The sequence below is a fragment of the Solanum lycopersicum genome, chromosome 9 (assembly GCF_036512215.1).
Source record: "Solanum lycopersicum chromosome 9, SLM_r2.1".
Classification (NCBI taxonomy): Eukaryota; Viridiplantae; Streptophyta; class Magnoliopsida; order Solanales; family Solanaceae; genus Solanum; species Solanum lycopersicum.
In genome coordinates, this window is record NC_090808.1 from 14,783,127 (window position 1) to 14,927,305 (window position 144,179).

Consider the following 144,179-nt stretch of genomic DNA (forward strand, 5'->3'; position numbering starts at 1 on the left):
AAGAAAGTTACAATAGAATCCTAAAGCGAAGACACTACTAATTCTGATTCGTTATTAGGGAGGACAAGTCTGCACCTTCAATGCATGTACATGCAAAGGTTCAAGATAATATGAGTTATGATACCATATAGTAAAAGTTTCTCCTTAAAGTTCCCACCATATGTTATGTTATAGTAACCCCCCCCCCCATTCACCAGCACATGTCTCCAAATATGTGAACCTCCTTTCCATTGAACAAGGGGATGCATTTACTCCCTACAATGCTTTCTCCATATAAAGTAAGATCATAAGGTATTTTGAATTCTTGAATACCTTTTTTGTATTTTTATAGTGTTAGCTTAAATAAGGAAATATTTTTAAGCACTTATTCATAACTTGTCATTTTTTGGCATATAAGAAAAGAGATATAATCTTAAATATAATAGGCTCTTAGTCTGATCTCATGCACTACACTAATCTAGAAAGAGAAAAAACCTTTAATATCAATACATTATACTTAATTCAGAAGTATAATATATTCAATATTAAGAACTTTAAGATTGAACTTATTAAATTATGAATATGATTCGGGAAATAGTACTAGATTAAATATGAAAGGAAACAACTGAAATGGGAGTTTCAAGTTCCTTATATGATTATAAGTTAAAAAATCAAATTAAGAGTAACAAGAAAAGAACAAAATTGTGTGAGCATAATCTATGAAGGCTTACATAAATAGCAAATAACACAAGTAGTATCAGTTTATTTTTGACTTATATAGGAGATGTACTTTCTCAAGCCTTCACATTTTTGGATGAAGGTTGATAAAGTCAATTAACACTATATCAGAAATAGTAATATTTCCCAATGTGAAAAATGTTGAGGCAATTTTAGTTAGTTACAACATAAATTTCTTAGTTACTACTGTTTCCCAATCTTTGTTTAAAATAGTACTAGTGGTCAAAACAAACTTTGCAGAAACACGAAGTAATCAAAGTTTAATGAACCAGTTGAAAACAGAAGAACATGAATTATTTCACAAAAAAACTAAAATGTGTAGAACATACAAGAATCTAGAAAAACAGAATGGAAAAAGATCAATCCCACTGAATACACAATTTCCCCTTAAGAAAAATTATTTCCCTCTAGTATCCGATGTTTGATTTGGAATATGTCCTCCTAGGATATAATAATATCAATCATCGGTTTATTGATACCCAATACGTTGGTGTCACCGAGCCACTCAACTGCAGTAAGGTACACCAAGAAACTTTGTGCAGAAGCAAAAGAAAAAATGAGAAAAATTCGTAAGGAAAAAGTCTGAAGAATCGGTGGAATTTATAGAGGAGTGTAATTGGTTTCAAATGGTTGAAACCTTTCAGAATCCATACGACCATTCTTAAATTTTGCAACCTTTCAAGCGGTCATGATTGGTTCTTGAAAGTTGTAACCTTTCAGAACAGTCATTTCCAACAGCGATAATTTTAAATAAAATAGGTCGCACACGAATCCAAGTTTGGTCGTAACATTTAGATTCATGAACTAATTAATTGAAATGGTTTGGCCATTAAATTTAATTTAATTAACAAGTAAATTAATAAAAAAATTAAAATAAACTTGTCCAACAAACAGGCTCTGGATCATTCTCCAAAGTCAACCCTTTTAACAATTAATAGAAGTGTTTCTCTATTTGAACAAATCTACTTTTCTTTCCACCACCAATAAGGGAGAAATGTCTTTTCTTAAAGCGTAAGACAATCTTTCCAATTTATCTTTTTATCTTCCCTCTATTTCCATTAACTCTTGTTATACCCAACAATTGTTATACCTGACAACTACAATATGATCTCTATTTGTTTTTTTTAAATATTTTTTTTGTTTGATGTTTCAAGTCCTTGCCTATCTACCTTATTTATACTAATTTATATTCTAATGTAATAACTTCTAATATGTTTAGTTGAACTTAAATTTATTTGATTATTAATGTCTATTAGAGTAGATTTCTTTATGTGAAAATTTCTTTGAGTATGTTTCATCATCAGTCACGAGAGTCTTGTATTGTACTTTGTAATGAAAAGCGCCAACAGGATAAATAATAGTTGCCTATAAGTAAGATTTTATGAAGCCAATATTTGACTTCAACTTCTTCATTAATTTTATATAGTGTTGTTTGTTGTCCCTTATTTGCTATTTCACTTATTTTATTTAAGCTAAAGATAATTCTTAATTGGTGATTTTCCTCAATCATTGAAAAGAGTGAGAAATTTTGACGTGTTCCTTTAATATGTTAATTCTTTTTTGTTTTATAATCTTCAAGTTAAATTTAGTAATTTTTCAAAAAAGTTTGAAAAACAAAAAAAATTATTACTTTTTTTTCATTTCATTTTACTCATAAAAAGTCAAAACAACTCCAGTTTATAGTTGTGACGAGCTAAAAATTGCTGAGGTTTTTCAATCTCAGAGGAAAATCACCAAATGTGAATTGTTTATTCTTTTATCTCGGATGAAATAAGATGAATAGCATATAAGGGATAAAGAACAACAATATATCTAATTGGTGATGAAGTTGAAGTTGCAACTCAATTAATAGGATCATTGGTTCTTACTTACATGCAACTATTCTTTATCCCATTAGCGCTTTTCATTACAAAGTCTAATACAAGAATCTCCTGCATGATGATGAAACATATTCAATACCAAAATTTCAAAGGACAATTGGAACCGGACAATGTTTTTGTCATAATATACTTAGAGTTCAAATATTTGGCGATACAAATGAGATTTAAAATTGTATAAAAGTATGTTGTGAAAAACTCTATAACACAACAATTTGTGGACAAATGAAATTGTGTAAAGATTTTAAAAAAAAATGGTGTAACACACTGTAAAATTTTTGAGGTAAGACATGAATCATCCTTCATAGTGAGTAAGTTTTTTAACAGGAATTTAAATATTTTTTAGTATGAGGTTCAGGTGAATAGATGTAGCACCTTGACTTCTAAAAAGAATTAAATTAAAAAGAGCAAAATCTGAAATTTTGCAAGTTACGCTTAAGTATGAGTTTTAGGTCAACTTCAAATAATCATAACTCTCAAAAAATAATAATTTAGAAGTTCCACAATATTCCTTAGGAAATATGTTTGAATTATATTTTCAACTCCACCGAGTTTACTAAGTTTCGAGTTCAGATGAGTGAGATATGACTTCTTGAAGTTAGGTTGTCTAGTTAAGGATACACAGCTGAAAATAGTAAGAAATATTTTGGTCTTTTCCTTACCTAATGAGATTTAATTCGTTGTTAGTAATATTTTAGTGTTCTAAGCCTTTTAGGTTCAATTATATCATCCTAACATACTCCTAGGGTTTTTAGTTGAGAGTCGAAGAAGAGAAAAGAAGAGAAAAGAGGAGATGATCAAACGTTTATCGATATTCTTGCATCATGTTGAGCAATTTCCCCATGGGTTTATCCCTAAGAGGCATATAAACTTCCATAATGTTGAGTTAGTTCACCCACACGCCCATAATGTTATTTTCAGTGAGATTTCATTCTTAAAGTTTAAAGATTAGAGTTAATGATAAGTTCTTGAGAGGTGTTCTTGAAGTTCATTCAATGCGCCACCCAAAGCGCCCCAAACCCACCTCTGAACATTAGGGGCTTGTGCCCTGCACCACCCATATTGCCAAGGTCGCCTGCCCCATCCGGTTTGTCTTCGATTGCTCCGTTTGAGTTTGTTTAAAGTGGACCATCACTCCTTTGCAGTTGTAACTAATCCATGCTACTTCTAAAAACCTAATATCATTTCTAACATGTACATAACCTTGAATTCATAATTAAAGTCATGGTAGAGTTATAAGTTATGTTTTGAGAATTCTTTCGAACGTTCTAAGAAAGTCCTTTTATCCTTTTGAGAAATCTTCTACATCTTCTACTGTAACACCCCGGAAAACTTGAGTTAAGACTAGAACCATTCTTCGTAGTGAGTGAGATTTTACCAAGGAATTAAAATTTTCTTAATTATTAAGGTCAGTTTACTAGATTTAGAACCTTGAGTTCCAAAAAGAATTAAATTGGAAATAACAAAATCTGATATTTTGTAAGTTAAGTTAAGTATGAGTTTTGGATAAACTTCAAACGACCATAACTCCTAGTACATGTAAGTTAGGTGTGCTGCAATATACCATAAGAAAGATGTTTGAATTACCCCGATAAGTTGGTTAAGTTTTGAGTTCGGATGAGTGATATATGACCTGAAGTTAGGCTGTCCAATTAAAGAAGGTTAGCCGAAAATATGATGGGTATTTTTGTCCTTTCCTTACCCTGATTTAATTCATTTTTAGTAATATTTTAGAAGTCTAATCCTTTTAGGTTCAGTTTTATAATCGTTATATATGCCCAGGGTTTTAGTTGAGAGTTCCAGAAAAGACAAGAAGAGAAAAGAAGAGAAAAGAGGAGAAAAGAGGAAAGGATGAAGGCGTTCGTTGACGTTCTTCAGTTTAGTTGTGGATTTTCTCCATGTGTTTAATCCCTAAGAGGTATGTAATCTTCCAAGTGTTGGGTTTGTAAACCCACACGCCCAATGATGTTATCTACAGCACAATTTCATTCTTAAAGTTGAAAGTTTCATTAAGTTTTTATGTAAGATTCTACGTAGGCGAACTTTAAATGACCATATATTTTAGAATATTAAGAATTACTTAAGTCGTAACCTATCTAATTAAAGGTAATTGAACCTACTTTTCAAAGACACTAATTTCACGTCAATCTAATTTCCGAGTAAACAATTTTTGATATTTTAGTAACCTATATAGGGTTGTTACGAATCAGCCGACGAGAATATATTAAAAATGTTGTTTTTCTCTTTACCTCCAAAAAAAATAAATGAACTTCTTGACTTGTAAAAGGCTCAAAACAATCAGATTTTCATGTTTACTAATGAAAAATCATAATTTTTGGCCATAGAGATTTCAAGAAACTAATTTAAGAACCTCAAGAAAGGTTTCTTGGTTTTTTTCCTTCAATCTAGGATTTCAGGGCTTCTAATCAAGTTCTTCTTGAATATTCTTCAAGATTATCCAAGTTCTTGTTTTTTTATGTATATAAGGCTAGTATAGTTTTGTACTAGTTCGTCCTCACGCCCTTCATCTACATTCAGATCAATAATTGAATAATCTAGGATTCTACCCCCAGATTTGAATATTGTTGAGATAAGTTGGTTTTGAGTTTTTGAGTTCATGTTTCTTTTTAAAGTTTTATTCATAATTATCGAATTTCTATATTTGTATTGAGATCCTTCACATCATGAACCATAACTAATGAATTCATAATTTACATTCAAGAGAAAGTTAAGTATAGAGTCAAAAAAGTATTTAAGTTAAATTGTGAATTCTTTGAGATCCAACATTGATTAAGTTTTGTGGAAGCAAACAAGAGAATGATAAGATTAACATACATGAGTTCCATGTGGTATGTCGACCTTCGAGTCGAGTCATGCCCATAAATTCCGCATGGACGTCACAAATTGATTATTTTTTAGAGAAGTTGTATTTTCAAGTTCTAAGTCTTGAGTATTGAGTTCCTAATTCCCTTTGAGATTATATTTTTAATTATGGGACTATAACATGTTACCATGGATTCCATGAGTTGAATTGTTCATGCCCATACTTCTGCATGAACCCTATAAATCGAAAAGTCATGAGATGAGAAGTGTCTTTGAGTCCTTAAGTTGAGTAGTTCATGCTCATAATTTCGCATGAACCCTCCAAGTTGAACATTATGAAATCATCCATAAACATGATATCATAAACCTTAAATCCATACTGCAATTCAAAAAAAGTTATGATTCAAGTCTAGAAGTCAAGAGCAAGTCACGGAGAAGTTAGTAAAGTTTTCAAATGTCTTTCACAAACGTTTTCACTTTGTTTTACAGACTTAAAATTCAAGTTGAGTAAACAGTAAAAATTGAAGCCAGTTCTTCAAAGAATTATATGGGGACTAAGTATTCCTAAAGAGATTTAAAATGTTGACAGATTTAATTAATAACGGCAAAGAGGTTTCACGCTAGTTTTCATAAAAGCGTAATCGCTTTCTAATTAAAGGAAGAGAGGAAACTGAGATTTCTAAGAGAGCTTTTAGACTATGTTTTGAGAACTAATCTCAAATCACGGAATAATTATGTTTTTAAAATATAAGAGTGTGTATATTTTGGGAGTAGTATTGAGCACAGATATAGGGGAGAGTTCAGATAACTCATAGCCCTCATAAACCATGTAGCCATCATGGGTAGAGAATGATCATGCTTTTTAGATGAACCCTATTCACATAGACTAGTGGATCCTTTAGTAGTTCAGGTCCTATACCTTTGGCCGGGTATAAGATACGCTAGCAGTGTGAGGTAGATCCTTGTATCATCACTATAGCTCTTATGTTATAGTTGTCGGTTAGAGAAACTCCCACAAAAGTTATTGTATTTTTATATACAACATGTAATTATAGTTTCATATACATTTAGATTTATGTTGCATCCTTGTTATATACAGAGAGTAAACAACTTTTCTTTATATTGCACTTGTTTAAACTACTTTATATTGAAATGAGTTCAATTAAGTATCAAGAGTTGAGTATTTTGAGTTGAGTATCTTGAATTAATTTGGGCTTCGTTAAGTCGAGTATCATATCTTTGAATTTGAGTATCTAATGTTTGAGTTGAGTATCGAATGCTTGAGTTTAGGGTCTTATCATTGAGTATTTCTGAGTTGAGTAGTTTAGAGTATCCTTGAGTATTCCTTGAGTTGAGTAAGTTTTTAATTTAAAAGAGGTAAGTATTTTTCCTTTTTATCAAGTTCAAGCCTATGTTTTATGCTTTAGATTTCCCCTTACATGCTCGTACATTCCACGTACTGAGTCATCTGCCCTGCATCTTTTGATGATGCGGATACCATTATGGAGGATCATCAACATGAGCTTCATTGATACATCTGAGAGTTTGAGTTAGCTATGGTGAACTTTCTTGCTTTCGGAGGATTTCATTTACTTTTTCAGTTTAGTCAGGATGTCGTGGGTCTTGTCCCGAATTTCATCCATGTCAGTTTGAGCTTCATAGATAGTCAATTTAGTTAAGAATTCTGTTTTACTCATTTATTTTATTAAATGTTGTAAAGACAAAAGTTTCCTATTTATGGCGAGTTGAATATATTAATTTGATTATTTAAAGTTTCCATTTGAGTTAAAGCATTGTAATTGAGTTTCATAATTTTTATTACGTTTTAAGCTTTTGATTCTTAAGTTTGTCTTCCACTTGCAATCAACCATGATGAGGGTCACTTGGGGACCAGGAATGTTTCTTAAGTGCCGGCCATGTCCAGGGTGTTGACTCGGGTCGTGACATCTAGTAACTTGTTTCAAGGCTCGAGCAAGTGAGTATGAGAATGAAGAGAATATATTAAAGACTCTACCTTGTAATTATGAGATCCTCCATGTCATGAACCAAGACTCTTGAATTCATAATTCACATTTAAGAAAGAGTTCAAGAGAGCCTTTAGGTTCTATTGTGAATTCATTGAGATGCATTATTACTTTGAACTATGTTTAGAGAAAGTAAATAAGTGAATTAGAAGATTCATATACATGTGTTCCATGTAGTATGTAGACCTTTGAGTCGAGTTGTTCATGACCCTTAATTTTTCATGGACTCCACCAATTGAGTATCTTTGAGAGGAATAACATCTTCAAGTTCTAAGTCTTGAGGAATATGTTTATAACACATTTGAATTTATATTTCTACTCATGGGACTATAATATGTTACCCATGAAGTCCTTGAGTTAAATTGTTCATTCCCATAATTCCTTAGAGTTGAACAATCTTAAGATGAGAAGTGTCTTTGAGTCCTTGAGTTGAGTAGTTCATGATATAATTCCGCATGAACTTCCAAGTTGAACATCATTAAATCATCCTTAAAAATGAGATTATGAACCTTGAATCCATAATCCAATTCAAAGAAAGTTAAGATCAAAGTCAAGAAAGTTAAGAGTCAAGTCTAGAAGTTAATAGCAAGTTAAAATAAAGTTTATAAAGTTCTCAAAAGTCTTTCAAAAACATTTTCACTTTGTTTTAAAGACTTAAAGATCAAGTTGATTAAAGAGTAACGAGTAAAGATTGAAGTCATTTATTCAATGAAGTATATGGGTAATATGTATTCCCAAAGAGTTTTTAAAAAAATTACATTTGAGAAGGAAAGGTAACATCGTTTCCAAGAGAACCTTTGCGTAATTATCTCAAACCAAAGAAAGAAATTGTTTTTAAAACGCCATGAGCTAGTATATTTTTAGGAGTAGTATTGAGCACCGATATGGAATACAAGTGTATATTAACTCAAGACTCCATTAACCATGTAGCCATCATTGGTATCAAAGGGTCATACTTTTTAGATGATCACTTAAGTTAAGTTTGTGGATCAACTAAGTTAAGCGTTCTATATGACGACAAAGTATAGGATAGTTCTGGCAGTGTGGGCAAGATGTTGTATTACTACTTAGGTTCATAGTGGTGGTTGTCGGTTAGAGAAACTCCCGTAGTAGTAATTGTATGGTTTGTGAATGGGTTGTTCTTGGTATGAAGGGTTATGAGACTTCATTCATGCATTGAACAAGTAAACATTGAAAGGGAGCATGGTATGTCTTTTATGATATTCTGATGATGAGTTGACATCATGTTTTAAACAATATTTCTTTATTTGCACTTGTTTTAAACTGCTTTATATTGAAATGAGTTGAGTTACGTATCCGGAATTGACTATTTCGAGTTGAGTACCTTAAGTTGAGTATCTTTAGTTGATATCTGCTTCATTCAGTCGACTATCATATCTTCAAAGTTGAGAATCTAATATCTTAGTTGATTATATTATGCTTGAGTACTCTTGAGTTTAGTAAGTTGAGTAGTTTTGAGTATATTTGAGTTGAACAAGTTTGAAAAGACGTAAGTATGTTTCATTTTTATTAAGTTCAAGCTTATGTTTATGATTTATAATTCCCCTTACATGCTCTTACATTCCACGTAATGAGTCATTTGGACTGCATATTTTGATGATTCACACACATATATTAAAGATCATCAATAGGAGCTTCGTTGATACATCTTAGAGTTTGAGTTAGTTATGGTGAGCCTCCTTTATTAAGGAGGATTTCATTTACCTTCCAGTTATATTAGTTTTTAGGATGTCATGGGTCTTGTCCCGACTTGCATCTTTATTAGTTGGAGGCTTCATAGATAGTTAGTATAGTTGAAAAGTATATATTATTCATTTATTTTGTTAAATATTTTAAAGACTTAAATTACCTATTGAATGGGAGGTGAATATATATTATTTTTATTCATAGTTAATCTTTTAACTTGAAGCTTTTTAAAGTTGAGATTAAGTTTTTACATGCTAAAGTTAGTCTTCCTCTTTTAGTTACCCTGAATGAGGGTTTGCTTGGTGATTAAAAATAGACTTCGAGTGTCGGCCACGTCCAGCGTGTTGAGTCGGGTCGTGACAAACTGTCATTCTAGTTTCCCTTTGTTGAGACCACAACGAAAAAAGAGAATTGTAGTGCTCTTGACGACTCAACGTACACATTTGACACCTAAAGTTAATTTTTCCCTGAATTTAATAGTTCATATTGTTCTTCTTTAACCTATAGAAACATTGCAAGAGGAATCTGTATCCGGTTTTGACAGAACCAAACTCCTCATTCCAAAGATATGAAGAATTTTGTTGTAGAAAAGCTGAAATGGTTGTTTAATATGATGTGCTTAGATGAATATGTTCTTAATTCATTATGCTAACATTTTACTTTGAAAATTTTATAAGGCAAAGGGAGAACTGATGATAGAGGGAAAATGTGGACTGTGACTCACAAGAGAAAAGATGGATGTTATGTAAATGAGGCGGCTAGAGAGATTGGAGTAAGTATTCTTTCTATGCATGGATACTCGGGTAGATTTAAAAAATGCTTTTTCTTGGGTATTAGTAACTCAGCATGTTTGTGGACATTCTCACAGAGAGAATCCTTGTTGGTATTCCACAAACCAATTGTAGATAGATTGTCTTTGCGGTTTGATAGCTCTGTCAAATGAAAGAAAAAGGAGGTGTTAAATAGGTTGAGAAGATGAATCACCCGCCTATTTCTTGAAAACTTAAGTGTCACTGTGTGTATAAGGCCCTTTGTCATGCCAATGTACCACCCAAGGGGACCCCTATATATTTTTATTTTTTTATTCTTCCAAGAGAAGATTAATTGAAAAAGACTATAATTCCCTTTAGCAAGTCTTATTTTCTCTTATTCATTAACTAGGTAATCTACCCTCACTTCGCGCGGGCTAAACTTAGGTTTTAAAATTTTGTTAGTACCCAAAGATAATATGGAAAAATATAAATTTAGTTTTATGATTTTGATATTCAAAAGAAAAATTTAAAAATCAATGTATTAAGAAATAACATTTGGGAAGAGATAATCAAAAAGTATAATCCCACATAAAAGCAAAAGAATTACTATTGAAGAGACAGGAAAATATTTCTGTGAAAAAAATTAATGAAAATCTATGATAATTCTCTTATATATAAACCTAGAAAATATGTATTATGAGATGTTTCTGGTACTTCAAAAATTTGATCGAGATTTAGTAGCATATTCCCTTTGATCTAATTCACACCATGATTTTTTTAAGCTACATGTCTTTTTCCTAGAATTCTGTATTTGTTTTGTTGATGTCTTTTTGTTGAACAAAGTATATAAATTCTCTTCTACATTTTCATTGCAGTTGTGTATTCAAGCAACATTCTATGAACATATAATTCTCGTAAGATATATGTCGTCAACTCTTTCCTACGGTTAATAGGAAAGTCTAAGTTATCATATATAATGTATGAGTGAAAAGGTTATAAATACAGTATAGGCATACACAGTCTTTCAATTCAACCAACTCCCATATTTAACTTCAAGTATTTATTGTGGATCACAATAAAATAACATAACTTTATGGTTGAATACCTCCAATATAAAAGATATGAAAGAATTTTTAGTGTACTCTTAAGGGGGATGTGGAAATTTTTTATTTTATTTTCTCCCAAATATGTATATTATGTAATAAGTTCATCAATATTATTGTTGTAAAATTTTAAGACTTTTCTGAATTTATAGATCCCCTTCCATCTTATAGGAGAACCATCACGATACAAAGGCATGGAAATAAAGCGAAAGTATGTGTCTTGTTTTCACATAGTATTAAAAGCAAAAAAAAATATTAGCCTATCAGGAATAAATCTAGATCAATCGATAGCAAATGTATAGTTTCTAAGCTCACGGAAACCATGAGTTGGACTTCATCCTTCAATAAAAATTAAATTTACTCAAAATATCTTTCTTTATGAAAAAACTAAATGAACTAAGTGTTACCAACACTTCAAAAATCATTTATTGAATACTATAGACCACAAATTAGAAGACACTTGAGAGTCATTCAGTAAGATATAATGAGAAAATCTACTACATGAATTAGTTAAATACAACATATGCAATATTATAGGGTTCATAACTAATGTAGAAAATTATATTTCATATCCAGCATTATCACATATATAGAAAAACTATGATATCAACTATACAATAACTATTAACTTATGGATAAGCATGAGTAAAAATAAAACCACCCTTAATATACCTAACCACTGATCTTTCTTAACAAAGAAAATTTAATACTTAGGTCTTATGATGAAATTTGGAATGTGTAACCGCAATCTTAGAAGAGTTTCTTTCTTGATTCCTTTTGACATGAGACTGCTACTCGTATTTCCTTTACTACTCTTTCTCTTTGGTTTGTTGCATGTTGAGCTAATAATTTTTTTTTCATGTCTTTCCTTGCTACTTTCAATCAATCAGGAAAAGGAGGATTGAGCAGTTTCTTGGGAAATAAGATAGCTATAGATAAGAAAAAATTGTAGCATAACTAATGTCAACATTAGTTATATACTTTATCCAATTCTATTCTTAAACACTCTATCAAAAGACCCCAGTACCTATACCTAAGGTTATTTTAACGTTTGAAGGACCAAAAAAACGTAAGTTCAATTTTAAGATAAATAAACAAAATGATTCAAGGGTAATGCTTAAAAGTCTAGGGTCAAATGCTTTCTTTTGAATGTTGTTAATTTATAGCAATGAATGGAACAAAAGTAATTAGATTAAAATAGAGTGGTTTTATGCATATTATTTGTGATACAGATTACATGCTATGTCTCATTTTGCTACACTAAAATAATTTGGAAGTGAAAAACTTGAAACATCATATGGTAGTCCAAATTAATCATATTCACGATATTAGTTTTCTAACAAAAGGGATTTTAAATTACTAAAATTAAAAATGTTCCACATACAAATGAGCATTCCATTGTAATGTCATAGGTGAGGTATGGTAAGAGTATTGTGGACACAAATCCTACTCCAATCTTGGCAGATAGGAAGGTCAGTTTCAGAAAGATTATAACTCCTTGGAAAAGTTACAACCCTTCGAAAATGTTATAACCTTTCATAAAATGACCAACTTTTCATAAAAGTGACAACTCTTCATAAAATTCACAACTTTTCATGAAAGGAAAATGCTACTTTTGGAACTAAAATAAATTAAAAGGAAATCCTCGTTTCTGGTGGCGCCGCTTGACTGTGCTTAGAGTTCTCTTTTACACACACGCGCGCGCGCGCACACACACACACACACACAAAATATATATATATATATATATATATATATATATATATATATATATATATATATATATATATATATATATACTAGTTCCTGGTCACGTGCATCGCACGTGTTATCCAATGTCAATTGCATCATAGAAAATAATCTTAAATTGGTTACTTAACTTTCTAACTTTATTTTTTCATAATTGATTTCAAAAGGAAAATTTCTATCGAACCTTGGTAAAATAACAGGAAACAAATTATAGAAATTAATTAAATAAAAATAATAAATCGATATTGTATTTCATCTATAAATAAAGTAACTATAATAAACTATAAATAATGAACAAAAAGACCCAATATTAAAAAGTAAATCAGCTAACTAACACAAAACTATAACATCTAATATATTTTGAAGATCAAACACTATAAAATAAATAAAAGATAAAAATAAATGATTTTAAAAAATAATACAATTCAAACAGACTAGCAAACTAAAACTTTAAAGAAAAATCTGACAAAAATAGTCATAATCCTGCACTAAAATAATTTCTATGATTTAAATTTTTTTGATATTGACGAGTTTGAAAACGGGATGAGAGGATGAGAAGATTGATATAGTTTCTGGGTAAATGGAGGTCACAAAAAAAACCACTAAAAAATTGTTCGATGAAATTTTGACATGAAACTTATATCAAAATAGTCATTTAAGATCTATATACGTTTACGTAAGGGGTATATAATGGGAATGACATGAACTCCATTAATCTAAAAAGAAAGTGATTATTAGTTTTAGATTTTTCTGCAAGATAGGTTGGAAAAAAAGGGGAGAACGGAATTTTTTTTAAAAATAATAGGGCCGAAATCTTATTTTTGAGGTGTTTTATATTATGAAAGGGTCAAAATAATCATTGGATAAAAAAATCTTAACCGTGGAGATTAAAATTTGAGTCATAGTTATTGGACTACATTTAAAATTGATTAGGTTGTTAAAATTTGATTCAAAGTAGCTCAATTCAATCAAAATTGATCCCTTTAATTAATACGCAAAAAATTAGTTGTTCACAATGTGAATTATACTTTTATGGAATAGATAACACAAAAGGGGCAAGAACTAGGGCGATTCTCATATAGCCCACAGGGCAACACTACCCAGCAAAATCTTGATTTTATTTCTTCTATTCAAATGACACAACAAATAACGAAGCATGGATCATGAGTCTAAATATGAAAATAGATTTTGAAGTACAAGAATTTATTGTGGTGGCAGATTTCGATTTGCTTATTCGTCTATCTCAAGGCGAATGAAAACCTAAAGACCTCAAGATTGTTCCATACAAACAATGTGCGAAATACCTAAGCATAATGCTTAAGTTCACCGAGTATAGATATATACCCTAGTTTCTTAATGATTTAACTTATGTCCTTGCTACTTTGCCCTCAATGCTTCCATATCCTAGAAATACTTGCATCACTCCTTGGGAAATTCAGGTTCGTGAACAAAACTACGATTTTAAAACAATTGAAGTAGAACCACATGGTGAGACATGGTACCTAGCTAGATATAAAGAACCTTCTTGCAGACAAAAAATATCAAGAAGATGCTAATGGAAGCTAGAAAAGAACTATTAGGCGCCTTGCTAGTGATTTCTTTTTAGCGGGAAATTTAACATAAACAAACGCTAAATTTAATTTTTTTGTGATGTATGGATGTTGAAGAAGACGAGAAAATCATGAATCAAAATACATTATGAGATATGTGGATCACACATGAATGGATATGGCGTTGATATAAAAGATACTTTGAGTAGGGTATTAATGGCTTACGATGAAATTGGATTGCTTTTGCTTTGAGAAAAAAGATCATCAATGTCAAGGTAATTTAATTCATTCACATCCCATAGAGTTACACCCTATGTTCACTCCTTTGGACCTTCGATGTACTGGGAGTGGATGTCATCGGACAAATTGAAACAAAACCTTTAAAAGGACATCAATATATTTTGGTTGCAATTTATTTCTTCACCAAATGTGTGGAGGAAGTCACTTTAAAAATAGATATTAAGATGGCAGTTACGGATTTTGTCCATTCTATCATCATTTGACACTTTGGTACCCCCAAGATTTAACATCACATACAACACTGCAAATCTATATACCAATTCAGAATAATGCATCACAATTCTACCCCATACCGGTCAAAAGCGAATGAAGTCGTGGGAAGATGCCATCAAAAACATCAAAAATATCCCGGAAAGATGGTTCAAGGCATCAAAAAATTGCATGAAAATTTACCTTTCACATATAAGGGTTATCGTATGACAACACACACTTTGATTGGTGCAACCACTTACTTTATCGTGTATGAAATCAAGGTGATAACACTGGCATAAGTTTAAATTTAATCTCTCCGATCGAATTGTGGAAGCTAAAATTGAGGATATTGAATGGGTTAAAAGTCGATTATATCAATTGACATTAATAGATGAAAAAAGGATTGGTGGACATTTGTTTAGTAGATTTATCAAGAAAGTATGGCTCGTGTATTCAACAAAAGGGTACACACAAGACATTTTTAAGTAGGCCAACTTGTCTTGAATTGCATTCTTCTGTACAAGAAAAAATCCAAGCGAAAATTTGCTCCAAATTAGCTAGGTCCATATCTTATCAAGGAAGTATTGTCCAAAGGAACAACAGACCTTACTGATGTAGAGGAAAAAATCATAGGGATAATTATTAATACAAATATAGTTAAAAGATACTACATCTAATGCATTTTAACATACAGTGACAAAATGCAGTTGGCATTTTATGGTTGGGAAGATGAAGGTCCCTCATCCCAAGGAAATAAAAAACCAATCAATAAGAAAAAGTCCACTCTTTGAACGTTTGAACTATGCTCATCCTGATCTCTAATGATACATTGGCAACCCTTTTGGGTTCAGTCATACCATCAAAAAAATTAATATTTATTATTTGTAAGAGATGGGGTATTTTTTTATTTGGCTTCTATAGTTCCAGTATTGTTGTTGATAAGATTATGGTTCTATTTAGCAAATAACTTTCTAATTAACACTTTGAGAATATTAGATTCAATATGTTTTGTGTAGACAATTAATCTTCAACATAAAAAGAGACTTATAAGGGAACCCTAGCACCATAAAACAAAGATAATAGAAAAAGGAAAAAGGAGAGAATCTTATCATTGAAAACCTTCGCAAGCACCATAAGAAGACAAAAGAGAGGATCTTATCGGGGGGGAAAATCTCACAATCACCCTAAGACAATGAGAGATAACAACATGAAAATGGTTTATTGGAGGGAACATGGAAAGAGCACCGCTTCTCAACCCTTCTATATAAAGTGCTGCTAGGATACATAAATCAATTTCAGTTTATAAATGGTTCAGAATTTGAGAACTAGATAACACAAACACATCAAGAGTCAAATACAAAGTTCATGTGATGACTCATTCAAAGACACTATATACCGCTAGCTAGCTTCTCTTTGTCTGCTTCCTTAAAAGGAATACCCCTTTTTAAGTATAAGTCATTCTTGATTCAATCATTTAATATTCTTAAATCTAACATTTTGTAACATCTAAAAAATTTTGAATTAGGTAGGAACAAGCTAAGAAAATAAATATATTTATTTTTGGAAAGAGAAGGAAAAATCTGGAAAATTGCGTAAGATAAGAAAGTGAATTTTGGTCATTTGCGAACGGCTATAACTCCTTCATAAAGATGAGTTAGGTATAGTTCTTGATATTCTTAAAAATCACCTTGGATATATCTTTCCAACGTCGCCGAGTTTTTGCATTTTCGATATCGTATAAGGGAGATATGCCTATCGGAAGTTGAACAGTTGAGGTAAAGAAAATCCCAATCAGGAATTGTGGAAGGGCAAAACTAGTCTTTTCACGAATTAATTTCCTATTTCATTTTAGAGATTTATTTGGGGTAAAAACAAGTTTTAATTCATATTAGAAAATAAAAGTCACACTTAAGGCTTGGACAAGAGAGAAAAGAAGAAGCAAAAGGAGAAAAGTCAAAAAATCGCCAAGCACACCAAGGATTTGCGAGTGGAATTCATCAGGGGTAATCCCTATAAAAGTATGCGAGATCTTTTATTTTGGGTTAGTTCACTCACACACCAAACTTGATTCAATTCAGTTGTTTAGAATTGTTTACATGTTAAGAAGTGAGTTCTTGAAGAATCTTGTCGAATTTGAATTGGTAGATTTTATTTGAATGCCCATTGTTATTTGATTCATAATTTTAGTTTTTTTTAATTGGATCTATTGGGCATTTAAGGTACTCATCAGCTACACCTCGAAAGCACCAGGAGTGGTGCACCCTATCTACGGCTGAGGGCCTGGGCAGCATGCCTGCAGTGTGCCAAAATGATACCTCTGAACTTGAGGCCTGGCGCAACGTGCCTCAGATGTGATTAAATGGAGTTTTTTGCCCAGTTTTCGAAGTTTATCCTATTTTAGTCCTTTTAAGGTGTACTAAGACTCTCTAGTGATTCGAATTACTTCAAATGATTTCTAAATATCTAGAAATCATCAAAAACATGAATCATAACCATAAATTCATAATTTAATTCAAGGAAATTTCATATCAATTTCAAAAAAGTTAAGTGTCAATTCTAAAGTTAAGAAGCAAGTCCAAAGCAAAGTTCTTAAAGGTTTTCAAGAGTCTTTATAAAAGTTTTAAGAGTTGTTTTAAGTAAAAAGTTTCAAGTTAAGTAAAGATAAAAGAGTTGTTAAGTAAAGAGCAAAAAGTTGATGTTCTTCCTTCAAAGAATATATAAGCAACCTAAGTATTTCTAAGAGGTGATTTAAGACTAAAGTTTCAATCTAAGTAAAGTGTAAAGACTTGAGTTGATATCTCAAAACCTATAAGGGAACTAAGTCTACCCTAAGAGTTTATAAATGTTTTCACATTAATAATAACAGAAAACTAATATTTTAAAAAGAGTTTTGAGCAAGAAAAGGGAACATTGATTTCAAGAGAGCCTTTTTAAAGATGTATGTTAAGCAATTATCTAAACCTAAAACAGGAAGTTGTATTTAAATGCATGAGCTAAAAATATTCTGGGAGTAGTATTAAGCACCGATGTGGGGATGAGGGTTCATATTAACTCAAGTCTCCAAGAAAACCATGTAGCCATCATGGATGTTAACATACAATACTTTTTAGATGATTGCGTAAGTTAAGATAGTGGATCCGCAAAGTTAAATAGTTCTATGCAACGACAAATTAAATATAGGACAGTTCTGGCAGCATGGGCAAGACATTGTATCACCACTTAGGCTCATAGCGGTGGTTTACGTTTAGAGAATCTTCCACATTATATATATATATATATATATATATATATATAAGTAAAGTTGAGTTGAGTTTTTATTATATTTTCTTTAACGAACTAAGTGTTTACATTATTTTACCTGCTTTATTATGTAGCATATGTCTTGTTGCTTTATATTAGTCAAGTTATTTATTAGTTGACAAGAGCCAAAGTAAGTGTTCCTTCTTACTCTCTTTCAAGCTTAAGTTGTTGTTAACATTTCAACTCCCATACTCGTATATTCAATGTACTGATGCCAGGTTGCCTACATTGTATCATGATGCAGACATAGATAACCAGTATCAGCATCATCCAGTGCCTCGGTGATAGAGATAATCACTTAGAGTTAGTGGTGAGCCTCTTTCCATTCTAGAGGAAACATATTTATTACTTTCGGTCATTATTTTATAGGATGTTGTGGGGTTTGTCTTGACATCCATCGTGGTATTATAGAGGCTTCATAGACAGTCAGATGTTTTAGTTTTAAGTGTCTTCGTTGTACTGTAGATGTTTTGCTATAAGAATTAAGTGTCATTTTGTCCAAATTATTTATTTCAAGTTAATTTATAAGAATGTTTCTCGTATTGAGTTACATATTTTGATGGGTTAAAATATCCTGGTCAAGCGTCTGCTCAAGTCCTTCAATGGTCATTGAGTCTCGTCCATGTCTAGGGTGGAGGATCGGGGCGTGACAAACTTGGTATTAAAGCACAGAGATTAAGTTTCCTAAGGAGTCTATGAAGTCGTGTCTGTAGAGTCCTAGTTATCGGTGTGAAACGTCACATCTATAATTAGTACGCTGCAACATTTAGGAATTTCTCACTTCTTTCATATTCCTTTTTGTGCGTTAGAGTTTATCTCTTAAAGTCTCTCTCTAATTTGTGTTTGCGCATGTTTCATATAACCATGCCTGCACGAAGAACAACAAAAGGTTTTCTAGCTATGAGGAATGTTGAGGAATCAGAGTTACCTATTGCACCTGAAGTGCAACCTCAAGGGGAAATTACCAACGCAAAGTTCTGTGAGGATATCAGGATGCTATGCCAAGTGGTAACAAACCAATTTGAGCACTACTTAGGATCTGGTAAATTTAGTTGAGCAGCTGAAGAAGCTTTTGTTGTGAGGCATATCATTGATGCTGAAAGAGTTGAGCTAACTGCATATAAACTGAAGAATGTGGCTAGGACTTGGTTCGAATGGAGGAAACAGGAAAGAGATGAGGATGCAGCACATCCGAGTCGGTCCTGCTTTGAAGAAGATTTCTTAGGGCGTTTCTTTTCATGAGGATTGAAAGAGGCTAAGGTACAAGGAGTTCCTTAAACTGAAAAAGGACTCTTTGAGTGTGCATGAGTATGGGTTAAAGTTCACCCAGTTGTCCCGCTATGCTCCGAAAATGGTTATGGATATGAGGAGCATAATGAGCTTGTTTGTTGTTGGATTGGGTCATGCATCAAAACAAAGAGTGTAGGGAAGCAATGGTGATAATATATACATATCAATATTGGTGGTTTATGTGCAGCAGGTTTAAGAGGAGAAGTTGAGGGACAGATAAGAGTATACAAGCAAGAAAATTAAAATGGGGAATGAGTTTAGGCAGCAAAAATGTGGTATGAATCGGCCACAATTTCATAAATAAAAAGGGCCTGTATTTTATTAGGTATTGGGTAGTTATATGTTTTAGTTTTAGCATTTAGATTTCTGTAATCTATAACCATTCTACTTTTACCTCTTTTTTGTTCACTGTGTTTTATTACTATAAATGCTGGGCTTGTATGTTTACTATTACTTTCTTGTATGTAATTTTTTTTCTAGTAATTCATTTATATGTACTTTAAATTCTTGTAAATCATCAAAGTTATATTTTAATGGTTTTTGTGTTATTATACTATTTTCATCTATTAGTTCAATCTTTACTTTTGTTTTATGTTTTTCCCATCCTTGTAATGGGTCTTCATTATATAGTTGTTCTAGCTGTTCATTGATTATTTTAACTTTGTCTATTGCAAATATAATGATTTCTAGTTGTGATATTTGTTTTTCACTTATATTTTCCATTTCCTGGTTTATTTTTTCACTACCTCTAATCCATTCTATAGATTTTCGTTGTTTATTTTTTACTCTTTTTGCTCCTATTTTATAGCCACATGGTGTAGTAAGCCACCAATGTGTTTTTGTTATTATGTGAGGGTAAAATTTATCTAAAAATGGCATTCCTAATAACATATCTTTTGTGGTAAATTCAAAATTATACATTTCTTCTATTGTTAGTATCTTATCCCATATTTGTATTTTTATATTTTTTGCTTTATATTTGATCATACTTCCTTCATTGTTAAATCCTGTTACTACCATAGGTGTTTTTAATTTTTCCCATTTATCTTTTGGTAAGCAATTATATTTACCCTCACATAATAATTGCTTACCAAAAGATAAATGGGAAAAATTAAAAACACCTATGGTAGTAACAGGATTTAACAATGAAGGAAGTATGATCAAATATAAAGCAAAAAATATAAAAATACAAATATGGGATAAGATACTAACAATAGAAGAAATGTATAATTTTGAATTTACCACAAAAGATATGTTATTAGGAATGCCATTTTTAGATAAATTTTACCCTCACATAATAACAAAAACACATTGGTGGCTTACTACGCCATGTGGCTATAAAATAGGAGCAAAAAGAGTAAAAAATAAACAACGAAAATCTATAGAATGGATTAGAGGTAGTGAAAAAATAAACCAGGAAATGGAAAATATAAGTGAAAAACAAATATCACAACTAGAAATCATTATATTTGCAATAGACAAAGTTAAAATAATCAATGAACAGCTAGAACAACTATATAATGAAGACCCATTACAAGGATGGGAAAAACATAAAACAAAAGTAAAGATTGAACTAATAGATGAAAATAGTATAATAACACAAAAACCATTAAAATATAACTTTGATGATTTACAAGAATTTAAAGTACATATAAATGAATTACTAGAAAAAAAATTACATACAAGAAAGTAATAGTAAACATACAAGCCCAGCATTTATAGTAATAAAACACAGTGAACAAAAAAGAGGTAAAAGTAGAATGGTTATAGATTACAGAAATCTAAATGCTAAAACTAAAACATATAACTACCCAATACCTAATAAAATACTTAAAATAAGACAAATACAAGGATATAATTATTTTAGTAAATTTGGCTGTAAATCAGGATTTTACCACCTAAAACTAGAAGAAGAATCTAAACAATTAACAGCATTCACAGTGCCACAAGGATTTTATGAATGGAATGTATTACCGTTTGGATATAAAAATGCACCAGGTAGATACCAACATTTTATGGATAACTATTTTAACCAATTAGAAAATTGTATCATATATATAGATGATATATTATTATACTCCAAAACACAAGATTAACATATAAAATTATTAGAAAAATTTATACACATAATTAAACACTCGGGTATAAGTTTAAGTAAAAGTAAAGCAGAAATTATGAAACCACAGATAGAATTTCTAGGGATACAAATAGATAAAAATGGAATAAAAATGCAAACTCACATAGTACAAAAAATTATCACTATTGATGAAAATATAGATACAAAAAAGAAATTACAATCATTTTTAGGATTAGTAAATCAAGTAAGAGAATATATACCAAAATTAGCAGAACATTTAAAACCATTATACAAAAAACTCAAAAAAGATATTGAATATCATTTTGACAATAAAGATAAAGAGCACATAAAAAATATTAAAAAATTATGCAAAAAATTACCAAAATTATATTTTCCTGATGAAAATAGAACTTTCACATATATAATTGAAACAGATTCAAGTGACCACAGTTACGGAGGAGTATTAAAATATAAATATGACAAAGAAAAGGTAGAACACCATTGCAGGTATTGCTCAGGATCATATACTGAGGCACAAGCAAAATGGGAAATAAATAGAAAGGAATTATTTGCATTATATAAATGTTTGTTAGCATTTGAGCCATATATAGTTTACAATAAATTTATTGTAAGAACAGATAACACACAAGTAAAATGGTGGATAACAAAAAAGCTAGATGATTCAGTTACAACAAAAGAAATAAGGAGATTAGTATTGAATATATTAAATTTTACATTTACAATTGAAATTATAAAAACTAATGAAAATCTTGTTGCAGATTACCTATCAAGAAAAAGGAACACAAACTGAACCAGATACAACAGAAGAAATACTCAAAGCTATTACTACACTTTCTACGAAAGTAGATAGTATGAATAAAGAATTACAAAATTTGAAAACTAAAAGTCAGCAGCATGACTATAAATATGCGGAGCTATGTTGATCGGAAGACACAAAAATTCCAGAGCTACAAGGAGACGATGGGATACTCCAAAAAACCCATAACATTTGTTTAAATGCAGCTACAGCCAGCACATCTACAGCAGGACAATCTACAAAAAAGGAGGAGACTAAAATAAAATACACAAATACAAACTTGAATAAGTTATTCTCAAAACCATATACTCCTCAAGGTACCCAGAAAGATATATTCATACCACCACAGGTAAATACTACAAAGCCAGCCTAGATTCAGATAAACAAGCATATAACCACATTACCAGAATGTATATAGAAAACATATACAAAGTACAGACTTTTCTAAACAAAAACCCTAAAGCCAAAAATACGAGAAACCCTGAACAAGACTACATAACCCAACATCTACAAGGATACAATAAACTAATTGCACAACCAGGAACGAATCCGAACCTAGTAGCAACTTGCTACAATTACGGACTTATAAGCACAGTATATACTATTACAGGAGACGAAGTAGCTAAAATACCTGAGCTACATAAGGCATTTCTGCAATATAAAAGAATAACAAAAGGAACTTTATTTTATATAAAGTTCTACTCAGCAACAACAGAGATACTATATGAAGAAATTAAACCTACAATACAAGTTATTAAGATAGGTTTAACTAGAGATATGATAATACCAGAAAAAATAGATACACAAGAAGAGATACAGAGGGTGGATATCCCAGATTTTTATGCAAACAAAAGGACTATTGGGATAGCTACTATATTAAATGAGTTATCAAACAACTACCTAAATGAAAATGCAATTTGGAGTTATTACAACAGAGATCAAACAATGATATACTCCAATTGTAAAGACATAAGAGTAGCAGATATGGAAGAAGTACGACAATGGATATTAAGTCTACTGAAGCCAGAACAAACACCTACAACAAGGGCTATCAGAAAAAATTTCATTTCTCAAGACTTGATGACCAGATACTGCAAACTAATTGGACAAAAGTATCCAGACCATCTATGTTAAAAATGCAATGGCGAAGATAACTATGTCCCCGGAGTACAACTGGAATAGACTAAGAAAAAGAAGATAAAAAAAATTATTATTATTATTATTGTTGGCTGAATATCAGCCATATGTATAAAGTGAGAGTCTTTTTATTTTTGTCGTCTTGCGTCGGCTGAAAAAAGCCAAATGTACAAAAGTCGTAAAGTAAATAGTTTGTCGGCCAATCATGTAAAAAGTTTGTTGGCCAATTATGTAAAGTAAATAGTATGACGGTGTAATTTATGTGTATAAATAGAGGAGCTTGCCTCATAAATAAAACACACCTTCATCCTTACATCTCTCTTCTTTCTGAATACTCTCTCTTTACGCTTCCACCCCCAAATTGGTATCAGAGCTAGTTAATTAAATAATTATGGAGAACAAACCAACTATGTCGGAAGATCTACAAAAACAGGTATACCATTTTATATTCATGAGTAGCTAAATTAATTTATTCCTGAAAATCTCTTGTTAATTATAATTGTTTATCATGTTTGAATAATGTTATAATAACCATCTTTAGAAAGTTTGCTACAGAAATATTCTTCGAATAAGTATGCCCAGACTATGCCATCCTAAGGTTGAAACCGGTAGGCAGAGAAGGCCGTTTAGGGGAGTAAACAAAGTTGAGGCGCTGTTAGGATAACTAATCAAAGAAGAAAGCTGTAGTAGTGACCAGATGAGATGATTATTAAATTATTATTTTTGCATAATAAACAAGTATAATTTATTAAGAGGTTGGAAGGAATAAAATTTTAGTGAAAAATGAAAATAATAAAAATGGAAACATACCTATTAGACGATAATGTTGATTATAAGATATTACTACTCTATATATTAAAAAATTTGAATACTGATATAAAAAGAGAAATTTATAATAAATTATTAACATATGATATAATAGAAATAACAACCCAAGGTTGGACTAAGTTAACCATACAAAGTATACAAGATGAACTTTATTATGACATATACGATTTATATGATGATTTAGATATTGGAGATTAAATATGACTGAATATTGGCTAAGGCGATATGGTAGAAATTACAGGTTAAAAAAGATTAGATATCCAGATAAATTAAGTAAGCTTTTTAAAATATTATATAAAAGGTTATGATGAATAAAAATAAAAATACTAAAATAAAAAGAACTAAGATAGATAAAAAGGTAAGAAAAATATGGAAAAAATTAAGATCTTTATATATAGAATATGAACTATCACAACTAGTCAAAATAGATAATGATAGAAAAGATCAATTGATAAACATAATTTCAAAAACAGAATATAAATATGTCTGCTATTTGAAAAAACAGTATGAACAGAGAAATCTATAAACAACAATTAATAGAAGAAATAATGGAAAAAATGGCTGAAAAGGAACAAGAATTACAACATAGAAAAAGAAGATTAGAAGAAAACATATTAGCAGGAGTATGTAATAAATCACTACTAGCACAAAGAAAAGATATATCCATGTTAAAATTAGAATTAGATTGTCTTGAATATGAGTTACAGCATAATATAATACATAGATTATGATGAATAAAGAAGAATTTGCAGTAGACGAAAAAACATACGAAAATCAAGACGGAATGGTAATAAAAATACTCATGGAAGAATTCGCAGAACATAATAACAAGACCAACACAGTCTCAAGGAAGTGTGGCATAGGGAGGTAGGTGTGGTCAGGGGTCACTTCATGAGGAAGTGCCCTAAGAACACGCAGGGTAGTGGAAATCCACGAAAAAAAGCCCAATGATCATCAGTTCCTCCACCAGATATGGAAGCACCTAGAGGATCCACTTCCGGTATTGGAGGAGGGGCAAACGACCTCTATGCAATCACTATTCGCCAAGAGCAAGAGAACTCTCCAGATGTTGTCACTGGTATGGTCAAATTCTTTAATTTTGATATTTATTTTTTTCTAGACCCAAAAGCAAGTTTGTCATTTGTAACTCCTTATGTTGCAAATAAGTTTGAGATTCTTCGTGAGAAACTTTGTGAACCCATTTGTGTTTCTACACCTGTTGGGTAGTCTATTCTAACGAAAAGAGTCTATCATGATTGTCTTGTTTCCGTCAATCACAAGAACACCATGGATGACCTAGTGGAGTTTGACATGGTAGATTTTCATATAATTTTGGGTATGGACTTGCTTCATGCATGTTATGCATCAATATATTATAGAACTCGAGTTGTCAAGTTTCAGATTCCTAATGAGCCTGTTATAGAGTGGAGTAGTAGTTTATCAATGCCTAAGGGTCATTTCATTTCATTCATTAAGGTGAGAAAAGTTAGTTTCAAAGAGAAGTATCTATCTCTTAGTACGAGTAAATGACTCAACTGCTGAGGTACCTTCCCTTCAATCAATTTCTATAGTAAAGGAGTTTCCAGAGTCTTTCATGATGATCTACCCGAAGCGCCTCCTGAGAGAGAAATAGACTTTTACATTAACCTTATTCCATATACTCTTCCTATCTCCATTCCACAATAAAGAATGGCACCAGCAAAGTTAAAAGAGTTGAAAGAATAGTTGAAAGACCTGTGAGATAAGGTTTCACTAGACCAAGTGTCTCACCTTGGGGCACTCTAGTCTTCTTTTTAAAAAAGAATGATGGCTCCCTTAGGATGTGTATAGACTACCATCAATTGAATAAGGTAACAATCAATAATAAATATCCTCTTCCAAGGATAGATGATATTTTCGATCATCTTGAGGGTGCCACCTATTTTTCAAAAATAGACCTCAGATTTGTCTACCATTAGCTGAAAGTTAGAGAATGTGATATTTCGAAGACAACTTTTAGAACCACATATGGGCATTATGAGTTTTTGGCCATGTCATTTGGTTTAACTAATGCATCAGCCGTGTTCATAGACCTTATGAAAAAAGTCTTCAAACCTTATTTAGATATGTTTGTTATCGTCTTTATTTCTGACATACTAATCTATTCATGGAATGAAGAAGATCGTGCTAGTCATCTCAGAATAGTTCTTTAGACTTTGAAAGATAAAGAGTTATCTACTAAGTTCTCAAAGTGTGAGTTTTGTCTTAATTCTATGGCAATGTTGGGCCTCATATTTTTTGGTGATGAGATTGAAGTTGATACCCAAAAGATAGAAACAATTTAGAGTTGGCCTAGACCCACGTCTCCAACTAATATAAGAAATTTCTTGGGTTTGTCCAGCTACTATATAAGGTTTGTTGAAGGATTTTCATCTATATCGTCTCCTTTGACCAAGTTGACTTAGAAATTTTAAGTTTCAATTGTTTGAAGCTTGTGTGAAAAGTTTTCAGGTGTTAAAGAAGAGGTTGACTATTGCCCCAGTCTTGACCTTACCAGAAAGTACTCAAGGTTTTGTGGTGTATTGTGATGCATCTAGAGTTTGTTTGGGCTGTGTATTAATGCAGAATGGTAAGATTATAGCTTATGCCTCTAGAAAGTTGAAATTTCATGAGAAAAGTTATCCAACTCATGACTTAGAGTTGGCGGCGGTTGTTTTTGCCTTTAAAATATGGTGTCACTATTTTAATGGAGTTCATGTTGATATTTTCACTGATCACAAGAGCCTACAATATATGTTCACCTAGAGAGAGATAAATTTCATACAGAGGTGGTGATTAGAATTACTAAAGGATTATGACATGAGTATTATTTACCACCTAGGTAAGGTTAATCTGGTTGTTGATGCTTCAAGAATGTTATCCATGGGAAGTACCACCCATATTGAGAAGGAAAAGAGGGAGTTAGCCAAAGATGTGCACAGACTTGCATGCTTAGGAGTCAGACGTATGGATTCCACAAAAGGACAAATAGTGGTGACCAGCGGGTATGAATCATCACTAGTGCCAGAGGTGAAACAAAAACAACACCAAGATACCATTTTGCTTGTTTAGAATGCAAATGTTCATAAGCAAAGAGTATTAGGTTTTGAGCAAGGTGGAGATGGTGTGCTAAAGAATTAAGGTAGATAGTGTGTACCTTGGAAGATGAACTCCAAGAGAGAATCATGGAGGAAGCTCATAGCTCCAGATATTCCATTCATCCGGGTTCCATGAAGATGTAACGCGAATTCAGAGAGGTATATTGGTGGGAAGATATAAAGAACGACATTGTTGAGTTTGTTGCCAAGTGCCCGAATTGCCAGCAAGTGAAAGTAAAACACCAAAGACCTGGAGGGTTGGCTCAAAATATAGAACTTCTGGAATTAAAGTTTAAGATGATTAAAATGGACTTTATCACAGGCTTGCTAAGGTTTCGAAGACAACATGATTCAATTTGGGTGATTTTTGATAGAATGATAAAATCAACTCACTTTTTGCTAGTAAAGAGTACTCTTCGGCAGAGGATTACACAAAGTTATACATTAAGGAGGTGGTGAGACTACATGGAGTCCAAGTTTCGATCATTTCATATAGAGACGCACAGTTAAATGCATAGTTCAATAATTTTTTCCAGTTCAAGGGTGAACTTAAGCATCCTTTCCATCCTCTGATAGATGGGCAAGCAAAGAATACTATCCAAACCTTAGAAGATCTGTTGACAACTTCTGTGATTGATTTCAAGGGGAATTGTGATGATCAGCTAGCTATGATTGAATTCGCTTACAACAACAATTATCATTCTAGCATCCTAATGGCTCCATATGAAGCTCTTTATGGGAGAAGATGCAGATCTCCCAATGGGTGGTTTAAAGTTGGCGAAGCAGGTTTGATAGGACCAAATCTAGTTCACCAAGCAAAGGAGAAGGTGAAGGTCATTCAAGAGAGATTGAAAACAACACGAAGTCGTAAAAATCCTACTCAGATATTAGGAGAAGATCATTGGAGTTTGATGTTGATGATTGGTTATACTTGATGATTTCAACCATGAGGGGTGTTATGAGGTTTGCTAAGAAGGGGAAACTTAGTCCTCTGTATATTGGACCTTATAGAGTATCCAACAGAATTGTCAATGTAGCTTATGAGTTGGAGCTACCACATGAGTTAACAGTGGTTCATCAGGTATTTCATATCTCTATGTTGAGGAAGTGCATGGGTGATCCCTAATTGATTTTACCAACTGAAAATATTGGTATTAAGGATAGCTTATCCTATGAAGAGATCCCGATTCAGATATTAGATCGTCAAGTTCACAAGTTGAGAACAAAGGAGGTTGCATCAGTCAAGGTCCTTTAAAGGAATCAATTTATAAAAGAAGAGACTTGGGAAGCTAAAGATGATATAAAGAAAAGATAACCACATATCTTTGAATCCGGAGAGAATGTAGATCAAGGTACTAATTCTCTTCTTGTAATTTATAAACTATAAGTTAGCATATGGTTAATTTCTTTTGTTGGTTGAGTGTTGAAATGATGTCACTATCCTTACCTTAGTGAAAGAAATCTCATTCGAAGACGAATGTTCCCAAAGGGGAGACATTGTAACATCTCACAAATTTGAATTAGCTAGGAACAAGCTCAGAAACTAAGAATATCATTTTTGTAAAGAAAAGGAAAAATCTGGATAATTACCCAAGTTTGGAAAGTGGATTTTGGTCATTTTCAAACGGTCGTAACTCCCAACTCAGAATGAGTTCCATGCTCTTAAATGATATGTCTAGAAGACATTATTGCATATAATTGTCAAGACCCAAATTGAACCCTGAACGCAACATGGCATATAAGACCCCAAGAGGCCCTAAAAATCACTTAATATGCATACAACGCAATATAGTAGATAAAAATAAAAATAATCTCACAGAATAGGAAAGCTTAACATCAAAAGAAAAAATATACTCATAGTCTTGACAAGACATTCTAATACATCAAAAGAAGTGGTCAGAATGTACCCGTACACCACGTACAACATCTGAAAACTTAAAAAAACATGAAACTAATAAAAGTGACATGGTCCTCAAAACATGAGTCACAAATTCTTCCATCTACAAGGCAATCAAGTTGAAACAAACGGCGTGCGATAGATAATCGGACACTACATTAATTAGATAATGTAGGAGAATGTATGAATTTGTACATTAAATGTACTAAGTATGAGGGGCATGCATAAAAATGTAAAAGTTGATCATAAGGGGACATAATCAAAGAAATGATATGTATAACAAAGCTAAACATACTGATATCATTTAAAGATAAATCGTAAATCATAAACATGGTCAATGCATCTTAAAATCATAAGGAAAGCTTCATAAAACCTTTGAAGTAGCTTTACATTTTTTTGAGATTTTAGCTTTAATCAGAAATAGACCATGCGAGCTATAACATTGAATCCAATGCAACTCGCACACATAGAAATGAGAGTCTACTTGCCAAGGAATAAATCCATATCATGATTTATATTCTATTTGTGGATCCACTAACTATTTCATTCAAGAAAATTCTACAAGGGAAAATAATTTGAAATTAGAGGTTCCTACTAGAAACTATCCCTTTTTAGATTCCACCTCAAAGTTGTATCAATGCTAAGTTAAATCCCAACAAAATAGTCAATGTCATAATCATCTTATCATACGCGGAAGAGAACAATTAAGCTACTAATCCAAGCTTAAAATATCAGAGAGTAGCTCATTAAATGTTGGATCAAGAATGTGTGACAAAACCTTCCACCAATCATGATTCCTTAATATGTGACAAAATCCTTTCACAATTTCATAGATTCTTATCTTAAAGCAACCTATATCATAAAACCTTTATTTTCATAAATCATGCATAACTTCGTGAAAAAATCATGTTGTACATTCATAGTTTCTCCATAAATTCATGTCTTTGAGATCAATGTGCGAGAAAACCTTTCACCAATGATGATTCTTTAGTATGTCACAAAATCTTTTCATTTCATAGATGCTTATGTAAAAGCAACCTATATCATAAAACCTTTCTTTTCACAAATCATGCATAAACTTTGTGAAAATATCATTTATAGATTCATATTTTTGTTATAAAGTCATGTCTTTTGAGAGTTGATAGTCAATATTCATAGTCAATGCATGGGTTCATGTGATATCAACTGGAAAACTTGTAATTGAATCAATACCATAATAATAATATCAAATCAAATAATTAAATCAAAACAACTACAACCCCATGAGGAATTGAATGAAAACCAAATCAACTTGATGAAATTGAACTTGGAGAATAGAGAAACTTTTGGAACTCAATCAGTGAATTGTACCCATCGGTGATATTCTACACACCTTGGAAATTAAAACCCAAAAGCAATGGTGAAAAATGAGACTTGATTTTAAAGCCCTGGACTTCTTTCGTGAACTTTATAGATAGTTGAGGAATATGAATGTGGATATGAATTAGGAATTTGAGTGAATGAGAGATTTACGGTAGTTTTAGGGCTAGAAGGATAGTCATATGTCTTAGAACTAGGGGTAAAATTACATACTATGGACATTTAAGTCATAGGAAAACCCCAAAACCTTTAAAAATAACTGACGGATGGTTCCTATGGTTAAAATGTACGGTCCGTAGAACTTACTATGGTATGTACTAGTCAACCATAGTATACTCACTGGAAATCCAAAAAATTCACCTTACATTCCATGAGTGGTCCATCTAAATTCCTATGGTCTATTGAATCCACATGTAAAAAATCCAATTTTCAGTTTTAAGAATTCACCAAGTCTCAAATCTTCCTACGGAACCCACCTACTACTCGTCAACCTTCTTGCGGTTTAACCTGCTCATTCGTAGTTCAAACATTATAATCTTGAAATTCCAAAAACTAATGTAAAAGTTAAGGAATCCCTTCCTATGACTCGTAGAAATTCCTATGGTTTGTAGGTTGGATTCGAAGAACCTACTTCAGAGCCAAAAATATGTATTTCCTTTTCCTTTCAACTTTCCAAATTTTGAGATGTTACATTCATATTGTGGTATGTATGATAAACATTTAACAAAAAAAATTATTACATGTGCAACTAAATATATATAGTTATATGGTAATTAGGCCAAGTGGGAGAATGTAACTTATTATTTTAGGGAAAATTAACAATTAAGTCATAATACCTAACATATTTACTGAAAATAACAACACTTTTTTAAATATTTATTTATAATTTTAAAATGACAATATTTTACAAAGTTATATGTATTCAGATTTGAGTTTAACTTGTATCCACCGTCCGTGTGCACTTTTTTTACACTAACACATACTTTTAAGGCAAGTTTCTTTTTTATTATTAATATCTTTTATTTTATAAAATATAAGTATCGAATATAGCAATATAAGGTAATAAGGATTATACTTTTATTATACCCAATAATTTATGATTCTCTTTCCTTACTAAATGAAATTACAATATCTTTTACCCGTGAAGAATAGCAATGAAGCAAATTGAAAGCATCCACCATTCAAACAGTTTAAAGAGAAACTATTACCAATCATCAGAACTCCTTCGTTTTCTTTGTTAAGAGATTCTGGTGGATTCTTGCCTCTTTCTTTTTGGAATTTCACTCCTACTGATTAATCTAATACCCAATAACCTTTCTTGTTCACCTTTCATGTTCTAACACTTTTTTAACGTATCCAGATTCTCTTTCTTGAAGTTGCTCACAAATTGCTCATAAAAATATATATTTTAATTCAAGTATTTTTCTTTATGTTAAACGAAATATCTTTATTAATTAAAATTGATTTCTCGATTGGCAAGGTAATTTTCATTATTTATTTGGATTTATTTATATTTGTTGTTTAAGATTACTGATTACGGTATGTATTCTGGATTCTACGTATTACGGATTTCAATATCAGCGTTTATGGTTTATATTTCACATTGTACACATTACAAATTTTTCGTTATTTTTTAAAAAATTGTTATGTAAGTTTATTTTCATATTCATCTAATATTTATGTATCTCATATTTTTAGTTGATTAAATAATTTTTTTTGATTTTTTTCTGATTTCGTTTTAATATTTTACATTTATTAGAATCTAAAAATCCATTCATATGTTTATTTTGTTTGATTTTTAATATATTTGTATTTGCTTTTAGGTTTTTAGGTTCGGGTAAAACAATTTTAATCCTACAATGTGTGAATCAACAGTTTACTTGTGTATTCATTCTATCTATATATCAAAAAATTTTACATTTTTTGTTTTTACAATTTATTTTAATCACAATTAGTATACCAACATGTTTGTATTTCATTCTTAATTTGTATTCTTCCTAATTGTATGCTAACAATTTTATATTTTATTGGGTATTCATTCTGTACTTCAATCACAATTTATACATGGAGAAGTCTCTATTTCTCTTTTGTTTTATATTCTACCTAATGTATACCAACATGTTTTGTATTTTATGTGCCTACTTTACCTTTTAAAGTTACTTTGTATTTCAAATGAAGAGAGTATTTATTTTGTATTCACAACATTATATTCAATCTCACTTTGTATTTATAACTTTGTCTTTTCATCTAAGTTTTGTATTCATATATTGTTGTATTCAACGTATAGTTCACGATCGATCATTTTGTATTTTACCTTTCAAAGTCACTTTATATTTCATATGAAGAAAGTATTTATTTTTGTATTCACAACTTTATATTCAGTCTCACTTTGTATTTATAATTATGTATTTTCATTTCACTTTTATATTCATATATTGTTGTATTCAACATATAATTCATGATCGATTAGCTACATTAACTTAATGGGATACAAATTATTGTATGCATTCAAACAGAAAAAACAACTACTAAACTAAAAAAAACAATTTCATTTGTTATACATCATAATTTGGATAAAAAATATCCGAAAAAGCTATAAATCCCAATACATACAAAGATTTCACATATTCAATGAGAAAAAAAGTTTTGTTCTGACATATATGATTATCCGATTCAAACAAATAAAAAAATTGAAAAAAAATACTTGATTGTTTTTCAATTATTCACGGGATGCAACAAATTTATAGTCATCAATTTTGAAAAATCATGTTTCAAATATATGCCGTATTCAACTTGAATAAGCATTGAAACTTATCAAATGAATGATTTGGAAGGCAAACTAAATTAGTTTAATTATTTTTTTATGTTCTTAAGAAGAAAACAAAAAAAAAACACTTGACAAAAAGATGACTATTTATGCTCTTTTCAAAACACAACTAATTTGTATTTAAATTTTTTTATACCTTTTTAAAAAATTTTGTTCCATATTTTTCTCTGTTATTAATTACTTGTAATCTTTCAAATTAATCAAAATAAAATAAATACATAATGAATCTCCTAACAAACTAAAACAATGACATAATTAATAAATAATGAACTTGTTTCTAATGAGTCCTACTAAAAGCTAAAATATTGTTGCTATGAAAATTTTCCATTATTTTTATGAAGAAATTTCACGTAAAGCCACTCAAAGATAACCTAATTACTCTTTATAGTTATAGTTTGATAATTACAATTCGTAGCTACATGTTATAGGATGGAGAGAGACGAGCAAGTCTTTGAGAGAGAGGAAAGAGAGGGAGAGAGGGTAAAGAGTGGGAGAGAGGTGAACTGTACATGTATATCGGTTCGATAATTGTATATTATACACATGTATTTGTATATCTAGTAAGAGAGATTGGGGGAGAGAGCAGAGAGAAGAGCGAGATTGGGTGAGGGAGGAGAGAGGCGAGTGAGAGAGGGTAAAGAAAGCGAGAGAGATAAACTTTATGTGCATATCAGTTAGATGATTGTATATTATACATATACATTCGTATCTATTTCAAGCAAGATTGGGAGAGAGAAGAGATGTGAGTGAGATTGGGAGAGGGAGAATATAGGCGAACGAGATAGGGTATTGAGTGGGAGAGAGCTAAATTGTATACGTATATCGGTTAGATAATTGTGTATTATACATATGTATTTGTATATTCTGGCGAACCCTACATACAAAAATGTTGACTAATTAAACAAACTCGAAGGCAGTCCATGTAATTAACGTATAATGTTCATCGCAAATACTAATTATAGAAAAATATAGCTATCATGACTAATTAAGTAGTATAAGTTTGCATAACCGCGTAATTTTTCCTTATATTATTTGTGGCCTAATTAATATAATAAAACTCATAAATAATATTTAACAAAGAATAGATTTCATTCGTACATTGATTATTTGATTGACGTAGCGGATAAACTCTTAATTAACCACTACAAATTGATTCTGCAGCTTGTATGGGGTTATTACAACATATTTTACACATTTTCCTTCATTGATGGTAGTGGTAACATAATAGGGCAAGGCATGGCGGTAAAAAGACCATTTTTGTGATTCATGGTTTGAGTATATTATTATAAAATACAAAGCTTTGTAATATTAGTGTATTTGAGATCCTGATGTGCATTAAGTTTTGCTTATACACCAGCCTTAAAATTTAGAAATAAAATGTGCACTTTTTTAAAATTGTCATATTTTTATACTAGTTAAGGTCAGTTTGACATAAATGTGTATGCTAGGTTCACAATTTCGGCCAACCATTCATTTTCTGACAGGAGGATATCAATCATCAACCAATCTGTAACCATTTAAGGTGTTTAAATCAAGAAAGGTAATAAAAAATTTATGAACATGTGTGAGAGATGTTACCCTAATTAACGTGGATGGTATCTCATTTTATGTCATGCCTCGAGCCTACACCCTGGACGTGGCCGACACTCGAAGACCATTGCTAGCCTCGAGGGACCCTTGGCCTAGCTTAGTTAACTCAGTGGAAGACAACAATCAACACTATAATGATCATAGAACTAAACTGATCTGAATAATAATATAACAGGAATGTTTTAAATATTTAAACATTCAATTTGGAGAAAATGGAAACCCAATGCGAAGACACTTGAATTACTAACATATGATTGTCTATCTATGAAGCCTTCTAAAAATTAAATACTTGTTGGAAGAGACCCCACAACATCCTAATAAAATAATAGAAACAATAAAAGGAGTCACCCAGAATGAAAGGAGGCTCACCAACTGACTCTAAAGTGCTCAACTGGACCAACAATGCCCCGGATGTCGATCCTCGTTATATGCTTCTACGTCATGATACTATGCAAGCAAACAGGCATCGGTACATTAAATGTTCAAGCCGTCGAGTTGGAATTCTAAAACAACTTAATCTTGAAAGGAGTAAGAAGGAACACTTATCTTGGTTGTGCTAAGCTAAAGAATAACTAAGTCGTTACAATATAAATGAATTTAAAAGTAAGTGTGATTTGAAGAAAAAAATTTTGAAAACATGTCCTAATCTCTGAATATATACAAGGATACAATTAACTCTGAGATTTATGTAAAAATACAATTAAACTAATGTATATAAATAAATAAATTTAACTTTTGTGGGAGTTTCTTTAACCGAAAACCATCACTTAAGAGTTATAGTGATGATAAAACAATATAACTAATGATGTCAGCGTATCCTATACCCGGCCAAAAGTATAAGACCATAACAACCTAATGGATCCACTAGTCTATTATGAAAAGGATTCATCTAAAAAGTCTCACCCTTTTCTACCCGTGGTGGCTACAGGGTTTATGGGGGGACTGTGAGTTGTTTGGACTATGCCCCATATGCTGCCTAATACTACTCCAAAAATACACTAGCTTTTATGTTTTAAAACACACTGATTCCCTGCTTTCTTCATTTAGAAAATTATTTCTCTTTAACTGAAAACTAGCCCGAATCTCTTTGGGAATCTGAGTTTCCCTTCTTTTTAAATGTGATACTTAGTTCCCATATACTGCTTTGAGGGAATACCTCACTTTACTCTGAACTAAACTCGAGCTTATGTCTGAAAACGACACTTAAAAAGTTTTTGAAAAACTTTTGAAACTTGAAATGAACTTCTCCTTCTAATATTTAGTCCTTACTCAAGTGATATTTAAGTCTTAAAACAAGTTTCCAGTATTTGCAAAAGACTACGTGAAAGAACTTTACGAAATCTCTAGAATTGGCTTTAACTTTATCTTTAATTTGATGTTGTGGATTAAAGGTTGTAAATTCGTGTTTCTGGATGATTTCTATATGATTAGAAGTCATTTAGAGTAGTTAGAATCATTAAGAAGTTTTAAAATGCCTTAGGAGGTCTTAATCGGACTGAACTACGAAAATTGAGAGAAAAACAAAAATTCGGGCGCGTTATGGCCCTCCATGCCTGACACATCATTGGTCTGAGGCTCTATCTTGGTGAAGAGTAGGTGCGCCGCCCCGGACCCTCTGGTGCAAATGTGGCACGAAACGTCTAACCTTGCTCAGGTGACGTCTGACGATTTTTTCATCTCATTTTTCAACGCTAACTCCACAAAACCTCCATAGTTCTTTTCCCAAACTTTTAGTATTATTAGTACCTTCAACTCCTAATAAAGCTAACTCGAAAAACAACTCAGAATTATGAATCAAAGCAACAATAGGCATTCAACTACTCAATTAACAAGAATTCAACTATGTCCTTCAAGAACTTCACTATTCTCATTCAATAAATTCAAAACCATGGGATTGAAACAAGCTTGATGTGTGAGTAAACTGACCCACCACTAAAAGATCTCACATACCTTGATAGGGATCACCCCCGACGAACTCCACTTGCAAAACTTGGCGTTCTTGGGGAATTCTTGACTTTTCTCCTTTCCTTTTTCTTTTCTCTCTTTTCCAAACCCTAAGCGTAAAGTTGAATTTTAATTAGTACTAAAACTTTTTAGTATCCCAAATAAACCCCTAAAATGAAATATGAAATTGATTAGTGAAAAAAGACTAGTTTTCCCTTCCTTAAAACCTGTTTGGGGTTTTCCTTTCTTCAACAACCCAACTTCGAATAGACATATTTTTCTCATACAATATCGAAAATATGCAAACCCGGTGGCATTGGAAAGATCTCTTCAAGTTCTTTCCAAACATATCAAGAATTACCTCTGCCTCATCCTAATATAGAAGTTATGTCTCTTTGATAATGACCAAAACTCACTTTCTTAACTAAGGCAATTTTCTAGAATTTTCCCTTTTTTTCAAAGAATAAATATTTTAATTTATAAGATTATTCTTAGCTATTTCAAATTTTTGAGATGTTGCAATATCTATCTCCCTTGGAACATTCACCCTCGAATGAGATTTCTAATACTATGCTAAGGATAGTAACATCAAGTTCAACACTCAACAAACAAAAGTAACCACCCACATGCTTACTCATAGTTTATAAGATACTAGGAAGAGAATTAGTAACTTGATTTACATTCTCTTATGATTCAAAGAGATGTGGATATCTTATTTTCATATTCTTTTCAGCTTCCCAAGTAGCCTCTTCAACAAATTCGTTCCTCTAAAGGACCATGACTGATGCAATCTCCTTTATTCTCAACTTGCCAACTTGGTGATTTAAAATCTAAACCGGAATTTCTTCATAGGATAATTTATTCTTAATCCCAATGTTTTTTGTTGGCAAGATCAATGAAGGATCTTCCACACATTTTTTCAACATAGAGATACATTGGATGAATTGCTGATAACTTTTGTGGCATCTCTAACTCATAAGCGACATTGCCATTTCTTTTGGCTATGCAAAAAGCTCCAATATGTAGGGGACTAAGTTTCACCTTCTTATCAAAGATCATAACACCATTAATGACTGAAACCTTCAAGTATAACCAATCATCCACTTTGAACTCCAACGGCCTTCTCCTAACATCTCTAGGATTTTTGAAGGCTTTGTTTCATTTTCAATCTCTCTTGAATCATCTTCACCTTCTCCATATATTAGTGAACTAGATCTGGTCCTATTGACCCTGCTCAAAAAACTTGGAACCACCAAATATGAGATCTGCATCTTTTCCCATAAAGAGCTTCATATTGAGGGATTTGGATGCTCAATGGTAACTGTTATTGTAAGTGAACTCAATGAGAGGTAGGTAACATCCCATTTGCCTTTCAAACCAAGAAAGCATAACCTCAACATATATTCTAAGGTTTGGATAGTACGCTCCTCTTGCACATCCATATGAGGATAAAAGCAGCGCTTAAGTTCACCTACGGACCCAAACCTTTATGGAATAATTTCCATTATTGTGCAATAAATTGTGCACCTCTATCTAAAATGATCGAAGTGGGACTCCATGAAGTATCACTACTTCCTGAATATATTACTTTGCATAATCCTTTGCCGGATGAGTGGTCTTTACCGGCAAGAAGTGGGATGATTTTGTCATTCTATCGACAATCAGCCATGTTAAATCATGCTTCATGCGAGACCTTGTTAACCCTGTGATGAAATCTATATTAATCATCTGCAGGCCTTTGGTGCTCTACTTTAACTTGTTGGCAACTCGGGCACTTGGCAACAAATTCGACAATGCCCTTCTTCATACCATTCAACCAATATATTTCTCTCAAATCGCGGTACATCTTTATGGAACCCCTATGAATGGAAATATCTAGAGCTATAAGCTTCTTCCATGGTCAATTCTTGAAAGTCCATCCACTATAACTACACACAATCTACCTTGACATCTTAACACACCAGCTCCCCCTTGTTTAAAAGCTAATACTCTTTGCTTATGAACATTTTCCTTCAATTCAAGAAAAATGGGATCTTGGTCTTGCTTCTCATTCACTTTTGACACTAATGTTGACTCATCCCCATTTGTTATCACTTTTACTCCTTCGGTGCAATCCACGAATTGGACTCCTATACGTGCAAGTCTATGCACTTCTTTGGCCAATTCCTTCTTCTTTTCCTCAACATTGGTGGTACTACCCATAGAAAACCTGCTTAAGGCATCAAAAACAAAATTAGCCTTATCTGGGTGGTAAAGAATGCTCATGTCCTAATCTTTGAGCAATCTAACCACCTCATTTGTCTAAGATTAAATTCTCTTTGAGTGTACACATATTCTAGGCTCTTGTGATCAGTGAAGACATCCACATGAAGACTATACAAATAGTGATGACACATCTTCAAGGAGCATACTACAACAACCAATTCTAATACATGGGTTGGATAATTCTTCTCATCAACCTTTAACTGTCTGGAGGCATAAGGTATAACCTTGCCATTCTGCATTAACACACAACGCAAACCAATTCTAGATGCACCATAGTACAGCACAAAACCTTGAGTACCTTCTACTAAGGTTAAGACTGGCCAATATTCAACCTCTTATTTAACACTGAAAAGCTTTTCTCACACTTCAGACCATTAAAACTTAATTGTTTTCTGACTCAACTTGGTTAAAGTATACACGATTGATGAAAACCCATCGAAAAAACCTTCTATAGTAGCCGGCAAAACTTAAGAAACTCCTTACATCAGTTAGAGACGTAGGTTTAGGACAACTATCAACTGCTTCTATCTTTTGGGTATCAACTCTACTCCTATCACCTAAAACTATGTGGCCTGAGTATGCCACAGATTTAAGACAAAAATCTCACTTGGAGAAGTTGGTATATAGATTTTTATCTTTCAAAGTATGAGTTACTATTATGAGGTGACTAGCATGATCTTCATCATTCTTGAATATATTAGTATGTCATCAATGAAGACGATGAAAAACAAATCTAAATAAGGCTTGAAGACTCTATTCATAAAACCCATTAATGTTACAGGCGCATTCATCAACCCAAAAAACATGACCAAAAACTCATAATGCTCATATCTGGTCCTAAAAGTTGTCTTTGCAATGTCGTATTCTCTAACTTTCAACTGGTGGTAACCCGATCTAAGATGAATCTTGGAAAAACAAGAAGCACACTGAAGTTCAAAAAAATCATCTATCCTTAAAAGAGGATACCTATTCTCAATGGTAACCTTATTTAATTGACGGTAATCTATACATATCTTAAGGGAACCATCATTCTTTTTCACAAATAATACCGGAGCACTCCAAGTTGAAAGACTTGGTTGAATGAAACCTATATCTAACAGATCTTTCAACTATTCTTTCAATCTTGTAACTCTCCTAGTTCCATTCTATATGACAGGATATAGATAGGAATAATATCTGGAAGAAGATCTATACCGAAGTCTATCTCTCTCTTATTAGGGACACTATGAAGATCATCTGGAATGACTTTTTGGAAGTCTTTCAATATTGGAACTTATTGAATGGGAGGTATATCAACACTAGAGTTATTAACTCGGACTAAGTGATAGACACACCCCTTAAAAACTAACTTCCTCGCCTTAAGGAATGAAATGAAACGAACCTTAGGCACTGCTAAACTGCTTTTCCACTCTAAGAGTGGCTCATTTGGAAACTAAAACTTGACTATTCAAGTTCTACAATCACCTAAGGCATAAAAGGCATGAAGTCAATCCATACAAAGAAAGACATCGAAGTGTACCATGTCTAACTCAATTAAATCAGCCATAGTACTCTTGGGATTAACGGAAATGGGACAATCACGATAGAATCTTTCTGCTATAATATATTCACCAACACGTGTGGAGATACTGAATGGTTCACATATTTAACACGAATAATATTAAAGTCCATAGCAACATATGGAGTTCAAAAAGATAAACTCGTTCATGGGTCTAGCAATGCATATACAGTAAAGTCAAACACTTGAGCCAGTGACAACATCTGGAGAGTTCTCATGCTCTTGGAAATTGTTGAGAGAATACAAACGGTTTGTTCCTCAGCCAGTTCCGAAAGTAGCTCCTCTAGGTTCACCCCTGTCTTGTGGAGCAACTGAAGAAGCCTAGGCTCTATTTCCCCCACTACCATTCCCTGCTTATTATTAGGTCACTCTATCATGAAATTCTTGGTCTGACCACACTCTAAACAACCCTTTGAGCCCTCATGACGAACACCAGAGTTGTTTTGGCCACACTTGGTGTAGGAAGGAGGATTACTACCCCCTCGCACCACACGACCCTATGAATATACTGGCTTAGCTTTAGAATTCTGACAATAGTATTCATCCTTGTTCTTAGATGCAGGTGCATTAGTAGATGATGGGGCATGATTCTTTGGTTGGAAGGATGATTGGTTGGAATTACTTTTCTGCTGGCCCCATTCACTCCTTGTCTTAGCTCTCTTGCTTCTATACTCTTCTCTATCCCTAAACTTCTTCTCTTCAACCTACTGCAGAGAAACCATCAACATGTATATGTCCATGTCTCCTATCAGCATTGTAGAACTTCCCTCTTTGCTTGATGCACGATCCATGCAAGCACAAACAAGCTCATCCTGCTCCTCATGTCCTAAACCATTTTAGGTACATAGCAGGACAATTGGGTGAATTTCAACCCATACTCATGCGCCCTCAAGGAGTCCTATTTCGGTGAAAGAAACTCTCGTACCTTAGCCTCTTTAAATTCTCAAGGAAAGAAATGCTCAAAGAGATCCTTCTCCAAGCAGGCCCAACTTGGAAGTGGTGCATCCTTATCTCTATCCTCCTTCCACTAATCAAACCTAGTCCTAGACACATTCTTCAGTTGATATACAACTAGCTCAATTCATTCAGCATCAACAACATGCATCACATCAAAAACATTCTCCAACTCCTCAAGGAAATTCTCCGGATCCTTAGTAGTGATCGAACTGGTGAAACTAGGAGGATTCATCCTAAAGGATTCACGAATCCTCAAAGTGTTAGCCACTTCTTGTTGAGCTCATCTCTTATGACAAACTTGATTAGTCACTACTTGACTGAGCATCCTCATTGCCTCTCTGAACTCAGCATTAGAAACTTCTCCTTGCGGTTGTACTTTAGGTGCATTGGGCAACTCTGCTTCTCTACATTCCTCCTAGATGGATGACCTCTTACTGCTCTCCCTGGAGGCAAGGTTATCTGAAACACATGCAAGCACGAATTAGAGAGAAACTTTGAGATGACTCAAACGCACGAAAGGAATATGAAAGAAGTGAGGAATTTCCTAATTTTTTCAGCCTCCTAATTATAGATGTGACACGCTTCACACCGATAACTAGGACTTTACAGACATAAATTCATAGACTCCCTAAGACTCTTGAACTCTATGATCTAATACCAAGTTTGACACGCCCCAAATATATATCCTTGACATGGCCGGCACTCAAAGACAATCTTTGGCCTCAAACAGACCCTTGGTCTGGCTTACATAACTCAAGGGAAGACAACAATCATTACTATAATGATCACAGAACTGAACTAAACTGAATAATAAGATAACAACAATACCTAAAGATTTAAATATTTAATTTGGCTAAAATGGCAACCTAAGTCTTTAACATAAGAATGATAATGCAAAGACCCTTGAATTACTAACACTTGACTGTCTATCTATGAAGCCTTCTAAAATTGAGATAAATGTTGGGACAGACCCCACAACATCTTAATAAAGAAAATACTGAAAAAACAACAAAAGGAGTCATCCGAAATGAAAAGAGGTTCACCAACTGACTCTAAACTGCTCAACTGGATCAACAGTGCATCACATGCCAATCCTTGTTACATGCATCTGCATCATGATACCATGCAGGCCAACTGACATCAGTACTTGAATGTATGAGTATAAGAATTGGACTGCTAAAATAACTTAATCTTGAAAGGAATAAGCTGCTCAACTCAAAAATTACAAACTCTTTTCAATATAAAGCAATTTAAAAGCAACTGCGGTATAAAGAAAAATTATTTGAAAACATGTTGTAAACTCTAAATGTGTACAATGATACAATTAACTCTGAGATGTATGTAAAAATACAATTCAACTAATGTATATAAATAAATACATTTAACTTATGTGAGAGTTTCTTTCACCGACAACCATCACTTAAGAGATATAGTTATGATACAACGATCTACCTCACGCTTCCAGCGCATTCTATACCTGGCAAAAGGTATAAGACCTGAACACCCTAATTGATTTACTAGTCTACTGTGAAAAGAGTTCATCTAAAAGTATGACCTTCTTCTACCCTGGTGGCTACATGGTTTATGGGGGCTGTCAGTTTTCTAAACTCTCCCCACATCGGTGCTCAATAATACTCCCAAAATACACTGGCTCTTATGTTTTAAAACACACTAATTCTTTGGTTTAAGATTAGTTCTCAAAATACTTAGCACAAAGGCTATCTTGGAAATCTCAGTGTCCCTGCTTGCTTCAATTAGAAAGTTATATCTCTTTAACTAAAAACTAGCCCAAAGGCTCTTTGGGAATCTCATTTTCTCTTCTTTTTAAATTTGAAAACATTGTAAGTTCTTTTGGGAATAATTAGTTCCCATGTACTGTTTTTTGGGAATATCTCACTTTGCTCTAAACTAAACTCAAGCTTAAGGCTTCAAACGACACAAAAATGTTTTTGAAAGACTTATGAAACTTGAAATGAACTTCTCCTTCTTATGTTTAGTCCTTACTCAAATGTTCTTTAAGTCTTGAAACAAGTTTAAAATATTTGCAAAACACTTCATGAAATGACTTTAGGAATTCTCTAGACTTGGCTCTAACTTTTTGTTAAATTTGAAGTTATGAATTCAAGGTTGTAAATTCGTGTTGCTGGTTGATTTCTATATGATTAGAAGTCATTTAGAGTAGTTAGAATCATTAGGAAGTGTTAAAACACCTTAGAAAGGCTTAAACGGACTAAACTACAAAAATTGGGCGAAAAATGCCTATTCGGGCGCGTCCTCGGAACGTCGCACCATACCCAATGGTTTGAGGCTCCATATGGGCATACAGTAGGCGCGCCTCCCTAGACCCTCTAGCGTAGATTGGGTGCACCGTGTCTGAACCTACCCATATGACGTCTGACAAATAGTTCATTAAATATTTCAATGCTAAATCCCGTAAACTCCATTGTTATTTTCCCAAACCCTTAGGATCATCTATACATTCAATCCCCAATAGATCTAACTCAAAAAACAACCCGGAATTATGAATCAAAACAATAGTAGGCATTCAACAAGTCAATCCTTAAGGAACTTCACTATTCTCATTCAATGAATTAGAAAATCATGGGACTTAAACAAGTTTGATATGTGGGTGAACGGACCAAAACTAAATGATCTCACATACTTTGATAGGGATCACCCTCGACGAATTCCACTCGCAAAACCTTGACGTTCTTGGCAAACTCTTGACTTTTCTCCCTTACCTTCTTATTTTCTCTCTCTCCAAGCCCTAACCATAAACTTTAATTTACTATCTGAATTAAAACTTGTTTTTAGCCCAAATAAATCCCTAAAACGAAAGAGGAAAATTAATTGTTGAAAAGACTAGTTTGCCATTCCTTAAATCTGGATTGAGACTTTCCTTACTTCAACGACTAAAATTCCGATAGGAATATATCTATCATACGATATCAAAATTCCCAAACCCATAGGTGTTGAAAAGATCTATTGAATGTCTTTCTAACCATATCAAGAACTACCTCTAACTCATCCTGAGCTAGAAGTTATGTCTATTTGACAACGAAAAAAACTCACTTTCTTAACTAAAATAATTTTCCACATTTTCCCTTTTCTTTCCAAGAATGAATATTTTATTTCCTTGGTTTATTCTTAGCTATTTTAAATTTGTGAGATGTTAGATCTTCTAAGGAAGAAATTACTTTCGTTTAAGATATTATTTGAATTGACTTACTTTAAAAAGATAACAAGTCACTTTTTAATCGAGTGAGGCCCATTTATTCATAAAAGCAAAGAAAATATTTACAAATAACCGAGACCAAAAGTGATCCGGTCCAGAAGTAGAAGCATAAGCAAATGTAAATAATATCTATAGAAATAATAAAAACAAAAAGTATATTAGGAAAGTGAGAACACGAATAGTTGGAAGTTTGTAGCTTCTTTCTTATACGCTCCTCCAAATTCCCAATCTTTATACACTTCCATTGTTATGATTCAAGCTACAATCAAGTGATATCTTTAGTTCTATCTATAATCAAAGCGAGATCTTTAATTCTTGCCCTCCAATGTTAAAAGAGTTTTAATGCATATCCTCATACGGTTTTAAGGCGATGACACAGGCATGGAATCGCTCTCATCTTCAATCATTTGAACCAATAAAATCTCCAAGGTTAGTTCTTCATCTCATCACTCTACCTTGTTTGTCACTGAAACCAATCATCAAGGGAGTTGTGAATCCCTCGGTTAGATCTACTACTAGTGAGTGCAGAGTTTGGTGTAAATGTAACTCTTCATGCTAAGCAAGTTCTACTGTTGCGTTGAAGCTCAACTCTAGCCTTCAAAATGTGCAGATCCACTATCCACATATGCTATGACCAAAATTAAGGGTCTAAGTTTCAGCTCTATCTTGTTGAAGTTTTATCTCCCTACAAAGTCTCAATGGATTGAACCCCATTCAGGATTAATACCATTATTTAAGGCATTCTTTGGACGATTCTACCACAATGAAATTAGAGAAAATCGATGTTGCATCCTTTTCTAGGTTTCTACAGTTTCACCTTGTTGATGGCGATTTTTAGCTGAAACTAGAATTTTTATTTGGTCCTAAATGGACACCCTAATCTCTCACCATGTTTAAGTACAAAAATCTGTGGATGCACATACCTCTGTTTGCTCTGTTAATTATGTAGATGCCTCCTTATGTATGGTGTACCATATTTGGCTAGATTAAATATCTTCTTCTATGTGCTATGAATTTTTTGAAATTGGTTAATCTAAATTCACCTACAAAGGATAAAACTAAATTAATAAGAAAATATACAAGCGTATTTCCTTTTTTAAGGGAATGTTTACTCTTGTTAAACATCTCTTCTCAATCTCCTATTGATACTAATCTCGTATGCCACACTCCATGACCCATTCCATTCTCCCTCCGACATATGCACCACAACTAAAGGGTAAGTCTGAATAATGACAATTGCAATTTCATGCTCAATAGATTAATTAAGAGTCTCCCTTGTAGCTCTAGGTTCCGCTACTATGTTGGTTGTATCATAATTCTGAAACCTTTAGGTACTACCAGATTACCACTATGATTTATGATACAAAATTCTGCTGAATCCATTGTTGCATTACCGTAAATTAGGAGGATGAGGCTTCCATCTTACAATTTTAAAAGAGAATTGAGGTTTGTAGTATTCCAATTCTGAGAGAATACAAGGCCAAGAGTTGCTGCTTCATTTCCCTTTTAATCTCACGAGAATAAATCTTAAAATTGTATCATTAATACCCCATAGCACTCTAAATTCTTAAAAGGAACCTCCACCAATAATAGGATTCATTCGGTTCCACGGAAACTATAAAATAATGTAAGGATAGCTTGAAAAACTACCTTCACTCTATAAATGCCTTATACTGCCTGCCACAACCTTATGGACTGCTGCAAGTTTAGAATAGGCCCCACAATTCCCACCATCTGTGATTTAATACTAACCCTACCCCATTCAGCAGCATGTGTTCTAGAAATGGGAACCTCCTTTCCATTGAACAAGGGCATGTATTTGCTTTCTAAAATACTTCATCCGTATAAATTTAAATCATAATGTAGTTTCAATTGTGGAATAGCTGTTAAGTATTTTTTTAGTATTAGCTTGAATAAGGAAATATTTTTAAGCACTTATCATAACTTGTGATTTTTTTGGCTTATAAGAAAAGAGATATAATCTTATACAAATAGGCTCTTAGTATTACCTCATTCACTACACTAATCTAGCAAGAGAAAAAAACTTTAATATCAATATGCTATACATAATTCAGAAGTATAATGTGTTTAATTTTAAGAACTTTAAAATTTAACTAATTAAATTTAAATTATAAATATAATTTGGGAAACATTAATAGATTAATTATTGCTAGAAACACCCAAAATGAGAGTTTCAAGTCCCATATAAGATAAAGTAGGAAATATAAGTTAAAAAGTTAAATTTAGAGAAAAGAAAAGAACAAAATGGTCTGAGCAAAATCTATGAAGGCTTACATAAATAGGAAATAAGAAGTAGTATCAGTTTATTTTGAGCTTACACAGGGGATTTAGTTTCTCAAGCCTTCATATTTTTGGATGAAGGTTAGAAATTCAATTAGTAGTAAATCAGTAATAGTAATATTTCCCAATGTAAGAAATTGTTGATGCAATTTTAGTTAGTTGCAACATAAATTTCTTAGTTACTACATTCTGATTTCTGTATGATTTATTAAAATATATATTCTTTTATTTGATGTTTCAAGTTCTTATTTGCCTGCCTTATTTATACTAGTTTCTCTTTTAATGTAGCAACTTATAATGATCCTATTTTGTTTGGTTGAAATTATATATTTTGTTATTAACATCTATGATAGTATATTTTTCTAATTTAATACTGCTTTGAGTGTGATTTAGTCACGAGAGTCTTGTATTGGACTTTGTAATCAAAAGCATCAATGGGATAAGAATAGTTGCATGTAAGTAAGAATCTATAAAGCCTAATACTTGCAACTTCAACTTCATCATTAAAAAAAAAGTAAAAAAATTAATTCATCATTAATTTTATACAGTGTTTTTTGTTGTCCCTTATTTACTATTTCTTTTATTTCATATGAGAAAAAATCAATTCTGAATTGGTGATTTTCCTTTGCCATTGAAAATAGTAAGCAATTATGATGTTTTCTTTTAATATGTAAAATATTTTTTTTATAACGTTCAAGTTAAATTTCTTAAAATTTCAAAAAATTGAAAAATAACAAAAAATATTTCTAATTTTCTTTCCATTTCATTTAACTCATAAAAAGTTTAAAACAACTTCAGTTAATATCTTTTATCGAATACAATTGCATGCAAGGCAATTGTATTAAAAATTTGCTCACTTTTTTCAATAGAAGAGGAAAATCACCAATTAAAAATTGGTTTTTAGGTCGGATGAAATAAGAGAAACAACATATAAGGGACAACAAATAATAATATATCAAATTGGTGATGAAGTTGAAGTTACAAGTCAAGTATTAGGCTTCATAGGTTGTTACTTGCATGCAACTATTTCATATCCTATTGGCGCTTTTCATTACAAAGTACAATTCAAGACTCTGGTGATTGATGATGAAACATATTCAATACAAGACTTTCAAAGGACAATTTGAATCGGAAAGTATTTTGTCATCATATACTTAGAGTTCAAATATTTGGCGATACAAATAAGAATGAAATTTGTAAAAAAAAATTATGTTGTGAAAAACTCTTTAACACAAGAATTTGTGGATGGTTGAAATTGTGTAAATATAAAAGAATGGTCATTCTAATTTACCTCTATTGAGACTAGAAGGGAAAAAAAAGAGAGAATTGTAGTTCTCTTAACGACTTAGTATAAAAAGTCAAAACCTAAAATAAATTGTCCCCTAAATTTAATTATTCATATTGTTTTTCTTTAACCTGTATAAACTTTGCAAGAGGAATAATCATATTGATTCAACAGAACAAAACTCCTCAAACCGCTGATATGAAGAGTTATGCGGTAAGAAGACCTGAAATGGTTGTTTAATATGATGTGCTTAGATAAGTATGCTCTTAATTCATCATACTAACGCTTTACCATTTGAAAATTTCATAAGTCAAAAGGAAAAAATGTCGATCGAGGCAAAGAAGTGCATTGAGACTGATAAATGGATCAATTGTACAATGACATTTAATAGTACCAAGAACATTAAGGTCTCAGATAAACAAAGAGAAAGTTTTAGTTAATTGTTTTATCCAAGGATTTGAGTTAGAAATTGACAAATTGGTCAAAAGACTGTTAAAGTCATTAGAGCATCAATGCCGCAAACTAACTAACACTTTTGAACTAACAATTTTCTAATTCTTTCGCTCAACAATGTGATAAAGGAAATGTTGTATTACAAGTTAGAAATATGAAAAATCATATCAAAAGTTCTCAAAAGTCTTCTGATTTTTTTTGTGTTTCATCACAGGCTATTTGTATTTTTTTCTTATAAATGTGAAAACTTCTAGTAATGCGTCCGATCGTTCCATCAATAGGAAAACATCTCCTAATTTTAAAAATCAAGTGCATTCCATACCAATATTTCATTCAAGTGCAATACACAACAATCTTTCATTTATGTGCAATACACAACAATCTTTCATTCATGTGCAGTACACACAATCCTTTATTCCTTACACCCATATGCTTATCTTGGGAAATAAGCACAAGTATTTCATACATGTGCAATATGCACCATATTAATGCTTTAGGTAATACACCCCTATCTTATATGAATCAACAAGGACAATACTTCCCATTTGAAACTCTCAGGGCAATATGCCTTATTGTCACTTTTCTTCCTAGGGTCATCGTCCTTGTTTGTGATTCTCATATCTTTTCTTTTCCTAAAAAAGCACGACATGTTCAAAGTTTTCATTTTTTAACATTATGTTTTTGTCTTCTATCTCCACCTCAATTCAAATACATGCACTTGAGAAGGATCCTTAATATTCCAAGAGATCATGAAGATCAAACTTAAGAATGAAGCACAAAGAAAGTCAAAGATCAACACACAACCCTAAGAAGACACATCAAGTAGGGATCTTGTTACTCCTTAAATGTAGTGAACCATAGTTCTCTAGGTCTTTTTATATTATAATTATAGATGAAAGATGGTGACAAACAATAACAAGCAAATTTTTTACCACTATTTTTGAGAGTTTCGGAGCTATCAAATTTTCACGAACTACACTGGTCTAATTTCCTTCTAGCCAAGGATATATGTAGGAAACCTGAAAAGCAAGGTTCAATCATATATTTTAAAACTGATCTCAATGGAGTTTCAAATAATAATAAAAAATTAGTCATTTCATTCACTTCCTTTGGTTCAAAATCTCTCCATTACTCCAAGTAAAGAGGGGCATGTTTGATTTTTATCAATGGCTTCTGCAGACCTTGGGAATCACGCCGTATAAAGGTCCCATGTACTGTGAAGTAAATTTTGGGTTTCTGAAATCGGTTCTATGGATGTCCAATATAGACCATAGGAAGTTCTACGGACCGTAGGTCCAAATAGTAGGAACCCTTCGACAATTATTTTTAAGGGTATTTCGGTCTTTTCCTATACAATAAATGACTATAATTTTGTCGTTTGACCCCTATTTGTAAGTCCTATAACTATCCTTCTACCCCTAAAACTATCCAAAAACTCTCATTGACTCAAATTCCCAATTCACATCCACGTTCATCTTCCTCAACTCTCTCTCTCTCAAGTTCAAGAAAGAAGAAGCTGGTATTTTCAAATCAAGTGTTCCTTTTCACCATTGCTTTTGGGCTTTTATCCTCAAGGAATGTTGATTTCATCAATGGGCTCAATTCACCCATTGAGTCCTAAGGGTTTCTCAATTTTCCAAGTTCATTTTCATCAATTTGATTAGGTTTTCATTCAATACCTCATGATTTCTAATGGTGTTGATTAAATTGTTTGATTTTGATCCTTGTATGATGGTTTTGGTCAATTACATGGTTTTCAATTTATATCACATAAACCCATATATTGATCATGATTTTTACTATGAACTTTCAAATACATGAATTTATGAAGAAATTATGAATCTATAAATGATGTTTTTATGAAGGTTATGCATCATTATGAAAACAAAGGTTTTATGATTTAGGTTGTTTTAATATAAGCATCAATGAAATTGCGAAATGAATTTTTCACATACAAAGGAATCATGATTTGTGAAATCTCACACATGGTTGATTCAAGATTTAGTGAGTTAATCTATGATATTTTAAACATACCTGAGTAGTTTTCTCCTAAGGAGGAATAAAGGAATAAAGTAGAAAGGGAATATTTTAATACGCAAGAACAAGGAGAAAAGAAGAGGAAAGAAGGAATAGAAAGCGAATTGTCGTGTCGCTTTTTGTATCACACACACACGCGTGCATGCACAGGCACACGCACACACACAATTGTCTCTTTTATTACTCATTATATGTTTTTCTCTTATACTTGTAATAGTAATAAAATTAAAATGGGACAGACATATCCCTAAACTAGTATAACTAAAGATTGAACCTAAGCAAAATAATATACAAGGCAGTACCATTAGGGATTCATCAAAAACAATTTCCACACAAGAATTAAGAATGTCTAGCCATCTCTTAAAGATGATAGGGAAGTATTGAGAATGTGTGGCAAGCTTCCCCATAACTCCCGAAATTATGGAAACTGCTTTTCCAAAAGGTACTCATATAGAAATTATCAATAATATATTAACCCTAAGTTAGTAGTATAAATAGCGGGAAACAATTTGTAAATAATTAACAAACAATCATGCAATTTTCACAAAAACCTCATATTCTACTCCTACTCTTTCCTTCGTCTAAGACCCGTTTAAGATTTTTCTTTTTATGAACATTCAATGTACCTCATACTTGCTAACCATGTACGAATGAGGATTGAGGTGTGTGAATATGATTGACGCCTGAGAAAAAATTTGGTTGATTGTGCTGATGTTTGTAGGAGTTGGATCAAAACACTGAAAGAAATTGTCAAAGCACAAAATTTACGAAAAATTAACGTTCCCAACTCCTTGAAGAAGATTTGACTCTTGATTTTTATGCCTTTGTATTGTTGTTGTTTTACTTGTGTTAGTTTGACTGACGGTAGTTATTTGCATTGGGGATGAACCATATAGTTGAGGTTTATATCTTCCAGTATTATTTGTCCATAACTACCTTCAGTCAAACTAACACATAGCAAAACAACAATAATGCAAAGAAGTAATAATTGAGAGTAGAAACTACTTCAAAGAGATGGGAAGATCAATTTTCTACATATTTCAGGAGCTTTGACAATTTCTTTCATTATTTCTCTCCAACTCATACAAACACTAGAACAAGCAACCACATTTTTTCTGATGCGAATCAAAGTAAGACGTCTCAATCCTCATTAGTACATATTCAACAACTATGGAGTACATTAGATTTTGATAAAAACAGAAAGATGAAATGGGTCCTAAAGAAAGGTGGGAGTAGGAATAGAATATGAGGCTTTTGTGAAGATTTATTGATTCTTTCTTAATTATTTTACTAATGGTTGCCCCTCTATTTTTATACTACTAACTTGGGGTTAATATACCATTAATAATTGTTATGTGTGTATCTAATAGTAGTGTTGTCATAAGTGCGGGAATTGTGGGGAAGCTTGTCACAAATCCTCTACACTTCCCTATCATCTTTAAGAGATAGTTAGATACACAATTCTTGTGTGGACAATGTTTTTGATGAGTACAGCCTTTTATATTATTTTTCTTAGCTTCAATATTTAAGTTATACTAGTTTCTGGATATTTGTGTTCCACCTTGTGTCCCATGTAAATTTTCTTAGGATTACAAGTCTAAGGAAAAAGCATATAATCAGTGATAAAAACAACAATCATATCATTTATATTTATATATAAAAGAGGGTCCTAGACCTAGTGACGTGATGCAACCAGAATACGAGAATTAGATTTATCTTTTCATATATGTTTTATCAATTCCTTCACAATATTTTTTTTACAATTCCTCCAAGGAGGTTCAATACAAAAAGTGACACCACAGTTGTCTTTCTATTCCTTCTTCTTTCTTTCTGCTCTCCCTATTCTTGCGTATTGAAATATACCCTCACTGTTTCCTTCCTTCATTCCTCCTCTGGAGCAAAAGACTCAAGTATGCTTAAAATATCACAGAGTAGTTCATCAAATCTTGAATCAGACAAACACCTTTCACTAATCATGATTCCTGAATATGTGACAAAATCATTATACAATTTCTTATATGCTTATGTTAAATTAATATAGACCCTTTCTTTTCATGATCATGCACAATCTTCATGAAAACATCATTTATAGGTTTATAGTTTCTTATAAATATGTATTTGAAAGTTCATAGTAAAAAATGATGATAAATGTATCGCTTCATGTGATTTGAATTGGAACGCATGTAATTGAATCAAAATCATCATAATAAGATCAAAATCAAACAATTGAATCAACACAATTAGAACCCATGGGGAATCGAATGAAAACCTAATCAATTGATGAAAATGAACTTGGTGAATAGAGAAACCTTTGGGCTCAATGAGTGAATGAAACTCAATGATGAAGCCCTACATACTTTGATAATCAAATTCCTAAAGAAATTGTGAAAAAGAAGACTTGATTTGGAAACCCTTGCTTCTTTTCCTTCAACTTGAGAGAGAGTTGAGGAAGTTGAATGCGGATGTAAATTGAGAATTCAAAGAAATAAGAGAGTTGGCGTAGTTTTAGGTGTAGAAGGGATGTTATATGAATTAGCAATTGGAATAAAACAACATAGTATAGGAATTTAATGCATCTGAAGAGATCAAATACCCTTAAAATAATTGTCAGAGAGTTCCTATTGTTTGGACCTACGATTCATATAATTTCCTATTGTATGTATTGTTCAACCTTAAAACCAACTTCACTAAGTCTGAAACCTTCCTGCAGAACCCACCTACGGCTCGTCAACCTTCGTAAGATTCGTCCAATTCATTCGCAGGTCAAACCTCAGAAGCTTGAAATTCCAAAACTCACCCCCAAGTCTACAACTTTCCTCCTACGTCCCGTAGATATTCCTACGGTTCGTAGCTTGGATCCTGCTTCAGTGCTAAAAATCTAAAATTTCTTTCTCCCTTCGACTTCCAACTTCTGAAGTATTACTGTCATAGTGTGGAATGTACGATGAACATTATAGAAGAGATTTATTATTTGTGCAAATAATATTTATTTAAATATTCTTATATTATATTTATTTATGTTATATATTACTAAAAGTGGAAACAAAAAATTTAAGTTAAAATATCAAAATAACCCTATAAAGTTGAGTAACTACATTAATACCATTAAAACAATAAGTAATTTTTTTCTAAGAAAATCCAAAATCTAAATTATTCATTTATGACAATGTAAAAAACTATTTCATGATAAATATTAGTAACAATTATTAAATAAATTAACAATGCCGTTACATCTTTTCTACTTCTTTGCGTTTTCGTATTAGTTTTTGCTGTCACTTTTTACTCTCTTTTTTGGCATAATTTCTCGTTTACTTATTGATTTTAGATTTCTTTTTTTCTTGCTGGTTTAACACTTATATATTTGTGTTAATTTCTCTGCTCTTTATTCATTTTTTTATTTATTAATTTTCTCCTTTATTTGCATTAAGTATTCATTTTCATAGCTCGTATACAATTATTTATTTAATTACTATTCTTACTATTTATAACTCTCATGTTTTTCATATCCATAACCTTTAACTATTTATTTAAAGCTTTAACAGATCTTTTGATATTCTCCATTTTTATATATCTAATTGATCTTTTTTTTTTTTGGTTTCATGAGACCCTTATCATGGTCACCCTTTCCATTCAATAGCTATAATGGTGAAGCGCTTTTCAGTGTTGTATAATTTGATTCATGCTTTACTTTGAATTGATGAAGAAGACTTCGATTTTTATTGGTTGTATGAGCACTGTCAACAACAACTCAAAAAGTTATATGTACAAATTCTTTATATTTCTTTTTTTTTCATCTGTATTGTTATTATTAAATTCCATAAAATGATATGTATGTTGCTTTTTTTGTTTACTTGTTATGTGTTTCTCTACTAAACTTAATCAACTAGCAAATACAAGTGTAGTAAGAACTGGTGGAAAGCGGATCATTTCCTGAGCAGGCACAATAACATCCAGTATGTTGGTCCTGATATAATAACTTAGATATCAAAGTTTTATATATACATATGTCTCTGACCAAACACAAGATTTACACAAGTAGACTTCTCCTGAATCACCATGAGGTGTCTCGGAGAATATCCACACGTGTGGTTTGGTTCATTCGTAAGGCCAAATTGTGTTTAAGGAAACATTCATGTTAATGGCATCGTTATTTTGTCTCAGCCATGGTGTTGTGTTTATTTTAGTGGCTTGTTATACTATAAATTAAAAGTGTCGAACTTTTGAAAGTACTCATATGTTTTTGTTAGAATGTTCTATATCTATTCACATCAAAAACAACCTCTATACCTCAGACAAGATGGGGTGTTTTGTGTACGCCTCACTTTTTCATAAGCGCACTCATGAGATCACATTGGTCATGGTGTTATTTGTTCTAGATCTAATCATACTTTTTGAGATAATATTTCTTACCTGCATTTCTTTTAAAATTTATTCACTTAACTTAAGGAAATGTGTCTAATTTATATGGTGAAATTTGTTTGTTTAAATGTCAATTGTTACTTTTAAAGAAAATTCGTTAATATTATTTCACTCTGACATACCCTATTGTTCTGTAATTTGGTAAATTACAACAACTTAGAAAATGCACAAGGTTGAACATACCATATTTACTTGTAAATATGTTACTCTTTCTGCTATGGAAACTGGACAACCAGCACTTTCCATTATCTCAAGTAAAATAGGAATTGAGACTTCGCATTCTCCATAAATCATTTGGAATAATATGCTTGCGTATCATCTTGGTTGTTAAAAGATTAGCTCTCTAGATTTTAAAATTAAATTCAGCATACATTCGTCAAATGTTTATGTCCTTGACCATTGCAGGTGCATTAAACTACTACGCTTCGTCAACACACTGCTAGCCTTGCAATCACAATATGTGTATTAGTGACGCTAGGCTGTTGTAATCTGCCTTGACTTTGTCAATTGCTAGCCCTTACACTAAGAATATATGAAGTCTTTGTTGGGTTTTATTTGCCCTGATTTCTTACCATAAATAGGTTTTCCTTTTAGAAAAATATTTTGGATTGACTAATCCTTTTATCTAGTAGGAAAAAGTTTAGGACTCTATAAATAGAAGAGTGTTCCTTCTAACTTAATCAGCATTTACAATGTAGTCTTAAAGGGCTTTGAGAGTTTTGGTTAGGGGGTGAATTTTTGGGTCACAAGCTTGATACGTTATCACTTCTGTGAACCTCTCATGTATTCCGAGTGAATTGGTTAAGGTTGTTTCTCTCTGTATTTTGTACTCTCATATTTATGGTGGATTGCTTATCTCCTTTATGGACGTAGGTCGATTGACCGAACCACGTTAAATCTTTGTGACTTTTGGTATATTTCTCGTTGTCTTCTTACTCGAGGTCTTTTGAGGTTTGTTTTGCAGCTTTCGCGTTTACACTTGATTATTTCCGATCCTAACAAGTGGTATCAGAGCCAGATTCAATGATCGAGTCAGCTTCAGTGGTTCGATAATCGATGATTGAACCAGGTTAGAAAGAGGTGTTCATCTTGGCGTGTGTAGTTTTAGCAGCAACCTTTTTTACAGTAATGAAGATTTTGTTGGAGAAATTGTTTCAGAAAGGTTCTCTGTGTTGAGACATAAATTTTGCAAAGGAGATTATGGAGATGAGAAGCAAGTTGTTGAAGATTAAGTAAAGAAGGTGGACAAATTTATTTTGTCAGAAATTTAGGCCAAGGGGGAGATTTGTTGGGTTTTATTTGCCCTGATTTCTTACCATAAATAGGTTTTCCTTTTAGAAAAAGGTTTTAGATTGACTAATCCTTTTTTCTAGTAGGAAAAGGTTTAGGACTCTATAAATAGAGGAACGTTCCTTCTAACTTAATCAGCATTCACAATGTAGTCTTAAAGGGCTTTGAGAGTTTTGGTTAGGGGGAGAATTTGTGGGTCACAAGCTTGATACGTTGTCACTTGTGTGAACCTCTCATGTATTCCGAGTGAATTGGTTGAGGTTGTTTCTCTCTGTATTTTGTACTCTCATATTTATTGTGGATTGCTCATTTCCTTTGTGGACGTAGGTCGATTGACCAAACCACGTTAAATCTTTGTGTCTTTTGGTATATTTCTCGTTGTCTTCTTACTCGTGGTCTTTTGAGGTTAGCTTTGCAGCTTTCGCGTTTACACCTGCTTATTTCCGATCGTATCAGTCTTCTCCACTCTTAGCAGGTTGTAATCCACGTGAAGATTATTACCCTCCAATTCTTAAATAGTATAATTGCTTATACTTTTAGGGTTTTTCGGTGATGACAATGTGATGGAATCGATCTCGTCTTCATCAGCTGAACCAATCGAAACTTTAAACTTAGTCATTTTAGCTCATTAATCTACCTTGTTCATCTATGAAACTAATAATCATGGGATTTGTGTGAATCCCTCAATTATATCTACTGCATGTAAGTCAAAATCCTTGTGTACTCGTCTAGAATAACAAGTTCTACTATTGCCTCGAAGCTGAACTCTAGCCTTTAAAATATGTAGATCCACAATCCACATATGTTATCACAAAAATTAAAGCTCTATCTAATTGCAGTTTTATCAATGTATAATGTCTTAATGGATTGAACCCCATTTAGGATTCATATGGATGATTCTACCACAATCAACTCAGAGAAAATTTGCATCCCTTTGTAGATTTCTTCAAATTAAATCCACATTGTTGATGGGGAATACTAGCTAAATTAAATCATAGATTTGATATTAATGGACACCCCATGCTCTCACTAGATAAAAGTACACAAATCTCTTGAATTTACTTCAAACTTTATCTTATCCTAATAGAAAATTTTACCTTATTAGCAGATTGAACTTACATGTAATAAGGAATGAACTATGATACACATACTATTATTTCCTCTAATTATCGTGTAGATGCCTCCTTAAGTATGGTATACCATATTTAGCTAGATTTAATATCTTCTTTTCTACTCTATGAATTTTTTGAATGCGGTTAATCTAAAAATCACGTGCAAAAGATAAAACTAAATTAGTAAAACATCTACAAGAATGTTTCCTTTTTAAGAGAATGTTTACTCTTGCGAAATAACTCTTCTCAATCTCCTAATGATACTAATATTCAATGCCACATTTTATTACCCTTTAATTTCCACTCTCCCTATAAAATATGCACCATAAGTAAAGAGTAAGACTCAATAATGATATTGACAATTTCATGGTCAATATAGTAATTAAGATTCTCCCTTATGTCTATAGATTTAAATATAATGTCGGTTATATCATGAATTTTGAAACCTTTAGCTACTACCAGATTAACACTATGATCCCTGATATAAAAAAGTTTTGGAACTAGCCATAAGTCAAAGACCTAATCTAGAGCCTCACACGTTGAACTAAGGTTGGTAACACTGTTTTATGTCCTAAATTAATGCATATCAATCATTTAGGAGGTTTTAGAGTTAAAACCTCAAGGAACGTCCATGACGTCCAATGAATTGTGAAAAAGAGGTAGTATGCCTTGGCATGTTTCATGGGGTTTTAAGAGTTGGAATTCAATGAAATTAGGTAAAAAGGTGTTAAACATATTTTAGAGTGTGTTTACGATCAAAACGTCTGGGTAAGATTCCCCAAAGACCACTTTAGGGTCCCTTGAGGAGGACCTTTCCAAAATGACCAAAACTCTCAAATGACAGTGTCCAATTACAAGACCAATCAACAAGCCGTTGTCTAGGCGACGAGGCATCGATGGCCTCCATAGGTGATGCCTTATCCATTTTCAAAATGTGTCCAAAAACCAAGTCTGTGACACCATCGACTGTTGTGCAGCACGGAGGGCATGAGCTAGTGTCGATTGACCTACAGACCGTAGGTCGGGGTCTCGTTGGTCAGTTCTGGTTTTTACTATCCAATTAAAGTAAGTCATTTAATTTAATTAGTTTGTTAGGTAGTTAATTAAGGGTTAGGGGAAGTCTAGTTAAGTTAATTAAGAGACTATATAAATACATAACCCTCATTAAACTAACCTAACTCACTTCAATCCCCAAATTTAAATCTCTTTTCCTTCTCTTTACTTTCTCTCTTCCCAAAGAAGACTTCACTGGAGACCAAGATCAAAGTTTTAGGGCAGCAAGAAGTTTACTTTTCTCCATTAATATTCAAGGATTGTTAAGGTATGTGAACTCTTCACCTTTTAAACTCCTATCCCCAAAGGGTTCTTTAAAATTGATTTCCAAACGTTGAGAAAAACATGGGTATCATTTTTAATCCAAAATTGATGTTCTAAATTGTTTTGTTGTTTAATTATTTTTATTATTATGAATGAATTATGATGAATTATTGCTGAATTAGGGTAGTTTTGATGTTATGGATTGATGTCGAACTGATTAGTGATGATGCAGTTAACTTAGCTCTTGTAATTAACTATTGTATGATGTTATTAAGCCTATTATAAGATGAATATGGTTGGTTGATGGTAATACCATGGAGAAGGATTGTGAAGGTGAATTGGTAAGACTTATTATATTGAATCATTACTTCAATTGTGATGGCTTATACTTGATGATGGTATTCAATTGAATTGTTGGTTGTGATTAGATTATATAGTTGATGGTATTGATTATATGGATTGTGATATTATGATTAAGGTTTAATGATATAAATTTGATTATGAATCACTTATGTTCCTTACTATGAGTTGATGATGATAATGTTTAAACCTCACATATGAGGATTGTTATGAAAGGAAGTTCTGATGCAATTCCAAATGAGCTGATAATTATGATATACAAAGGGTTAGTCCTCTATGAAATATATATTTCACTAGTTGGCCTTGATGGAAATCCTAGGAGGGTGTTTTTATAAAGTAAATAATATGCATATGTTGACTTTACATGTTGATGAACTCATATGATGTTAGTTTCACTTATGAAAATGTTATTGGTCTATATTGCTAAATATGAGGATGATTACTCATGATGCTAAGTTATATGATGTTAGATATTGCTTATGATCCTTTGTTTGGTTTATTTGGTTGTGTGGGATTATGGGACTTCACTTAATCATTGCACTTGTAAGCTTGGTGATGGGTTATGAGTAATGGTCTCACATATATTGTAATGTTATGAACTCTTGTTCATGATTTGTTGTTATAAAATGATGTTAGAGTTGATTGGTTATGAGATCTAGTATGCTACTACACATGTTGACTTGACTTTATTTGATGATGTTGGTCTTGTGTCAAGGAATATATGATGATTTTCTTATATGTGTTCTTGGTTGTGCATAAGGCTTTTCAAAGTAACTTGGCATGGTTTTGATCAAATGTCCTTTTAAGCATGATGTCAAACATTATATCTAAAATGCTAATCATCATACACTTTCATTTTTTTATTCAAGCTACAATCAAGGTGAGATCTTTAAGTATAGCTACAATAAAAGTGAGATCTTTAATTTTTATACTCCAATGATAAAAGAGTTTTAATGCTTATACTTTTGTGGATTTCAGGTGATTACACATTGATGAAATCGATCTCTTCTTTAATCCATTGAACCAATCGAAACTCTAAGCTTTGTCATTCAACTCATTACTCTACCTTTTTCATCTTCGAAACTAATCATCATGGAAGTTGTGAATTCATCAGTTATATCTACTACCACTAAGTCCAAATCTGGTGTAAATATAACTAGTCATGTAAAATAAGTTCTACTATTGTCCGGAAGCTTAACTCTAGCCTTCAAAATGTACAGATCCAGTATCCACATATGCTATGACCAAAAATAAAGCTCTATGTTTCAGCTCTATTTGAATGGATTGAACCCCATTCAGGATTAGTACCATCATTTAAGACTTTATTTAGATGATTCTACCACAATGAAATCGGAGAAAAATTTATGTTGCATCCTTTTGTACGTTTTTGCAGATCTGCCTTGTTGATGGTGAATTTTAGCAGAAACTAAAGTTTTGATTTGGTACTAAGGACAGTCCAAGCTCTCACCAGGTGTAAGTATACAAATCAATTGAATTTACTTCAAACTTTAGCTTATCATAATAGAAATTTTACCTTAGCAGATTGAACTTACATGTATTCTGTAATGGATCATGTACTATGATACGCATAAATCTATTATCTCTGTTAATCGTGTAGATGCCTCCTTATGTATGATGTAAAATATTTATCTAGATTGAGTATCTTCATTTTTGCGTTGTAAATTTCTTGAAAGATAAAACTTAATTAGTAAAAATTACTCAAGAATATTTTATTTTTCTAAGGGAATGTTTACTCTTGCAAAATATCTTTTCTCAATCTACCGATGATACTTATTTTCAATTCCACACTCCAAGATACTTTCCACTCACCCTATAAAATATGCGTCATATATAGCTACAACGTCAAATTCGTCACTGATTATTCGCTTTTGATGACAAATTTTACTTTTCGTGCTTAAATATATGAGACCCATACTGTTAGTGACGAACATAAAAAATCTTTGCAAAGTTTTGTAGACTAATGTTTCCAATCAAAAAATTAATTGGTGTTATTTTGTTAAGTAGTGTTAGTCACGAATTTATTTATCGGTGACATATTGTTTCATCACAAATAGTGTATGTAATTCATGACAAACTACGACATCAAATTTCGTCACTAATTATTCGCTTTTAGTGACAAAATTTATTTTCGTGCTAAATATGAGACACATATTTTCAGTGATGAAGCATAAATATCCATAGCAATGTTTTGTTCACTAATGTTTCCCACCAAAAAAATTATTCGTCTCATTTGTTAAGTTGTGTTAGCCATAAATTTAAAGTCATCGGTGACACATTATTTAGTCACTAATAATGTATCTAATTCATGACAACATATTTTTTGTCTTATAATTTATTAAATTTTTGACAGCAAAAAAAAATTCATCTAAAAAAATTTGTTGTTAAAATATGCACAAACTAAAGTTTGTAGTTAAATATTATAAATGTAAGCTATGACAATTTAGATTTGATTATGACATTTTTTCTTCACTATTAATATAAGTAATTGGTGACAAATATTTTATTGTCTCTGATCAATCTGTGATTCAGTGACAATGAAAAAATTGTCACAAAATATGTAAGGGGTTAAATAGCGACGACTTAAAATTTGTAGTGAATAATTTAACTATTTGCTACGAAAAAATTCATGGCTAAATAAAATTTTTTTTGCTACAATTGTTCATAATTATAAGTGACAACCTACAAAAAGAATAATGCGTGTGCTTCATAAGAAATTGACGGAGTCCATTCGTTATTTGACAAGTGAAAATATTAAAAACAAATAATTTGGTCGATTTTGTATAAATGGAAAAGTTCAATATATCAATTTTCTTAAATTACGCAATTATAAAATGTATCATTTCACAAATATAATATATAGCACTTTTGTTTTTTTTCTTTGATACACTTTCAGTGATAAGCACGATATAAAAATTATTTCTTAAGTCCTTTTGCTAATTTTTGTGTGTGTCTATTGCTTTGTGATTAGTAAACTACATAAACTAAGTCGATCTATTTGCTTCCATCAATAAATATGTACATATTTAATAGTAATTCCACATACGTACGTAGAGTAACTATACAGAGATAACATCGACTTAAAAACTTAAACTATGTGAAGGTGCGATATATTTCATGATTTTCTATAAAAATTTTCCATCAGTGTTAAAATTAAAATAAATTAAAAAATGAAAGCACAAATAAAAGAAATGGACTAACTAGGACTTCAAATGTATAATGAACTAACTATAGTGATGGGTATCAATATTCAACTTGAACCATTTATTCATTTTTTAAATAAAATCAAAAGTTTAATTTTAAAAAAAGTTATTATTGTACTAAATAATTTTTAAAATTTAAATAAATAAATAAATAAAATGACGAAAGTCGTACTGTATATATTTAAAGATATTTTAATATACTACACAATTTAATTAAAATATAATCTACATTTGAACGAATTATGACTGGTAAATTTTATACATTTGTTTATGAGTATAAATAATCATATAATATATTATTTCTACAAAAGTTAATTTTATAGAAGTGAATGAAGTAAAAAAAAATAAAACAAAAATGAAAGACAAGGGAGAGTTGATCTGATGTAAGGAATTTTCACAGAATAATGTGCAAGCTCCTGACCAGGGGCTGAAAATATATATATATATATATATATATATATATATATATATATATATATATATATCATAGGAAATTAGATCATTTTTATAATGACAAATTTTATGCAATATATTTAAGGATAAAATAATTTTTTGTATATAATATATAGTCATTAGTGATGAATAAGATTTTATTCAACTACGAAATACATATAACTTTAGAGACAATTGATTTCGTCACTAATTGAAGTAAAATAATAAGTGTCGATATAATTTTATCGGTAGTAATATAATTTTTAGTGATAAAGAATACTATTAACTACCAAAAAATATACTTTTTACCACAAATAAATTTGTAACAAATGTTTAAGCTTTTGGGGAAGATTTTTTCTTTTTGTAATTAATATAAGACTTTTATCGACGAAACACTAAATAGTCTATGTATACTTTTTGAAACACTCATTAGTGACGTCTGAGTGAAGAAATCTTTTTCCTCACACAAGATTTTTGTGACGAAATATAATTTATAAATGACGAAATTATTTGTCCCTGATAATCGAATTTGTTGTAGTAATAACTAAAGAGTTTTATTTTAAAATGATATTGGAAATTTCATGCTCATTATAGTATTTTGTTAGGACCGGAAATAAGCAGGTGTAAATGCGGAAGCTAACAAAGCAAACCTACAAAGACCACGAGTAAGAAAACAACGAGAAATATACCAAAAGACACAAAGATTTAACGTGGTTCGATCAATCGACCTACTTCCACAAAGTAGACGAGCAATCCACTATAAATATGAGAGTACAAAATACAGAGAGAAACAACCTCAATCAATTCACTCGGAATACATGGGAGGTTCAGACAAGTGATAACGCATCAAATTTGTGACCCATAAATTCTCTCCCTAACCAAAACTCTCAAAACCCTTAAGACTACATTGTGAATGCTGATTAAGTTAGAAGGAAAATGCCTCTATTTATAGAGTCCTAAATCTTTTCCTACCAGAATAAGGATTAATCAATCCAAAACATTTTCCTAAAAGGAAAACCTATTTATAATAAGAAATTTAGGGCATATAAAACCCAACATATTTAAGATTCTCCCTTATAGATGTAGCTTCAACTACTTATGTTGGTTGTATCATGAATTATATAACATTTAGCTACTACCATATTACCACTATGATACCTGATACAAAATGCTGATGCACTAGTACTACACTTTCTTAAATTAGGAGGAGGGTTCCTTAAAAGAGAAGTTATGTTTTTACTATTCCAATTTTGTAAGAATAAGATTCCAAGAGTTGTAGCGGCATTTTCCCTTTAAATCTAAAAAGAATGAATTTTAAAACTATATCATTAATACCTCAGTACACTCTAACTTGTGAAAAGGAATCCCCATGAATAATAGTATTCATTCGCTTCCACAAATCCTGAAAAGAGTCTACAGTCTTTTTCTTGAAACGAGATCATTTCATTTTTTCGACTAATAATCTTGTCATCCGCGTCATTAGTGATCAAATCTTGGACTGGTGCACCAACTGAAACAACTTTTTTTAGGATTTATACTAACATATTATGTCCTATAATTGTGGCATGACTAATATTTCTAAAAATATTTTAATCATGTAAAATAATTTTTTTAGAAAAAAGCTATAGAAAATAAAAATTACTAGATTTAAAAAAATATATATTTTGAATCTTGAAATGATATATTGTTTTGATTTGGATAAATTATCGGAAAAAATTATAGAGGTGGATTTTTATTTCATTCAATAAAAAAAATGACACATAATAAGTAAATTTTTTTCTAAAAAAAGAGGGTTGTTAGTTGCAGGTAGTGGCAGCAAAATGAGCCTATATTTTTGTGACCCGCTCAAACCGCCCTTATTTTAATGGGTAGGGTGAGTGACTTCTCACATGGGTAAAATATGGGTTGATACCATATTTGACCAATAAAAATATGAGTAAATTACGGGTAAAATATGGGTAAAGTATGAATTAGCTAAATGAGTTAAGCTACTAACTTTTATTTACTCAAAATTCGATATCACTAAAAATAGTGTAATTTCTCTTCCTTCTTATGTTATTCTATAGAACTAACTATTCTTCTCTCTAAATAAAAAGGTGAAGTCTTTGACCCTCCAAAAATATAATTTAAATCTACATTTATTTTGTTAATTATACTTACATTTTATTTATTTAATTAATTTTATATTGGATAATCAATAATAGTGTAAAATAAGCAAATCATGTATTAGTATTGGCATCGCTTAAAGTGCATTAAGCATGTTTTAGTCCTAAATGCAAATATTCATTTGCTTTCAAATTAAAAATATGTTTTCTTGTTATTACATAAATTCATTTTACATTGAAAATTTCTAGGATTTTTTTTATGATACAATAAAACTAAATGAAGCACGTTTAACATTTTCATTAAAAAAGACTAAAATATCTTGTCCAAATTTAATTCTTAAGTAAAGTACTATTTATTCATGAAAATATGGGTAAATTGTGGTTGATACGTCTAAAATCCGGGAGTTTTTAAGGATGAATCCTCCAAGATTCACTGATTCAAGCATCACTGAGGATCCAAAATACTTTGCTGAATAGCTTGCAAAGGTTTCTGAGATTATGCATGTTATTGACGCTGAGAGAGTGGAACTAGATGAATATACCAATTGAAGGGTGTCACTAGAATCATAAGGGACCTACTTTATCATGTTGTAGTGCACCTTCACAAATGAACAAATGTGAGTACAATAGTCAGAATTCATTGAATTTTAGAGATAGATCTGTGCATGCTCAAGGTACATAGTGCGGCAACCAGAGATAATTGGGCTCCTAAATCTTTTAAGTTTGATGGGAACCACCCAAGAACGTTTCACAATGGCTCCATTGGTTGTTACAAGTGTGGTCAAGAAGGTAGTTTTATGAAAGAGTGTCATAAAAATAGGCGGGGTAGTGTATTTAGAGTCAATAGAGCTCAATATTCTTCAGTTGCTCCACCAGACGGGGCTGGTGCACCTAGAGGTTGTACTTTCGGAACTGGAGGAGGAGAAAACCGCCTATATGCTATCACAAGTCACCAAGAGTATGAGAAATCTTCAGATGATTTCACAAGTATGATCAAAGTATTTACTTTTGATGTTATGCTTTTTTAGATCTAGGAGAAAGCCTATCTTTTGTGACTCCTTATGTTTCCCTTAATTTTGATATTCTTCCTGAGCAACATCTTGAGCCCTTCAGTATTGCTACACTTGTTGGTGAGTCTATTCTAGCTGAGATTGTATCGTGATTGTACCATTTCCGTCAATCACAAAAGAACCATGGATGACTTAGTTGAGTTAGATATAATTTTGAATTCATTCTAGGTATGAATGGTTTCATTCTTGTTATGACTCAATCGATTGAAGAACTCGAGTTGTGAAGTTCAAAATCCCTAATGAGACACTTATTGAGTGGAGAAGTAGTTTTGTAGTGCCTAAGGGTCATTTTTTTTTGTATCTTAAGGCGATAAAGTTAGTTTCTAAGGGTTGTTCCTATCACTTTGTTAGAGTTAACGACTCTAGTGTTGAGATGCCTCTTATTCAACAAGTCGCAGTTGTGAGTGAAGTTTCCAGATGATCTTCCCGAAGTCCCTCATATGAGAAATAGACCTCGATATAGACATTATTTTTTATATTTCTCATATCTCCATTCCTCCATATAGAATGGCACCACCATAATTGAAAGATTTAAAAGAGCAGTTCAAAGATCTCCTTGAGAAATGTTTTCTCTGACCAAGTGTCTCACATTAGGGCACTTCGGTCTTATTTGTGAGAAAGAATGATGGTTCCTTAGAATGTGCATAATTACCTCCAGTTGAAAAAGGTTGCTATCAAGAATAAACATCCTCTTTAGTGAACTGATGATCTCTTCAATTAATTTTAAGGTGCGACTTGTTTTCAATAATAGACCTTAGATTTTGTTATCATCAGTTGAGCATAAGAGAAAGTGATATCTCTAAGAAAATTTTTAGGACTTGTTACGGTCATTATGAGTTCCTTGTTATGTGCTTTGGTTTGACCAATGCTCCTGCAACATTCATCAATTAAAAAAATAGTTTACTACTACCATTTCCCACACTTTCAGCATGAGAGAGTTATTTGGCTAAGGTGGAGGCTTAGTATAATAGCTACTTCTCGATGTTCGAGAGAAACCGAGTTGATACGGGGTAAGTTACTCAAGAGATATTTTACCCCCATTAAAGTCTAGACAAGTTTTGAATTCACAGAAACTCTTCTATTAATACCATGTACGTGGTAGTTTAGTTAAACTCATATTCCTATCACATCCCAAGAATCCCGTCCCGTTCATATATTTCGTACTTTATGCTGTTTTTAGTTGCCAATTTGCCTAAGAACTCCCATTCTTAATTGAGACTTGTGTCACTCTTTTTTATTAATTATGTTTTTAATCGATAATTTATTTTAGCTATGACAAGCATTACCGAATTTATACTTGGTTGAATTATTCTCGAAATCACTCCCTGTGGGAACGATCCAAACCCTGTGTTTGGGTGATATACTGACTAACAATTGTGGACGCTTAGAATTTGATGATGTGCCTTTGATGACGTTGGTCAGTCTAATATTAGGTTCTTCTCTTGTGTTATAGAGGGGAAAATGATTTCTAAGGGTTGCATATATCATCTTATTTGGGTTAGGGATATGGAATCAAAAACCCCATACTTCAGCCGTTCCCCATTGTTACTCAATTTCTAGAAGTGTTTCCCCATGATTTACCTGGTGTTCCCCCTGAAAGGGAAATAAATGTCATTATTGAGCATCTCTTAAATAGACAACATACCTCTATTCCTCTTTATTGTATGTCCCCAACTAAACATGAGGATTAAAGGGAGTAATTATAAGATTTATAGGATAAGGGTTTAATCTGACCGAGTATCGCTATATGGGGTGCTCAAGTTTGTTTGTTCGAAAGAAAGATGGTTCACTTCTCATTTGTTTTTACTACAATTTTTTTAAACAAATATACCATTAAGAACAAATATCCACTTCTAAGGATAGATTATTTATTTGATCAACTAAAAGGTAGAAGTAGTTCTTTAAGATTAACCTCCGGCTGGATTATTAACAATTGAGGGTAAAGGAAGATGACATTCTGAATATGGCTTTTTGAACATATTATTGGCCTTATAAGTTTTTTAAAATGTTGTTTGGCTTGACTAATGCTCCGATTACATATATGAATGATGAATAGGGTGTTTAGAAAATACATTGACATGTTTGTGATTTTTCTTATCGATGACATCTTGATATAATCAAGGATTGAAGATGAGTATACTAATCATTTCAAGATTGAGTTGCAAATTCTCAAGGAACAACAACTCATTGCAAAGTTTAGCAAACGTGAGTTTTGGTTAAGATCGATGGCTTTTCTGGTACGTTTTTATAAGCCTATTGGAGTAGATACTAAGTAGAAAGATAAGGTTAAGAATTGGCCTAGATCTCAATCACCTCAAGATATTCTAAGTTTCTTAAGTCTGTTTGGTTAATATAGAAGGTTTTTTTAGAGTTTTTTTTTAATTGCCTCTCCATTGACGGCATAGACCAAAAATAAGGTCAAGTTCATATGGTATTAATCGTGTATGAAGTCGAGAATATCTCAACTTCAATGTTCACTTAACTAGAAGAATCCAATGGATCTGTGGTTTATTGTGATGCTTCAAGAGTTTATATAGAGTGTGTTCTTATGTGAAATGGGAAATAATGACTTATGCTTCTTGATGACTTAAGATTCACGAGAAGAACAACCATACCCATGATTTCAAAATAGAAGTGGTTGCTTTTGCCATAAATATTTGGAGGAATTACATTTATGGTGTTAATGTTGATGTATCCATCGACCACAAATGTTTTTAATATGTGTTCAAACAGAAAGATCTAAATTTTTGCTAATGAAGGTGGCTTGAGTTACTAAAGGATTATTACATGAGTATTCTCTATCACCCAGCAAAGTGAATATGGTGACGGATGCTCTAAGTCGGTAATCAACGGGTAATGATGCTCATATTTAGAATGGGAAGAAGAAACTGGTAGAGATATTCATAGATTGGCACGATTGAGTACTTAGTTGGTTGACTCTTCAAAAAGCAGTGCTATGGGACATAATGGTTCAAAATGGTCTTTTGTGTTAGGTGTTAAACCAAGAAAGGTCGTGATTCAAATATTGTTGAATTGTAGGATGTGGTTCTTAAGAAGCTATGTTGAAGGAAGTGGTTTTCTTAAGAAGGATGTTACTATGAAATTTCATCTACAAACCGATGGGCAAGTAGAGTGTACTATCCAAACTTTGGGATCTATGTTGAGAGTTTGTGTGGTTGACTTTAAGGTAATTAGAATGATCATTTCATTTTGATCGAGTTCTCTTACAATTATAGTTATCATTCCAGAATTTGTATTACTCCATTTGAGGCTCTCTACGGGAGGAAGTGTAGATCTCTGATAGGTTGGTTTGAAGTTGCTGAAGTTGCCTTGATAGGTCTCAATTTGGTACATGAAGCAATTAAGAATGTTCGTCTTATTAGAGTAAGATTGAAAACAACTCAAAGTCGACAAGTCTATGTTGATGTTAAGAGGAGAGATCTTAAGTTATATGTTCATGATTGGGTCTACTTTATAATTTCCCCAAGAAGGGTGTGATAAGTTTATGGAAAAAAGAGAAGTTTATTCCCCAATATGTGGGCCCGTATCATATTTTTAAGTGTTTCCATAAATTTTCTTTATGAACTTTATTTGCCTAATGATTTGGCATTGGTGCATCCTGTTTTTCATGTATCCTTATTGAGGAATGTGTGGGAGACCTTACATCCAATGTTTCTTGGAAGGTTTGGCAGTTAAGGAGAATTGTTCATAAAAAGAATTTTCGATTGAAATTTTGGACCGATAACTTAACAAATTTAGAAATAAGGAAGTTGCTTCTGTGAATGTTCTTTGGAGGAATTAATTAGTTGAGGGCGCAACTTGGGAGGATGACGGTTATATGAAGTCACATTATGCTCATCTATTTCCCTACAACTTAGGACATTTGATGGTCATATATGGTCAGTAGGTAGACCTACTAACCGCATATGGTCCCCATCAATGGATGGTAAACATTTACGTCTCTAAACCTTACCTAAGATTGGGAAGGACGATCCCTAGGTCCGACAGTTATTTTAAGAGGGGCTTTTGGGTATTTTTCTAATTATTTTAACCCAATATTATTTCATTTTACATTCTATGATAATCCCTGCATAAGTGTTTCAAACCCCCAAATTACCCAATTGAACTCATTCTCTGAAATTCTCAAAGGTTGATCTAATTCTTTTCCAAAATTCTCTCTCTAAAGCTTGAAGAGCAAATCTGGTGTTTCAAGATCAAGTCTCTGAATTCACCAATAATTATTGGATTTTAACATCAATGTATGATAATATTCACCTATGAAGCCCTATCCTCAATAGGGTTCCTAAATTCTCCAATTTAAGAAGTTAGAATCTTTAATTGAAATTAGGGTTTTGTTCAATCAAATGGGTTATTTTCAATGTACAATCAAAATTATTGTTTTATGTCTTTTTATACTTCAATTGAAATAATTACATGTTTTCAAGTTTAATTCACTTGGATCCATGCATGATCTTTGGTTATTAGATTTGATCATATGATGAAAGGTCCATTTATGAAAGATGAATTTATAAAGATATCCATTTTTCTTTATGATATTATTGTAAGTGATTTGATGCTGCTTTGAGAGGGAGGCATTTATGTTGTTTTCAATGGTTGTGAAAGGGTTTTCTCATATTAATGGATTCATAAGGAAGAAAGGTTTTCACAGACAATTTGAATAACTATACATGAGCTATTATAATGAACTCTAGCTTGGATTGGCTACCTAATTGAGACTTTATAAGGATAATACGACAAGAAAGATTAATGACTATTCCATGGGATTTATACTTTGCACCAAAAGGATATTGATCTATAAGCTCTCCGTAGTTGAGACCAGGTTTCTAGTAGAAATCTCCTCGTGCCATAAGTATGTTTTATAAGAAGTTATCTTAGATAGACATTAGCTAGTGGATCCACTTTAGCTTAGATTTATGGTGCTCACCTTGGCAAGTAAGGACATCTCTTTTTGGTATGGGATAGACACCAGATTCCATATTACATCTCTCATGGTCTATGTCGGTTAAAGGTAAATCTCTCACAATAATGAACTATGGATACTTTCTAAAAGTATCTCAAATTTATTTCAAAAATGTTTAGCTTCCATTTACCATGATTATAACTTTTTTTGTAACATGTTATTTTATGATTTATCTTAAGAGTTGCATGTTCTATGAAGTCCTTTTAGCATGATTTCATAGTTCTTATGCATTGCTATAATAATTGGTACATTTCATGTACTAACGCATACTTTTTCCAACATTGTTTCACTAATGTACGGTCTGATAGACACTCCTACCTCTATACTCGTGGCTAGTGACCCCTTTTAGATGTTGAATATTGGTTAGTTCTCATGTTGCAAGGATCAAGACTCCTTTATTGCTTTCATGACCTATGATTTCAGACGTTGTATGTGATGTATGCGTTACGTCACAATCACTCCTTTAAAGTAACAGATGTCCTTGAGACCTATGTTAAGGCTTTCACTACTTTTTTCAGACTATTTTATATATGATGCTACTGTAAAAATCTTTTAGTTTTCTATTATGTATGCTAAGTGGCTTGTGTAGGGTGTATTGGGGTTTTATACGTCATGTCACAAATCGGGTGTACATTGGGTTGTGACATTTAGACCACAAAATAAAATGCTTTGAAGTTCTTATGTTATAAAGATAATCTTTTTCGTTTGTTTTTATCTATAGTACTTAATGAGGTTTGTATTTTTCAGATCGATAAGCAACAAAAATCTTTGATTGACATAGTGAATAATGTGGAAAATATGTATCAATAATTTATAATGATGCTTAAACATGGTATTTGAGGTGGTGCATTTATGTTTTTAATCTAATGATTTGCCATTGTTGATTCATACAAACGAAGAAGAAAAGTTTAATTGTTGGATTTCCTTTGTCAGTGTTAGAAAAATAAATAATAGCTCAATTTTACCATTAATTGTTGACTTTCCTACGAGTTTTTTCATAATTGAATTAAGAGAATACGAGGGGTGATGGTTATGACGACAATGGTGGATGTACAGGGACATTTTTTTTATATAAAAAAAAGTTGAACAACTTTTCCTTTGTTTTTGTCACAATTTTTTAAATGTTAGTTTGACTCAAAATGCCATATATACATTATTTATTTGACAATTTTCCATGTCAGCATAAGTGTACTACACTCATTTTATGATTTAGCTAATTTTCAAAAAAATGCTCAAATGGTTCTAATTCGACTTGGTAGATGTGTTCAATAGGTATGTGTTGTAATTGAGATGTTCAAATGAAATATGCGGACAACTTTTAGGACTTATAGATGACTTAGGCCTTAAATAGTTTATAGCACAGTAACATTTATGACATATATTAGAGCATAATTTTTTTTGACTATGGTGAAACTTTTGGGAAACCTCGACTAATTCCTTGAGCTACATGCCACGTCCCACAAATAATTTTAGACCAATTATTTTGAAATCTTTTCTATTTTTTCATAAACTCTGTTTCAGATCAAGATACCACAAATTATTAAACAGTCATTTTAGATGAATAGACACCATACATTTTAGAAAGTATAAAGAACTTAAATCTTCTCTAACTACCATATGACAAAAGAAGACTATACTAGTGCAATGTTCTGATATGGGCAGTCAGGAAGATGTGTGGTTATGAAATAGAACAGGTCTTTGACAAAATTTATACCATCAAACTAATATCCTGCTGATCTTGAGAACTGTTACTTTTGCTATTTCTGTGACACAATGCATATAAAACAAAGACGAAATGGTGGTTTTATCTGGATGAGCTTACATGATAAACAATCCATAGGATAAATTGATCAAATATCAAAGGCTGCTAAGTATCATTCCAATATTGCATCAAACATATACAATCAAAGCCTAGTTTGTCCCCTATTACAAAACAAACCAAGTGCACATTAATAATGAAAGTTGCAGAAGCTTTGCCGAATGAAAATGTTGTGGAGAATGACTTGTAAGTATGAATACCGTCCTATACATTTTTATTAACTTATATATTATTTGTTTAGCAGGTTTTCCTTCTTGTTTGCATATCAACTGTTTTTACTTTTCATGTAAAATATCATGAAGGTTCTTTGTTAACTAGGATGTAATCTTTGCAATTTATGGAGGTGAAAAGCTGATGTTAAAGATCAATTAACTGACTTTACGAATCAAAATGATGCCTCCCAATTCTCCATGTTGCTGAGTGTTAGCTATGTTATCGTTGCGATAAAAGTCCAAAAAAGCTTGTCCTTCCATTGAATATCTGTTGTATTCCATTGGAATCTTAATACCATTATAGAGAGATGAGCACATATGGAAAGAGCAATTGCTTTCTCGGCATATCGTCACATATGCTAAAACATTATATGTAGAATTTGCAATTAAGGAATATAGACAATTAAAACTCATCCAACATTATATTTTCTAAGCTTTAGTTAGGCACTAAATGTCTTGTCCCACATCGATGACAGAAGAAAAATATAATCATTTTATAAGAACTCGACCTAAAATTATATATTGCTGAGCTTAGTAGCGTGAGCTTGTAACCCAAGTGGGAGTAATAAGATGACTGGGACAAATCAAATCTTCAGTAATTGACACAAATTGTGCACTGGGTTGGGTTTATCATAAATAAGCGGTTCTTGATATAGTATGAAGTATTATTATTTAGAAACTAATAAATAATAATAGTACATTGACATGGTAGTGGGAGAAGATAGGGTAACTCGCTCCTCATTGGCTGGCTTAACAGAGCAGCTCTCTCGCATTACATGACAGCCGATCTGCAGCTGTCAAAGACAAGTTCTCGCACACTCTCTAGTCACCACTATAGATGTCAGACTGTTATTGATTTGGACCATCATTTTTTATTTGTCCATTGTTCGAATGAACCTATTATATTATAATATTTGTACTGATATCAATTTTTCAGTTATTTTGTCTTATATAAACAAAAATTAGACTTCCAAAACAACCTAATTATATTTGTTCTACATTGAAAGAAGTAAATCATTGAGATTCTACTCTAGGAAAACATGTTTCAATCTCTTACAAACGAGATTGTTCATGAACACTTGAAAGAATATAAGAAAATTTCGTGTCGACAAGGTCACCTAGTTGAAAAACAAAGCTTATGTTATCTTAGAGGACATCAAATGCAAAGAAAAGGTTGTCGTTGATCAGGTCAATGTGAATATTTTATCTTCTTCCCAACAAGAAGCCCGTAGAATATCACAGATAGTAGTTTTTTCTATTATTTCATAAAACCATCTAGTTTTATTTGCTTATCCATCGTACTATCCAACTTTCATTGTATTTGAATACTCACAGATATTTATAGAAAAGAATAATCTTCTACTGCTATATTAGTTTGTGTCAACTTTATTTAGGCTAAAAAGAAATGGAAATCTTAGACAATGGATAAGTTTTTTATGTCGATTTCATAGGGTACTCATCATTGCAATGTAACCTTTTTGATTTCATGTACACTCCAACATTTCTATAACATCTTTTGTATATACATTTTGACTACTATAGCGAAATGTTATGATAAAGTAGCAATAATAATATAGCATAACATGAACAATTAGTTCTAGAGAGAACTTGGCCGTTACATCGAATTGTTATATAGAGGATCAGATGATTGTTATAGAGAGTTCTGACCGTACATAAAATTAAAAGGGGATTACATGCAGTAGAAACAACAACATAAATAAAATCATGATATGAACAGCTTAAATATGTGTTGTATAATGTTAATTCTTTTACGATAGCAACATAGTTAGATAATTGATCAATTCATTTATTAATCCAACATTGGCTCACCAAAACTGAGCTCCACCTGTATTAATACTACAACTAAATAAGATTTATGTTTAATAGTTTGGTTGATTAATCATCACTATAATTGGCTAGGTTCTAGACTTTACTAGACCCACATCTCCAATAGATATTATGAGTTTCTTGGGGTTGGATGGAAATTATAGAAGGTTCATCAAGGGGTTCTCATTTATTTCATCCCCATTGACTAAGATGACTCAGAAACAGTGAAGTTTCAATGGTCTAAAGATTCTAAGAAACATTTTGTAATTGAAAACTATGTTGACTACTACCATGGTGTTAACCTTACCAGAAGGTACGCAAGGTTTTATCATATATTGTGATGCGTCCAGAGTTGGACTGGGTTGTGTATAAATGTAAAATGGCAAGGTTGTAGCTTATGTGTCCAGATAACTTAAGGTTCATTAGAAGAATTACCCAACCTATGATTTAGAGCTTGTTGTTGTAGTGTTCGCTTTTAAAATATGGTGTCACTACCTTTATGGTGTTCATATGGATTTGATCACCGATCACAAGTCTTCACTATGCATTCGTTAGAAAGAGCTTAATCTCAAACAGGAGAGGTGGTTAGAGTTTCCCAACGACAATGACATAATACATCACCCATATAAGACTACTTTTGTTGTTGATGCTTTGATCAGATTGTGTATAAGTAGTACCATCCATGTTTAGGAAGAAAAAAAAGAATTCGCCAAGGATGTGCACAAACTTGCACATTTGAAAGTCCACTTGTTGGATTCCAATGAAGTTTGAGTAGTTGTGATGAATGTGGATGAATCTTTGTTAGTGTCTGTAGTGAAAGACACACAAGAGGAAGATCCTATTTTTCTTGTATTAAAGTCATACGTTCATAAGAAAAAAGTGATGGCTTTTGAACAAAGGGGAGATGGTGTATTGAGGTATCAAGGAAGGTTGTGTGTACCAAGGGTGGATGAAATCCAAGAGAGGATCATGGGAGAAGCTCACAATTCTTGATATTCTATTTATCCAGGTTTAACAAAGATATATCACGATTTGAGAGAAGTCTATTGGTAGAGTAGTATGAAAAAGAGTATTGCAGAGTTCGTTGCTAGTGCCCAAATGGTTAAGAAGTTAAGGTAGAACACCAAAAGGCCCGATGGTATGAATCACAATACATAGATTCTCGAATAGAAGTGGGAGACGATTTATATCGATTTTGTTACTGGTTTTCCGCAATCTCGTATGCAAAACATGATTCCGTTCTGGTAAAGACCACACATGCAGCAGAGGATTATGTCAAGTTATATCTTAAAGAGATATTTAGAGTTCATGGAGTTCCAATGTCAATTATTATCGATAGAGGTGCACAACTTACTGCACAATTGTAGAAGTATTTCTAGACAGGTTTGGGTTTGAAAGTGAATTTGAGTACTGCTTTTCATCCCTTTACTGATGGTTGAGAAGGGTTCACCAATCAGACTTTATAGGATATGATAAGGGCTTGTGAGATAAATTCAAGGGTAATTGGGATGATCGCCTACTTCTCATAGAGTTTGATTACAAAATAGATTGCTCCTTATGAGGCTCTTTATGAGAGAAGATGTAGATCTCATGTTGGATAGTTTGGAGTTGGTGAAGCTGCGCTGATATGACAAGACTTAGTTCATCAAACTATGGAGAAAGTGAAGATTATTCAAGAGAGGTTAAGAACACAACAGAGTCATCAGAGATCTTATACAAATGTTCGGAGGAGAGACTTAGAGTTTGAAATAGATGATTGAGTTTACTATAATGTTTCACTCATAAAGGGTGTTATAAGTTTTTTCAAGTAGGGGAATCTTAGTCCATTATATATTGGTCCTTACAAGATATCAAAGAGGATTGACAATGTAACTTATGAGTTGGAGCTACCGCAACAGTTAGCGGTAGTTCATCCAGTGTTGACACCCAATTTTGACCCTCTCGATAGAAATTGATTCCCCAACCTTCTTAAATTCCCGAACGATCTGAAATAATTTATTTTATGAAATTCAAAATATCTTTGGAGTTATTTTTAAGGTAATTTTGTATATTTTTATTCATTTTTAAGTAATATTTATGTTTAATGTTTTGTATATAATTAGTATATGTTATAAACATTTTGAAAATCATCTCAAAAAGATTTTAATTTTATTAAGTATTTTACTAAATTATTTTAGTTTAAATCATGGTTATAGTTTTCAATCACTAGTTTACAATCAAATTAACTATTTTATTTTGTTAATATTAAGAAGCTCGTCAATTAATTAATATTAATTCATCTTATTTAAGGTTTATATTAATTTGTTAATTTAACTCAATTAGGCTATTTCTTAAATTTACCCATCTTTAACTTCCAATTTTGAACAAAAATTCAATTCAATATTCACATCCCATCAGTCCACTCTTAATTCACTATTCATTTTCCTGTACTGTCAAGCCCATTATTTTCTCCAAATTATAGCCCACAACCGACCCACTCAAAAAAAATACCCATCAGCCCACTCTTAACTCAATATTAGTTTTCCTGTACCTAGGTTTGTAGACCTCTTCATGCTAATCGATTTCACTATTTGAATCTTAACTTCATTTGTTCTTATTTGCTTTTAATTCATTAATTTGTAGTAGTTGTCATAGAAGTTGAACGTATTTATTACGTATGTCCATCTATCTGTTACACCTCTCACTAATAGGATCAATCTTACTTGAGAAAATATTCAATGCATGTTGCCATTTGATTTTGCATTGCAAAGAGGAAGAATTTAAAGTTTAGTTTTTGTTTTAAGCACTTATGGCTATGCTAATAGTTTCTTTCCCGTTTTGATGCATGAACACTCATTATGAGTCCATTGGAATTTTCTCCTTTCTCGCATTTCGAGAGAGCCATAAACGCTTAAATCACTTTGTTCCGAGTTGTCCAGACCTTCCAATCAAGAAAATGGATCCTGAAAAATTGACGAATAGAAATTGGAGTATATAGACGATATTGTATTCACTAGTATAGCATCTAGTGTGTACAAAAGTGGGAAAATGGGCCTAAAAGCCCTATATTCCCAAATTATAGTTTGTTACTTTGGATCTAAACCTCTCTTGTCTTATTTATTATTATCTTATAAGAGTTTAGGACAGGTGGAAGATGGGTCTAAGGTCCAAAGAGATAAATTTCAAAATTTAGGTTAGGACAGGTACAAAGGTGACAAGAATCGGCCCAAAGGCCCGAAATGAAAAGACGCCCAAGTACTGGTCCAAGCGAAGAGATCTAAACTTGGGCCCAAATATTCTTTCTCTATCTCAATTATTTGTTATATGTGTTTATTTAATATTAAGGTTTCAAAATATTCAAACTCCCCAAAAGTTAGCCACTTTTAATTAAAAAATTTAAAATCAAGTAATTAATTTACTTTCACTTAGTCAAGCATGTATATCTTTTAAAAACATTAGCCAACTAATAATTACTGGACAAATGCATGTTAGAGGATGTTCTAGGTCCTTTAAAACCCTTTCTAGAACATTAATAAGAACCTCGAACCCCTTTTTTATATTTTCCAAAGGTTTTCTATTTTTAATCTTTTGAAAAATCATTTTTATTTATTTTCCTTAAAAATTAAGTGGCGACGCTAAAACCACTCATTTTCTATTTTTTAAATAAAACAGAATGACAACTTTATTGGAAAATTGAATGATTTCTAACCTCAAAAATAACTTATTTGGCTATTTGCTTAAATTCATTACTTGTTTCAGTTCTTGTAAATTATGAATTGTTGCATTTCATGACATCTAATTTCGCCAAAGGACAAATAGTTTGCAATAGGAAAAAAGAGAGTTACATGTCTTACAACGGCTATACTTCAGAAGAAATACAATTCAAATTCTTTTGAAGTGAAAAATGAATAGTTGAGTTTTGCTCATCTAACATCGTTTATTATACTTCACGCCTTGTTCGTCCGACTTAGGTAATCTATCATTTCTAAACCAATTCTAGATAACCTAGAGTAGAGTAAATCAAATCAAAATCTAAGCGTTTGAACTAAGATGAATCAACACCCACAGCGAGTTGGTCCCATTAGATAGACACCTTGAGTCCAAAATGGCTCACGACCTAAACGGACGATGATACTATATGTTTAAATTTGAGGGGTGTGCATTTCATTCTGCAAAGCATTGTTTCTTGGGGTAGATTTTTAATAGTTTGTTCGAGTCAAAAAACAATAAAGTTATTGCAGCATCTGAAGGCATCAACATTCGGAGACGAGAAGAATTCAAGATCTAAGGATCTTATATGGAAACTTAGTTTAAGATTTTACCCCTGCGTGAGACTGACTATTTCTATCCCATTTTCCCTATTATGTATTCCCATTCAGTTTATTCATTGAACTTGTCAATATTTAGGTTTTGGGAATGTGAAATATTTCAAATGACGTGTGTGTGTGTATATATATATATATATCTCAAATCGTTAGGCCTACCCTTGGCATAAAAGGGCCACATATATGTTTAGAATGTGCAATTATTTTTTATGTGTTATAACCATATTTTCAAATGTGTTGCTTTATTTGGAGATATTCTAGGCTACTCATTTTTAGAAAAAATATATTTTCTAGAATCTTTTAGCAAAAATAGCAAGTCACTGTCGGAAGTGCGTCGAAATGCTCTTTGAGTCTTTAGTTTTTGAAAAAATTCAAACTTCATTTTTTTAAATTATTACTCTCATATAAAAAAAGATTCATCGTTTTAAAAATGAAAGAAATTCGAGTGAATCGAACTATGTAGGACCTGAATTTGCCCTTGTGAGATACATAGGAAACCTTTCAAGCTTCGGTCCCCATTTGTGAGAAATTTCGTCTTGTCCAATTAAATTAGAGTTACATCTCAATAAAAAATTAAAAGTACGAAAATGATAGAAATTGTCGACTTTGTCTCGACAGTCTATATTTTCTAGTCACTAATACCAAAGTCATGTAGACAAATTCCTGTCTATTTCGATGGGATAGTTTATCTCCGAATAAAGCAACTCTTGTATATTTATATCACGCCCGAGCTACCCCCAAGACGTGGATACGGGACCTAGGACGAATGGTGATCCCAAGCTAACCCTGCTTGCATGATTATGAACATACTAAATATAATAAACTGATAGAAAAGCTAAATTAAAATAAAGATGAAAAGATGGGGAATACCCATATGCTAAAACTTAGATATATGAAAATTGATGAGTTTATATAAAGAAGTTATTAACTAAATACTAAGCTGAAACTAGCTATGACTGAAAATAGCCTCTAACTAACTAGAAATGTTGGTACATGCCCCAGCTAAGTCTAGCAGAAACTGAAACTAAAGGACTAAATAGTGAAAAGAATCTCATGACTATTGTCCTCAAAGAATAATGACTGATAACTGATTCTGGTGAACATGAGATCGGTAATCGATCTAAGCGTGATCTGGATGCTAAGATCCTAAACCTGCATCACAAGAAGATGTAACACGCGTAGGTGTCAGTACTTGAAAGGAACTGAGCATGTAGGATATAGTGAAGGTGAAATAATATATAACTGAACAAGCACAAAAACAAGTATAGTATTTTGAATATGATATATTGAATGCTGAGCTAACTAGAGGCAATGATCAAATATATAACATGCCAAGACTGAATACTAACTTATATGTAAATATGATCAATGCAATAGACTCTGACTGAATTGTGGGAGCTACTAATAACCGATAATAAAACCACATGAGCTAAATGTGGAGTCCGATGTATGCGACCCATAAAGAGGACTCAATATACTCTGCCAGAGGTATAAAGTCATGCTGACGTGATCACTAAATTGATGCCCACAAAAGGAACTTACAGTCTACTTGGCTAGTAGTTTTGGGACTATTCGGGTATGCTGAAAACTAGTCCAAATCAATATTAGGATACTCACAATAAATTAAATGATTAATACATTACAACTAAATTTCTGTAAATACTGAATAACTCAAAACTGATCATGCATACTATGAATGCAACAAAAATTCTAAAATTGATGCATTACTAATTGAGGCATGTATAACTTGATAACTAAATATTTGACCTAGCATGTGTAATTGATGAACTAAAGAAATACATAGTTAGGGTTCTGAAATTCATGCGATTAACTGAATAGTAACGTAATAATCTGATTTAGATCATCCTAATATCTAAGAAGCAATAATCCAAATATTCAAGAAACTCTAAGTCTAGTCATCATATGGGAATCAAGAAACTACCTGAAAACTAGGGACCTAATGGGTGAAAGGAACACATTAGTGAAATCCCACATACCTGATGATGAATTCCACGGAGAAATCTTTTGGGTTTTCAGGGCTTGAATTGATGGAAACATTTTGCATCCTTGAACTAGGAATCTTTACCTTTTTATCCTATCTTCCTTCTAATTTTCTAAGTTTTGATTAATTATTTGACTTAGGTAGGTTTTAGTTATGTTTCTAGTCTTAAACTAACTAAAATCTCATTATTTAGGGTCTAAGAGACGTATCTTAGGGGTTAAATGAAATAGGAAAAGACCAAAATACCACTGACTTAAAAGTTGTCGGAGTCACTGATAGAGTCAATTGACAGTCCATAATGGTCAATCGTCGATTGTGATTCAGAGTTGAAAGTCAGCTAGCAAATCGACAGAGTTAACTGAGGGATCGTTAGTTGACTAGTGGGCCTTACTGGTCGACCGTCGTTTGCGACTGAGAACTGGATGTAAACTGATCAGTTGACTTAGTCAACTAATGGACCGTAAGTTGATTGACACTCTATAGTGGTCGACCATTATTCGCGACTAAGAAACAAAATTTAGTTGTTCAATCGGCGGTTTTGACTAATAGACCATAAGTTTATTGAAGGTACGTACTAGTCGACCATCGTTTTTGACTTAGAATTGAGTCACCTGGCCCAACAGTGGAGTCGGTGGACGGAACGTAAGTCGACTGATGCTCCATAGTTTGCTCCGTCTCTGGCACCTGCAACTTTAGAAAATTTGCATTATTTTTTTATCTATTTTTTAATAGGGGTGTTACATTATCTTCCCATTGAGATATAGAGGAAATCCCTACCACTAAAAACTTAGAACAGATTTTCTGACTGATTAGAGTTCTTTGGAACTATTACCTCAAGGTGGAGTGGAATTGGAAGGAAAGAGGTGATAATACTTGGCTTTTATGGATGCTTCTTCTTCTGAAGTAGCTCCCTCTACAGAGTGACTCTTCCACAGAACCTTGATTGAAGCTACCTCTTTATTCCTCAACCTTCTAACCTGACTGTCAAGAATTTGAATTGAAACATCCTCATATGAAAAGGCTATATTTCACCGCCACACTCTCTAATGGAACTACAGAGGGTGAGCTGCCCATACACTTCTTCAAGAGCGAGATGTAGAATCTGGATGCACTGCTACTAGTTCTGCTGGCAACTGTAACTCATATGCCACCTTTCCAACCCTTTTCAAGATCTTGTAAGGGCTTATATATGTAGAACTGAGCTTCCCTTTCCTGAAAAATCTCATCAACCCCTTCGTAGGTTAAAATTTTAAGAAAACCCTATCATCCACTTAGAACTCTAGTTCCATTCTCCTTACATCTGCATAAGATTTCTTACGAATCTTAATGTCTTGAGTATATATCTGATGAGTTGCACTTTCTCTATAGCATAAAGGCATTAATGTGGCCAAATCAATGTTTCTTTACCTACTTCAAACCAAATAATAGCTACATCTATGCCCATACAATGCCTTATTAGAGGCAATCTGAATGCTGAAATGGTAGCTATTGTTGTAGGAGAACTCAATTAGAGGAAGGTGATCATCCTAACTACCCTTGAAATCGATCACACAAGCTCTAAACATATCCTCTAGGGTATGAATGGTACGCCTTGCTTGTCCATTCGTCTGCGGATGAAATGTTGTGCTAAGATTAACCTTAGTACGAAGAGCCTACCGAAATAACTTCCAAAAATTAGAGGTAAAGTGAGGACCTCTATCTGAGATGATAGACAAAGGAACGCCATGCAACATCAAAATTTCATAATGTAAATCTTGGCATAGTCCTCCGCGTAATCTATAGTCTTCACTTCCAAAAAGCGAGAAGACTTAGCCATCTTGTCAACTATCATCCAAATGGAGTCATGTTGTCTGCGACTACGAGGTAGCCCTGTGATGAAATTCATATTGATCACATCCCACTTCCAAGTAGGAATATCAATATATTGAGTCATACCCCCTGGTTTCTGATGTTCTACCTTGACTTGCTTGCAATTGGGGCAGTTACTCACAAAATCTTCTACATCCCTCTTTATGTCATTCAACCAATAGACTTTCAGCAGATCGCGGTACATCTTAGTGGCACCTGGATCAATAGAATATCTAGATTTCTGGGCTTCTTCAAGAATATGTTGTCTCAACTTACCCACATTAGGAACACACAATCTACCCTGGTGCGAAGTACACCATCTCCCCTTTGGAGAAAATCTCCACTCTCTGATTATGACCTACACTCTTAAGTTCAAGCAAGATTGGATCATTGTCTTGCTTTTCCTTAACCTCGACTACCAAAGAAGATTCTGCCCCATTTTGAACTATTACACCACTTTCTGATATGCTCATAAGGAGAACTCCTAAGCGATCAAGCCTGTGAACATCATTTACTAGTTCCTTATTTTTCTTCCTCAACATGGGCTACACTACCCATACATAATCTGATAAGAGCATTTACTACAACATTTGCCTGACCAGGATGGTAAAGTACACTCATATCATAATCCTTAAGGAACTCAATCCATCTCCTTTGGTGAAGATTCAACTCATTAAAGTTGAACACATACTGAAGGCTCTTATGGTTAGTGAACACATTTACATGAACACCATACAAGTAGTGTCTCCATATTTTGAGTGAAAAACCCACTGTTTAAAGATTGAGGTAATGAGTTGGATAGTTCTTCTCATTCACCTTAAGATGTATAGAAGCATAATCTATAACCTTATCTCTCTGCATCAACACACAACCTAGGTCAACTCTGGATGCATCAAAATAAATAACATAACCATCTGAACCCTCTGGTAGAGTCACGACAGGAGTTGTAGTCAATATAGTTTTCAATTCATTACATATTTTGTCACAATCATTTAACGATTAAAACTTGACCATCTTCTAAGTCAACCTTGTCAATGATGAGGCTATGGATGAAAATCCTTCCACAAACTTTCTGTAATAACCCACTAGACCTAAGAACCTTCTGATATCTATAGTAGATGTATGTATGGGCCATTGTTTGACTACATCTATCTTCTGCGAATCCACTCAGATCCCCAGTAGATACAATGTGACCAAGAAAAGCAATGGATTGCAACCAGAACTCGCATTTGCTAAATTTAGCAAATATCTTGCGACCTTTGAGAGTATACAAAACAACTCTCAAATGACTCGCGTGTTCTTACTTATTACTAGAGTAAAAAATGATATCATTAGTTAGTCCAAAGGACATAACTACAAGTTCATAATGATCATGCCGAGTCTTGAATGCTATCTTTAAATGTCCATATCTTTGTCTCTAAGTTGATGATAACCCTATATGATTTCTATCTTCGACAAATGGATCACACCCTGAAGTTGGTCAAACAAGTCATTAATCTTGGTGATGGGATACTTATTCTTTATTGTTACCTTGTTTAACTATCTATAGTCAATGCACATTCTGATAGAACCATCTTTCTTCTTAACGAAACTGGTGCACCTCATGGAGAAATACTAGGTCAGATGAAGCCCTTATATATAAGGTCTTTTAATTGTTCTTTCAATTCCTTTATCTCTGCCGAAGAAATTCTGTAAGGAAGAATAGAAATAGGTTGGGTATCTTGAAGGAGATCGATTTCAAAGTTGATTTCCCTTTCGGGAGGTATTCCAAGAGAATCTTCTCGGAACACTTTTGTAAACTCATTGATTACTGGAATTGACTCAAGAGTTGGTGTTTCATATCTAGAATCCTTTACCCAAACTACATAATAGAGATAAACTTTAGAGATCATATTTCTGGCCTTAAGGTAAGAAATAAAATATCCCATAGGCGCTAAGCCACTACCTTTCCATTCTAAGATTGGTTCATTTGGAAACTGAAAATGAACGATCCTATTTCTACAATCGACTAAGGCATAACAGGTAAGCAATTCATTCCTAGAATGATATCGAAGTCTACCATTTCTAACTCTACAAGATCTGTTGAGGTGACTTTCCAGAGACTATGACAAGGCCATATTTGTATACCCGGGCCATATTTGTATACCCGGCTAACTATAATTGGGTTACCAATTGGAGTAGATACTAAGAAAGATTTTGAGAGAGTTTCTGGACTAACACTGAATTTTATTACTATACTGAGTTACGAAAGACAACATAATTTATGATGTCTTTCCACTGAGTTAACCATATGTGAGTCACATCCTTAAGAGGGTTGGATTCTAATTTCACCCTTTCACTACAAGCAACTTACATTACACCAAATATTTTTGCTTGACCTCATCAATGAAATTCGGTGGCTCCTCATACAACCTATGGTATTACAACTCATGTGGATTCATCTGAGCAAAATCTCAAACTCTAGTTTCCATCGATCCATCAATTCAATTAGTAGGAACTTGAACCTGTTGATTGTGGTGGTTGATCATACTTGAGCCAAGAGCAGAATCAAATTTCATAACTCTGCGTCCGAAACCTCATGGTCTAGGACTTGAAAAACTACTTTAGCATTGCCTGCATTAACATTCCCTGCCTAACCTTTATGTTGAGAATGATCTTAAGCGCATAAAGAAGGATTAGAAAGGATATCATCCCAACGCATGATAAGAATGTCAAGAAAGTGAAGTTTTTTCCTAAAATAGCCTCCTTCTCATAAAAATTGGTGCACTTCACACACATGAAAATGACTCTACTTAGTGCGGCTTTTCAGAAATCCTAGGACACTTAAACCTAGTGATCTAATACCATGTTTGTCACTCCTCGAGTTACCCCAGAGACATGGAAAAAGGACCTAGGACCACAAGTGATCCCACGCTAATCTTGTTGGCATGATAAAGAGAATACTAAATATAATAAATTGATGTGGGAGCTTTATAAAAATAAATATGAAAAGATGGAGAATACCCATATGGTAAAATAGAGATATATGAAAACTGGTGAGTTTAATACAAAAAAGTTATTAACTCAATACTAAGCTGAAACTAACAATGTTTGAGCCTAACTAACCAGAATTTTCGCCAACTAAGTCTAGCGAAAATTGAAACAAAAAGAATAAATACTGAAAAGAAACTCATGACTATTGTCCTCAGAGAATGAGGACTCTCCATCGGTTCTACCGAAAAGAGATAGGTAATATATCTAAGCGTTAGAATGCTGAGAACCTGATCCTACATCACGAGAACATGTAGTACACGTATGCGTCAGTACTTGAAAGGTATTGCGCATGTAGGATTGAGTAAAGCTGAAATAATACATAACTTAACAAGCACAAAAACAAGTATAATATTCAGAACATGATATACTGTATGCTTAGCTAACCAGATGCAATGACCAAATTTATAACAAGTTGAGACTGAATACTAACTAATATGTAAATATGGTCAATGCAATAGAGTCTGACTGAACTATGGGAGCTACAAACTACCAATAATGAAACCACATGAGCTAAATGTGGAGTTCGATGTATGCTCTGAATCAAGAGGACTCGATATACCCTGCCTGAGGTATAAAGTCATGCTGGCGTGATCACTAAACTTATGTCCACAGAGGGGAATTACAACCTACTTGGCTTATAGTTTTAAGACTTTTTGCATACGCTTGTAAGAATCCAAAAATGATTTAGGTTAACTACATACTAACATGTTGGTATTTATGCTATAGAATTCTAAATATTTCTAATAAATGGTTTAGATGCAGTAGCTAAAGTATTAGGGGACAACTAAGACGTTTGACGATAATGCCACCTAAATGTCTAAAATGTGGTTTTATGTTTTTATGTATGTTTCATGGTGTTTTAATGTTTTTAATAGATTTAATATAGCATCTATAGGCAATGTTTAAAGTTTCGTGAATTTTGGAGGTCAAACAACCAAGAACATCCAAGGCGTTCGAAAGATATGCTTTGAGTCGACCTTGTACGTCTAGGCTAGTTTCTTCGAGTTTTGCATCTTTGTTTTGGATGAAATTTGTGTTCGTGGTGTTAAAATTATAGACGATTGTATTTGGGTTAGAAACGTCCGGTAAATTATCCCTAAGGACCATCTAAGGTTCATTGAGTAAGGACCCAAAACTGTTGGCATGGCAGTCCCAGGCAAACCCCAAAAGGAGGAGAAGTCGACGGCCAGTTGTGGCTGTGATGCCCCGTCAAAGGGTTTCGTCGATGGGGACTTAACCATGGGAGGGTAAGGAATCTTTTCCAGCCACTTTATCCAACAATGGAAGGTTGTGACGCCCCGTCGTGGCTTTGATGGCCCGTCAAGGGCAAGTGTTGCATGCAACTGCCTTCCTGCGCAGGCTGCTGCCAAGTCTACATATTCACCCCACTTATAAATTAAGTTATGGAAGGTTTAATAAGGTTTATTTGGGTATTTTAATTAAGTATGTAAAGGGTAATCACATGGAAGACCTCATTCTTCAAAATCATAAACCCAAAACTCTAAGAAGATATCCCAAAACCTCCATTGAAGTCCAACTTGAAGAGGCATCTTGGTGAGAGTTTTTTGTGTCAAAATTCTTCATAAAAGTGAAGAATTATCATCCTTGAGGTATGAATTTTTATCCTTGAAACTCGTTTCATCAAGGATCCCTATTCTCAACATGTTTATCAAAGTTTTCTAAAGTGAATTATCCAATTTCATGATTCTACCATGGGTTCTTGCATAAATGATTTCTTAACATTGAATTATGATCTAATTGATATATTTTTGATGATTTTAGTCTAAATTATCTATAAACCCATGATTTTTTATGAACCCTAGTTTTTGACTATAATGTGGGTTACTTCATATTAAGCTAATATTGATGAATGGTTATGTAGTTTCTTATGGGCTTTCTAATGATATAATAATTGTATTCAATTGTTATCTAATTTATACTAGATTGTTAAATCTAGATTGAATTGATTGAAATTTCATTGGATTTTATGATTATTGCTTGAATTGTTGGTTATGTCCTTGGGTAAGAACCTTATGATGTTGAATTGGACAATTTGGCATTGAATGGAAGTGTGAATAAGGGAATGAAGGTATGCTGACCGGATTTATTCAATTTGATATTAATTACACTTTGATTCTATTGTGATTGGTGTGGTCCACTTATGGTGGCGGAGTTATGTGTTTTACTTGCAGTTGATGTGGCCTTGTCGGCGTTACTTCATGCAATATTATGAGAATGGTCTTATTGGAAACTACTTGAAGTTATGTGTCTATTTGTGTAGTTTTATTATGTGAAACATGAAATTATCTATCTATATATGAAGTTATAGTCATATATGTATTCTTCTACTTATGTTGCCTTAAGTGATCGTGTTAGACTATGACTTTGACATTATGACTATAGTGTTAGGTTAAGTCCTTGTTATTCCTAATTTAATTTATGAGTCTATGTGGAGTATACTAATGATGTTATGACGATATATAGAATGACTTGAAGATGTTAGGTTGTTTTAAAGGTGTTTCTAGAATGACTTGTATTATGTGTTAACAGTGAAGTATATGATGTCTTGTCTTGATTGATTTGTATCTCTTGCTTGATGTAGATATGATTATGAATATGTGATGTCTTGATTTAGGGGGTTAGAATTCTTAGTCTTGAATGTATGAATGAAATGTTAGTTTAAATGATGTTATGAGAGTCTCTTATGTGAAATCCTTGATTTAAGGGTAAGGTTAAGATTGATTTCAGTGTAAGCCGTAATAGTATCCATCAAAGTAAAGGAATGATGGACTTAAGGTAAGTTGGATTGAACGGAATCATATTAATCCTTAGGAAAGTCATCATGAGATTTTTGTCGACATTGTGAGGTAGCGCTAGTGGACCTTTCTTTGTAGTGTAAATGTGATTGGGTATGAATTTGTTATGAAACCCTTTTATGTGAACCTAATGTATCAATTACTCTATGAGAACGAAGGATAGTACCGAGTGAGTATGGTAAGGGAAAGTAGTTTTAGTTAAGTATGAGACTAGAATACAAAGTATGCCCTTCATATTCCTTAACCATGTGCCTACATGGGATGTGTCTAAGTTCTACCATTGCCAAGTAAAACAACCTAATCAGAGCAGGATAGAACTCCAAATTCCATGTCTTGTATCATGGTCTATTTCAGTTATTGCCTATTCTAATCATATGGAATACCTATTAGAATTTGAGAAGTTTATGGAGTTTAGGTGGTGGTATGGGATGCTATCTAGACATTGCACAATAGACTTTGAAGGTGTTATGTGGAGTTCCTAGGTCTTGTCTAAGACCATTATTAGAATGTTCTTATGTGATGTATGAGTCTGAATGAACTAATGACTTATGTTATGGAGTATGTAAAAGGAATAAGTACCTATCTAGCGTAGTTATGGGTTGCCTAAATAGGGTGTAAAGGGGGCATAGGAATGGTCACTTCGTATCTTACGTAGATGAGTCTTAAGAATGACTCTAATTAGGGAAGATGTTGATTTGGTAGACACGATCTAAGCCTTAGGTATTCTAATGGATTATTTAGGTAATGTTGAAGAGGTCACTATGGACGTTATCTTCGTGATTTATTAAGTAGGTCTTTTGAAAGCCTTTAGGAATAGAATGTCATATACTTTATGTGTTGGTGATTTATGTGAGCATGATTCTATCTTAGAGAGTCTATAAGATCTCTTAAGTGTGTGTGTAAGAGATTGTATGGGCGGTCGCTTCACAACTCACTCAGATGAGACTTAGAATTCACCTGGTAGAAGAATCTTACCTTGATGTTTATGATTGCTTTGTAAGTATGTATGTGACTCATTATAGGTAATCTTAAGGGTCATTCAGGAACATCTAGAGAGGGTGTAAGGGCGGTCTCTCTTTGTGTGACTTAAGTGAATCTTAGGATGACTTTAAGTGAGGAAATTAAATGCTATAAGTATCTTATGTGTCTCTAAATTGATTTATGATGTTATTATGATTAAAATATGATAATCTAAATGAAAAGATGTGTATTTTCAACAAAGTCTGTTTTCATGATTTTTATGCATAAATTCATACTTAGTACCTGTAGTTGTACTCACTCCATACTTCTATCTATATAGTCCTTGGTAGGTGAGGAGCTTGGAGAAGTGAAGACTTAGACTTAGAAGATCGTTCAAGAGAAGTTGAAGTATGTTCTCACTTGACTCGAGGGCATATATATTTCTTTATGTTTTAATTCATAGTATTGTAATAGATTAAGTATTTCTATATTAGTATTTTGAAGTATGGGTCGTGTCCCAAGTATTGTTATGTCTTAAGATGATGAGATTGAAACTTAGTATTTCCTATAACATTTATATGAAAGAGATTTTGAAGACTATAGTATGTTTTGTGAAAAGTTTTAATTCCTCACTACTTTTCACTATGTATATACAATGAATGATATGAAAGAGGCTTGTCTAAGAACCCCGAGAGTTCGACGAAGCCATTTTCACTATCCAAGATTGTTCCCTAACTTCTAGGGTCGAGTCTCGGGTTGTGACAAAGCTTGGTATCAGAGCATAGGATGGTGAAAGTAGTATTAGGAATCAAGAAGTCTCATCAAGTCACGTCTAGTAGAGTCTTGACCAACAGTGTGAGTTGCGACACATCTATGGACGAGAGGCTATATGAAGATAGAGTTTCCCTTCTATTCTACTCCTATGTCGTGCGGTAGAGTAAATTTTAGGTTATTAATACTAGAAGGAGTGCCGCTAGAAGGTTGGAAGAGGAGAGGGTGAATGAGGAGGTTACCCCTCAAGTTGAGCAAGTTTCTCAAGGTGGGGAAGGAATTCAACGTGCTCAAGATGCCTAAGTGCCTCCCCAAGGTGATCCTATTCCGAATGTGGAAGGAGGTATTGAGGTTCCAGAGATTTCTTATAGGGATATTAGAGAGGCTTTGATTGCTATAGCCCGAGCCGTGACTATTCAAGCTAATTTGATTATGATGCCTAGGGTTGTGGAGAGCACTATGACATTAGGTTGAGAGATTTTGTGAGGATAAATCCTCCTATCTTTCTTGTCTCTAAGGTAAATGAGGATCCCCAAGAGTTTCTTGATGGAACGTACAAAGTTTTAAGTTCTATCGGGGTTATATATAGGGAGAAGGCGGAGTTGGCTTCGTACCAATTGAGGGATGTTTCTCAAATTTTGTACACTCAATGGAAGAATAATAGGCCGGAAGGATCCGGTCCTATTGAATGGGAAGAATTTAAGGAAGTTATTCTTGGTATGTACTTTCCCTAAGAGAGGAGAGAAATTAAATGTGGAGGAGTTTATCAATCTCAATCAAGGCAATATGATTGTTGCGAAATACTCTTTGAAATTCTCAAATTTGTATAGGTATATCCCTTCTCTTGTGTCCAATCCAAGAGATGAAATGAGTCTTTTTGTGACGGGGGTAGCCGACTTAGTGGTGGAAGAATGTTGTACTGCTATGTTGAATGATGATATGACCCTATCTAGAGTCATGGTGTATGCATAATCAATTGAACAATCTAAAATTAGGAGGATGGCTAGAAGTTTGAAAAGGAGTGGTGCTAGTGATCAAGAGCAAAATAGGTTTAATAAGAAGGTTCAATCCCAGGAGAATCTCGGAGTGCTATGTTCAAGGTTGAGAAAGGAGGTGGTTCCAAGGATGGCAAGCCTACTTGTGCAAAATGTGGCAAGAAACATTATGGTGAGTGTCTATTGGGTACTGGAGTTGCTTTAGTTGTGGTAAAGATAGACACAAAATGAGAGATTGTCCTATGATTGCTTCTAGAGGAAGAGAGAGTAAGAAAACTGCTCCTAGTGTTCCAAAAGGTGATGCTTCAACAAAGAGGTGTTTCTATGCACTTCGTTCTAGAGTGGAGAATTCGGATGACAAGGAGAGTGATGATGATGTTCGTAAGTTCTCTTTCTTTTGTTAGGATATAAGTTCCTTCTTAATGGGGGAGTATGGTTTATAGAGAGGATAGAAGTCCTTGAAATTGTTGCTTGTGCCTGATGTTTAGGATTTTGGTTGAAATTGAATTTAATTAACTTCTTGCATTGTGTGTTTTATGAAGCCATGATTATGTTGTAATATGTGTTTATATGATGTTACTTTGCACATTCGCATGTTTATATCATGAATTGCTTAAAATGTGGTTTTTTGAAAATTTTCTTATAAACTCACTGTTTCTCCATAAACTGTATGCTGCCATATTTTTGAGAAAATGACTAATTGATTCGTTTGCCTAAAAATATTTTTATGCGTTTATAACTAATTTACATGAGTAGGATATTGAATATAAAATTAGTTTTACTATTTGGAATGAAGAATGTGAGTTTCGTAGGATAATGAGTTCTAGAATCGTTTTCTAGTTTCTAGTTGTATTGTGAATCTCTTGTCTATGTGAAATTGATGTTTTCTTGTGATTATGTATGGTATAGAATAGTTATTAGCTGCTAGTTGAGTCTCTAATCTTGGAAGTGTTCGGAGAGTGGCAAGTGCCATTCGAGGATTCGTTCTCTAAGTGGGGTAGATTGTAAGACCCCGAAATGACTTAGGTTATCCAGAGCCTAACATGTTGGTATTGATGGTATAAGGTCCTAAATATGTCTAATAAATGGTGTAGAGGTAGTAGCTAAAGTATTAGGGGTATTGGAAGTCAAACGTCAAGGGACGACTAAGCCGTTTGGTGATTCTATCACCTTAATGTCTAAAATATGTTTCTATGTGTTTATGTGTATTTCATGATGTTTTAATGTTCTTAATAGATTAAATATAGCATGTATAGGCAGTGGTTAAAGTTTCGTGAAGTTTGGTGGTCAAACGACCAAGAACATCCAAGGCGTTCGAAAGATATGCTTTGAGTCGACCTTGTACGTCTAGGCGAGTTTCGTCGAGTTTTACATCTTCTAGTAAGATGAAATTCATCTGAGAGGTGTTAAACTTATATACAATCGTATTTGGGTTGGAAAAGTCCGGGAAATTATACCCAAGGACCATCTAAGGGTCCTTGAGGAAGGACCCAAAACGTTTGGAATGGTAGTCCCTGGCAGACCCCAAACGACGGAGCAGTCGACGACCAGTCGTGGCTGTGATGCCCCGTCAAAGGGTGTCGTGGATGGGGAATTAACCATTGGAGGGGAAAGAAGATTGAACAGCCACTGTAGACAACAATGGAGGGTTGTGATGCCCCGTCGTGGCTGTGACGGCCCATCAAGCGCAAGCGTCGCACGCCACAGCCTTCCTGCGCAAGCTGCTGCAATATCAATGGGTGAATTGATAAATTTACCCCACTTCTAAATTAAGTCATTGATGGTTTATTAAGGGTTATTTGGGTATTTTAATTAAGTATATAAAGGGTAATCACATGGAAGACCTCATTCTTCAAAATCATAAACTCAAAACTCTTAGAAAATATCCCAAAACCTCCATTGAAGTCCATCTTGAAGAGGAAGCTTGTTGAGGGATTTTTGTGTTGAAATTCTTCATCAAATTGTATCATCCTTGAGGCATGGATTTGATCCTTGAAACTCGTTTCATCAAGGAGCCCAATTCTCAACATGTTTTTCAAAGTTTTCTAAAGTGAATTGTCCAATTTCATGATTCTACCATGGGTACTTGCATAAATGATTTCTAAACATTGAATTATGATATAATTGATATTTTATTGATGATTTCAATCTAAATTACCTATGAATCCTAGTTTTTGACTATAATGTGGGTTACTTGATATTAATTTAATATTGATGAATTGTTAAGTAGTTTCTTATGGGCTTTCTAATAATATAAGAATTGTATTCAACTGTTATCTAATTGATCTTATATTGTTAAACCTAGATTGAATTGATAGATTTTTTATTGGATTTTATGATTATTTCTTAAATTGTTGGTTATTGCCTTGGGTAAGGTCCTTGTGATGTTGCATTGGACGATTTAGCATTGAATTGAAGTGTGAATACGGCAATGAAGGTTTGATGCCTGGATTTCATTTATTTTATATTAATTATACTCTGATTCTATTGTGATTGGTATGGTCCACTTATGGTGGCGGTGTTATGTGTTTTACTTGCAATTTATATGGCCTTGTCGGCGTTACTTTATGCAATATTATGAGCATAGCCTTATTGTCAACTACCTGAAGTTATGTAGCTATTTGTGTAGTTTTATTATGTGAAGCATGAAATTATATATCTATATGTGAAGTTATGTAGTCATATCTGTATTCCTTTACTTGACATGATCATGTTAGACTATGACTTTGACATTATGATTATAGTGTTACGTTAAGTCTATGTTATTCCTAATTGACTTTATGAGTCTATATGTTGGAGTATATTAATGATGTTATGATGATATATATAATGACATGAAGATGTTAGGTTGTTTTAGAGGTGTTCTTAGAATGACTTGTATTATGTGTTAAAACTGAAGTATGTCATGTCTTGTCTTGATTGACTTGTATCTCTTGCTTGATGTATATATGATTATGTATATGTGATGTCTTGATTTAGGGGGTAAGAAATCTTAGTATTGAATGTATGAATGAGATGTGACTTTAAATGATGTTATGAGAGTCTATTATGTGAAAACCTTGATGTAAGGGTAAGGTTTAGATTGATTGAAGTGTAAGCCTTAATGGTATCCTTCAAAGTGAAGGAATTATGGACTTAAGGTTTGTTTGCTGGAATGGCATCATATTAATCCTTAGGAAAGTCAGCATGATCTTCTTGTCGCCATTGTGAGGTATCCCTAATGGACCTTCCTTGGTAGGGTAAATGTGATTGGGTTATGAACCTAATGTATGAATTACTCTATGAGAATGAAGGCTAGCACCGAGTGAGTATATGGTAAGGGAAAGTAGTTCTAGTTAAGTATGAGACTACAATACAAAGTATGACCTTCATATTCCTTAACCATGTGCCTACATGGGAAGTGTCTAAGTTCTACCATTGGAAAATAGATCAAGCTCATAGAGTAGGATAGAACTCCAGATTCCATGTCTTGCTATCATGGTCTATATCGGTTATTTCCTATTCTCATCATATGGAATACCTAATAGCATTTGAGGAGTTTATGGAATTTAGGTGGTGGTATGGGATGCTATCTAGAGATTGCACAATAGACTTTGAAGGTGTTATGTGGAGTTCCTAGGTCTTGTCTAAGACCATTATTTGAATGTCCTTTATGTGATGTATGAGTCTTAATTTACTGATGAACTAATAACTTATGTTACGGAATATGTAAAAGGAATAAGCACCTATCTTGAGTAGTTAAGGGTCTTCTAGCTAAGGTGTGAAGGGGGCATAAGAATGGTCACTTCGTATCTTACCTAGATGAGTCTTAAGAATGACTCTAATTAGGGAAGATGTTGATTTGTAGAAATGATCTAAGCCTTAGGTAGTCTTAAGGATTATTTAGTCAATGTTAAAGAGGTCACTATGGACGTTATCTTCTTTATTTACTTAAGTAGGTCTTTTGATAACCTTTGGGAAGAGAATGTCATATCATTTATGCGTTGGAGATTTATGTGAGCATGATTCTATCTTAGGGAGTCTATTGGATCTCTTAAGTGTATGTGTAAGGGATTGTATGGGTGGTCGCTTCACAACTCACTCATGTGTGACTTAGAATTCACCTTTGGAAGAAGAATCTTACCTTTATGTTTATGATTGCCTTGCAAGTGTGTATCTAACTCATTATATGTAATCTTAATGGTCGTTTAAGCACATCTAGAGAGGGTGTATGGTCGATCTCTCTTTGGAGAACTGAAGACTTAGACTTTGAAGATCGTTCAAGAGAAGTTGAAGTATGTCCTCACTTGACTCGAGGGCATATATATGTCTTTATGTTTTCATTCAAAGTATTGTAATAGATTAAGTATTTCTATATTATGATTGTGAGAATATGGGTCGTGTCCCCAGTATTCTTGTGTCTTAAGATGATGAGGATGAGACTTGGTATTTCTTATTACTTTGATATGAAAGATATTTTGAACACTATAGAATGTTTTGTGAAAAGTTTTAATTATGCAATACTTTTCACTATGTATATACAATGACTGATATGAAGAGGCTTGTCTAAGAAATCCAAGAGTTCGACGACGTCGTGCCATAATCCGAGATTGTGCCCTAACTTTTATGGTGTGGTATTGGCTTATTGATACGCTCAAACATACTTCTCAAATAATAAGTAAAACGGTTGTATCAAGTAAAGAACCCAACTAATGAGGTTGGGATCGTTCCCATGAGGAAAATAATTCAGACTTAACTTTAATCTATAATTACTGTTATTTAGTCAATTATTTCCTTAGAAAACAAAAGACAATAAAAAGGGGGGTCTTTTATTTCTAAATTAATGAAAATAACTAACTAAATTAAAGTAGAGAACTAAAAGATTCAAATCTTCGAGTTTAATCAATTAATAAGAGTAACTAGGGTTTAAGTGTTCCCCGCAGGTTCCTAACTTAATAATTCTAACTATAACAATTTTTTCCCAGTATCTTGCATGCAAAGTGATAAGTTATGTATTTCTAAATCCTTGATCCGGCATCTAGAAAATTTCACTCCGCACATTGGTCCGGCTACGTGTGTTGCTATACTAACCCTTACCTTTACCTCATATTAACCATCGTATTCGATATTTGACTAAGTTACTACCTCGTACCAATAGACACTAGCCTATTCGATAGTATACATCAAATCTATGTTAATAATTATTTTCCTATTATATACTTCCTTGGTTCGGCAAGTAGTATTAAGGCAAGTTCTAACGTTGGCCATTCGTTAAAAAGACTTCTAAATGAAAGAATTATCAATACATGCAAGACACTATTTTGGAATTGTTATTTTAGTTAGATTTTACCTCATTGTTCACCCATGGTTCCCACAACCCTAGTTATGGAGTTTAGTTACCCATAGTCATATTCATATATTTAATATAAGAATTCATGCACTTACTTTGATGAGAGAGAATATAATCAATAAATTCACTTGATTAATCAATAAAATCACCAACACTCAATTCCAGAAAAAGTCTAACAATCAAAAAGTCTAATATCAAAGAGTTTACTAACAAAGAGTCTAACACCAAAAAGTCTAACAACCAAAAGGTTAACCCAAAAAATGAGGTTTTTAGAACTATTTATAAAAAACAAAAACCTAATAAAATAAGGACTCTAATAACTGAAAATCTTTCAAAACGCGGCTGGGTCGACGGACCTCGTGACAGACCATCGTGGTCACGACGGGCCGTCATGGCCTACGTCATCCCATACTTCACAAATTCTTCTTCTGCTCTCTTCATTACCCTTAACGGCAGGTATGGCGGACCATTCTAAGCAAGAAGGTCCGTCGAGGGTCTCCGTTCCATACCACTTGAACTTCTCAGAAATTGGATACTGGGACTACTCACTGATCATTGCGACGAACTAGCTGGAAGGACTGTCATGGCTATGATTGCCCGTCATGGACTTTCGTAATCCCACACTTGGTCAGAATTCCACATCTTCCTTCAGCAGCTTCTCTACGATGCCACCTATGGTTCATCACAAGCTCAACGGACCGTCACAAGCTCGTAGGTGGTAACTTTTTTGTATTTCTTGCTCAAAAACTTACGCGTTTATCTTTGGACAGATTTCCTGCAAATAAGGAGAAACTTACATAAAAATCAATACAAAAAGGTTTTTGGACACACACTAACTTACGAAAAAGGATTAAAATACTGTGAAACCATGGTATATCAGTTATGACAACGCTGAACCCTAGTCCAACTCGGTATTATGCTACTCCAAATGAATACAATGATTAATGCATTATGAATGAATTTATATAAAAATTGGATAGCTCAAAGCTTAACATGCATACTAAGAATGCAAGAATAATTTTGATAATGATGCATTGATAACTGAGGCATGTATAACTTGATAATTGAAATATCTAACATGGCATGTGTAATTTAAGAACTAAAGAAATGCATAGCTGCGGTTCTAAATTCATGAAATAAATTGAATATTAACATAATAATCTAATTTGGATCATTCTAATATCTAAGAACTTAATAATCTTAACATTCAAGAAACCCTAAGTCTAGTAATGATATGGTAATCAAGAAATAACTAAAAACTAGGAACCTAATGGGTGAGAGGAACCCTGTGAAATCCCACATACCTGATGATGAATTCCACAGAGAATTTTTTTGATTTTGAGGGTGTAGTTGATGAAAACGTTTTGCGATCTTGAACTAGGGTTCTTGACTTATTTCTCCTCTCTTGCTTATAATATTCTATGTTTTGATTAATGATTTGACTTATGTATGTTTTAGTTATGTTTATAGGCCTATATTGACTAAAATCTCATGATTTAGGGTCCAAATGACGTATATTAGGGGTTAAACAAAGTGAGAAAAGATCAAAAGACCCCTATCTTAAAAGTTGTCTAAGTAATTGACGGAGACAATTGACGGATCGTAAGTTGGCTGACACTCTGTACTGTTCAACTGTTTTTTATGACTCAGAGTTGAAAGTCATCTACCAAACCAAAGGAGTTAACCGATGGTCCGTACTGGTCGACCGTCGTTTGCGACTGAGAATTAAAAATAAGATGTCAAAAGACAAAGTCGATTGACGACCCGTATTAATCGGTCGACATTTGCGAATGAGAATTGGAAGTTAGTTGTTCAATCGACGGAATCGACTGATGGATCATAAGTCGGCTGGCAGTCCATACTAGTCGATCATTTTTTGTGACTTAGAACTAGAGTCAGATGTCCTATCAGCAGGAGTCGGCTGACGGACCGTAAGTATACTGATGGTCCGCAGTTGAGTGTGTCGCTTGCACTTGCGACTTCTCAAAATCTGCATTTTTGGTCTATTTTGGATAGGGTGTTACAAATTACACGTATGTGTGATATCTTTTACTACTTATCACCTTCAGGAACTAACATATTTTCCTTTTGAGGTATTTATAGCTGATTTGTGTTTATAAGTTTGTTGATCATCCTTATTTTATAAAATCTAAGACTTCAAAAGATTCCTTCTCCGATCAGAGTTTGCAAAAATGAAAGGCAATAATGGGTGATAATAGTGATGAGGTTTTCCTGAATGATGTTATCACGACTCATCCCTCCAGCGCTGAACAAAATGAATTGATTGCGCAACTGAGGCAACAAATTGTTGAGTTGAGGAATGAGTACTAGAAAAAGCAAGATTTTCCAATTTTGGGTATCACTGCCAATATTCCAGACGATAAAAGACCTCCACTCTACTTTTCTCCTCTAAATTCAAGTGCAGAACATTTCACTAACCCACCTTCCAACCCAATTCATAACCCTTCCACCATCGACTTAACTAGCCCCAATCCCCATCATGCCTTTGTTTCCTACAAAGCATCATCATAACGTCAAACTAAAAACGCTCAAAACTTCCCGCTTCTATAAACTAGTGACTCAAAAGAATTTCTCTCCACCTAAAAATAGAAATGTTAACAATTCGCAAACCTTCCCCCATCACCCTAATTAACATACAACCCCAAGACTTTCCCCAAAAATTGCCAAACCACTCAAAATAACCACGACCCCTCCATTGCTTCGCCATTGCCTCAAAATGCTAATTTTCAAATCCAATTGTTCCGAGATTGATTACTATAAGTTACTGGAAAGAGTGTGGAGGACAAAATAAGAGGCAGTCAAGTTGAATATGAAAGAAGAGACCAGGAAAGAAATGAAGGAGTTTTACTATATTTCGAAATTCGATGGATTAAATTATGAGGATTTGTGCATCCATCCGACTCTCAAACCCCAAAAGGTTTTAAAGTGCCAAAATTTTACAATTTTGGATATCCTTCTGTAACTAACTCGTAGGATTTGGCAGGAAAGAATCCTTGTTAATGCGGCTCTTTAGCTGAAGTTTAAGTGGAGAAACGTTAGAATGGTTTACCTTTCATGATATAAAGCAATGGTCTGTCTGGGATGCACTAGCTAAAGAATTTGTCGAACGGTTCATCTACAATGTAGAGATCATTCCCCGATCGTTGTTCTTTGGAGAGAATTAAGGGTAAATACTGTGAAAGCTATCGTGAATATGCATATATGTTGAGGAAAGAGGCCACCCATGTTTGACCTACTATGTTAGAGAAGGATATCATTGAAGTGTTCATCTGCATTATAGATCCAGAGTATTATGACAAGATAATATTGCTCATTGGAGCAAAATTTGTGGAAATACTCAAAGTAGGGGAGGCTATAAAAGATGATCTTAAAACTGGAAATATTTATCGCATTGCCACATCAACAAAATCTTCAGGATTGTTTATAAAGAAGAGAGAGGATGTGTCATCAATTTCCTACACATATGATGGAAAAGAAAACTTTAATAAATCCTAAACTTACAAAGGTTATATTCGACTCCACAAAATTCATATCCAGCTTGTTATATCCAATCAGGTTATCAAATTCCACCTCCCAATTACCAAACTATACCACCACATTACCAAAATATCCATCCTAACTATCGAGCTCCGCAATATCTAAATTTTCAAATGCCAGTACCAACTTGCCAAAATCCTCCAAACTGCTGTCAAGTACCTTCACATCGAGGAAACAATTATCATCCTCTTCACCTAAATAATAAAAAGAAACCTCATAAAGTCATTAATCCTTTTGGTTGAGAGAAAAACACTACTTTTTGAGAGATTTAAATCAGCTGGCCTGATACAGAAGATTGATCAAAAAAATATCAATGTCAATTCCAAGCTTTATAGACCACGATCTTCATTGTGCTTATCATTCAGGAGGTGCTGAACATATTATTGAGGATTGTATCAACTTGAAACATAAAATGCAAGACTTGCTATATCAAAAAGTTGTCACTCTTCATACTTCCATTCGTAATGTCAATAGTAACCTCATGTCGAGTCACAGACTGATGATTATTAATGTTGTTAAAGTCAAAGAAGATTGTTCTGTGGAGAAAGTTATAATCTCAACCAACCTTGAAAAGCTTAATAAATTTGTGTCCTCTCCAACCAAAAGAGAGAATTATGAATTTCGGATCATACCACCTCATCATGTTTTTGTTTTAGCGCCAAAGGAGGCTCTTAACAAGCAGAAGATTGATCAAGTTTTTCCAAAATCATTGCCTCACTCATATCAGTCTTTTCCAATGCAAAATCTTCTAGGGGGAAAATTTATTCAAAAAAGATGATAATGTGCTTGACGGGACGATTGAGACGCCATTCGTACTAGACAGCGAGCCAAATGAGCAAACGCCTAATTGGACATTCACTCCACTTTTGATTCCTCGCTTGTCTTGGTAGACAAAGACAATTTTTACATTATTTTTAAAACTTGTGGTATTTCGAAAGAGGCTCGAGACCCATTCCATACTCTTTTTTTGTCTCACTATGTTTTAAACTCCCTCCTAATATATTTTTTTTAAAAAAACAAAATAATTTTTTGTCAAAGTTCTTATTTTCTTATTTAAAATGAAAAAGTCCTTTCTTGGGAAAATTTGCTTACTTGTTTTAGTTTTTATATCTAACAATATTTGCCTATGATTTCAGTAAAAATATTTTAAAATCTATCAAATGTCATGTCATATCATAGATGAATGAACAAGTTAGAGTAGATGCGGATAAATTTGAGGACTACGATGAGAAGATCAGGGTACCCAAACACTTTGTTGAGGAATTTGGACAATTCGAAAGACACGATGAGCTGAATTTTAAAGAGATCAAAATAATCAATCAATAAAATGATGAATGTATCAAAGAAGTATGATTATTTGACAACAGTACAGGAAAGATAACTCATTAGTTTGCGTGGAGTACATATCAATACATTTGTTTGATCACGTAACATGGTTGAGCATAAAAATTTGATCTCATGAGTCATCAATTTACATTAATGTTGTCAAAGATATCATGTTTGAAAGCTCGATTTCTATCTTTTCCTTGTAATCACCTTTATATGTTTATATCGTTTATGCTTAAAATTTATTCCTTTGTAATGAACTACATCTGACCTGAATTCTCAAGAAGAGATACGTAGGCATCCAATATCAGCCTCGGTCACCCATTTATCCTCTTTTAATATTTATTTTATATGAACTTCGTTTGACCTGAATTCTAAATAATAAGATATGTAGGTGTCCTATGTCGGCCTCGGACGTTTCCTTATTTTAATTTTCTATTTATGTTTGATCCTCGAGAGGAGAACTACGTTTGGCATGGTTCCTACCTCAGCGGGATACGTAGGTGCCACAAGGATTCAGTCATATCTACCATAAGATTTCTATTTCTCTTTACAATAGAAACTTGAACAAAATTTTTGAGACGGATCTCGAAAATTCTGTATTTACTCATCAACAATAAAAGATAAAATATGACAACAAAATTTTGATAGAGTTTATCGACAGTTTAGAACAATATTTAATGATTCCCAACAAATAATCTGATAGACCACCAAGCGTCAATCTCAAACAAGTTCGCTAAGCTTGACGTGACATGACACTTGTCAGTGATTTTTTTATAAATACTACCTTTTGAAAACAATTCTTTTAAAACTTTCCTCCATGTTTCGTTTTTTTTTTTTCAATAAAAAATATTTTATCTTATCTATTAAGAGGCAGGAGATTAGAAAAATCAACCGAAAATAGTAGGACAAGGAGAAGACAATTGAAGAGATCGACCCATATTAGTTCATTTTTACACTAACAATTTCTCTGTGGGTGCGGGTCTACAAGTTTACCTCAAAATCAATATATTCCTCCATTCAATGAAAAAGGAGAAGTCGAAAGAGCGAGAGCTCCCCAAAATTGACAATTTTTTTGTGGATGCAAGAAATATTTTATGCTGCATATATCAAAGATTTGAGAATAATATACTTTAATCCAATCCCCAACAAGGATAGTTTCATAATGACTGGGCAACTATTTTTAGAGATGGAACAAATGAAAATCCATACAAAAGACATTTTCCTGGTTTTCATTAACTAAAGATACCTGGAGGACGCTATCTACACCATATTATCAGACATGATAATGTTACTACCTAGAGAGTCAGTTATATCGTATTGTCGAATGAGATGACACAACCACTCTAAGGGTCATCTTATTTGTATTGTCGATTGAGAAGATACTGCCACTCAGAAGATACCAATAAGATCACCTATGTTTCTCGGTGAAGCATCATCTTAACTCTCTCGGTATCAATAAACATCATCCTATCAATGGATAAACATCAACCCATTGACGAATTTTTATCATCTTTATCAGCATCATCTTACCGGTGGATATTCATTATCATTATCCTACCTTTGGATCATCATTATCCTACAAACGGATCATCAACTTTATCCTACCAATGGATCAAAATTGTCCCGTCGGAGGATATTTTTCATTATTATAATCATTATATAAATGGATCAACATCATCCAACAATCATCATTATCCTAACAATGGATCAACATCACCCTATCAATGGATCAAAACCATTATATCGATGAAGCTTCATTATGATTATCTTTCAATGGATCAACATTATCTTACCTATGGACCATCAACATTATCACACAAATGGATCAGCATCATCCTATAAATGGAGTAGCATCATCCTATCTATGTTTTAACACTGATCATTCTTTATTATCATTATCCTACCAATGGATCATAAACATTATCCTACCAATGGATCATCAAAATTATCTCATCAATGGGTCAACATCATCTTATTGATGGATCTTCATTATCATTATTCTATCAAGGGATCAACAGTATCCTATCAATGGAGCATCAACATCATCATCCTATAAATGGAGTATCAAAATCATTATCATATCAATGGAGCATTATCATTATCCTATCATATAGCAACATTATCCTACCAATGGATCAACATCATCCTACTAACAGATTATTGTTCTTACAACTGAAAATTAAACATCATTATCTTCACGGAAAGAATATCATCAAGAAAGCCATCGACATATTACATCAGTTTAATTATTATTATTTCAATATCAAAAGAAGAGTGCACTAAAGAATTATATTATAAATATGAAATATAAGCTTTATTTGCGTTACGTCAAACTGGAGGAAGTTGTCATCAGATGTTGAAGGAGAGCAATCAAGTGTAAACATGGTAAAAGAAGTTATCTCCCATTTGAATTACATTTTTATGCTAATGAGTTTTATCTCACTCTTTATTGAGAGTATTCGAGAGGATGAATTATCAAAAGAAACCACATGTTCAGACGACATCAACAAGGATGCAGCACAACATGGAACTTTTTCTTAGCAACGAACTGGGACATAGTCTGAAGAGGAGTATCAAACTCTTAAGACGCGAGTTGAGGAGCAAATTCCACCACAATATAACCACACTCCTATCAGAAGGCATGTGGTTTTTTCTTAAATTTATTGGTTTCGATTTTACATCAAGAAATTATGGGGGTTCATTGAAATCGGCTTTCCAATCCAAGTGACTATACACCAAGAGCTCCAGAAATTGTGTCCGTGTAAGTTCTTTCCTATGGATGTGATGAGCTTCAAATTCATGGCTATGAGGTTGCAAGCCTTTTTTTCATACTAAATTTATTTGTCACTCATCCATTACCGAAGGTTATCTAGCATATTAGATTTCCATTTTAACTATTTGAATCGAACTACGAGCATCTTGATTCCCTAAGTTAAGGGATATGTAGGTAGGATCAGTGTCTAGAACTCAGATGTATTTCAACATTCGCTCTTAAGTATTAATCCCGAGCATCATTTCTTCATAATTTGATATCGGGGTGACTTGTGAATTCTTCAAATTGTGCGTCAAATCGAGCATATTGAACTATAAATGGCTTGAATTCTCATATAGCCTGAGATATCTAGAAAATCACTTCTGAGGTTTGGCCATAACTTCTAAAGTCCATACCAAATCCTATTCATAAGGATGAATATGTGGTGTGTCAAAATTGGATTAGTCAATTTCATTTTCCTCAAGCTTCTTGCATCTACCAAAGTAAAATGAGGGACAATTGTTGACACCCAATTATGACCCTCCCCAATAGAAATTGATTCACCGAGCTTCTTAAATTTTGAATGATTTGAAATAATTAATAAATGAAATTCAAAATATCTTTCAAGTTATTTTTAAGGTAATTTTATAATTTTTATGACTTTTTAAGTAATATATAAGTTTATTGTAATTTTTTATATAATTATTATATTTTATCAGCATTTTGAAAATCATCTCAAAAAGATTTTAATTTTCGCAAGTATCTTATTAAATTAATTTAGTTTAAATTATGATTATATTTTTGAATCACTAGTTTACAATTAAATTAATTTTTCTATTTTATTAATATTAAGAAGCTCGTTAATTAATTAATATTAATTCATCTTATTTAAGGTTTAGCCGAATTTGTTTTTTAACTCAATTTGGCTATATCTTAAATGCCATCTTTGAATTCCAATTTTGAGACCAATTTGAACCAAAATTCAATTCAATATTCAATATTCAGCCCACTCTTAATTCAATATTCATTTTCCTCTACTCACAAGCCCATTCTTCTCTTCAAACCACCGCCCACAACCGATCCACTCTTAAAATTATCCAGCAATACATACAATCCAAACAAAAAACAATTACCCGACCCCTACATGTTTCTTCTGCCACGTGGCAAACCCAGAACTTCCAGTGACTCCATTCAGGAACCCAGCCCAAATTGACCCAGCGAGCCCGATGTCCAATGCAAGAATGACTCGGTTGTGTCAATTTATCCCTCTCTTCTTCATCCTACATATGTGAGCAGTTCTAGGTGGAGCAATATCATTCTTCAAGTCCTTGCTAAAAAATTTGACGGCTGTTGGAGATTTGTACCGATTTGAGCTGGCATCTTATCCTCTAAGAGATTTGAATTTTAAATGAAATTGATTTCGTCCCCCCCCCCCTTTTGCACCTTAGTATTACCCTTTAAATGCTCCCTCTTCTTCTTTGGTAAAGGTTTGAAAATAGTGAGGAAGAAAAATTGAAAAAGGGTATAGAATGTTATCTTAAATTTATTGACGAAATATAGTTTACAAAAATTTTAGAGTATTTAATCTTACATTTGAAAAATCCTTGGAATGTATTCTAGCTCATAAGTTTCAGAAAAGATTATTTTTGGGGTCGCATTGGTACTCTCTTGGTGTTTTTTTGAGTTTGGAATTCAATGGTGGAGGGTGCTGCTCGTAGCTAGCTCGTTCCCGTCTCAGTTTCCCGCCCGAAAAAAGGTAACTCTTTCTTCTTTGTATTACTTTCCCCATCTTTGTTGTTCCAGCCAGCATGATATCTATAGTTGTGCCCTTGTTTTATTTTCTATTACTTTTTATTGAGTTTTGGATAGTCTGATATAATGGGTATTTCTTTAAGAAAATTCATTGTGGTTGGATTCATGTATTTTGAGTTTATTTCATTGTCATTTTCTCATACTCGTGTTTAATGTTCGAATCTATATTTCATATTTATTTTCTTTTTCCGATGTATTAGACGTCAAAATGGGCAATCATTTCGTCAATGATGATGTTATGAGATATTTCTTCTTCAGATGAAAAATACTATTTCTCAAACTTAATATGGAAGTTGGATGTTGTATTATGTACTATTTTTAGATGAAGTCAGTTTCTGTCCTTGTGCAAAATTTGAGTCATTGATTGCTCATTTCTTATTGTTGCGTTTGTTTAGAAACCTCACCTATGTAAAAAAAATAGTGTTTTTTTTACTTAATCCTACCTCCCTTGTTTATAATGTTAGGTTAAGGGTTCAAAAGGTGACTTAAATGTCTCCATTTACTTAAGTTACTAGCTAACAATTCTTGTGCTTTATGATAAACATTTAGTCGTCAAATTTATTAGATGGCATGTTTGCTCAGTGTCTCTTTTAGTATTTCCTCACTTGATTTCGTACGTTTTCTATCCTAAGAATAATGATCAGTTTGCTTTCATTGTTTGAAGTTAATGTATGTTTAGAGTTAAGCTTATGAAGATGTCATTTTATTCGTATATATACCTAGGTTTATAAACCTCTTCGCGCTAATCAATTCCAGTATTTGAATCTTTACTTCATTTGTTCTTATTTACATTTACTTCATTACTTTGTAGTAGTTGTCATATAAGACGAATGTATTTATTAAATATGTCCATCTATTTGTTACCACTCACACTAATAGGATCGATCTTACTTGAAAAAATATTTAGTGCATGTTTCCATTTTATTATAAATTGCAAAAAGGAAGATTAAAGTTTAGTTTCTGTTTGAATAACTTAAGAATATGCTAATTTTTGTTTCCCGTTTTGATGCATGAACCCTCATGATGAATGCAATGGAATCTTTTCCTTCGTCGCATTTCAAGAGAGTCATAAAGGTTTTAATCACTTCCTTTTGAGTCGGCCAGTCCTTGGAATCAAGGAAATGGATCCCCAAAAAAAAGACAAATAGGGATTGGAACTGATATACGAGATAGTATACACTAATATACATCTAATATGAATGTGGGAAAATGGTCCTAAAAGCCCTAAATTCCAAAATTGTATTTTATTACTTTGGGCCTAAGCCCCTCTAGTCTTATTTATTATTATCTTGTTCGAAATTAGGACAGGTGGAAGATATATTTCTAAGACCCATAGAGATAAATTTCAAAATTTAGTTTAGGACAGGTACAAAGTTTGCAAGAATTAGCCCAAAGGACCAAAACAAAAAGAGGCCCAAGTACTGGTCTAGGCGAACAGATCTAGACCTGGGCCCAAATCCTCTTTCTAAATCTCAGTTATTTGTTATATGTGTTTTATGTGTTCATTTAACATTAAGGTTTCAAAATATTCAAACTCCCCAAAAGTTAGCCATTTTGAATTAAAAAATTTAAAATCATGTAAATATTTTACTTTCACTTAGTCAAGCATGTTTATCTTTAAAGAACATTAGCCAAAAAATTAATTACTGAATAACCTCATGTTAGCGGATGTTCTAGGTCGTTTAAAACTCCTCCTAGAACATTAATATGATCCTCGACCCCCTTTTATATATTTTCAAAGGATTAAAAACAAAAAATTTCTTAACCTTCCTTTACAAATTTAGTGGCGACGCTAAAACCAATCATTTTTCTATTTTTTAAAATAAAATAGAATGGCAACTCTACTGGGATTTGAATGAGTTCTAACCTCAAAATAAACTTATTTGACTATTTGTTTAAATTCTTTACTTGTTTCAATTCTTGTAAATTATGAACTCTTGCATTTTATGGATCTGATTCCGCCAAACGACAAATAATTTGCATTAGGAAAAAAAGGTGGTTGCGTGGCTTACAACGGTTGTCCTTCTAAAAAAACAACTCAAATTCTTTTGATGTGATAAATGAATGGTTGGCTTGTGATCATCCGACGTCATTTATTGTACTTCACCCCGTTTTTTGTCGAACTCGGGTAATCTGTCATTTCTAACCAAATTCTAGATAACCTAGAGTAGAACGAAACCAAATCCAAATCTAAGCATTTGAACTAAAATGATCCAACACCCAAGGCATGTTGAGCCCATTAGATAGACCACCTTGAGTCCAAAACGTCTCACGACCTAAGGACGATCATATTTGTATGTTTAAATTTGAGGGATGTACACGTCATTTGGCAAATCATTGTATCTTGGGTTAGAGTTTTAAAAGTTTATTCGAGTCCAAAAACTGTAGACTTATCACAACATCTAAAGGCATCGACATTCAAAGATGAGAAGAAGTCAAGATCGAAGGGGATATGTAAACATAGTTTAAGATTGTACCCCTATGTGGGACTTACTATTGTATCCCATTTTTCCTATTGTGTATCCCCATTCAGTTTATTTATTCAACTTGTCTATATTTTGGTTTTGGGACAGTGAAATATTTCAAATAACGTATAATCTCTCAAATCGTTAGGCCTACCCTTGCTATAACAGGGTCACATATATGTTTTGAATGCGCAATATTTGTTTATGTTCTATTTGTTTGTGCGAATATGTTACTTTATATGGAGATATTTCAACCTACTCATTTCTAGGAAAAATTTTTTTTTCTAGAATCCTTAATAACAAATAGAAAGTCACCGTCGAAAGTGCGTCCAAATACTCTTTGAGTTTTTAGTTATTGAAAAAAATTAAAAATTCATCTTTTTTCAATTATTAATATCATATCAGAAAAAAAAACTCAACGTCTCAAAATAAAAGAAATTCAATTGGATCGAACTACGTAGGACCTGAATTCTCCCTTGTGATATACATAGGTAGCCTTTCAAGGTTCAGTCCCCATTTTTGAGAAATTTTCTCTTGTCCAAAGAAATTAGAGTTACATCTCAATCAAAAATCAAAAGTACAACAATGAAAGATACGGACGACTTTGTCTCGACTCAAGTTTACATTTTTTATTCACTAATCCCAAACTCAAGTAGACAAATTCCTATCTATTTAGGTATTTCTTTATTTTGATGGGCTAATTTATCTCTGAATAAAGCAACTCTTCTGTGTTTACATCTATTTGTGATATCTTGTACTATTTATGACCTTTAGGCACTAACACATTTTTCTTTTGAGTTATTATTCATTTCTCAGCTATTTAGAACTGGTCTGTGTTAATAATTTAGATGATCATCCTTATTTCACAAAATGTGAGGCTCCCAAACAATTCATTCTCTGACCAGAGTAAAGCGTGATAACAATGACAAGGTTGGACTGAATGATGTTATCGTGGCTCAGCCGTCCACTGTTGAACAAAATGAATTGATAGCACAACTGATGCAACAAATTGTTGAGTTGAGGGCTGAGTACAAGAAAAAGCAAGATTTTCCAAATCTGGGTATCACTACCATAATTCAACGTGATGGAAAACTTCCACTCTACTTTGCTCCTCTGTGTTCAAGAGAAGAACATTTCACTAACCCACACTCTAACCTAATTCACGACCCTTCCACCATTGACTTACCTAGCCACAATTTCCATCATGCCTCTATTTCCTACCAAGTACCACCTTACCCCTAAAGTACAAACCCTCAAAACTTCCCTCCTTCATAAAATGCTAACCGCAAAGTTCTCCTCCCCCACAAAATCTAAATGTCAACAATTCGCGAACCTTTCCCCATCACCAAAATCAACATACCAATCCCAAGACTTTCCCCCAAAATTGCCAAGCCTCTCAAAATACCTAGGATACCTCCATTGCCTCAAAATGCTACTTTAAATTCCAATTCCAAATGAACCTTATTCCATTTGTTCCGAGCTTGATCAATATGAGGAACTGGAAAGTGTGTAGTCAAAAGAAGATGAAGTAAAGATGATTATGAAAGAAAAGATCAAGAAAGTCATGAAGGAGTTGCACTATATTCCTGAAGTCGATGGATTGAGTTATGAGGATTAATGCATCCATCCGAATCTCGACCTCCTGAAAGGGTTCAAAGTGTCAAATTTTACATTTTTGGAGGAACATAAAATCCCTTGGTGTACCTGAGATCTTATTATAACCAACTCGTAGGAATTGGCAGGAATTAAGACTTGTTAAAGAGGATCTTTAGCTGATGTTTAGGAGGAGAAGAGTTAGAATACCTCTCTTTAGATAAAACAATGGTCTGGCTGCAACGCACTAGCTAAAGAATTCGTCTAACGGTTCAGCTACAATGTAGAGATCATTCCCGATCGCTGTTCTTTTGACAGAATTAGGAAGACATCCATTGAAAACTATCATGAATATGTGTATATGTTGAGTAAAGAGGTCGCTCGAGTTCGACCTACTATGTTTGAGAAGAAGATCGTTGAATTTTTCATCCGCGTTGAAGAGCAAGAGTATTATCACAAGATAATATTGTTCATTTGAGCAAATTTTATGGATATAGTCAAGGTAAGTGAGGCTATCAAAGATGGGATTAAAACTGGAAATATTTCTCGCATTGCCGCCCCAAACGAATCTTCAGGATTGTTGAAAAAGAAGAGAGAGGATGTGTCTTCCATTCCCTATATCGCCAGGTTTGCAAATTGAGAACCAAAGAGGTAGCATCACTCAAGGTATTATGGAGAAATTAATTGCTTTGGAAGTTACGTGGGAGGCTGAGGAAGATATAAAGAAGAGATACCCAAAACTCTTTTAGTCCAGAAAAATTCCTGATCAAGGTACTAATTCTCTTCGTAGTACTCTTTAATTGATATATTGCATTTGTTAGATCTAAATGTTAGGTGTTTGAGTCGAGGTTAGATGTTACCACCCTTAGTTTTAATTAGAGTTATCTCATTCAAGGATCAATATTATCAAAGGGGAAATATTGTAACGTCCCACCATAAAAATATCTAAAAATAGAAAGAACTAATTTAGAAAGAGAAAAATTGGAATCTTATAAGTTAAGTTTAAGTTATGAGTTTTGGGTCAATTTCAAATGACCATGACTTTTAGTACTTGTTCAGTTTGGTGGACTATAAGATACCACATTAATTTCTTTGAATCCTCCTTCCAAAGTCACTGTGTTTTCTAACTTTAGAGTTCGTATGAGGAAGATATATCTGTTTGAAATAAATGTTACCCAGATTTAAGAGGGGTATTTTGCTCCTTTTCTTACCCTATTAGATTTATTTCATATTAAGTTACAAAATATGGTTCTAAATTTTTTAATTTTACGTAATCAAAATTCATGCTAGGTTTTTGAAAAAAGATACGATAGGAGAAAAGAGGAGAAAAATCAAGATTTGTCAAGTTCTTGAGGTTTCAATGCATTTGGTTGTTCACCCAATCGCCAAACATTCTAATTTTAGAGTAATTTGCGCCCTAAAAAGTTGAAAGTTTGATGTTCTTCATAAGTGTTCTTAGATTTGCTTTCTTTCTTGAATTAGGATGGGATTAATGAGTTCGTGATATAAGCCACACTTTTATGAGTTGTTTTAACTAGATTCTTGTGTACATGTATTAGGTAACTGAATCTAAAGACTAATTGAGAAAATATCAAATCTAATCGAATTAAGGTCAGAAAATAAGAAGAAAAATTCATCGGAGTGGACTAGGGAAGGGTGGCGCAGTGTGCCACTGATGCGCAGTAAGGCTGGCGAGGAGCATTAGCACTGAGCCAGAATATAATCACTCAACTTTAGGGTTGGTGCCCCCGCCCATTAGTTTGCAAGGGTCGCCTTCCCCACCTATTTTCCATAATCTGTCTGAGTCATTCTAAAGTGTACTAACACTTTCTATCAATTTTAACTACTCGAAATGACTTTAACGCATCTAGAAATCACCCATAAACATGAATCATAATCTTGAATCCATAAATAAAAATTCAAGTAAGACTTAGGAGGCAAGTCTTGAGTGTTTTTCGAGTCTTTTCAAAAAGTATTTTACAATTGTTTTAAACTTATTTTGAGACATGAGCATGAAATTGAGGTTGAGTAAGACTAAGAGTGAAGTTCATTTTCTTTAAAATGATATAAGAGAACTAAGTAGTTACAAGAGTAAGTGCTTTCACATTTAAATAAGAGAGGAAACACTTATTTTCAAAAGAGATTTTTAGCTTGTTTTTAAGTATCATCTCTTTTAAGAGATAGATGAATGAGAAATAATATAAAACAACATAGAAGTTATGTTCTTAAACATATGAGTTAGCTACATTCCGGGAGTAGTATTGAGCATCGATACTAGGACAAGTTAAGATAACTCAAAATTTTCATAAATTGTGTAACCAACATGGGTAGAAAGGGTCATACTTTGTAGATGATTCCTTAACTTTTTTAGTATAGATTAGTGGATCCATGTATTATTAGGTTCTATACCCTGACAAAGTATAAGACGGCCCTTGCAGCGTGAGCCAAGATGATGTATCATCACATAGCTCACAGTAATGGTTGTTGGTTAGAGAATCTCCCATAGAGGTACTTGTATTTTTATATACAAATTGAGTGATGTTGTGTTTTCAACATACTAAGTATTAATTTATATGGTTTAATGTTTTTCTTTAAATTGCATTTCTATCACTGCTTATATTATAATGAGTTGAGTTGAGACAGGCTAAGTCTCTTCACTTCCTTTCTCAAGCTTATGTCTTGTTTTAGAATTCCCCTCACATGCTCGTACATTCCATGTACACTTGGCCTACATCTTTAAAGATGCAAATACACGTAAGCAGGATAAACACCCTATGCTTCATTGATCCAGTTGAGCTTCAGAGTTGTTGGTGAACCTCCTTGCTATCAGAGGATCCCTTTTATTTACTTTATCATTCTAGTTTGTTCGAATGTCGTGGGTCTTGTACAAACATCCACCACAGTTATTAAAGGCTTCATAGACAGTTAGAGATTGTTAGTTTATAAGTCTTTACAATTTCATTTATTTATGTCGAGACTTGAGTCTCACTTTGGCTAGTTTGAATGCTAAATTATAAAAAAAAATTAAGTTATCTTTGCATAACAGTTCATTTTTTATGTTCTCTTATTATGAGCAAGTCTTCCTCTATGAATTAAGCAAGGCCAACAATGGTTCTCGAGTGTCAATCACATCTAGGGTGTAGGGTCGGAGCATGACATTACTTTTATTCTTAGTCAATCTAAAATAGAATAAAACATTTACATATTTAGGAACGGTTTCACTTTAAAATACTCATTATATCCTCATTTAAATGATTTATAGCACACTAACATCTATGCCATATATTAGAGCGCAATTGGTTTTTTTTACCATGATGTTCAGGCTAACATTAGCACAACATGGACTAATTCATTGAGATACTTTCCACGTCTCGCAAACAATTTTTAGACCAAAAATTTGGAAGCTTTTCTATTTTTCATGAACTCTGTGAAAATTCAAGAAACCACTAAAGATTAAACAATTATTTTTAAAGGAACCCACACCTTACATTTTTACAGCATAAACAACTTAAATCTTTTATAACTACTCTACGACAAAACTAGACTATACTAGTGCAATATTCTGATATGGGGTGTCATGAAGATCTGTGGTTTATGAAAGAGAAAAGATCTTTGACAACAATGTATATCGTCAAATTAATATCATGCTGATCTTAAGAAGTTTTACTTCTGCTATTTCTCTAACACTATGCTTGTCAAACAAAGATGAAATGTTAGTGCTGTCTAGATGAGCTTACATGACATACAATCGAGAGGTAAATTGATCAAATATACAAAGGTTGCTAAGTTTCATTCCAATATTGCGTCAAACTTATACAATCAAAGCCTAGTTTGTCCCCTTTTACAAAACAAACCAAGCACACATCAGGAATGAATGTTGCAGCAACTTTGACGGATGGAAATGTGTAGCAAATGACTTGTAAATAAAAATACCATCTTATACATTTCTATTAACATATATATATTATTTATTTTTGATGATTTTCCTTCTTGTTTGCATATAAATTGTTTTTACATTTCATGTGAACTATCAAGAAGGTTCTTTGTTAACTAAGATGTACTTTTTGGCAATTTCAGGAGGTGACAAGCTGATGTTAATCAATTAATCGACTTCACGAATCAAAACGGTGCCTCCCAATTCTCCATGTTGCTGAGTGTTAGCCATGTTGTCACTCTGATAAAAGTTAAAAAAAGCTTGTCCTTCCGTTGATTATCTTTTTTATGCAGTATATATCTTGAGATTATTGTTATAATTTTATTTTATATATATATATGACACTGCTAGTGGTTGTTTTGCACAACTTGTAATGAATTTCTGGTGTACATGGTTAAAAGGGATAAATTTCATCATGTCAAATTTTATAGGACACATGGACAGGGATTTGAGAGTTTTGACACCATTGAAATCATTATATAGAGATGAGCACATATGGAAAGAGCAATCGCTTTCTAGGCATATCGTCACATATGCTAATACATTACATGTATAATTTGCAATTAACGAATGTAGCCAATTAAAACTCATCCAACATTGTATTTCACAAGCTTTAGTGGCACTTAATGTCTTGTCCCACATCGATGACAAACAAATATACTCATTTTATAAGAACTCGACCTGAAATATATATTGCCGAGCTTAGTAGTGTGAGCTTGTAACCCAAGTTGGAGCAATAAGATGATCGGGACAAATCAAATCTTCAGCCATTGACACAAATAGTGCATTGCGTTGGGTTTATCATAATAAGCAGTTCATAGTATAATATGAAGTATTATTATTCCAATACTAATAAATAGTAATATTACATTGACATGGCAGTGGGAGAGATTGGATAACTCACCCCTCATTGGCTGGCTTAACAGAGCAGCGTTCTCATATTACATGAAAGTCGATCTGCGTCTGTGAAAGACCAGTTCTCGCACACTCCCAAGTCAGCACTAGAAATGTCAGACTGTTATTTTTTGGGACCATCATCTTTTTATTTGTCCATTGTTCGGATTAACCTTTTATTTCATAATATTTGTGTCAGTATCAATTTATTGGTTATTTTGGTTTATATAAACAAAAATTAGACTTCCAAAACAACCTTGTTTTATTTTATCTATATTAAAAGAAGTAAATCGTTGGGATTCTATGTTAGGCAAACATGTTTCGATCTCTTACTAATGAGATTATGCATGAAAATGTGAAAGAATTCGGAGCATTTCATGTCAACAAGGTCAGTAAGTTGACAAGCAAAGCTTATGTTATCTTGGAGGACATCAAATACGAAGAAAATGTTGTTATTGGTCAAGTCAATGTGAATCTTGTGTCTTTTTCCCAGCAACTGTCAACTGTCAACTGGCATTGTATTTCTATACTCATTGATATTCATAGAAAAGAATAATCTTCTACTGCCATGTAAGTTTGTATCAACTTTATTTTGGCTAAAAAGAAATGAAAATTTTGGTCAAAGGATAAGTTTTTTATGTCGATTTCATAGGGTATTCATCTTTGCAATGTAATCTTTTTGATTTCATGTATTGTAATGCCCCAAGGGTACACCCTAAAAGTTACACGGCATACTTAACCTCTCGGAGGTCTTGTACAAGCCTCTTAGCTATCATTCATTACAAAGGTATGAAAAGTAGTGCGGAATTAAAACATTCCACAACATAACTAAAAATATACTCTTTTATAAAATTAAAGGAACGAAATCTCATAATAACAAACCAACTTAGACATAAATAAAATTAAAATTTCTTAGTTTTTTTTTTAAAAAAAAAAGAAGAAAAAAAGGAACAAAGTCTCATCATCATAAGACAACTTAGACACGTCTTAATATCATAGGGTCACTGCCCTTTACATTGAAAGAAAACATGCTAAGTCTTAGTCAAGTCTTTGACATAAAAGAAACATAGTCTATGTCCTCGAACATATGAGAACATACTAATCTTGAGATAATACAATTTCCCAAGCTTTGCCTTCTAAGAAACCTTCACTTGCCTTCTAGTTATACTTTGGAAATATAGAAGAGTATGGAGTTAGTACAAACATTATACTAAATACGGCATTATGCAAAATCATGCTAAAAGAAGACATTTTAGTTGAAACATACTTTTCATGCTATTTTGGTTAAACCTTCGTGAATAAACAGTACAAGACATCATATGAGTCACCATTTATCATATGAAGTATAACTTCCATAACTCTCAACATATAGTCACATTCATCTTTAGACTTTCCTATTCAAAGTTATCCTAAGACTCACCTAGGTAAGACATGAACAAACCGCCCATACAACCTCTTCAATACACACCTAAGGGATCCTTAAGACTACTAAGGATAAGCATACTTCATTTCGACTAAACAAGTCAACACTCATTACTAATTGAAAAATACATTCATTTGAGAACTCCACATAAAGACCATCCTCCAAGACAAACCCCAAGTTACACTAGTTCAATATGAAAGAGCATCCCATACTATTATTTCCACTTAGGGCTCCTTAGGAATCACCCTAGACTAGGCATATCACATTCACCATTTTCATAGCATGCACTTACTTAAGATATTAAATTAACATACTTCATTACATTACACATATAGTCAACATGTTTCATAAACAGTAGACATATAATTAACATGCTTCTTAAACCTTAGAATTAAAGTCAACTTACTTCATTAACATCATACAGTAACCCATCATTCAGTTACATATAAGGACACATCAAAACTCTCTCCAAATGTCTACTTGTGCAATGGATAGATGATGTCACCACTTACCCTAAGTAGTACACCCTTAGGAAGTCCTAGTTCATTACATTCATTTATAGGGTCTAGTTTTCACCGACATAGACCATGAGAGCTTGACATGGAATCCTAGTATTAACCCCTACCGGATGAGGGATCGCAATTTGCCTAAGGAAGGGTCATACTTTTAGCCTTTACATGGATCTCCAGTAGCTACACCTATGGGGGTGCATAGTTAAAGGATAAAGAGATTGGTTCTAAATAACTCATTTAAACTAATGAAAAGCACTCTCCTCAAGAGGTACATTGGATACAACATCTCTACTCACGAAGAGTATCCAAACCCTTATTGAAATCTTCTTGGTGCTTATCATAACTATCCCACAGAGTCTTAAACATTCTTCACATTCATTACTCTAGGTTAAGGGATGGCTAGTTAGTACCACATCTCAACTAACGAAGAGTACTTATTCCTAGAGGTTACTTTTGAGTACCACATCTCAACTCACGAAGTGTATCCGACCTCTAACCTATATTTGGAAAGCTCTTTGGGAATAGCGATGTTGCTAGTGAAAAATTCATCTCAACTCACGAAGAGTTTCAGCGACGTTGCTAGTGAACACTTCATCTCAACTCACGAAGAGTGTCCACCTAAAAATCCCCAATTTTCATTCATAAGAGTTCATATAAATATTGGGGTTGATACTAGTCACTATATTTGTACTCACAATTAGTGCATACCCCCATTCATTTAATAGAGTCTTATTGAGAAAACCTTTCAATACTTTCGGTCATACATTTACATTAACTTCATTCATCCATTCTTTCTTTGTGTGTGTGAGTATATGTAAGAACACCTTTCACATAACCCCTATCATTCATAACCTTTGCATTCTAGATGATGTTATATTTATCATAATTCACACACCATTGTTGACACCAAAATTCTATGTGATAGTTTTAAAATTAATATATTTTGAGTATTTTATTTTAAATAATTCAAAATACATGTTTTTGACAATTTAATGAAATTTGTTGATACTCATCCTTTTTCTCAAAGTATTAGGATTTTTATCGATTGCTATGTTTATATTATTTTGTCACATCGAGACGTTCAAATATTTGTTCATTTCTTATAAAATTATTATTTATGTTAAATTACATTTTTACATGTAATTGATTAAGTTTATTACAATTTTTATATTTATTTTTTTACTACATTGTTAATATTCATTTTGACATTCTGCACAGTCTAAAAAATTCATTCAAATTCGAAGTCAATTTACTTACACGGATATTGTATCAACAAATAATTTTTGACCCACAATCTCAAGCCCATAAATTAAGTCATTTTTTCAAAATTCCCTATCTATATAATATGTGACTCATTAGATTAAGGAGATGGTGAATAAATTATTAAATTTGGGGAGTGTAATTTTTAGATTTGGAATTTTTCTAAATGTTTTTTATTTACTCTTTGCATTTTCTGACAAGTTCATCGAAGCTTGGGTAAATAAACAAAGTTCATTTCCACCGCCATCACAATAGCTCCCCGGTGTTGTATTTGACTTTTCTCCGGGTGAAATCCACCTGAACAACCTACCCGGCCAGCCATTCCAGATCAGGGACAAGACAACACTAACATCCATCTCCTTCCTCTCTTCCTCCCTGCCGGAATCCGGCGAAACACCACCAAAACTCCCCTTTGTTTCTCTCCTTTTTAAAGCCAAGCAAACCAGAAACACACCCACAACAGCCAAAACGAGCACTCTACCACCAAAAAACCACCATTTCTGACGGTCGGAGCCACCAGAACAACAACCCCATCTCTCCATTTTTCCGACCCCAAACAGACCCCATTTTCCTTTCTCTTCTCTGACCAGTCACACCTTTAAAACATTACCCTCTTAAAATTTTTGTTTGTTTTGCAGGTATTCCGGCAAGCCAAAGCCATGCTTTGCTGTTGTTCCAGGATTTCTCCGGCGAAGGACAACAAACCAGACCCTTCCATACGTTGCCTCTTTCACAACCCAACTCCAGAGAACAATGGATCCAACCATTTGTTTGCTTCAGGTAATTATAGTTCATTAGTTCCATTTTTCTATTCCTTGTTTTCTATTGGGTTGATTTTCATTTTTTTATTAGTTTATATTTTCTGACGATCTGGGCATCTACTTGTTTCTAATATATGTTTATTTTAAAAATTATTATGTTGTTCTTGATATAGATGACATATATTTGTTTTTGTATTTAATGTTCTGTTATTTTGTGTTCGTTGTTGCTTTGATTGGAAACTTTAAATAGTTATTATTACTGCATATTTGGTATAAATCTTTATTTTGGACTCATCTTTTTATGTCTTTGGCTTCCCTTTTATATTATAATATTGGCTTCTCTTTATTATTGTTAAGAACTATTTTATATTTTATTGACTTTGTGTTTATATACTTACTTAAATCATTCTTGAGTGCCTATTTTAGTACTAAATTATCTCTACACTTTGACAAAGTACTTGTGTCACTTTGTTATTCGGTGATTGTTAAAGTTTATTTTTCATTTATTTATTTTTATTGTAGCACTTTTATTTTCTTATCATGTTACTATTATTTTTGTTATCGAACAATTATTTATTGATCTCATTCATATGCATCGGTTGAAATGACTTTCAATTCTTTCTATTATATTGTTTTTGCTATTCTAAATTATTAAAATGACCAATGGTAAAATTTCTTCGGCATTTTGGAGGCCTTCCCATTTTAAAAGATGAAAAATTAGTTAAGTTCATATTATTTGTTTTGTTAAAATTGACAAATGAGAAAATCTTTCCGTCGGTTTTAGAGACCTTCCCATTTTAAAAGATGGAAACTATTTAAGTTCATAGTATTTGTTTTGTTAAAATTGACTGATAAAGAAAATACCGTCGATTTTCAAGACCTCCCATGTTAATAATACAAATTTTTATTTTTAAGTTAATATTTCATATATTCAAGTTTATTCATATTTATGTTTTACTAACTTTTTTTAAAGTGTGTTTACAGGTACCCAAGACTTGCTTCCTTGAAGCGATTCGAAAAGAGTTCGAATTATATTTTTCAATTCATTATTTTGTATATATCGATGTTAGGCAAACTTTAGGCCGATATTATTATTTTATTTTATTGTGTATGTTGCATGATTATTATATTTGTATATTATTTTATTCACCTCCTCAATTTGGAACTCAATCGGGATCAACATTTGTGGATTTCGAAGGATGCCTAACCCCTTACCTTCGAAATAATTTGAACCCCTTACCTAGATCAATTGGTTTCATAGACTACCTTTTAAGTTAATTTGTTAATTGGTTTCATAGTTTTCCTAAAAATTAGGTGGCGACTCCCTTTAATCTCTTTAAACTCATTTTATCTCTTTTAACCCCTTTTAAACTTTTTAAAATTCTTTTAACTAATTATTATTTTAATTGAGTCACCGTCATGTTGCTCACATTCAAATGATGTCAACAACTATCATGCTTTGCATATACATATACTTCAGTTCGACATAGTATCTTTAAGACACACATGCACAACTTCACAATACATCACATGCATTTTCATCATAACCTCATCTAACTTCAAATTCAAGGCCTTCAAGGCCATAAGCACAATTCACATCAATAATCATCTACATCAAGTAAACACCGCCACCATAAGTGGACCATACCATTCAAGATGAATTCAACAAGAGTTAGGCAATATAAATCAACTTACCCATCATCCAAGCTTTCACAACCTTTCGTAGATTCTCCAATATATCATTATAATTAATGGCAGTAGATAATCACATTACAACATAATAAAAATTCAATTCTAACATTGTCTAATCGTAATCATCAAACACATTTCATAAATTAAAATTTGATAATTTGCATGAGCATGGGTTCATTGAGTTTTTTACCTTAAAATCATCACCTAATATTAATAATATCATATTACATCCATTAAACCTTTTCATCCAAGAACTCATACATAGAATTCGAAATAGAGGAATATCGGAAATTGATACCTTTTTTAAAATCAATTTGATTTGATCCTTAAATGAGAGAAGAATCAAGGATGAACTATCGTACCTTATATGAAGAAAACCCACGATATTTAATGGAGAAATGACCAAAAATCTTCAATCCTAGCTATACGTTGAGTTCAAGCTTCCATGGAGTCTTGAGAGAGTTATTCTTCGGAGAGGAGTTTTGATTTTTCTAAAAGTGAAGTCTACCTTAGATTTTTTAGGAGTATAAACTAACATAAAATACCTAAAAACCCTTAAAACAACCAAAGATAAGTTAATTAGGATGTGGGGTAAATTTCTCAATCACCCCTAAGATGGCCGAATTGCATGCAGAATCTGCAGGCTCCAAAAACCAGACACCATGCACAGGGTGTCATGTGATCGATGGTCCGTACTACATGGGTGTAATTTGATTTAGAGGCTGACTTTTGTGGGATAAGATTTCCATCACGAAGTGTGGAGATACTCCCCCAAACGAGGGGGCGTCGTTTGACTAACAACTCGTGAACTAGGGTCGTCGTTTAGGCAGTGTTTGGTAGGTTTCTTGCCAAGTCTTGGGTCCTTCTCAAGGACCCTTAGGGTGGTCCTTTGGGAGTCTTACCTAGAAGTTTCAATCCTAAATATTCCTATATAGGTCTTAGGTTCCTTTCCTATCAATGTAGACACCAAACAACACATAAAACATACAGAGCCACACTAGTCGTTAAGTGTCTTGGTCGTTCCTTTAACTTTGACTTCCAAACTCTACAAACGGACTTCAAATGCTAAATTTTAGTACATTGACACATAATTAACTCACTAAACACATATGAATCTAAGTTTCACCTATTTTATTTTGAGGGTCATTACATGTACACTCAAACATATTTATAACAACATCGTTTGTATAGATACATTTTGACTGCTGTACGAAATATTATTATTGAGTACATATAATATATTATAACATGAACAATTAGTTTCATAGAGAACTTGGGCATTACAGTCAACTATTATATAGAGGATAAGATGATTGTTATAGAAATTTCTGACCGTACATAAAATGAAAAGGGGAATGCATGCAATAGAAACAACAACATAAATAAAACCATGATCTGAATAGCCCAAATATATGTTGTGTAATGTTAATTCTTTTATAATAGAAGCATAGTAAGAAAATTAATCAATTCATTCATTAATCAACCATTGGCTCACAAAAATTAAGCTCCACCTATCTATTTGACGACCAAAGTCAAATCCTTGCATTCTTATTACTACAACGAAATAAGATTTATGTTCGATAATTTGGTTGACTGATGATAACTATGATTGGTTAGGTTCTAAACTTGCCTAGACCTACATCTCCAATAGATATTAGGAGTTTCTTGTGGTTGGTTGGATATTATATAACGTTCATCGAGAGGTTCTCATCTATTTGATATCCACTGACTAAGTTTACTTAGAAAATAGTGAAGTTTGAATTGCATGAAGCTTGTGAGAAAAACTTTTAGGAATTGAAAACTAGGCTGACTGTTGCCCCTGTATTAACCTTACTAGAACATAGCAAGGTGTTCTGTTATATTGTGATGCGTCTAGATTTGGACAGGATTGTGTATCAATGTAGAATGACAAGGTTATATTGTATGCATCAAGACAACTAAAGGTTCACAAGAAGAATTACAACCCATGATTTAGAGTTTGTTGTTGTAGTGTTCACTTTTAAAACATGGTGTCCTTACCTTTATGGTGTTCATATAGTTGTGTTCACCGATCGCAACAGTCTTCAACTGGTATTCGTAACAAAGAGCTTAATCTCAAACAGAGGACGTGTTTAAAGTTACTCAACGACTATGACATAAGTATTCTACATCACTCATATAAGGCTAATGTTGGTGTTGATACTTTGAGCAGATTGTCAAAGGGTAGTACCGCTAATATTGAGGAAGAAAGAAAAGAATTATCCAAGGATGTGCACAGACTTAAACATTTGGGAGTCCATTTGTACGATTCCAATGAAGTTGGAGTAGTTGGGATGAATGGGGCTGAATCTTCATTAGTGTCTGAAGTGAAAGAGAAACAAGACCAAGATCCTATTTTGCTTGAATTGAAGGCAAATGTTTATAAGAAAAAAGTTATGGCTTTTGAACAAGTGGTAGGTGGTGTATTGAGGTATCAAAGAATATTGTGTGTACCAAGGGTGGATGAACTCCAACAGAGGATCATGGGAAAAGTTGTAGCTCTAGATATTCTATCCATCTAGTTTCCATAAAGATGTATCATGATTTGAGAGAAGTATATTGGTAGAGTAGTATGAAAAAGAGTATTGCAGAATTCATTTTTAAATGCCAAAATGGTAAATAAGTAAAAGTAGAACACCAAAGGCCTGAAGGTATGGCTCAGAATGTTGATATTCTCGAATAGAAGTGGGAAATGATTAATATGGATATTACTAGTTTTCTGCAATCCTGAATTCAACATGATTCCATTTGTGGAGTTCTAGATCGAATGACTAACTCAGCCCTTTTTTTCTGGTAAAGACCACCAATTCAGTAGAGGATTATATCAGGTTATATATTAAAGTGTTATTTAGATTTTATGGAGTTCCAGTTTTGATTATTTTAGATAGAGGTGCATAAGTTACTGCACCATTCTACAAATATTTCTAGAAAGATTGGGGTTCGAAAGTGAATTTCAGTATTGTTATTCATCCCAGACTTATGGTTTAGTAGACATCACCATTCAGACTTATAATATATGTTGAGGGCTTGTGCGATCAATTTCAAGTGTAATTGGAATGATCACCTACCTCTCATAGAGTTTGCTTACAACAATATTTATCATTCCAACATCCAAATTGCTTCTTATAAGGCTCTTTATGGAGAAGATGTAGATCTCATGTTGGATGGTTTGAAGTTGGTAAATCTGGGTTGATATGATCGTAATTAGTTATCAAGCTATGGAGAATGTGAAGAATATTCAAGACATGTTGAGAATAAAGCAGGGTCACCAGAAATCTTATACAAATGTTCGGTGGAGAGACATAGAGTTTGACATAGATGATTGGGTTATAATATTTTTCAAGAAGGGGAATGTTAATCCCAAATATATTAATCTGTAGAGGATATCGAAGAGGATTGGAAATGTAATTTATGAGTTGGAGCTACCACAAGAGTTAGTCGTAGTTCATCAAGTGTTTCACATTTCTATATTGAAGAATTGTATGGTCGATCCTTCACTTATCATACCTACTGAAGATATCAGTATTGAGGATATCTTATATTATGAAGAGATTCCCATTCAGTTAATAGATCGCCACATTCACAAATTGAGAACCAATGAGGTAGCATTAGTAAAGGTACTATGGAGAAATAATTTGTAAAGGAAGTTACATGGGAGTCTGAGGAAGATATGAAGAAGAGATACCCATATATCTTTTAGTCCAGAAAAGTTCTTGATCAAGTTACTAATACTATTCTTAGTACTCTTTAATTGATATATTGCATTTTTTAGATTTGCATGCTGGGTGTTTGACCCGAGATTAGATGTTACCACCCTTAGTTCTACTTAGAGTAGTATCATTAGAGGATGAATATTCCGAAGGGGGAGATATGGTAACATCCCTCCTTTGAAATATCTAAAAACAGAAAAGAACTAATTTAGAAAGAGCAAAATCTGAAATCTTATAAGTTAAGCTAAAGTTATGAGTTTTGAGTCAACTTCAAGTGACCATTACTTTTAATACATGTTGATTTAGGTGGACTATAAGATATCAAATGAAGTCCTTTGAATCCTCTTTCAAACTCCACTGAGTTTCTAACTTTAGAGTTGAGGCAGATAAGCCCATTTGAAATCAACATTACCCAGATTTAAGTGGGTTATTTGGTCCTTTTCTTACCCTGTCAGATTTATTTCATTTCAAGTAATACAATATGGTTCTAAACTGAATACTTTGAGTTTAAGCAATAAAAATTCACGCTAGGGTTTTGTAATAAGGTATGAGACGAGAAAAAAGGAGAAAAATCAAGATTTCATTACATTCTTAAGGTTTCATTGCAGATTTCTCTAAGGGTTTGATCCTAAGAGGCATGTGAGTTCAGATAGCATTGGGTTGTTCACCCATGCGCCAATCATATTAATTTTAGTGTAATTTGCTTCCTAAAAGGTTGAAAATTTGATGTCTTGATTTGTATTCTTGAATTTGCTTTATTTCAAGGATTAGGATGGGATTAATGAGTTCTGAGATAACCGTATCAATTTTATGAGCTTTTTTGGTAGATTCTTGTGTACATGTATTGGGTAACTGAATTTAAAGAGTAATTGAGAAAAAAATACAATCTAGTCGAATTAAGGTCAGAAAATAAGAAGAAAAATCATTGGATTGGACTGTGGAAGGGTGGTGCGGCGCGCCACTAATACGTTAATAGGTCTGGCGTGGAGCACCAGCAGTGAGCAATAATGTGGTCTCTCAAATAAAGGGGTTGGCGCCCCCGCCAATCGCATAACCTACCCATTTCCATAGCCTGTCTGAATCATTCTAACGTGTACTAACACTTTCAATCAATTCTAACTACTCTAAATGAATTCTAAACATTTGGAAATCATCCATAAACAGGAATCATAAACTTGAATCAACAAATTTAAATTCAAGTTAGACCTAGAAGTCAAGTCTTCAAAGTTCTTCGAGTCTTTTGAAAAGTCTTTTACAGTTGTTTTAAACTTGTTGTAAGACTTGAACATTGAATTGAGGTTGAGTCAGAGTGATAGTGAAATTCATTTTCCTTAAAATGATATAAGAGAACTAAGTAGTTCCAAGAGTAAGTGTTTTCACATTTAAATAAGAGAGCAAACACTTATTTTCAAGAGAGATTTTTAGCTTGTTTTTGAGTATCATCTTTTTTAAGAGATAGATTTTTGAGTAATAATCTAAAACCACGTACAAGTTATGTTATTAAACATATGAGTTATCTACATTTTGGGAGTTGTATTAAGAATCGATACGAGGACGAGTTTAGATAGCTCAAAATTTTCATAAAACGTGTAGCCAACATAGGTAGAAAGGGTCATACTTTGTAGATGATACCTTGATTTTTTAGCATGGATTAATGGTTCCATGTATTAGTAGATTCTATACCCTGCAAAGTATAGGACGACCTTGGCAGCGTGAGCCAAGACGATGTATCATCACACAGCTCATAGTGATGGTTGTCGGTTAGAGAATCTCCCATTTAGTTACTTGTATTTTCATATACAAACTGAGTTATTGTTGTGTTTTAAATACACTTAGTTATTATTTATATGGTTTAATGTTTTTCTTTATATTTTATTTTAATCACTACATGTATTTAAATGAATTGAGTTGAGACGGGGAAAGTTTCTTCATTTCCTTTATCAAGATTATGTCTTGTTCTAGAGTTCCCCTCACATACTCGTACATTCTATGTCCAATTGGTCTGCATCTTTTATGATGTAGATAAGGGTAAGCAGGATGAACACCCAATTCTTCGTTGATCCAGTTGAGCTTCACAGTTGTTAGTGAGCCTCCGTGCTTCCAGAGGATTCCCTTTTATTTACTTTACATTCTAGTTTGCTAGGATGTCGTGGGTCTTGTACCGACATCCACCAAAATTATTAAAGGCTTCATAGACAGTTAGATATTGTTTTTTCATGAGTCTTTACATTCTCGTAGTTATGTCGAGACTTGAGTGTCACTTTTGCTAGTTGAATGTTAAATTATAAAACATTTTAAGTTATCCTTGAGTTACAGTTCACTTTTTAAAGTGCTCTTATTTTAAGAAGGTCTTCCTCTAAGAATTAAGCAAGGCCAAAGTTTCGCTTCGGGCCAACAATTGTTCTCAATTGTAGGCCACATCCTGGGTGTAGGCTCGGAGCTTGACATTACTTTTCCTTATAGTCAATCCCAAATAGAATAAAACATTTATATATTTAGTAATGATTTAACTTAAAATACTCATTATATCCTGATTTAAATAATTTTTAGAAATTTAACATCTTTGACATATATTAGTGCACATTTTTTTTCTGACCATGGTGTCCAGGCTAACTTCAGCACAACCTTGACTAATTCCTTGAGATACTTGCCACGTCCCACAAACAATTTTTAGACTAAAAATGTAGAAGCTTTTCCATTTTTCATGAAATTTGTGACAAGTCAAGAAACCACAAAATATTATCCAATCATTTTTAAAGGAACCAACACCATTTATTTTAGACAGTATAAATAACTTAAATCTTTTATTACTACCATATGACAAAACTAGACTATACCAGTGCAATGTACTGATATATTATGTCATTAAGATGTGTGGGTTATGAAAGGAACAGGTCTTTGACAAAAATGTATACCATCAAATTAATATCTTGTTAACCTTGAGAAGTGTTACTGTTAAAGTCTCGCTGTTTTGAAGTATGACAAAGTTAGGAGTTATAGTAGTAGCATGGCAAAAGAGGAAAGATGTATGTATTATTTGTTGTGTTCGTAATGTCTTTTTTCCAATATCAAAAGGGGGGGATTTGTTAGAAGTCTTGTTGTTTTGAAAGATGACAAAATAGCGAGGAACGAGTTTTAACAATGCACATGTAACAAACGCGTGAACTTGTGCTTGAAACTGTAACAACCACGTTCGAATCTGTGTAGTATGAATATAGGATTCCAACAAGTACGAGTTCAACTGAGATTCATTAATCACAAAGAATAAGGAGAAATATATTTAAGAAAAATAATATTTTCTTTTCTAATTAAGGAAAGTTTGTTTTCTAAATTAATAAGAAAATTTGCTGGAAGGATTTTTGCATCCAAGATTGAGTGCAACAAGGATCTCGGGGTTAACAAGGCTTTGTTGAAGTTGAGTTCAACAATGATTTCGTTGAGAATATTGTGTTCATCCAAGTCGAGGCAACGTGCGACACAACAAAATCCCAGTAGTAGAAGAAGTACTTAATTAAAAATATTTTAAGGCAATCTATTATGTTATTTAATTAAGAACAAACCTTATGGAAAGGTTGTTTATCAAGTTCAAGTAGGATAAGAAATACTACAAAAATGAGGATTTTGTTCCGGCAACAATGTTCCAGCAACAAAGCTTAAAAGAAGTCCATGTTGAGTTTGGTTTTAAAGACGAAAGAATCATGAGTTTTTGTTGCGGTAAAGATCAAAAGTAGTCCAAGTTGAGTTCAACAAGGTTTGTGTAGCGGCAAAGACAAAGTTGAATAAAAAAAGGACTAGCTGAATCTGATCAATAAATAGGGAACTATTTTCATCAGAAAGATTTGCACACTTACATAGAGAGAAAACCAAAACACTATCAAGAAGTTTGAAAGAGTTTTGATATTAACTTGGGGAGTGTTGCGAGTTAACTGAGAAGTTGTAAGATTATATTCACGAGTCTTGTTTACAATCTGAGTTTTGTGAGTAGGAGTTGTTCGACAAGTTGTAGAACTTGAAGAACACTAGAAGATATAAAATCGGGGGGTTTAGTGTCTTTGGGTAGCTAGAAATTAGAGTTTATAATTTCTCAGTTAGGAATTAAAGTTTATAATTCCTTAAGGATTTAGAGTTTATAATTCCTTAGAGTACATAGATTTGTAATAGTTCTATTGTTTGAAGTTTATAAATATTACAAAGTATTGCTCGAATTAATTATCATTAAGTTTCAAACAAACAGAAACACGTGCTCTGTACGTGTTCCTTTGAAGAATTCAGGAGGGTAGAATTCCAAAAGTTACTTCTGCTATTTCTCCGACACTGCGCATGTCAAACAAATATGAAGTGTTGATTCTGTCTAGATGAGCTTACTTGATGTACAATCCAGAAGATAAATTGATCAAATAAACAAAGGTTTCTAACTTTCATTCAAATATTGCGTCAAATATATACAATCAAAGCCTAGTTTGTCCCCTTTTACAAAACAAACCAAGCACACATCAAGAATGAAGGTTGCAGAACATTTTACGGATGAAAATACTGTAGGAAATAACATGTAAGTAAGAATACCGTCTTGCACATTTTTATTAATTTATATATTATTTGTTTTTGCTGGTTTTCCTTGTTGTTTGCATATATATTGTTTTTACTTGTCATGTGAAATATCACGAAGGTTCTTTGTTAACTAGGATGTACTTTTTGCAATTTTAAGAGGTGACAAGCTGATGTTAAAGATCAGTTAATCGTTTTAACGAATCAAAATGATGCCTCTCAATTCTGCATGTTGCTGAGTATTAGCCATGTAATCGCTGTGATAAAAGTTGAAAAAATCTTGTCCTTCCATTGAATATATGTTGTATGCAGTATATATCTTGAAATTATCGCGATAAATTCTTTTATATATGTGACAATGCTAGTGGTTGTTTTGTACAACTTGTAATGAATTTCCAGTGTAAATGGTAAAAAGAGATAAGTTTCTTTATGTACTGTTTTATAGGACTGATGGTCGGGGATCTAAGTGTTTTAACACCATAGGAAAGAGTAATTTATTTCTAGGCATATCGTACATATGTTAAAACATTATATATAGAATTTCCAATTCAGGAATGTAGCCAATTAAAACGCATCCAACATTGTATTTTACAAGCTTTAGTTAGGCACTAACTGTCTTGTACCTTATTGATGACTGAAGACAAATATATTAATTTTATTAGAACTCGACCTGAAATTATATATTGCTGAGCTTAGTAGCGTGAGCTTGTAACCCAAGTGGCAGCAATAAAATGATTGGGACAAATCAAATCTTTAGCTCCTGACACAAATAGTGCATTGGTTTGGGTTTATTATAATAAGCGGTTCTTGGTATAGTATGAAGTATTATTATTCTGACACTAATAAATAATAACAGTACACTTACATGGAAGTGGGAGAAGATAGGGTAACTCACCCCTCATCGGCTGGATTAACAGAGCAGAGCTGTCATTTTACATGACAGCCAATCTGCGGTTGTCAAAGACCACTTCTCGCGCACTCCCAAGTCACCACTAGAGATATCAGACTGTTATTGATTGGGACTATCATCTTTTTATTTGTCCACTTTTCGGATTAACCTGTTATTTTATAATATTTGTACCAATATAAATTTTTGACTTATTTTGTCTTATATAAACAAATTTTAGACTTCCAAAACAACCTTGTTTTATTTGTTCTACATTAAAAAAAGTAAATTGCTGAGATTATACTTTAGGAAAACATATTTCGATCTCTTACTGATGAGATTGTTCATGAACACATGAAAGAATATCAGAGCATTTCGTGTCAACAAGGTCAGCCCGTTGACAAACAAAGCTTATGTTATCACAGAGGAAATTAAATACAGAGAAAAGGTTGTTGTTGGTCAGCTCAATGTGAATATTGCATCTTCTTCCCAACAAGAAACCCGGTGAATATCATAGATATTAGTTGTTTCTATTATTTCATAAACCACCTAATTTTATTTGCTTATTCATCGTACTGTACAACTGCCATTGTATTTGTATACTCATTGATATTCATAGAAAAGAATAATTTTCTACTGCCATATTAGTTTGTGTCAACTTTATTTATGCTAAAAAGAAATGGAAATCTCGGTCAAAGGATAAGTTTTATATGTCGATTTCATAGAATATCATCTTTGAATGTAACTTTTTTGATTTCATGTACATTCAAATATCTCTATAACAATATCGTTTGCATAGATATATTTGGAAGGCTATAGTGAAATGTTATTATAGAGTATATATTATAATATAGCATAACATGAACAATTAGTTCCAGACAGAACTTGGCCATTATAGCGAACTATTCTATAGAGGATAGGATGATTTTTATAAAGAGTTCTGACCATACATAGAATGAAAAGGGAATTACTATTGTAGAAACAACAACATAAATAAAATCATGATATGAACAGCTGAAATATGTGTTGTATAATGTTAATTCTTTTACAATAGCAGCATAGTTAAAAAATTAATCAATTCATTCTTTAATCAAACATTGGCTCAACAAAATTGATCTCCACCTGTCTAGTCAAATCCCTGCATTCTTAATATTTAATACAACTAAATAAGATTTATGTTCAATAGTTTGGTTGACTAATGATCAATATTTCCTTCAAAGTAAGATTTTTTCCAGCAATTTCATTACATTGGGTTGAATATTGACAGTATTTTAATGGATGATTTCAATTTTTAAACAATTATCTGCAACAGGGGATTCATATTCTCCAGCTCTATCACTTCTAATAATTTTAATATTCTTATTCAACTGATATCTAGTGCAATTGTCACTTACAATCATGACATACTTTTTTCACCACAAGACTTCATTGACTTCATATCATAAGTGTTAGTTTAAATCAACTCTAATGGATTAGAATTTATTTCAACTAATTTATAAGAATGCGTTGATTAGTTTTCACAACTTCCTGTAGTTGATTTGTCTCGAACATTCATGTCACAAATATTTTGACTTAAACAATTAAGAACAACTAGAGATATTGAGTATGAAAAGACACTATCTAAGGTGACCATTTCGCACAAACATTTTGTTCCTTACTTTTTTTTATAATTTTGTCAGATACAAACATTGTTTAGACTCAGCACATTTCTAGATATCCTTTTCATAAGGCGTGTATAACCTTAAATTTGGTTAATATCAAATTACGTAACAATATAGTCTTATCAATTCCAGTAAGGGCAATATGACTCAAATTCTTCTTTTACAACACAAACATAACTACAAACTTTTCACAAATATTCATGTGTACACAAATAGTTGTATGTTAATAGACAAACATCTTCATTAAAAATCACAACATTAGAAGTGAAATTCTCTCATAATATAACACTACTCTTTTGAACAAGTATATATTTAATTTGGGTCTTTGAATTTCATATTTTCTATTAATCAAGATAAAAATCTAATTTTTTATTTATCACTAGAAAATAGCCTCCAAATTTTAAATGTCACGCCCTGAGCTACCCTCGAGACACGGACATGGAATCTAGGATCACAAGTGATCCCAAGCTTACCCTGCTGGCATGATCATGAACATACTGAAGATAATAAACTGATGCGGAAGCTAAATCACAATTAAATTTGAAAAGTTGGGGAATACTCATATTCTATAACTAAGATATTTGAAAACAATGAGTTTAATACAAAGGAAATATTAACTCATTACTTAGCTGAATCTATGTCTAAAATAAGTCTCTAAACTTGGCTAGAAATACTAGGACAAGCCTCAGCTAAATCTAGCAAAAACATAAACTAAATGACTAAAGATTGAAATGAAACTCATAACGTTGTCCTCGGAGAATAAGGACTCACCAATGAATCTGTTGAACTGGAGATCGGAAATCGATTGATGCGCGATCTGGAGTCCTAAAGCTACATCATGAGAAAATATGGCGCACATATGCGTCAGTACTTGAAAGGTACTGAGCGTGTAGGATATATTAAAGCTAAAATAATACATAATTGGACTAGCACAAAACCAAGAAAATAATCTGAACATGATATGCTGATTTTTGAGCTGACTGGACGAAATGACCAATTTATAACATGTTGAAATTGAATATTGAATATACTAATAAATTGTCAATGTAGAGAGTCTGACTAAACTGCAAGAGCTACTAATAACCGATAGTAAAACCACGTAAGCTAAATGTGGAGTCCGATGTATACGCCCCATCTAGAGGACCCAATATACCTTTCCAAAGGTATAAAGGCATGTTGGCGTGATCACTAAACTGATTGCCCATAGAAGGAACTTACAACCTACTTGGCTAGTAATTCTTGGACTATTTGGGTTTGCTGAACCCTAGTCCAACTTGATATTATGCTACTCCCATGAATTTTGTAAATTTACAGTTTATATCTAAGTTTCTGCAAATACTCTATAGCTCGAAATTGAATAAAAAAATGAAAATGCAACAATTAATCTAGGAAATATGCACTTATAACCGAGGCATATATATCTGACATATCTAAAATATCTTACCTAGCAGGTCTAATTATAGAACTAACGAAATACAAATTTAGGATTTTGAAATTCATGCAATAAATTGAATAATAACATGATAATCTGATTTGGAACATAAAACTAATAAATTCATGAAGTTCTGTTGAAGTTCTAGAAACCCTAGATCTAATCATGATATGAAAATCAAAAATCTGACTGAAAGCTAGAGAACCCAATGGGTTAAAGCAACCCACTAGTGAAATCCCACATATCTAGTGATGAAATCCATGGAAAAATACTTAAGTTTTGGGGATGGAACTACTGGAGCTTGTGGCGTTCTTTAACTAGGGTTCTTGAGCTTTTTCTCCTCTCTTGCTACTAGTTTTCTAAGTTTTGATTTAATCATTTAAGTTAGATATGTTTTAATTCTGTTTCTAGGTTTAAACTGACTAAAATCTGATTATTTAGGGTCAAAATGATGTAGCTTGAGGTTTAAACGAAGTGGGAAAAGACCAAAAGACCCCCTGGGTAAGTTACTGTCGGACCAAACGATGGCAAGGACTGAGTGTTCGTCGTCTGACCGACGCCCCGTCGTTGGATTCGTCGGCTGGGCCTGTTCAACACGCCTTTACTATAATGGGCATAACCTTTTACTCGAAAGTTTGATTTTAGCAAGTTCGGTGGATATGGAAATATAATTCCATTATCTATCTGTGGGTAGGTCTTGGAACACCAAATTTATTTCATGCTAAGATTTATGAAAATTTGAAATTGACTCAACTGCATTCCCCCTTAACTATCTGCAAATTTTCCACCTACGAACCATGCTGGTCATCTGTAGCGCTTGTTAGACAGTGGGTAAAAGGTGTATTGATCGACGGTTAAGGATTACGGAACGTCGTCTGACCTACGGACCGTGTTGGTCATCCGTAGCTCTTATCATAGAGTGGGTGAAGGGAGTATTGATCGACGGTTCACGGACTACAGACCATCGTCTGACAATGGATCATAAGTCCGTTCGTCGTCCAAGACATAACCTATTTTTGGGGCTGAAATTTTTGGGAGTTTCTGATCCCATCGACGGTTGTGCAGGGCGGATCATGGGTTAGGCTACGGTCAGTCGATGCCACTGTTGGTTGCACCTGCAGATTTTTTTTGTAAAGCTGGGTTTTGGTCTGCTTTGGGTACGGGGTGTTACAATATCTCCCCCTTGGGAACATTCATCCTCGAATGAAGACTAAACTAGCTGAACTAGAGGGAGAGAGCTGCAAACCCTACTACTTAACACTGAGAACTGAGTTTCTGACCTAATTGAGTTCCGTAACATGCAAATATGCTGAAAATGCAAGTAAAAACTGAAAGAGCATGATTCTAAGACTGAATTCATGCCTGAATGACTGGAAAACAAAAGAGGAAATATTACCTCAAGCTGGAGTCGAATCGGAAGGAAAGAGGTGAAGATATTTAGCTTTCATGGCTGCTTCTGCTTCCCATGTAGCTCCCTCTACAAACTGACTCCTCCACAAAACCTTAACTAAAGTGACTTTTTTTATTTTTCAACCTTCTAACCTGACGGTCAAGAATCTCAACTGGTACATCCTCATAAGAAAGACTATCTTTCACCCCCACACTCTCTAATAGAACTATAGAGGCTGGGTCACCATCACGCTTCTTCAAGAGTGAGATCTGGAAGACCGGATGCACTGCTCCTAATTCTGCTGGCAACTTTAACTCATATGCCACCTTGGTAAACCTTTTCTAGATCTTGTAAGGGCCTACATATCTAAGATTGAGCTTCCCTTTCTTTCCAAATATCATCACCCCTTTCATAAGTGAGACCTTCAGAAAACCCAATCATCAACTTGGAACACTAGTTCCCTTCTCCTTACATCTGCATAAAATTTCAAACGATTTTGGGTTGTCTTAAGTCTATCTCTAATGAGTTGCACTTTCTCCATAGCATAAAGAACTGAATCTGGCCCTATCAAAGCTGCTTCACCTACTTCAAACAAACAAACAAGAGATCTATATATACGCCTATATAAAGCCTCATAAGGGTCCATCTGAATGATGAAACAATAGTTATTATTGTAGCCAAACTCAATAAGAGGAAGGTGATCATCCCAACTCCCTTTGAAATCGATCATACAAGCTCTCAACATATCCTCTAAGATCTGAATGATATGATTTGCTTTCCTATCCGTCTGTGGATGAAATGATGTACTAAGGTTAACTTGATTACCAAGACCTTTCTGAAATGACTTCCAAAAATGAGATGTAAACTAAGGACCTCTATCTGATATGATAGACAAAGGAACCACATATAACCTCACATCTCATTAATGTAAATTCTTGCATAGTCTTCTGCCGAATATGTAGTCTTGACCACCAAGAAGCGAGAAGACATAGTCATCCTATAAACTATCACCCAAATGGAGTTATGTTGTCTATGAGTACGCGGTAACCCTGTGATGAAGTCCATATTGACCACATCTCATTTCCAAGTAGGAATATCGATCTCTTGAGTCATACCCCCTAGTTTTTGATGTTCTACCTTTACTTGGTGGCAATTGGGGCACTTACTCACAAAGTCTGCTATATCCCTCTTCATGCCATTCCGCCAATAGACTTCTTGTAGATCGCGGTACATCTTAGTGGCACCTGGATAAATAGAATACCTACAGTTATGGGCTTCTGCAAGAATATGTTGTCTCAACTCGCCCACATCAGCAACACACAATCTACCCTGGTAGCGAATTACACCATCTCCCCCTAGGGAGAAAACCTCCACTCTCTGATATTGGACTGCACCCTTAAGTTCAAGCAAGATTGGGTCACCGTCTTTCATTTTCTTAACCTCCACTACTAAAGATGATTATTCCCCATTGTGAACTGTTACACCGTTGTCTGATATGCTTATAAGGAGAACTCCCAAGTGAGCAAGCCTGTGAACATCCTTCACTAGCTTCTTCCTTTCTTCCTCAACATGGGATACACTACTCATAGATAATCTACTTAGAGCATATGCTACTACATTCACCTTACCAGGATTGTAATGCACACTCATATCATAATCGTTACGGAACTCAAGCCATCACCTCTGGTGAAGATTTAACTTTTTCTGGGTGAACATATACTGAAGGTTCTTATGGTTAGTGAACACATCTATGTGAACACCATACAAGTGGTGTCTTTATATCTTGAGTGTAAAGAACAATTCTGCAAGCTCGAGGTCATGTGTTGGATAGTTCTTCTCATGAACCTTAAGTTGTTTAGAGGCATAAGCTACCACCTTACCTCGCTGCATCAACACACAACCTAGGCCAACTCTGGATGCATCACAATATATCACATTACCATCTGAACCCTCTAGTAGAGTCAATACAGGAGCTATAGTCAATCTAGTTTTCAATTCTGCAAATCTTTTCTCACAATCATCTGACCATTGGAACTTGACCATCTTCTACGTCAAACTAGTTATTGGTGAGGATAGAGATGAAAATCCTTCCAAAAATCGTCTGTAATAACCGGCTAGACCTAGGAAACTTCTAATATATACAGCAGAGGTAGGTCTGTGCCTTTGTTTCACTGCTTTTATCTTCTGTGAATTCACTCGATATGATGAGGTGACTTTCTTGATATGATGAGGTGACATAGAAGTTTACCATTCCAAACTTTACTTGATATGATGAGGTGACTTTCTCAGAGACAGTGACAGGGTAATTCTGTATACCCGTCTAGCTACAACTGGGTCATCAACTGGAGTGGAGACTGAGAAAGGTTCTGAGAGTGTTTTTGGACTGACATTGAATTGGACTGCTTTGGAAAGAGTTACAAAAAAAGAGTAGCCCAAGGATCTAACAATGCATAAACATCAAGGTCAAAGATACGTAATGTACCAGTGACGACTTCAGGAGAACCTTCCTAATACTAGCGAGCCTGAAGAGCATACAACTTGTTCTTGTGCTGACCGCCACTTGTACCAGATGAGTTACCCTGCTGAGTTGGGTAACTTGATGGTACTGCTAAAGTTGTAGACTGAGCTCTACGCTTACCACCTCTTTGACCTTGTCTAGAGTGACAAACCCTCAATCTATGACTAGATGACTGCACCCAAAACATCCCTCTTTTCCTTCAAAATACTCACCCGAATATTTCTTACCACACTTAGGGCAAGTGGGGTAAGTGTTGGTGCCTGAAACACTTCTCTGAGATTTAGAGCCCGGTGCTCTAACCTTCTGGTCATACCTATTCTTGATGGATGTAACACTAGATGATGAAGGGGATGGAGCCAAAAACTTTTACTGACCCTGAGAGCGATTTCCACCACCCGATTTATGTTGAGAATAGTCATAATTCCCAATCCTAGCCTTCTTATTTTCCTTAGCTTGTTCCCTAAGTTTATCACCCTCAACCTGCTGAGCATGAATCATAAGTCTAGAGATGTTCATATCTCCAAGTAAAATCGCATTTTTGCACTCAGTTTTTAACCAAATCTGATACTCCATAGAAAAAGTTATTCATCTGAGCCCTGGAGTCAGTGACCATGTAAGGAGCATGCCTGGAGAGTTGGTTAAACTTGAGTCCGTACTCTTGGATTGTCATGTTACCGTGCCTTAAAATCATGAATTCTTGGGCTTTTGCTTCTCTTAACTCTATTGGGAAAAACCTATCGAGAGAAGTCTCACTAAAGTAGTCCCAAGGGATAGGAGCCGCATTTGCACCCCTATTCTCTTTCCAGTGAATGTACCAGATATAAGCAACATCCTTCAACTGGTATGATTTTAACTCAACCCGATCATTCCTAGTGACTTGAATTACCTCAAAGATCTTATTGATCTCGTCCAAGAAATGCTGAGGATCCTCATTAGTCTGTGATCCTAAGAACTCAAGAGGATTCATCCTAACAAAGTCACGGACCCTTGTTGCTACTGATCAATCATTTGAATTCACATGAGCATGAACCCGATTTTTTTGGTTAGTCATACTCTGAGCAAACATCTGTATGGCGTTCCTAAACTCAGCATTATAGACTTCCTCATCAGGGACTAGAGGAATTCCATTTGCATTACTGGAGTTCGCATTCCATTAGCTCTACGAGAAGGCATGATGTGAAACGTAGAATGTCAAGTTACAATGGAATAATATCATACCTCACGCACAATAAGAATACTAAGAAAGTGAAGTTTTTCCCAAAACATTTCATAGCCTCCCTCTCATTAGATATGGTGCACTTCACACCCATGAAAAGTATTCTACTTAGTGCGTTTTTTAAGACATCCTAGGACACTTCAACTTAGTGCTCTAATACCAAGTTTTGTCACACCCCGAGCTACCCCCGAAATGTGGACGTGGAACCTAGGACCACAAGTGAACCCAAGCTGACCCTGCTGGCATGATCATGAGCATACTAAAGATAATAAGCTGATGCAGAAGCTAAATTATAATTAAATAAAAAAAATATGGGGAATAACCATACTTTATAACTAGGATAATTGAAAATAATGAGTTTAGTACAAAAGAAATATCAACTCAATACTTAATACTAATGATGAGATTAAATATCATTAAATGAGCTATGATGTATTCATTCTAGAAGCCAGGTTCCATGATGTATGAGTTGAATGTAATGGAACTTTATACTGAGCACCGATAGGCTAGCTTTGAGCGGTGATGCCTTCTATCGAGAAGGGCGGAGGTTCACGTAACTCTCATGAGATGAGACTATATGGCTTGCCCGGTATGGGTCTCCTTATATCTCCTAGTGTTCGAACCTATATTGCCAATATTAGGGATCTAGCAGGGTTCAATTTCCATTTACGCTAGCATGTTTTTGATCAATTGGGCCCGTGATTCCACCTCTTTTCGATGTGGGGGAGAAACTGGATTTCATGATGCTCACATGATCTATGTCGGTTAAAGTTAAAGTTCCCAATGAACGAATGAGGGCAGGCTCAAATGATGCACATAATGAAATGAACAATACATAAGGTGTTAGTATAGGATAATCAAGAGGTGAGCTAGACTCAAGTAATGACACTAGGTTATTGATATACCATTGTTTCACGGTATAATTAATACTTTTTCCTTAAGTTTAGTGTGTCTGAAAGTCTTTTTTTGCTAATTTTTATATAAGTTTCTCTTTGTTTTGCAAGAAAACTGTCCAAAGCTGAATGCGGAGATTTTGAGCGAAGAAATGCAAAAGAGACCACCTACGGAGCTTATGACGGTCCGTCGTGCTTGCGACGGTCCGTAGGTGGCAGCGTAGTGCAAATGCTGAAGGAAGATGGGGAAGTCTGACCAAGTATGCGGTTACGAAGCTTGTGACCGTCCGTCCTGCAAGTTCATCATGAATTTCAGAGAAGTGATCCCAGTACCCAGATTCCAAGAGTTGAAATGTTTTCGAACGAAGACCCTCGATGGACCGTTGTGCCTATGACGGTCCGTCATACTTGCTGTCGAGGGGAATTAGGAGACTAGCAGAAGAAATTGCACAAGTATGGGACGACGGAGTCCATGACTGTCCGTTGTGACCACGACGGTCCGTCGCGAGGTCCGTCGACCCAGCCGTGTTTTGGCAGATTTCCAGCAATTAGAATTCTTGTTTAATTAGGTTTTTGTTTTTTTATAAATAGTTTGAAAAACTTCGTTTTTGAGGTTAGACATCAGATAGTTAGAGTCTTAGATTGTTAAACTCCGTATGGGTAAACATTGTATTGTGAGATTCATGATAATCATTAGACTTTTTGTTAGATTATTGATTACTTTTAGATTCTTGCAAGTGATTTTTGGAGATTAATCAAGCAAACTTTTGGATTTTACTCTTTCTTATTGAAGTAAGTACATGAATTCTTATCTACTATATTTGAATATTGTGTTTATGGCTATGAGTAACTAAACTCCATAACTAGGGTTGTGGGAACCATAGGCAAATAATGAGATAAACCCTAACTAAAATAACAATTCTAGAATAGTGTCTTGCATGTATTAATAATTCTTTCGCTTAGAAGTCCTTTTAACGGATGGCCAACCTTAGAACTCGCCTTAATGCTACTTGCCGGACCAAGGAGGTAGATAATAGGAAAAGAATTATTAACATAGATTTAGTGTATACTATCTAATAGGCTATTATTGATTGGTAAGAGGTAATAACTTAGTCAAATATCGAATAGGATGCTTAATATGAGGTAAGGATAATGGTTAGTATAGCAACACACATAGCCGGACCAAGGTGCGGAGTGAGATTTTCTAAATGCCGGACCAAGGATTTGGAAATACATAACTTATCACTTTGCATGCAAGATACTAGGAAAGAATTGTTATAGTTAGAATTATCAAGTTATGAAGCTGTGGGGAACACGTAAACCCTAGTTATTTTGATAAATTGATTAAAATCCAACTGTCAAAGCTGTTAAGTGTCTCTTTAAAGTTCGTTATTTATTTTCACTCTTTTAGAAATATAAACCCCCTTTTTATGTTTTTACTTTTCAAGGAAGTCATTGACCAAACAATAGTAATAACAGGTTGAAGTTAAATCTAGACTATTTTCCTCGTGGGAACGATCCCAACCTCACTAGTTGGGTTATTTACTTGACACGACCACTTTACTTCTTATTTGAGAAGTAAGTTTGAGCCTATCAGTTATTCTTGATCATTGCACAGCAAACCCGATGAAAGTCATAAACTACATCCTAGGTATAGGTTGTGTTCACACTAGCCAATGAACAAAATGAAATGAAGTAGATATGAATGAACGAAACACAATCTGTTTTTGTTAAAGCATATTCCCTAGTTGAGGTCCCATATGTTGAGCCCTCATTTTTGGGAAGTCTTAATGTCAATTCCATGATTCCAAGGTCTCATGGCATACGAATGGATGATATGAACAACGTTATGTGTTATAGGAATTATATTATGTGCTATGTGTATGTTGTTATGTGTTGTGTGCAAAATGTTAAGTATGATGATGCATGTTACTCTCATGGCATAACTTTCTTAATACAAATTAGGAAAGGTCATAAACTTTTCAAATTGGGAAAAGCTCACTCACTTTCCTAATCTTAATTTGGCAAATCCACTGCCTTGACAATCTATAATCGTGTTGTTAGGAAAGATCTAATCTTACTCATGCATGTCCTTGGTGTGTGATTGCATATAAAATACTTAGTACAAGTGTGTACTAACCATAGGAAACTCTAAACTTTTAGGTGCAGGCACAAGTTGATGCTAGAGCTACAGAATCAAGGCTGCAACTATTCGGACGTCAAGCATTCATACGAACTTGGTAGGTCCTTATGCTTTCGAGGATGCTTGCCCATTTACATTCTAGATTAGTTGTAGTATTGAGCTGGTGGAGTATGTTTCACTAGCGTTTCTTTCCTCTTTTAGTTCAGACATCATATTGGTTCCATTTTGGCAAGTACATCTTTATTGTTATAATACAATGCTTCTTTCATTTGATGATCTTTATGATAGATGGTTGATGGTGAACAATTATATATGTAATAGAATGTTTAGTAAGCATGTTAGGAATAAAAAAGTTTCAAATTTTCTGCTAAAATTAACCTAGATGAAGTAAGAATGACGTACGTAGGCTTGTCTGCGACCTCTGAGAGGTCAACAACGTCGGTCTTGTTCGGGGTCTAGATTCCGATCGTGACAAAGTTGGTATCAGAGCACTAGGTAAAATTTTAAGGATAACAAGTTCACATCAAACACATTTAGTCGTTTCTAAGTTATGGTAGTGAAGTGCACCACTATCCTAGATTAGAGACTGCATGATGCGTAGGAAAAATTTCCCTTCTTCTAATCTTATCATGCCTTCTCAAATATCAGATTTCTAAGTGTTAAGAGCGTATCCAACATCAACTCTTGAAGCTTCCAAAATATGAATACAAGGAGAAAAAAAGGTGGAAATATTGGAGGAGCAGTTGCTGGGGTAATTCAGGTTCCTTCCAAGCTCCATCTGCTGGAATACAGATGCCTATTAACCCACCTGGGTTGACAAATGGATAAGTAAGGACAACATTGGTACAGATGGCCTTAGATAGATATTTACAAGCTCAGGGTATTGGGTTTGATTGATGTGGAGAAGTCTGAGTTGACATCCTACCAGCTAAGGGATGTAGCTCAATCCTGGTATAAAGTGTGGCAGGATAGCAGGGCCTTAGAAGGAGGTCCTATGACATGGGATCTTTTCAAGATGGATTTTCTAGAGCATTTATTTCCCCTCTAAATGGAGAATAAGGTTGAGGAATTCATCAGTCTTAATCAGGGCTCGATGTCAGTCAGGGATGACTCCCTGAAGTTTGTAAAACTTTACAGCTCAAGAGAGGCCACCTTGTAGGAAGTGTGGCATACTTCATGCAGGAGAGTGTATGATAGTCTGTAATGCTTGTTACAGTTGTGGCGAACCGTGTCACATGATGAAGGATTGTCTGAAAAGAAGAAAATGTAAGAGCAGATGGGGTTCATAAAAAATGCCCAATAATTGTATGTGGTAAGACTATGTGTGCAGACTTGGTTGAGTTATCAATGCATGATTTTGATGTTATTCTAGCATGGACTGGCTTCGTAGTTGTTATGTTTGTATGGATTATCGTAGTAGGGATGTGAGATTTCGTTTCCCTAATGAAAAAGAGCTGGTTTGGGAGTGGTACAATTTGAGTCGTCCTATTCCCTTGATTTCGAACCTTAAGGCCAATAAAATGTGTCCAGGGGGTTATTGTGTCATATTGTGAGTGTTAATAATTTGGATCATGACAATCCTTCTATAGACTCAGTGCCTATAATGAGTGAGTTTCAAGATGTATTTCCTGATGATTTGCCTAAAGTTCCTCCCCCTAGAGAGATTGACTTTGATGTCAACTTAGAACTCGATAAGAAACCAATTTCAATTCCTCCTTACAGAATTGCTTCAGGTGAACTCAAAGAGTTGAAGATACAGTTAAAAGATCTCAATAAGGGTTTCATTCAGCCAAGCATATCCCTTTGTGGCGCTCCAGTATTGTTTTTGTAAAAGAAAGATGGAACCCCTAGAATGTGTATTGATTGCCGGCAGCTCAACAAAGTCATTATCCAGAATAAGTATCCACTTCCCCAAATAGATGAATTGTTCGACCAACTCCAAGAGTCTATCTTCTTCTTTAATATCGATCTTTGTTCAGGGTAACATCAGCTCAGGGTTAGGGATGAAGATGTTCCAAAGAAAATCGTCCTTACCCGTTAGGGTCATTATGAGTTTTTAATTATGTCAATTGATCTCACGAATGCACCTACTGTATTTATCGATCTCATGAATAGGGTCTTCCGTGAATAGCTTGACTCCTTTGTCATTGTATTCATTGATGACCTTGTCATATACTCTAAGACTAAGGAAAAGCATGTACGACATTTAAGACTAACCTTGTAGGTATTTAGACAACATTAGTTGTATGCCAAATCAGCAAGTGTGAATTCTAGCTTAGATCAGTGACCTCCTTGGGTCATGTTTTGTCTGACAAAGGTGTGGAGGTAGATCCCAGGAAGACTGGCGTTGTTAAGAATAGGTTGAAACCTCTTACTCCCACAGATTTTTGTAGCTTCTTGGGATTGGATGGTTATTATCGCAGGTTCGTGGAGTGTTTCTCTTCCATTGCTGCCCCACTCACAGCTTTGACGAAAAAGAAAGTCAAGTTTGA

General features: G+C 33.3%; 3 protein-coding genes and 3 long non-coding RNA genes across 6 annotated transcripts; all 6 read left to right on the forward strand.

Annotated features, from left to right (window-relative positions):
- The first annotated feature begins 25,215 nt into the window (after positions 1-25,215).
- LOC138338388 (uncharacterized) lies at positions 25,216-28,294 on the forward strand. The gene is made up of 6 exons (XM_069289346.1): positions 25,216-25,321; positions 25,364-25,466; positions 25,623-25,719; positions 26,734-26,851; positions 27,104-27,291; positions 27,896-28,294. Exons 1-6 carry the CDS (start codon positions 25,216-25,218, stop codon positions 28,292-28,294), a joined length of 1,011 nt encoding a protein of 336 aa, XP_069145447.1.
- Positions 28,295-45,099: 16,805 nt separating this feature from the next.
- On the forward strand, positions 45,100-57,127 carry LOC112942115 (uncharacterized). Its single transcript, XR_003248063.2, has 2 exons — positions 45,100-45,420; positions 56,451-57,127. It is a non-coding gene; the product is annotated as an uncharacterized lncRNA (long non-coding RNA).
- On the forward strand, positions 48,715-54,917 carry LOC104649019 (uncharacterized). Its single transcript, XR_742982.4, has 2 exons — positions 48,715-48,790; positions 54,672-54,917. It is a non-coding gene; the product is annotated as an uncharacterized lncRNA (long non-coding RNA).
- Positions 57,128-65,988: 8,861 nt separating the features above from the next.
- Positions 65,989-66,485, forward strand: LOC101245197 (uncharacterized). The gene is made up of 2 exons (XM_004246758.1): positions 65,989-66,310; positions 66,352-66,485. Exons 1-2 carry the CDS (start codon positions 65,989-65,991, stop codon positions 66,483-66,485), a joined length of 456 nt encoding a protein of 151 aa, XP_004246806.1.
- Positions 66,486-118,919: 52,434 nt separating this feature from the next.
- LOC112942193 (uncharacterized) lies at positions 118,920-120,732 on the forward strand. The gene is made up of 2 exons (XR_003248275.2): positions 118,920-119,602; positions 120,568-120,732. It is a non-coding gene; the product is annotated as an uncharacterized lncRNA (long non-coding RNA).
- A 2,549-nt stretch (positions 120,733-123,281) lies between these two features.
- Positions 123,282-123,815, forward strand: LOC112942207 (uncharacterized). Its single transcript, XM_026033053.1, has one exon. It carries the CDS (start codon positions 123,282-123,284, stop codon positions 123,813-123,815), a length of 534 nt encoding a protein of 177 aa, XP_025888838.1.
- Positions 123,816-144,179: the final 20,364 nt, after the last annotated feature.

Bases quoted from the DNA above. Each gene is read 5' to 3' on its own strand.
- LOC112942207 (XM_026033053.1), top strand. From the start codon at position 123,282: ATGGTGTCCTTACCTTTATGGTGTTCATATAGTTGTGTTCACCGATCG.
- LOC138338388 (XM_069289346.1), top strand. From the start codon at position 25,216: ATGGAAGCACCTAGAGGATCCACTTCCGGTATTGGAGGAGGGGCAAAC. The intron at 26,852-27,103 runs GTAAGATTATAG...TTTACCACCTAG, and splicing joins CTGTGTATTAATGCAGAATG to GTAAGGTTAATCTGGTTGTT. The intron at 27,292-27,895 runs GTGAAACAAAAA...AATTTTTTCCAG, and splicing joins AATCATCACTAGTGCCAGAG to TTCAAGGGTGAACTTAAGCA.
- LOC101245197 (XM_004246758.1), top strand. From the start codon at position 65,989: ATGCTCAAGGTACATAGTGCGGCAACCAGAGATAATTGGGCTCCTAAA. The intron at 66,311-66,351 runs GTATGATCAAAG...ATGCTTTTTTAG, and splicing joins ATCTTCAGATGATTTCACAA to ATCTAGGAGAAAGCCTATCT.